The sequence below is a fragment of the Dipodomys spectabilis genome, unplaced genomic scaffold (genome assembly GCF_019054845.1).
Source record: "Dipodomys spectabilis isolate Male_0828 unplaced genomic scaffold, ASM1905484v1 ptg000365l, whole genome shotgun sequence".
In the NCBI taxonomy this organism is placed as follows: Eukaryota; Metazoa; Chordata; class Mammalia; order Rodentia; family Heteromyidae; genus Dipodomys; species Dipodomys spectabilis.
Genome location: NW_024871042.1, coordinates 319,760 through 463,938, shown reverse-complemented (window position 1 = coordinate 463,938; position 144,179 = coordinate 319,760). Strand labels below are relative to the sequence as shown.

At 37.6% G+C, this 144,179-nt stretch overlaps 3 protein-coding genes and 2 pseudogenes across 10 annotated transcripts; 4 read left to right on the top strand and 1 right to left on the bottom strand.

Moving 5' to 3' along the window:
* Positions 1-4,057: 4,057 nt before the first annotated feature.
* Positions 4,058-50,161, top strand: Sel1l2 (SEL1L2 adaptor subunit of ERAD E3 ligase). Of its 2 annotated transcripts, XM_042666476.1 has the most exons (17): positions 4,058-4,122; positions 7,773-7,935; positions 15,963-16,016; positions 16,587-16,646; positions 16,737-16,818; positions 18,290-18,444; positions 19,298-19,354; positions 25,144-25,212; positions 26,846-26,923; positions 32,120-32,182; positions 32,737-32,824; positions 34,235-34,383; positions 35,566-35,731; positions 35,842-35,916; positions 39,071-39,243; positions 49,028-49,156; positions 49,751-50,161. In XM_042666476.1, the coding sequence occupies exons 1-17, from the start codon at positions 4,073-4,075 to the stop codon at positions 49,868-49,870; spliced, it is 1,731 nt and encodes a 576-aa protein (XP_042522410.1). In that variant the 5' UTR covers positions 4,058-4,072; the 3' UTR covers positions 49,871-50,161. The 2 variants fall into 2 exon arrangements, with proteins under 2 accessions (XP_042522410.1, XP_042522408.1); XM_042666474.1 differs by lacking the exons at positions 19,298-19,354; positions 35,566-35,731; positions 39,071-39,243 and having other exon boundaries at positions 4,073-4,122; positions 49,028-49,162.
* Positions 30,660-30,752, top strand: LOC122096174 (annotated as a pseudogene).
* A 16,572-nt stretch (positions 50,162-66,733) lies between the features above and the next one.
* On the bottom strand, positions 66,734-87,869 carry Ndufaf5 (NADH:ubiquinone oxidoreductase complex assembly factor 5). Of its 4 annotated transcripts, XM_042666413.1 has the most exons (11): positions 87,608-87,865; positions 85,043-85,083; positions 83,211-83,274; positions 82,513-82,560; positions 80,278-80,381; positions 78,331-78,370; positions 74,886-75,083; positions 71,161-71,221; positions 67,414-67,497; positions 67,005-67,087; positions 66,734-66,845 (listed from the first exon to the last, which is right to left on the bottom strand). In XM_042666413.1, exons 1-11 carry the CDS (start codon positions 87,827-87,829, stop codon positions 66,753-66,755), a joined length of 1,038 nt encoding a protein of 345 aa, XP_042522347.1. In that variant the 5' UTR covers positions 87,830-87,865; the 3' UTR covers positions 66,734-66,752. The 4 variants fall into 4 exon arrangements, 3 of the variants coding, with proteins under 3 accessions (XP_042522347.1, XP_042522349.1, XP_042522348.1); XM_042666414.1 differs by lacking the exon at positions 66,734-66,845 and having other exon boundaries at positions 67,021-67,113; positions 87,608-87,869; XR_006145235.1 differs by lacking the exons at positions 66,734-66,845; positions 67,005-67,087 and adding an exon at positions 70,095-70,194 and having other exon boundaries at positions 87,608-87,869.
* On the top strand, positions 80,429-82,239 carry LOC122096146 (annotated as a pseudogene).
* Positions 87,870-87,950: 81 nt separating the features above from the next.
* Esf1 (ESF1 nucleolar pre-rRNA processing protein homolog) lies at positions 87,951-143,909 on the top strand. 4 transcript variants are annotated; one of them, XM_042666412.1, is made up of 14 exons: positions 87,951-88,034; positions 90,541-91,205; positions 91,651-91,982; positions 93,202-93,315; positions 96,102-96,202; positions 97,421-97,573; positions 99,355-99,469; positions 101,775-101,919; positions 107,553-107,708; positions 130,069-130,190; positions 132,093-132,180; positions 141,863-141,939; positions 142,537-142,683; positions 143,454-143,909. In XM_042666412.1, exons 2-14 carry the CDS (start codon positions 90,569-90,571, stop codon positions 143,745-143,747), a joined length of 2,481 nt encoding a protein of 826 aa, XP_042522346.1. In that variant the 5' UTR covers positions 87,951-88,034; positions 90,541-90,568; the 3' UTR covers positions 143,748-143,909. The 4 variants fall into 4 exon arrangements, with proteins under 4 accessions (XP_042522346.1, XP_042522343.1, XP_042522344.1 ...); XM_042666409.1 differs by having other exon boundaries at positions 91,648-91,982; XM_042666410.1 differs by lacking the exon at positions 87,951-88,034 and adding an exon at positions 88,048-88,118 and having other exon boundaries at positions 91,648-91,982.
* The last annotated feature ends 270 nt before the right edge of the window (positions 143,910-144,179 follow it).

Below are 144,179 nucleotides of genomic sequence, written 5' to 3'. Positions count from 1 at the left end.
TTGATTGTTTAAAAAAAATCTGTGTTTTACTCGGGTGTATTTGAGTTGATCACATTGTTAACTGACTGAAGGGTTTGCTGAGTCATTCTTTCTTGGATGGAATGTTATTTTTAGTAATGGATTGCTAGTCTCTCTCCTTATATTGTGTCTTCTTGGCACACATAAGGGTAAATATAAGGAGCTCTTTTTATGCAATATGCTGAACATTGGAAGCTGAAGATGTTTTATGTTGAATGCAATAGAAATTAGGTAAGAAGGACTTGGTGATCTGTATAGGCAAGATTTGCTCCAAGGGGAAAGACTTTGCCTTTTTATCTGATGTTTAATAAGCCTCTAAAATATTCTTCTCCTTGATCATTTGTCAACCCTTTTAATTATTTCGACGGTATTGAGATTTTGAACTCAGGGCCTCCTGCTTGCTAGGTAGGTATGCTAGTGCTTGAGACACGCCCCCGGCTTTTACTGGATTTTTGCTTTGCTTTGTTTTGTTTTGTTTTTGTTTTTCAGCTGTCTTTCAAGTAGAGTCTCCTGTTTATTTCCCCAGGCTGACTTAGGCTGCAGTCCTCCTGTTTATAACTCCAGTATAGTTAGGATGACAAGCACACCCCAAGCCACCTGTGGATTGGGATAGGTCTTGCTAACTTCTCTTGCCGGTGCTGGCCTTAAGCCTTCTTCCTCTTCCTCTTTTTCTTCAGAGTAACTGGGACTGAAATGAGGTTTTAAACCTTAGGCCCAAACTCTAGAAGTCCCACATTTCAGGTCTGGACAAATAAAGACAATTGATGAAGGACAGAGAAAGGAGATTATGTGGCAGACTTCAATACATCTTTAGCTATGTTTAGCTTTTGTTGGAGGTGCAGATATTGACAATGACTAGCTAAGGGATACTTTGACTTGTGTCCCAAGATGCTTATGTGTGTCAAATCCCAGCTTTCCTGGAGCCTAGGGTGATTGCAAACTGACTGTACAAGGGAACAGCTCAGATGGAAAGTGGGGGCTGGGTGCCCCGGTATTTATCTTGCGTTTAGTTAATTCATGGGCCTAGCAGAAGCAGCTTTTAAAACACCTTTTACAGGATTCCAGGTGTGAGCTACCGACCCAACTATCAATTCTTTTCATTCTAAGTGATCCTTATGTACTTCATGCTGTAAATATATTTAACTTGAGGTGGAAAAAATCCATTATTTTTCTCTCATCTTTCTAGTTGTGTTAGAGAGTAGTTTTACTTTGAATGTTAAATTTTAGATTTTGTGGTTAAAGTTAAAAGGGAGTAAGAAATAAAGGTTATGACAAAAAAGAAGAACAGAGCAAAGCTAGAGGTTCAGTAGTTAGACCTGTGAAGAGTGGACTGCAATAGAAAAATGCCTCTTCTTATAATCACAAGGTCTGTGCTACATTGCTCAGTGAATGACTACTAAGGTGACCACTACTAGCCACCCTGGATATGAAATAGCCTATTGAAGATATTGCCTTATATCCTAGACCTTAACAATTACAATCCTCCTTGTCTCCATTTCTCATCTGCCACTTGTTAGTCACAGTCAGAGCTTTCTCACCAACATGATTTTGAACTGTAAAATACCTGTCTTCAATGAGAGCTAGCTTCCTACCACTCAATTCATTCTCTTTCTCCTAACAATGACATCTAGTCTTCCTTCCTACTCTCTCTCCATGCCTCAGTCACTTTGAAACTGTCTTAGAAGCCAAGCCAGGAAGCAGTAGATCACCTGCCCAGTCCTAGACGATGGATTGTCAGCTATTTGTCTCTGGGTACATGCATGTCTCTAGGACTGCTTTAAGCATGCATTTTTTCTCCCTCAGTCTTCCCCCAGTTCTTCCTATTTAACTCTCCTTTTCAAGACATCTGAAAATTGCCAAAGATGTATTGAAGAACTATCTTTCTATGTGTGCCATATAATGTATCTTCATTCTCTGCCCCTCATCAGATCTCTTTATTTGGCGACTAAGTCGGACTCAATTCATACTTTGGAGGTCTAGGGTCAAAAACTGGTTTTAGTATTTTGTCTATTTGAGTGGTCACATGATGTCCTGCTGTAATACAGCTTTGAGGCTGCATCAGTCTCTCCAGCCACTATGATTACCTCACATCAAATCTGGAATCTCAAGACATTTCCTTACTCTACATTCCCTGAAGTTTCACAACCTTCAAACCTTAAGAAGAAGATGAAAGCGTCATCAAGATAACTTTATCTCATAATTGAACTCTCTTCTAAGAAGAAAATTTGTACAGCTCAATACATTTTAGGGAGCCAAAAAAGAATTACAAATAAAAGCAAAAGCTACGGGTAAAAAATTTGCAATGGTAAACCATTTTATATTTATGTGCATGCAGAGTCAAGCTTTCAAAATTTATTCTTATGCTTTGAAAGCGTGTTAATGAGAGCAACTGTGATTGTATACACAGATTAGTAGGCTTTTCCCATTATTCCTCACGTTTTAATCATGAGTATAGATAATATATAACTCAGAGCAAAAATTATATGCTAAAATATCATGTATTTCTAAATTGATTAACTAATGTGAAGCACTCAAAATAATTTTAAACTGGCTTTTAAGTTGGTTTTTTAATTAAATAATAAAATGGTTGTGGTGCTTGGTTTTGCTTTGTTGTTTTTTTTTTTTTAGGTAGGGGGGAAAGGTGAGAAGAAGAGTGAAAAAATGCAGTATATTCAGTATACACTATGGGAAAATGAGCTGTGTAGCTTGTGGACAAAGACAGGAGGAGGAAAGTGAAGGAAAGGATGACATTGTCCAAAAAAAAAGAAAAGAAAAGAAATGTTTTCATTACTTGACTTATGAAATGGTAACCCCCTTTGTACACACCTCTATGCTAACAATAAAAATTAAATTTAAAAAATGAAATGAGACAACTGTGATAGCTTGTCAGGAAGAAAAAAAAATAAGAGCCATTTAAAAGTTCTTTGTGGTCTTGTTAATGAAGCATCAAATTCCAAATGCCCTTCCTTTGAAATGATTTCTGGTGCTGTCTTCCTAATCAGAGATTTCACTGATACTGAAATGGACTTGAATAAATATTGTTGTGAAAGGTTGTGTGTGTGTGTGTGTGTGTGTGTGTGTGTGTGTGTGTGTGTGTGTGTGGAGTAGCAGCAAATTTGACTCTTCCTCCAACCTGCTTTTCTGGTTAATACACTGGTGACAATGATCTAAAAGTTATGAAGTGCTGTAGAAATGGTTCAGTGATACTACTGTAGTGGGTAAGATTGCATCTTATTTTCCTTAAGTCCCATAAAACAGACTTCTTAGCCCTCAGTCTACAAGGCAAGTTATAATTAGTAGTCTTTCTGTCAAGAATATACAAAGAAATGATAGGGAGAAGCCTTAGGGAGAGCAAAATTTCAAAGAGATTTTGTCCTCTGCTTCTAGGTGCACAATGCTAAGTCATCTTAGAAATGCTTGTTGCCTAGTCCTTTTGTTCTCTTCAACTATATATCATGGCTCTGAGATTTATAGACAGGAGCCAGAAATCCCCAGCTTCCTGTTTGTAGAACCTTACATACCCCGTGAACACCACTTTCCCTCCTGCCATCAGAAACTTAGTTCCCCACTGTCTAGATCCTTTCACAAAATAACAAGTGACATTTTTAGGCAGCTTCTCCCTTTTGACCTACCAGTGTCCTTAACTTAGAGAATAATACTAAGCAAACTTTTTGAAATTTAAAATATTCTAAAAATAAATAAAACTTGCCATGCAATGGTGGCTCATCCCTGTATTCCTAGCTACTCAAAAGGCTGAGATCTGAGGATCATGGTTCAAAGTCAGCCAGGGTAGGAAAGTCTGTGAGACTCTTATCTCCAATAAACCACTAGAAAACTGGAAGTGGTGCTGTGGCTCAAGCGGTAGAGCACTCGCCTGGAACTGAAGAGGGTAGGGACAGTGCCCAGGCCCAGAGTTCAAGCCCCACGACCAACAACAACAACAAAAAATAAGTAAAATAAAGAAGTAATATTGTTTTTCTTTTCCTTGTTTGCCCATATAGTAAAAAAGCAAGCAAAGAAAAACTTCACAGATCAAGGAGATGAGCTATTTAACATGGGCATCAAGATTCTCCAGGAATCTAAAGGCCAAAAGCATAAAGCAGAGTAAGTAGCCAAGTTAATACTCACGTTAATAAAAAAAAAAGGGCATTCTAGAATCTAATTCATCATTAAGCTCATTAGAATAACAAATAAGCTTATCTGCCCATAAGTTTTGCTTTTAGAAGGATCAAATGGTGTTTAAAGAGTCTCAAAAAGCATTACCCTAAGCAGAAGGATTATTTGGCTCAGGTACCTTTAAGTGAAATGGAGAATTAAGGTTCTGATCCTCATGAGCATTCAAGCCAAAATACTATGTTGGCTTTAATTAATTAGATATTTTAAATGTGTTATTTGAACTAGAACAGTTGCTGGTTTAGCATGTTTTATTCTTCCTGAGTGTTTGTACAGTACCTTATGATTGTCGGAGCTTTTTCATGTGTTTCTGCATTCTCTCCAGATGAATCTTATGAGGCAAGAAATACTACACCTAGCTTATTTAAAAAATGGGAAACAGAAAGCTAATGTTCTTACAGTGAGACAAACATAGATACACAGCAAGGAGGTGAATAAGCTGTGGTCCTCCACACCCATTCTTCCTCTTTGTTGCCTGTGTCTTTACAAAGGTGTCAAAACCCGAAGCCTTTGAGGAAAGTGCAGGAGTATAGAAGATGAGGATTGTTCATGATCACTTTCTACTGGCTAAGTTCGATATTACTCAGTGCTCACCATGCTCCTGTGGAGCATGGATTATTATCCCCCAACCACATGAGGAAACGGAGAGGGAAAAAGATTCTGTAATTCTGCCAAAGTGACAAGAAGAGAGAGATGAGAAAGTTGTTCTTTTCCTTAGGAGAAGGTGATTCATAAACTCTTAGCAAGAACAAAGGAAATACTCCCAGCACAATCTTGGTTTCCTACTAAGCGTCCCTGATGACTGTCTTGATAAGGACAGGTAAAAATCAGACCCCTAAAATACAACCTATCCTAATATGCAATTTATTTTACTAAGGAACTCACTTAGTAAGTGAAAACAGAGAATTATTTATCTAGCTTAATGATTCTCTTAGCCTTTGCTTAAAGGTTGGACTGGAACAAAACCCAGTCCTAACAGCAAACCAGCCTTCAAATTTAAGGACTTTATTCCAGGCTATTCTTGCCCAGATTGTCTTAATCTAGTCCTTACTTAGGAGTGACAGAAGAGTAGCTGTTTTACATAGCAGTAGAGGATATCTGAGTCACCTGATGCTTTTGAGTTAACAGCAGTGGAGAACTAAAACCAAATTTGCTAATCACAAGACACCCTGGGAGTTTGTGAGGAAGCTGGGCAAATCCCTTATGCTGTCAGAATAGCCCATGTTCTCCTTCAGCCAATCACCTCTATTGTCTTGTTCAAGATTCAGGAAGGTGAAGAGAAATTTAATGTTTACCTTCCTGACTAGAAGGGAATCCCTCTATTGTACTCATGCTTTGCGCCTTCCCATGGAAATGGCACTCGTGCTTTGAGCTTACCCACATTCTGGAATCATTCGATCATTTGTTTAATCATTCATTCATCTATTTATGTATTAAATAGGTAGCATTGTTGAAAGTGTCAGTATTGTTAAAAATATACATATTGACTGGAAGTGCCACTAAAATATCTAATGCTTGCCTGGCAAGCTCAAGGTTTTGAGTTCAATTCTCAGAAATGAAACACACACACACACACACAAACACACACACATACACACAAAAGTACACTTATCATGCAAGCATTTATCAAGAGAGACAAAATTTGTCTGAGGGAGTCAGGAAATCTCAGTGACAGCCATTGTTGGTCCCTCATTTAGAATTATTCCACATCAGCGTTTTCAGATACGCTGCTGATCTGTGTTGGAGGAATGTTTAGACTCTTCTCCCTCAATACCCACTTAACACCCAATTGCTTTGGTGATCATACAGATAGCTAACAATGCTATTGTCCAGATCTATTCCTGCTGTCTAGTTCCTTCTACTTTTTCCCTTTTGAGGATTGCATGTGGAACTTAATCTTGCCTAACCAGAAGCAACTTGTCCTATTTGTAGCATCTGTTTTATCACTTTGGATTTCCCTGACTGGGAAGCCAGATACCTGTGTCCACAGAATCCACAAACCTATAGAGCTTGGCTTTGTGGCCTGTTGCTGTTCCTTGGACAGATGAGATATACAATGGAATGCTTCTACAATCCATATCAGGTTTCTACATCTTGGTCCCTGTTGGAGTCTTCTCATTCCTGCAGGCTAGATAAGTTACAACAGCAAGCCTTGTGATAAAAGCCATTCAAGTGGATTTGTATCCCAATGTCAGCCTATCCTTCTGCTACCTATCCTAGGTATCAGTTTTTTGAGACCTTCCTTGTTTGCCCCATCCTCAAGATGCTAAGCTTGCTTTATCCCTGGGTAAGTTCTTTCTTGCCCTCCTGGCTCTAGTTGTCTGCCATTTTCTGTTCTACTAGAATACCAATCCTCTATTTTTGACATGCTGACCTCTACTGCTTCCTTCGTTGAGTGGCTTTCTGAGGCCTTTTAGGCCCAACTTGTTCTGCACAAGTCTTTGTAAAGGAGCAGCTTCTTTTCTCACCATTAAAGACACTCAACACAAAATTGCCTGATCATTCTTAATTGGAAACAATGATGTGGAGGGGGTGTACCGTACATTTTCTTATATTTGAGTCAAATACATGAATATAGAGGTTAATGATCTCTAGACTTGGTACTAACAAAAAAAGGAAATTATAAAAGTAAAAGTACATCCCCGAAGTCCTCTCTGTCTCTTAACACATTTTGACCTGTGAGATTCTTCATCACTACTTGTCACACACAGAAAGTCCAGGTGATTTGAGGCTGAAGTTCAGAATATGCAGTGTCAGGCAATCCTACAGTAACTATATTTTCAACCACTAAAATTTTACACCATTACTACCTAATTAAAGAGAAATTATTAAGTTATAAAACTTTGGTTCTAATAGTAATAGCTAAATTTATTGAGGGTTTACGCTTACCAGGCATGATGCCAAGATTATCTCAATTAATCTTTACAGCAACCCTACAGAGTAAGTGTCCTGTTATCCTCATTTCATAGCTGAAAGAGGCACAAAGAGGCTAGGTAACTTGACTGAAAATTTCCAACTATTAACTGGTGGAGCCAGAATATGATTCCAAACAACAAAACTGTAGAGTCCTATCGATTGAACTTTTGTTTGGGTATTGATTTTCCAAGTAACCTGGCTTTGCTGTATTGAAAAGAAGTGTTGCTTTAAGAAATGTAAGTATCTCATTATTTGCATGAGATAAACTCCCATATGCAGCATTTAAATTTTGAGTACTCTCATATTTTCAGAAGTTGCTTTACAAAACAAATATCTATAAATAATAGAGATGGGCATGGAAGAATTTGCTATTTTAGGATGACTGCTTTGAGTTTTCACTTTACTTACCACATAAAGCTTAAGGATGACATATCTTATGTATTTCTCATTATTAGTAGCTTTATTGTTTGTTAAATGTATTTGAAATTATAACCTTAGATTGATCTAAAGGTAAAATAAATCAACAAATCTAGAGGTATAATAGACTTCAGCTCAGCTGCATTGTGACAACAGAGTACTACTTATTAGAAAGAAGTCACATAAAGGAAGGAGCAGAAAATTTCATTTTTGTAAATCACCCTTTTGACATTATATTCTTGAAACAGAGCCTACATGCTTTTTGCCAAAGCAGCTGACATGGGAAATTTGAAAGCAATGGAGAAAATGGCTGATGCTTTGCTATTTGGAAATTTTGGCATGCAAAACATAACAGCAGCTATCCAATTATATGAGTCCCTGGCTAAAGAAGGATCATACAAAGCCCAAAACGTGAGTTTTGAAAGAAAACAAAACCTTAAATACCTCCATCCTGAAATAACAAAAGAACAATAACACATAAAAGAAGTTTTACAATAGTGTTCCCACACTACTGCAGACCCCAGAGCTAGCTAGGCTGTGGTAATGTGGTCATATGCACATAGACATAGTAGTGTCAGGTCAGTAATGCAGCAGGACCCCTGGTACCTTATTCCAAACAGAGGACTTTAAGGAACATAACTGCTCTCCACTGCTCTCCATTTGGAGTTGATTCTGGTACAGGGTGATAAATAAGGATCTAACTTTAGTTTTCTATACCTGTTTAGCCAATTCTGCCAGCCCCATTTATTGAAGAGGCTGTCTTTCTTCCATCCTATTTTTTTTTTTTTTTTGCTCCCTTGTCAAAGATTAGGTGGCCATAGGTCTGTGGGTTCATTTCTGAGTCTTCGAATCTATTCCATTTTTGGTCCTCAGGCCTGTTTTTGTGCCAATACCAAGCTGTTTCCAGTACTATGTCGTTGTAATAGAGTTTGAGGTTTAGTATTGAAATTCCTCCAGCATTGTTGCTCCATTCATAAGGAAATGAAAAGTTTGGGGAAAATTATATTAAGTGAAGTAAGCCAGACCCAAAGTAAAGCAGGTCTCATGATCTCCCTCATTTGTAAGAACTAGAATATGTAGAAGATAACTCTTAACAAGGGATCTCAAGAACCCACTTGCTTAGTGTCAAGAACTATATATAATGAAGTATATTAATATGAACCCCAACTCATGGAAACAAGAGCCTCTCATTAGACCCGGTATATAATTCATTCTTTTTTCTCTATTATTGTTTTTTTTTTCCTTTCCTCATTTCTCTTAGCTTTTTGTACCTCGTGTTTTACATAATAGACAATGCAATATGTGGAAAGGAAAGGGAATCACAGAAACATCAGAACAAAGGATGAGCCACATTGATACTCACTTGACATTATGTGAGATATGAACATTACAACTTGGGGGTCGGGCGGGGGGGGGGGGGGGGGGGAGGGGGGAAGATAGGGAAGGGTAAGCGGGAGGCAAAGAAAGATGGGGGTAGAGCCAGGCGCTGGTGGCTCATGCCTGTAATCCTAGCTACTCAGGAGGCTGAGATCTGAGGATTGTGGTCCAAAGCCAACCCAGGCAGGAGCAGTTCGTGAGACTCTTACCTCCAATAAACCACTCAGGAAACCGGAAGTGGTGCTGTGGCTCAAGTGGTAGAGCACTCACCTTGAGCTGAAGAGCTGAGGGACAGCGTCCAGGCCCAGAGTTCAAACCCCGCAACCCCCCCACCCCCACCCAACACACACACAAAACAAAAAAAAGATGGGGTAATGATAATTAAAATGATAATTAAAAACAAATGTACTTATTGTCTTACCTAGGTAACTGTAACCCCCCAACACATCACCTTTTCAATTAAAAAATAAAATTTATTTAAAAAAAAAAGAGAACTGCTCTCCAATCCACCCTAAGGTGACAGACCCTAAGGGCTCATTTGAGAGCTCTGGATTCTTGACATAGTTACATTTTATACAGAATGCAAGGTTAATGCCAGGGACAGACTTTGCTCTTCCTACATATGCCTTCTGCATAACTAGGATTTCTGGCTTGTGCCACCTTATCTGGCTTGACTTGTTCTTTCTGCATTTCATTTTCTTTTGTCTATAAAAAAAATGAAGTTATCTGTGTAATAGGTGTGTGTCTAGTTTGTGAGGGACCAGAAGACAGAGTGTAGGTAAGATAAAATTAATCCAAATGGCTAACAGTGATCTACTATGCAAAATCCAGCCCTGCTATTTATTGGAACACTGCAACATTATATTTGATGGTTAAAAAAAAATCCTCTGCCTAAGCCATCCTCTGTGCTCCCTGACCACCTGAATGTCCTCATTCCTCACTCAAGACTCTTCTCAAACTCTCCATGATATGCAAATGTAGAACCCTCAACTACCCTGTTGCAGCTCTATAGCTGGATTTGACTACATTTCTACTATTATTCCTGTGAACACTATAGAAAAATGTTTCCAATAGCAAATCCTCTTACAGTTGATTGAGCTCCTTGTATTAAAAAGAAAGAGTGAAGGAGATTTTATGCCACAAACAGTACTTAGTTCAATGGCTAAGTCCTGAGACCAGGTTGGCCACAGGCCACATTGATTCAAGCTTAATAGTGCTGCCCAGGTGACCACTTTCCTTCTCCTGATATTTGTGCTAGTCTAATATAGGGATCCTGCTGGCACTGTTGGGAAGTGTAAGGACAATAGCACAACAGAAGTGCAATGCACCTAAGCATTTGATTTTGGTGCCTTGCATCTTGTATATACAGTTATCTAACTTGGCCAGAGGAAGGGGAATAACAAAATGCTGAAACAAGGACACAGGATGATGACCTATTGCAACAAGGAGACTCACAAGATACTATGCTGGAAATAAACTTGATAACTTTGGGGGAGAGGAGTGAGGGAGGTGGGGCAGGGAAGGGTTAGTAGGATAAAAACAAAGGAGGGGGAACAATGCTCGACAAGAAATGTGCTCATTACCTAGCTCTTGTAACTGTAACCCAGAAGTGGCGCTGTTGCTCAAGTGGTAGAGCACTTGCCTTGAGCTGAAGAGCTGAGGGACAGCGCCCAGGCCCAGAGTTCAAGCCCCACAACCGACAAAAAAAAAAAAAGAAATGTGCTCATTATCTAGCTCTTGTGACTGTAACCCCTCTGTACAGCATCATTACAATAAAATAAAATTTTTAAAAAGAAATGCAACTAAAGAAGCTAGAAATTAAAATGAGCAAGAATAGGAGAGAGTTGCAGGGCTGGAGAGATACAGAGGATACTACATCTCTGAAGTGGGGAGAGAAAAATAAATCAGAAGTACCAATAGCCAGGTATTAGTGGCTTGCGCCTGTAATCCTAGCTACTCTGGAAGCTGAGATCTGAGGATCATAGTTCAAAGCCAACCTAGGCAGGAAACTCCATGAAACTCTTATCTCCAATTAACCACCAAAAAGCCAGAAGTATAGCTAGGACAGGAACACATGCACAGGAAAATAAAGTTCTGATGCACTACAGATGATGATGGGATGTCAGAGAACCAATAAGAATACACAAATTAACAAAGAAAAACAATGCTACAATTCACCTTATAAAGTGTCCTTGAGAACATGAGGGGAGGAATGCAATTTTAGACTACTATACAAAGAGAAGCTGGATGGAGGAAAAGAGGCCTAATCACTTCTTTTCATACCTTGACTGGTTCATGTAGCAAAATAAACTGAAGGAAATTCTGTGAAGGGCAACAAAAACAATTTACATTATGAAAATATCCCAGTAAGATGATTTGAAAGAATCTGTAATAGTAACTATTAGTAGAGTAGTCTTCAATGAAATGGTGGGAATTGAGGAGATTTCAAGCTCTCATAATCTGGAAGATGTCCTGTAAGGTACTGTGTTTACCAGGTTGGATATAGATAGTTCACTTGTAACTTTTCAATTTTCTAGTTCTCATTTAGGAGGCAAAAACTGAGAAATAAGAAACTAATTCTTTTCTTCATATAGATAAACTGTTCTCAATAAGAAATTTGTCCATTAATTTTCCAGGCAGGAAATTAAACCTCGGTATATGGTTCAAGGTAGAGTACTACAAAAAGAATCAAGGAATAGGTCATTTATATTTTATTACCCTTAAGAAAATTCAAACCAGTAATGGTAATCTCCAAGTGGTGACACTATTTTGGCTATTTTTATATTATTTTTTGCCAGTCCTGGGGCTTGAACTCAGAGCCTGGGTGCTGTCCCTGAGCCTCTTCATAGTATCATTTGAGCCAGATGGCCACTTCCAGATTTTTTCTGAATAATTTATTGAGGACAAGAGTATCATTAACTTTTCTGCCTGGACTGGTTGCAAACCATGATCCTCAGATCTCAGCCTTCTAAGTAGCTCACAAGTGTGAGACACCTGTGCCTGGCTCTATTCCTTTCTTTTTTTTAAGTAGTTTTATATTGTTTTCTTCTCTCTAAATGGTCTTTCTATTCATGCATATGTACTACTTTGCTATTTATTTAACTTACTTTTATTTATTTTAAATGTATTTAAGGGCTGGGAAGGTGGCTCAGTGGTAGAGTGCTTACCTTGCATGCATGAGACCCTGGGTTCGATTCCTTAGCACCACATAAATGGAAAAAGCCAGAAGTGGCGCTGTGGCTCAAGTGGTAGAGCACTAGTCTTGAGCTGAAGAACTCAAGGATTCACCAGGCCCAGAGTTCAAGCCCCACAACTGACAAAAAAAAATATTTAACTTAATTTTTTAAGATTATTGTGAATGAAATTCTTTTCTTTTTCTTTTGGCCCAAGATTAGAACTCGAACTCAGTACCTAACACTTTCACTCATTGACTGGTGCTCTAGCAACTGAATCATGTCTCCCACCTTGGAATTTTCTTGATTTCTCTCTCAGCTTGTTCATTGTCAGTATATAGAAAAGCTACTGCTTTTTATATGTGATTTTTTATTCTGCTATTAAAAGTGTTTATCAAATCTAGGAGTTTTCTTTTCTCTCTTTTATTTATTTTTTCTTGTGCCAGTCCAGGGGCTTGAAGAAGCCAAGGCCTGGGTGCTGTTCCTAAGCCTTATTGCTGAAGGCTAACATTCTACCTCTTGACACACAGGTTTACTTCCAGTTTTTTGGTAAATTGGAGATAAGAGTCTCACAAATTTTCCTGTAAGGTTGGCATCAAATTGTGATCTCAGATCTCAGCCTCCTGAGTAGCTAGAATTACAGGTGTGAGCTACTGGTAACTGGCTTATTTAGGAGGGGTTTTGGTTAGAATATTTAGGTTTTTTTAAAACTAGGATCATGTCATATGCAAATAACAATAATTTGACTTCTCCTCCCTATTTGAATCCCTTGATTTAAATCCCTTAACTCCATTTTTTATTGTGTTTTAGGATTCTAGAATAATCATGTCTCAATGACAAAGATTCTATATATTCTTCTTTTATATACAAAAATCAAATTATGGAGGTATGAATTGTGGTAGGGCTATAGTTATTAGCACTATGCTACTAGTGAAAAAATGTTTTTAGTATCAACTTAATAATCACTTTGATCAGTCTAGAGTTACCTGTGTAAAGCACTGCTTGACGCTGATGCTTTTTTGTATTTAGAGTACAGACAGTGTCTGAGTTGCTCGTTAGAGTTCCTTCATTACTTTTAGTTCAAATTGAGTTCCAAAGAACTCAATTTGAACTAAAAGTAATGATCACAGGAGCTTTCAAGCCTCATACAATAATTAAAGGAAAATTGCTTCATCTTTTTTTTCTCCCTTAATAATCCTTTGCACAAAAAAGCAAAAGGAATATTTAATTTTGAAATTGTTACTATAGAACCTGAATAATTTACCTTGAAGTACAGTGAAACATCCTTTATACTTAACTCTTCCCATGCAACCCCAGCCACTGTAACACTTCCTTAAAAGCCATGCCAAAGTGGTTGAGTTTAGTATCTGAGTATTATAAACAATCCAATTTGCAGAGTTTGACCATTAAAAACCACCAAAAATGTCCTTGATGTTATCACTATTCTGTAGCTTCTCTTTCAGTTCATCATGTTTCTCTTTCCTGGATGGAAACTTAAATCATTCTATAATCCATCTTTGTTTTATCTCGTCCTTTTCTCAGAAAAAGACTGAGTCCAAAAACAAACAAACAAACAAAGCCAAAGAATGTGAAATTGTTACATGGCAATACATGACATATAAAAGAATAGGTCTGTGCTGACAATAATCGGTGTATTTTACCACAGGACAGCTCGTGACATCTTTTGACTTTCTGGAATGCCCAGGCATGCTTTAAGCAGAATTAAAAGATATACCAAGAATAAAGTAAAGTTGAACTCCCCCTCCTCCAAGAATTAACTCAAAGTCACTCCATGTTATTTTTATGCTAAAGAGAAAGGAAGTTCAGCCTTTGATTATTCAAGGCTGATAAAAATCATTATTTTAGTCCTTACTCTTTGGAGTGAGCTTTATACAAAAATACTCCCCTTCACTGTCACAGAATGTTAATTTAATTCCCACACAAGCTTCTTCATAACTTTATGAGCTCATGTATTTTTCCAGGAGGATCAGACCAAAAGAGCAGGCGAGGCTGTACACAATGATCCTGTTGGTTGTAAGTGGCTCTAAAATACAGGCCTAAATTGAATAGAATTGCACCTTCATTTTCTTACATGAAGGTCAGTGTATTTGTTTACTGTCAAAGTTTCTGCATCAGTGAACTAGATTCTAAATTGAGCAGAAAAAAACTGCTGGGAGTTGCAACAAAATTTTGAAAAATAATCTAAAATTGGCTGGAGATGTCCCTGAAAGGAGCCAATTTAATCATTTTAAATATACATTGCAAGGGTTACAGGAGTACCAAAATTCAGATGTCTTCCATTTACAGAACAATTGTGAGTTCCCTAAAGAGGAAACCTTGAAAACTAAAGAGGACTTTTCAGAATCACAGAAGTTTTTTGTTTTGTTTTTAATTTTTGATATATGAACTGTACTTATAAACTATGTTAGAGTCATTATGCTTTTGGAAACAGAACTCTGCAGTTTCATAATTTAAAAAGTAACACAGGCCCGGTATGGTAGTGTACATCTGTAATCACAGCTATTTGAGAAGTAGAGGTGAGAAGATTGCCAACTGAGGCCAGTCCAGGCAGTTAATAAGAGACCCTATCGAAGAAGCAAAAACTATACAGCACATGGATAGAGGGCATTGCTCATTTGGGGAAGCTCAAGGCCCTGAGTTAATCTTCAGTACCGTAAAGAGAGATTGAGACAGAGATGCAGAGAGAGGCCGAAAAGACAGAAAAGAGTGTTTTGCCTTTCAAAATTACAATTAAAACTTAAAAAAATTACCCATTTTTTGAGGTGATTGAATTACCACACCTTGATGCATATTTAGATTTTAGACATTTTACATGTCTCCTGTAATGTTCTTATGAACCAGATGAAGAAATGGAAATGTGAGCCTGATACTGGTAGATAGAGAGTGGTAATAATAATGGAGAGTTGTAGAATGCAGAGGTGAGGCATAAAGCCTAGAAATTATTTCAATCGTCTCTAGAACTGAGAATAGCTCACAGTAAAAGCATGCTGGGAGACATAAATGTGAGATAGTATGTCCCAATAAACTCATCAAATGGCAAAAATCCATTTCATAGACTTGTCAAACATTGTAAATCTGCAACACAGGACATGTCGGGTGTCAGCAGTTGACCGTGTGATCTCATTGGCTAACTGGGAACCTGCCACTGCCCAGCATCCTCAGAAAGTGTTCAATCCCATGCCACTAACCAAGAAAAAGCTGCAATTTAAGCATTGAAGTTCAATTTCTACTGAACACATATTGCTTTCACACCATCCCAAAGCTGAGAAATTGTAGGTCAAACCATAAGAAGTTGGCAACCTTCTACCAGGCTTCATCATCTCTATTTTCAGCTTGGTGGCTCACTACAACTTAAATGGTTTCTGGAGATCTTTTGAAAACTTTATGTCTGTTGAGGGGTGGGGGAGGGAGGGGATACAGTCTGAGACTTTCTATTCTTTCAACTTGTTCAGGGATTAGACTGTAACAGTTTATTCAATGTGTTTCTTACTGCTTGAATATTTTGTACCAATCCTGTCTCATTTAAAAACCTGAATAAAATATTCAAACGTACTTTGTAAGATATTGCAGGTAAAAAACTGTTTCTAAGTAAGTAAAATACATAATGACCACTGGTTTAAAATGTTTTATTATTATTCATTCTAAAGTACAGTAAGAATTAGCTCATCTTCATATATTATATAATTCTTCCACCATTGTGACCTTTCCCAAATTCTCACAGCTTTAACCAAAGAATTTTGTTGGAACTTAACAAATAAATTAACAATACAAATTATCATGGAGCAGACCTTTCAAATATTCCTTATCATAGGTAAGAACTGTGAAGCCAATGACATATCTAGCTATATGTTTTCATTTGTACTTTAGGCTTTAGGATTTTTGTCTTCTTATGGAATAGGAATGGAATACGATCAAGCCAAGGTAAAGTCAATTCTATTATCTTTTGGGGGAAATAAAACATTTGTTTATTTAAATTTATTTATTTGAGTCAGATATACTCTTTTGTTGTTTTTGTTTCGAGACAAGATCTCACAAGATAGGACAAGCTAGACTCAAACCTGTAATCCTCTTGTCTCAGCCTCCCAAATGCTAAGATTACTGGCATGTGCCACCATGCTGGGCAGAATCTATTGTTTAGGGGACTTACGTTATTGTTAGAAGCATCCAATCAACAGAGAAATTTAACATTTTTCTACTAGGAGTTTCTTAAAGTCTCATATTTTACATTCATAGCTAAAGGCAGATAGTATCTACTTTCTAGGGATTTTATGATAATAAAATGAATGGAAATATCATGCATAATTCCCTTATTAAAAATTCCACAGTCTTAATAATAATGCCATTTTTGATAAATAGCACCCATCTTAAAAGAGAAATTTGAAATTTATTTTGAAGTAGCTAAAGATTCATTGCTAGAGTAGGAGTGAAAATTAGTGGTTGACTTGAGTTCCTAACTTGAAAACAATATAATTTTGCTTTATTTTTGCTTAGGCATTGATATATTATACCTTTGGAAGTGCTGGAGGAAGCATGATGTCCCAGATGATTCTGGTTTGTAAATTAAATATTCTTGAGTCAAGTAGAAATATTATAAATACAATATTATCTGAATGTTAACAATATGTATTCTTGTGTTTTTAGGGGTACCGGTATTTGTCAGGAATCAATGTTCTACAAAATTGTGAAGTTGCGCTAAATCATTACAAGAAAGTAGCAGATTATAGTGAGTAATCCCCATAATTTATTTTAAAGGAAACAGACATGAGGTTGGGGCTGTAGCTCAATGGTAAAGCACTTGTCTAACACAAAAACCTGAGTTCCATTGCCTATCACTGCAAAAAACCCAGACTGATTAAACAACCTTAACCAATCAATACTAATCAACATAAATTTATGAAAGTACTATAGATTTCTATGCTCTTAGCATCTGCTAATACATTTCTTTTAATCATTGTGGTGTTTCAGCTTTCTGAGACACTTCAAAAATGATTGTATTCATCTTTTATTTTTTATTAATCTATCTCCAAACACTTCTGTTTTACATATTTTTGTGATGTTCATTGTTTAAATAAAAAATTTAAATGCAAAAAAAACTATAAATGCAACACCAATAAATATTAAGCATTTACTCCAAACCTAATATTTACAATGTAAAATGGCTGTTAAAAATACTTAACGAAATAAACACAGACACATACATTGGAGATATCTACCACTGCATCCAAGTAAATTCAAGCAATTACTATTCTAATACCTTATAAGCTTTGTCTCCAAAACACACAACATGAGACTAAGCTATGTTTCCTGGAATCCTTTCTTCTTTCTCTCTCTTTCATTCCTTCCTTCCCTCCTTCCTTCACACCTTCCCTCATTCCCCTCTTCCTCCCTCTATCTCTTCCTTTGTTTTCTTTCTTTTTTCTCTCTCTGTCTTTTCTTTTAAAATCTGGAAGCACTTTATCACCTGAGCTTTGTCCCCCTCTTGCCTACAATCACTTTCAAGTTTGTATGTAACATTTCAGCTGTGACAGCACAGAAGCAGAATCTATACTGGAGTTTAAAATAAAAATCTTCCAAGAAATGAATAAGGCAAAGCCCATTTGGTTAATTTCTGGATTTAGAATAACACCTAAATCTAGAAATGAACCATATCTTTGCCACAACTGGAATCTGAGAAAAGAAAGGGAAAAAATAAATTACTTTTGAATTTGAGATGCTATATATATAAATAACAAGATCATTTTATATGCTTAATAAAATTGGAATTACTATGTATAATATTTTAAACTGCATACTTTGTTAAATTCTAGCATGTTTATGTTCATATTTATTTCCAGACTATCTATAAGCAATAACTAAGGAACAGTTATTCTTCTTATATTGTATTACCAGTTCCCGAAAATGTCCGCACAGATGGAATTAGCCGTTTCTAAAATCTCTTTTCTTGAGCCTCCGTGACCAATTTATTCAGAAGAGTTCAATATATGTTGATAATGCTTATGTGAATTGAAAAGAATAGCTAGGTCTTTTGAACTTTTGAAAGAATAAAAATTTCTCTTTCCCGTGGGTTTTCGCTGTCAATCAGCCACATTTTACCACAATTTTAGGAGACTAAGTTCAACTGTTTTCTCTAAGTTGACTGTTATCCCTTTCGGGTTATGTTTTCTAACTCTTTTCTGGGTTGTTTCTATTCACAGTTGCTGACAAGTTGGAAAAAAGTGAAGGTATTCCAGTGGAAAAAGTGAGACTCACTGAGAGGCCTGAAAATTTGAGTTCTAACAGTGAGATTTTGGATTGGGACATATACCAATACTATAAATTTTTGGCAGAAAGAGGAGATGTTCAGATACAAGTAATGTATTCAGAAGAGTCTGAATTCTTAAAACATGCAAATTACAAGGGACTTGGTTCTCTGAATTCTGGAGGGATTAGCAATGCCCCCAAATTGAATGGGAAAGGGAGGGAAGAGGCATTTTTTCCTTTTTGCCCTATTTCTGTTTTATCCCCTATCACTTGCCTATGTGGAGAATCACTTGCCATATTAAGATTTGGAGTTTTTTCCATTTCTTCCTAAAAAATATTTTTTAAAGCCTAGGTTTTAATTATAAGGAGGAAAAAAAGCACCATCCAATATTGTCTTTGATATATATGAAATCATACAAGGATCTAGAAATACTATCTTGGGGAATGGGGCAGTATTTGTGTGACCTTTGCCAAGCCAAGAGCTAAGTGCCCTAGGCTCATGTGCCCATGATTGCTCTTTACCCAGCAGCTAACATCCTGCTACTGAGGAAGCCATATGCCCAATAGCAACTAATTTTCTAATGAAAAATATAGTCAGGAATGTTTGCCAGCTTTTTTCTTTCCTTTTGGTCCTGGGGCTTGAACTTCTGGGCCTAGACACTGTCTCTGAGCTTGTGTACTCAAGACTACTGCTCTACCACTCAAGCCACAGCTCCATTTCAATTTTTTTGTGGTTAATTGGAGATAAGAGCTTCACAGACTTTTCTGCCCAGGCTGGCTTCAAACTACAATACTCAGATTTCAGCCTCCTACATAACTAGGATTATAGGCATGAGCCACCTATGCCCAGCTTCCAGCTTTTTTTCAAAATCCACCAACTGCCTCAAACTGGATTAACATGTTTTAGTTAATCAACACCAAGTAAATTTAAATTAATATTGTACTAAAATCATTGCTCCTAGGTATCTCTTGGACAATTACATCTTATTGGGAGGAAAGGTCTAGATCAAGATTACTATGTAAGTCAACCTCAAAATTTAGTCATATAGTGTGGAGAGGAAAATGGTGAGGGAGGGAGACTGGGAACAGTGAAAAAGGAAACCAGGGATAGGTAGAAGTGTAGCCAAGCACAGCCCATCGCTACCTCCCTGCTTTCTTGCTTCTGAGGAAGAAGGAAAGTGGAGAACTTTCCTACCTGCCTTCAAGTACAAAATTGCAGGAGCGTCTAAGGGAACCATTGGGGCACACTTGAGCATAACTACTCCCACACACTGTAAGGGTATGGTTAGGTTAGAAAAACACCCCCAACCCACAGGCCTTAAATATTCCCCTCCTTCCAGGTCAGCTGAATAAAAGTCCACCTGGGAAGTTTCTGCTAAGGAACAACTCCATTCCCATTTGGCTAGATCAGGGAACATATTTCTTTTCCACTCACATATGTTGTTCTAATCACTCAAGCCGCACCTCCAGTGAGGAGATTCTTTTCATTGCAATTAACAACACATCAAACAGCTTTTACATTTACAAAAATTCTTTTCCTTTTCTTAGCCATAAAGCATCTCAGTAAAGTTAGAGGATTCATTAACCATTCACATTTATAGTAGAGAGAAAAGGCCAAATAAACTTGATCTACATAGGGTTCTTCTCAGTGAAATACCAGAGTCATAGGATAAACTTTTATGTAGATTTTAATTGTGGGTTCAAGGGTCTAGTCACTACAGACCAGGGGTTATCTCTCGGGTTCTTTTAATATTTGTGCTGGTATAACATGAGCTTGAACTCAAGGCTTCAAGCCCTTGCTAAGCTTTCTTCCTCAAGGCTGTCGCTCTACCATTTGAGCCACAGAACTACTTCTAGCTTTTTGCTGTTAAGTGGAGATATAAGTCTCTTGGAGTTGTATACTTGGACTGGCTTTGAACACTGATCTTTAGCCTTCCAAGTAGCTAGGATTATAGGTGTAAGCCTTCCATGTCTGGCTTCCTGAGTTTCCTTTTAAAAGATAATTTTGCAGTTCTTATCATGTTCTAGAAGCTCATTGTCTCAAAGAACACAACTCTGTTTCAACAAAATCCCAATGACAGTGATGGAAACTTTATAGGGCTGTTGCATAAAAAAGTGACCTGTTAATATTTTTCATTTGATTTTATCTTATGAATATTTCTGTGGTATCCAGTTTTCTGTTTTATGTGAGATATAGTAAACATCAAGTAAATGCTAAAGTTAATTTCATAAAGTGTGATTAGAAATAAGGAGCAATTTCAATAAGCATATGCAGCTCAAGATAGCTCAACTGAAGGTTTTTAGGTAGTTAAAAAAAACGCTAATCATATGAGATGATCTTCTTAAATGAGAATTTCCAAATTAATAATATTTCAGTGTTAGAAATTAACCTGCTAAGGGGTCTTCATTTGATTGGGTGTCAAAGCACCCAAACATGAGCTGTATGGATGACTTGCCAATCTTGGTACAATATGATACCTCCTCCAAGTCTGGTATTTCCAATCAGCCCTACTGGCTATGAACATCAGAGGAGTTTCCAGAGGTACCGTGGACTAGGGTGAAGGACTAGCTAGGGTGGTAGTGAAAGGTTTCAGGGATGTTCATGGCAATGCTTAGGCATTGCTGGGCATCACTAGGTCCCCAGTCAGGTTCCAGAAGCTCATTCGCAGAGGTTTCATGGTAAGTGTTTCCAAAACGAGAAGCAGAGGCTATTAGAGGTAAGGTAAATTGCTTCAAGAGCCATAACTGAGAAGTAAGTTAGGAATTAGAATTTGAACTCCAGTCTTCAGCATTCAAACTTGTGCTCTTTCTATTAAACTATTTTTCCTTTCAGCCTCACCCTTCCATACAGGCTCTAAAATCTGCCTCCTTGTTTATAAAAAACCAACAAGCAAGAACATGATCAATCAGGGCCCTTTCATCTATAACGATTTGATAGTGGGTTAGGGCTCTTGCTCCTCTCATCCAGATATCTCAAGAAAGCAATTTTAATTCTGGAACAATCCCAGTGGTTCAGGCACTGTTTGAGGCAATCTCAGGCTGGTCCTTTCTGCTTCCTTCAACTTAAAGAAGTTGCCCTGAGACTACAGTCAAAAAATGTCAACGGATTGGCTTGTGATTAGCTTAGTCTACACAACTAACCATTTCCTAGTTTAGATGACTTGAAACAATAGCCACTTGATTTCCTGGTTTGGGCATTGTCAACAATATTGGGAAGGCTCTGCTGAACAGGGTCTGGGCCAGGCTCAATGAAGCTTAGCTAGTTTTGCTCATTCATCTGCACTTAAATGGAGCATTTGCCAAAGCAATCTAGTTTGTGATGGCATTGGTGATGGAATGATTTGTGACAAGTAGGATGGCTGGAGCATCTCTTCCTCGAGCCAAGCAGCCTAGTTTTATACATGGCAATCAAAGGGAGCCTTGAGGTCCAGCTGAGCACTCCAAGTCACTTCTGTCCTATTGTTTTGGCCAAAAATCATCACAGGCCAGGAAGAATGAAGAGATAGAGAAGTCAGTTTCTCACGGTGGACGAAGCAGCAGACTACTGAGGCTTCCTTGCTATCTATGTGGCAGCACAGACCCACAGGGAAAAGGGAAAAGGAAAGGATGTGATCCAGATCTAACCTTCATCTTTTAGATCTTATCCTCTCAGGGAGGATTTTCTTCATCAATCTTAATCTTCCATCACTTATCCAATCATACTGTAACTCCCCAAGTTATATTGATCTTTATTGTCTGTATCCCCACAACGCATTGGATGCCCTAGTCTCTCATGCTCACTACTATGTGTCTTGTTTATGAGTACCTGGCACATCCCAGGTTCTCAGTAAGAGTCTTTGAATGAACATATGCTAGCATGGTAAACATATATTGCTTTGTAACCAGAAAACCACCACTTCAATCATATGCTCTTTCGGTCCACCAAAGAAATAAGGCTCTTTTAAGATGTGGTAAACTCCAAGACAATATTTTATCTGATCATATAAGAATCACCAATAGAGCAAAATCCTAGCAATTCAAGATAGACATATTCTCCCATGTTGTACTCTTACTCTGGAGTTCACCATTAAAAGGTAATTTTAGAAATCTTCACTATAAAAATCATATTAGTCATCAGACTAATAATAAAATACCAGCGTTACTGGACACTTACGGGTTACATAGTATCATTCCAGGGAATCTTACAGGGATATAATGAAATTTACAACTGAAATAAATCAGCATTTGACCAATTGAAAATGTTTTAAAAGTGAAATGTGATGATGCAGTTTACTGCCCAGCAAATTAAATACCAAAATATCCAGAAATAACTATCTGGCCTTTTTCTCTTCTCCTCACTGTTTGGGTGAATCTCTCATGCATTGCCATTACAGGCAACATTTTTACCCACTCCCTGACTAATGCCTTAATTACTGAAAAGTATTGTATGTGCTTTTCTTGATTACATTATCTTGAATTTTCTACACACATAAATTTTCATTTCATTTGCATTTCTAAATATATACAGGCTCAGAATGAGTTGGATTAGGAAAGGGCAGGATATTTGGGTATATAAATATTAAAGTGGATAAAGCAGAATTAAGTGAAACCTGACGGAGGAAGAGGAATAATATCAAATATACAAAGACAACTGCTTTATTACAGTGGATAAAGCAGAATTAAACTACACCTGACAGAAGAAGAGGAATAATATCTAATATATAAAGACAACTGCTTTATCTACACTGCCACCAATTAAAATGAAAGCTAATCTCATCCATTTTTTCAGGATGATTTACAGAGCCTAAGATAAAAGAAAGTGCTCATAAGAGTTTTTAGAATAATACATTTTCTTGACATGTCATTCTAGAGGACATATTACAAACTGATTAAACTGGGATTTTCATAAACCAGTGAAAAACCATACTCATGTGAGAGGGGGAGTTAAAATAATAAAACTTCCCTCAATGCATGGAACTGGCTACCTTTATTTAATGTTCTACTAAGAAAGAAAAAAACTGCCAATATTAACTTACATTATAGCATGTCATTGGTATCCTTCTTAAAATGAGAAAGGGGAATCTTGGCACCAGTGGCTCATGATTCAAGTGATACAGCTCTAGCCTTGAGCAAAAAACGCCTCGGGGCAGTACCCGGGCTCTGAGTTCAAGTCCTAGGATGAGCACAAATAAAAGAGAGATGGGAAGGAGGGAAGAAGAGAAAGAGAACTGTATATCTTAGAATTAGTGAAATATAGCACTGCATTCACATGAAAGATGGGTGGATGAATACATGCTTGATTTTTATTCTCAATAACTACAATTTGATCTGAAAGGTCCAATAAAGATGAATATCCACAAGATCAGATATTACAAAGATGGTGACATTGTGAGTATTCAAAAAAGAAAAAAAGTCCTATAAACACTCCAAAGAAAACCTGGCATAGGCTGGGAATGTGGCTTAGTGGTAGAGTGCTTGCCTAGCATGCATGAAACCTGGGGTTCAATTCCTCAGTACCATGAAAAATCCCCACGTGGTGCTGTGGCTCAAGTGGTAGAGTGCTGGCCTTGAGCAAAAGAAGCTCAGGCACAGTGCCCAGGCCCTGAGTCCCAGCCCCAGGACTGGCAAAAAAAAATTGAAAAAAAAAGAAAAAGAAAACCAGGCATAATTTCTAATTAATTTCCTGTTAATCATAATTTCTAATTTCCTGTTAATTAATACCCTTCTCTTTGGGGCATTCATTTTATCCTATCACTTACAGTCTTATAGTTATCAACATATATTCCTTTCTCTTCAGCACTATTGTCAAAGAGCAAATGTGGGAACCATCTTCTTGTTCCTCTGTGAATCATCTATAATACATCTGTAACATCTATAACATACTACCAACAAGCATAGAGCAGACTTTCAGAATAGAAAAATGAAGAATGGGAGAGATGGATAAATAGATGCATGATATAATTTGTAATTGTTCACAAGACAGCCTGACCTCAGTAACAAGGGAATGGCTTTCAAATAAGAGGGCAACATTTCAGGAATGAATTCCCATATGAAAGATCTACATACCTACATACCTTCCTTAAACTTATTTTCTCCTTGAGTGGTAAATCTTCTTCAGTCAACCTAGCTTAGAATTTAAAGAACAAAATAGTTTTGTCCTAAAGTGTAACTTTGGAGAGTGTTTCCAAGTTGTCTTCCTGGAGTTGATCCTTTTTTTATTACTCCATAGTTTCTGATGGATTTTCTAGAAGATCAGGGTGAGGTCTAGACAATGTAGCAGCAAGAGACAAAGTCAGCTCTTACATATCTCAGACTTGTTATATGACTTTGTGTTATAAGTTAGATGAAGTCAGAGGTTTTGCCCAACTCCTATTTTATTTAGAAGAAATTAAAAGTTCTCCTTCGCAGGTTTCACCAGGCAGTCAGGGTGCTTGTTCTTACCCTGTCACATAAACATTAAGACTTTGCTAACTGTAACAGTAAATACACAGTGTTAACAGAGAAGCCCACTGTTTCAAAATAATAGGCTATTTAACTCTGAAACCAAGGTTCCTCTCTCACTACAAATCCTTATGTCTATCTTGCATGTCCAACTGGTAGAAATAAGTGTTCACATTCTAAAATTGTGTGTGTGATCTGTATATATACATATACTCCCACTCTTCAGGTTTTTGGTTTAAATAGTACTTGGAATCACGCCTTGAACAAAGTAGGCATTTTGTAGATATTTTTGAATGCATATTGAAAGAATAAAGTTTGATTCAATAAGTCATTTCATAGAATTAACTTGTGACTGGCAATAATGCTATTTCTTTCTTTTTCTCTCCAGAAAGCATTATACTATTTCTTAAAGGCAGCAAAGGCTGGGAGTGCAAATGCCATGGCATTTATAGGAAAGGTACATGTTTAAGTTGATCAATACTTTTCATTTCTTAAAGACCTAATAGGCTAAGGATATAGCTCAAAGGCAGAGCTGTTTGCATAGCATATCTGAGGCCTTGAGTTCACACACACACACACACACACACACACACACACAGAGGGTGGGGGAGGAAAGGAAAGGAAGGAGAAAAAGAACGAGGGAAAAAAGAAGGAAGAGAAAGCACCTAAGAATGGTACCAGCTGATTGAATTCAGCATGTGGTATGACAGGTCCATAGGCCTGGTTCATAGTAGCAGCTCAAGAGGCATTTGGTAGAAACTGGATGGTATTCTTTTTTTGTTAGCCGTGGAGCTTGAACTTAGGGTCTAGGTACTGCTCCTGAGCTTTTTCACTCAAGGCTAGCACTCTAGCACTTTGACCATGGCACCACTTCTGGTTTTCTGGTACTTAACTAGAGATAAGAGTCTCATGGACTTTCCTGCCTGGGCTAGCATCCAACAGCAATCCTCATATCTCAGCTTCCTGAGTAGCTAGGATTATAGGCATGAGCCACTGGTGCCCAGTGAGAGTAATATTCTTGAGATGACAAGTTGGAAGAAGTCCTACATAGCATCAGACTTGATCAGAGACACAAAAGCAACCTTGTAAGCACCTCTGCGTTGTACTGATAAACTGGCAAGTTGAATTGAAACTCGTTTGTATAATTTTTTAAAAAGAAAGAAAGAAGCCAGGGGCCAGTGGCTCACACCTGTAATCCTAGCTACTCAGGAGACTGAGATCTAAGGATTATGGTTAGAAGCCAGCTCAAGCAGGAAAGTCCGTGAGAATCTTATCTCCAATTAATCACCAAAAAGCTAGTGGCCAGTCCCTGAATTCAAGCCCCAGGACCAACATGGGGAAAAAAAGATGAAAAAGAAAGAGAGAAAGACAGACAGATAGACAGACAGACAGACAGACAGATAGACAGACAGACAGACAGACAGACAGACAGAGACAGAGACAGAGACAGAGAAAATGCACCTGGCCCAGGCTCCTCTACTAGGTAAATCTATGAGCTCGTGAACCACCCCAGCTCAGACAAGGAAATCCAGGTTATTTGATCATTGAAGACTGATACAGGTCTCGGACCAACCAAGGGTCTCTTTCTTCCACTCCTGGGAAAAGAAACAGCTCTGTTCTTTCCAAGGTTTTTCTTATGCCTCCTCTAAAATAATGTCCTCTGAGGCCTTTAGAGAAAGATGCTCTCTGTCCTTCTCAGACCACTCTCTCCCCATTCCAGTGTTGCCCTTGACCCTCTGCAATCAAGTTGCCTTAGTAACCATGGGGATGAGCCCCCAGCTTTCACAGGTGCTACATCAAATAATGTAGTCACCAGAAACATGAGAAAACAAATGGGGTCCATTTCTTGGACAAGGTCATTCTGAGCTATATGAAGTAGAGGGTACCCTTAGTTTGTGGTTTTTTTTTTAATTCATTGGGTTTTATTTTTTAACTGAGGTAAAATTCACATAACTTAAAAGTATTTCAATGTATACTTAGGTGAGAATTGCTACATTCACCGTGTTTCCCACTTGTTACCTCTAGTTTTAAATTATTGTCATACCATCAAATTCTTGTGTTTACACGTCCTTTTCATTTGTTTTCTCCAGATGTATTTAGAAGGGAATGCGGCAGCACCACAAAACAATGCTACTGCCTTCAAATATTTTTCCATGGCAGCTGATAAGGTATGTCTTCACATCACTGCTCTAAATACACACAAACACACACCAATTGGTTTTTATTACATGTAACTGCTACTCAAGAATTAATTTCAATGTCCCAAGTCCAGATAGTGGGCCTGTAGGAATTTTATATCCTGGAGAAATATCCTTGAAAATGAAACACTCGGTTGGGGTGAGAGAGCTAGGACTTGCCTTCTTGATAATAAAGGATGGTGACTTATGCTGCCCTCACAGGGGCGGGCAGAAGTCCAGACAGAAGCTCAGCTGTCTTCTCTGTGCGGTAGATGAAGCCATCTAGCCTAGGAACAAAAACTAAAATAGATGAGGACAGAGGAAGGGAAAACTCAATCAATAGCCACAGTAAGCTCAGGACAAACAAAACCAAGAAATGTCAATTTTTCTCCTCTGTAGTATCCTACCCAAAAGCCAGAGCTCCTCTAGCCCAGGAAGGAAGTTGTCAAATTAGATGGTCAGGGCAAGATGATATTAAATATATATATAGATAGATATAGATATAGATTGCTGTGGAGACAGAGTTAAATTCTAGTTAAATTCTAGCTCTGCAACTTACTGTGTGACCATAGACTTAGTTGACCTTTCTGTGTTTTCACTTCTCTATTTATAAAATGGGAATGTAAGATTTACTGGATAGTGTCATGTCAGGCAGGATTTAAGGAGTTAATAAGTTCCTTATATTGTGAAATACTTAAAACTCTAAACACAGGAAGTCCTTGTATATCAGCTGTGATCATTTGAAGTCTGAGATCAGTGAGATACAGTGACTTCGAAGATTCAATTGCTTTGAGAAAGAGTCTCATGGACTTTCTTGCCCAGGCTGGCTTTGAACTGTGATCCTCAGACCTCAGCTTCCTGAATAGCTAGGATTACAGGGGTGAGCCACAGGTACCCAGCAAGAGAAGCTCCATTTTGAGATGTTAAACTGGGTGTCTTTATTAGAAAGCCGGCGACTGCAGATGGACTCCTGTCTCAAAGACCTACAACCCAAAATGTAGCTTGCACAAAGCTTTTAAAGACAAATACCCCATGTTTGGGATGGAGATCCAACCCAACAAAAGCAGACCATGTAGAGGAGTACTTGGGGGCACACAAAGCAAACCATATAGGAAAATAATCAAGGATAAGCATTCTCTATAGCAAAGCTTTCCTGGGGCCAAACATAATAACATCTGCATTTTAAAGAACAGCCTATCTCAGCTCTAGGCCTTTCAGAGCTGGGTGGAAAGCCTCTATCACCCAGCAAGACACCAAGATGGCTGTGAGAACAAGATGATATTACTTAGACCCAGTATCCTTATTTCAGTATCTGTACTAAATATATACAGATTTGCTTTGTTATTATTCCTTAAGCAAAATAGAGCAATGCTATTTATACAGCATTCATTATTATATTAGGTATTATAAGTTATCTATAGTTAGGAGGATGTACATTGATTATATGTGTATTTATGCCATTCTACATAAGAGACTGGAGTATTTTGGCACTCTACTTTGGAAATCTTGGGGCTGGTCCCCTCAAGACACCAAGGGACGACTATGACTTGTTTCCATTGTTGAAATCTTTGCCTTTTGTTCCTAAGTTCAGAGGCTGGTATCTGTCAGACAAGAGACGGTAGATTTACTCTGAAAAAAGTGTTTTTGCCAGTCTTGGGACTTGAACTCGGGGACTGGGCACTGTCTTTGAACCTCTTTGTGTTCAAGGCTAGTGCACTACTACTTGAGCCACACACCACTTTTGCATTTTTCTGAGTGGTTTATTGGAGATAAGATTTTCGTGGACTTTCGTGCCCAGTCTGGCTTTGAACCACAATCCTCAGATCTCAGCTTCCTGAGTAGTTAGGATTACAGGCATGAGCAATGGGCGCCCAGCCTACTCTGAAACTCTCATATCATAAAATACATTCTCATCCCCAACATCCATCAGTTTAATCTTGGCAAGTAGCCCTGGTAAACGTTCTATTCCCATATAGCAGGACGCATTTCGTTGCATTATAATTTTATAATGCAATGCCGACAGTAAAGATGTGTTTAAATCAAGAACATTCTTCACTGTTCTCAGTTTTTAAAAGCCTATATGCACTGCTTTAGTAGTCTATTTACAAAGGATGAGAAGCTCAGCTTGTAGCTGCTGTTCTTATGGTGTAAATTACTGAGAAAGCTAGTACTGGACTCCTCTCCCTTGTAATTTTATGAAATTGTTGCTCAGCAAGACAGTTTAACAGAGTCCCATTATATTAGAAGGACAACCAGGGAGAACAGATTGAAAAAGAGGTAACAGAATGATCTCTTATAATATGGCAAATCACACTGATCTGTCAGCCCAAGGGAATAATACCAGGAAGTTGGGTGAGTAAGTTAACTCTGCTCCCCAGCTATTTAGGAATGTGTAAGTAACAGTGATCTGAATTTGCTCCTGTTCTAAAGCTCAGTTTCCTTTCTTTATGAGAGAAATCTAAAATTTCCCTGAATGTAATTATTCTGATACATGGGTACAATCACATACTCCTTGGTCATTGCCTGGATAATTTGTTTTACTACTTTAAAAAATACTGCTTTTTCCATTTGTAAAGATATATTAGGACTAGGACATTAAGCTATAGATTTTACAATCCCTTTGTCTTATTGACTCATAAACATGTAATTTGGCAGTGAGTCTATAGTGTACCATGCTGGACCATACACTCTGTTTCTCTATATCAGACTGAACAAGTCAGGCCAATCCCCCCATCTTTGCACTTTTGTCAAAGCCACTCTTCCCAGAGTCCCCCATTCCAAGGCCTACTTATCTCCAAAGCCAAGTACAGTACTCTTTCTCTCCCCATTCCTCTTGGCTTAAAATTTCTTCCTTCCTTATATTCTCTCTCTACTCAGGGGAATCTGCAGTTTTCTACTTCTAGTTTCTCTCCTACTGTCTGGAGGTCATAAGGAGGACAAGCTCCTAGTCCATAACCAGGAAGGTACATTAAATATTTGTGAAACAAATGATCATCTGCCCCCTAGCTTCATGTCAGTTAACTTGATTGAGAGCATTCAGCCTTAATGTGGAAATTATAACATGAGAACATGGCAACATGCATGTTTTTTGTTTGTTTTGTTGTGTGTGTGTGTGTGCACGCACGCGCTGGGGATTGAAACAAGGTCTAGATGTTGTTCCTGAGCTTTTTTTTGCTCAAGACTAGTGCCCTTCCACTTGAGCCACAGCTCCAATCCCAGCTTTTTTGGTGCTTAATTAGAGATAAGTCTCATAGACTTTCCTGCATGGGCTGGCTTTGAATCACTTTTCTCAGATCTCAGGCTCCTAAGTAGCTAGGATTACACATGTGAGCCACAGGAACCCAGCCTTGCAACTTACATGTTATTAAAAGTGTTTTAAAAATCAGTAAACTTTGAAAGAAGGAGTGATATTGCCCACAAAAGAAATGTACTCATTACCTCACTTATGAAATGGTCATCTCTGTGTATATCACCTTAATAATAACAAAAAATTAGGAAAAGAAAAGAAAGAAGAAATAAAACAGTAAACTTGAGGTTGGATGTATGGCTCAGGTGGTAGAACACTAGCCAATGAGCAAAAGCATCAGATACCAAGTTCAAGTCCCAGTCTCAGACAAAAAAAAAAATCAGTAAACTTTACACCAGAATTTGAACATTAAGCTCCTTTTTTATTTCCTTTGTTTGCTTGTTACATGTATTAATAGCACAAGAGGGCTTCTTTATTCTTATCATTTTGTGGTTCCTAAGTGTAATGGTTGGGTTTTCACACTACTGTATGAGATGAGCCTCCCTTAAACCTTGCAGCTCATGACAACTGATGGGAGTGGTGGGGGAGGGGGCAGAGGAGGAAAGAATATAGACATTTAGCTTTTCTTGGAAAAGAGCAAGTGCTGACCACATAGGATAGCCCTCCTTGTGGCAAAAACTGTGGGGAGCAAAGTAGCTGAGTAGCTGCTGCTGTCTTTAGACTGAAAAGATAGGCTCTATTTTGTCTTACCTCCTTTCCTTTCCCCATCATCTGCTTAATGTACTCCATAGCTTATTAGTGTAGTACCTGGAGACACCTGGGTTGGTCACCGAAATTCTGAACATGGTACTTTTAGACTAAAACAGCTAATGAGCCTCTGGCTTTTCAGAGAAGAAAAGCAATTTGTCACAGCTATTGCAACATTCTCCTCACCTTTCTTCCTTCCCTCCTCTCCAAGATCACAAAGAAATGCCATAAATCTATCAAATAAACCTGATAAAAGAAAGCTAAGTGACCAAGACTTGGCTTTTCACAGTCTCCAGAGGGAAAATTACTTGAGAGAGATGGAAAGAAAAGAGTTGTCTAGCTAGGAAGTCACTTACAAGATTCACTCTTCATCCAGGATTGATATGCTAAAATTAATATATTTGAGCATATGCTAATTAAGCATTATCGTCTAGTACTACATAGACTAAATATTCACTTCTTAGAGTATTGAGAATATATTCAGAAAACAAATGATAATTACTTAGCCACATGATAAGAAAACTTTGGTGATATTATAGGTGGTCAAAACTGAATAAAGAAACATTCCAAGAATGCTTTATTATCTATAGTGGCTGGGTTGAGATTCAGAGTCCCTGAAATGTCATTTGGCCATTTATGTCATTTACCTCCTTGACTAAAGTAGGTAGGAACTGTCTAGATAGACTTTCCCCCACTGATAAACTGATTTGTCCTTTTGAAACCAAGCTTAAATGTTACCCTCCTGCTAAGAGTTCTTTTCAGCTCCCTACTCTCAACCACACAGTTCAGTGTCTCTCTTGTAGATATCCACAACTAACCACATTTAACATGACAAAGAAATGTGACCCACACATTTGAAATGGCTCAGGGCCCACTGGCCTATAAACTTTTCGCAATCATACTTCATTCACCCCAGTACCACTCTTAGAATCACACCCAAAGCAAGTATTAAATAAGTAGTAAGAAATGGAGTAAACATTTGACTTTCATTTCCCTCTTTCATATTTAAGGGAGGTTATAAAGATAGTAAAGGACAAGTTAGATAGGTCAGAATAACCTTCCGACTGCTTGATTAACATGTCTTCATTAATCTCTTGCTGGGTGCATTTCAAATATACTGAATAATTTTGTGGTGATTTTCCTTATCATGAATTTTCTCTGAAATTTTACTTGGATTTTAAAAATTCTTCTAGGGCAATGCAATTGGTCTTTATGGCCTTGGTCTCCTTCACTTTCATGGAAAAGGTATCCCTGTGGTAAGTTAAAAAATTTTACTATCCTTTCAACATATTTCTAGTAATTTATAAGGTAAATTTTATCATGCATTAACTTATAGGAATTAGTCTCTATTGCCTGCTTGGCTACATTATTAGATTTGGTAATAGAGAATAAAATAATTTAGTAAAATCTTCATTAAAGAGACAAAGAATCACAAGCCTTGTGACAAGAATAGAAACCCTAATTGTATTTCGGAATCATAGATTCTACATAGCTTTCAAAATATCAGTTCCTTGAGGACTTTATTGAGAGAAAAATTTATCTTCTTAGCTTAGTTTGTCTTTTAAGTGACCTTCTCTTAATATCTAACAAAATTTGCTATCAATGTGGAAGATATATAATTTATAGTGGATGTGAGTTAACTAATTTTAATAGACTCTAATGTAATAATGAAACAAAATATATTTTATTTCTGATGCTATTTTAATTAGCCTATGAGGCACTGGTTTTATTCTCCTTAAAAAGTGAAAGATAATTGTTACCATGGAGTTGTACATATAGCTTTGAATAATAGAATGTAATTATCTTTCAGAATTATGCCGAAGCACTTAAATACTTTCAGAAAGCTGCAGAGAAAGGATGGCCTAATGCACAGTTCCAGTTAGGCTTCATGTACTACTGTAGGTACTATAAATATTACTGCTTTATTTAGACTTACATATGCATTATTAAATCTGCTACTTTTATATCACAAATAAAAGGGTTGAGGTGAGTGCTTGAGCATTCATGCAGCAAGTTGAGGAAGGTTTGAGGAAGACTTGAGGAAAGGGTATCAATTGGGGGAGGGGGAAAGCACAAAGTCAAAAGCTCATCAGTGACAAGGTTAAGTTTGAGATGATATCCAATGTGGTATCACACACATACCTACAAGTAACCATGAACCTCACAAAAAAAGGTCAATGTTGGAGAGAAGGACATAGGAGTCATCAACATCAATGTGAGTTAAGAGTAACTGAAATTGTGAAAGGAAGGAAATGTGTATGAGAGAAAGGAAAGATGAGCTATGACCAGAAATGTGGTAATCTGTTGAAAGGATAGGTCTTAGCAAAAATGAGCTCCCTTCCCATAGCTTAGTCCACTTCTTCCCTTCTCCACATCTTAGCATGCTCCCTTCCTAGGCAACACTAGGCCCATGTAGTAAAGGCAGTAAATAATCCAACTCCCTTTACCTTGGGATGGCACTTCTCTGGGGCAGCTACCACCATATAAGGCAACAAGAGCCCCTTAGAGTGACCTTCAGGTCCAGGCAGCTGCAGGGACCCCTTATTTACTATTTAGATAGCAGCTATAAATCCTAGTGCATCCACACCAGGGTCTCCACTTCCTAGCCCCTCCTAATAGGTTCTTTAGGTCACCTCAGACAATAGCCAGTGCTTCTTCCCACTTCTCCCTTGTGAGAAGGAGTCTTGCCGGCCCCTTTCCCAGTAATAAACTTTCCTTTGTTCTCTGTACCTGTTGTTCTCCGTACCTGGATGTCTGCGTGATTTTCTGGCAAAGTCTATTTAATCTTTCAATAGGCCAAGGAGGAAGTACTCACCAAGAGGTAAGAAAAGGCATGGTCATACATAGGAACAGAGTATAGAATTCTAGAAGGGAATTAAAAGAACAAAAAGAGTGTGGAGACCTCCAGAAAGACTCAATGAACGAACAGCACTTTAGTGAAATGCAATGAAAAGCCTAGTTTTAACAACAACAACAACAAAATAAGAAGAAAAACTGAGCATGCTTGGGATATATCAATGTGACAATGTTGGTAAAAGTATTGGACTGGCTGGAATGGAAGCCAGATGGCAGTGGATGAGGTTGTAAACTGAAAGCAAGAAAGTAGATAAGATAAATGGTTCTACTTTATTAGTTGCCCAAATGAGCATCCATATTTTTGTTCTCATAGTAGCCTTGAAGCATGATATTTGATTGTTTTTCTTTTCCTATCCTATTTAAGATAGCAGGCATCACTATGACCATTATATCCATAGAGTATAATATCCACTAATGAAACAAATGTGGCTCATAAATATTTTCATTTTCAGCTGGCTCTGGAGTGTGGAAGGATTATAAACTGGCCTTCAAATATTTTTACTTGGCCTCTCAGAGTGGGCAGCCTCTTGCCATTTATTACCTGGCGGAGATGTATGCCACAGGAACGGGAGTGTTGAGATCATGCAGAACTGCTGTGGAGGTAAATGCTGGACTGCTTTGAGAGCTCTTTCCATTTGTCCCACACAGGAGGTGATACTGTCCTTACTGTGTTGGTGCCTTTGATTTTTCTGGCTATTACCTTTTTTCTTCCAGTTGACAGCATAAACACCAACATATTCCATAGAAGAAAAATAGTGATGTGACTTGGATTAGGAACAGGAGGAAAGAGAAATGATCCCTCCTCTGCTGCATTGAGCTTTTTATCCCATTCAGAGCTTGCCTCATAATTCAGTGAAGGAGCTCTGTTTCAGTCTTCAATCACATCACCAGGGCAATTTGGCACTTTTAGTTGGATTAGGAGTTGCTACTTGGGAAACGAATGGCTTGATTTAGCCTAGAAAATGTGGCCCATTTCTTTCCAGAAAGCAGGGTCCTTAGGGTTGTTTTTTTTTTTAATGATTTGGATGACAATTGATAGTGTATTCTTTCAGCATAAGCCAGTAGTATACTTTTCAAAAGAATGCTTTTGGGACCTTAATGCCCTTCATTGATTTATGAAATGTGTCCCCTCTGCTACACCAATATAAATACTTCCAAGCTGCAGTCCCTCTGAAGCTCATTTTAAAAGCTGCCAGCTAATAATCTATCTTTAGATTTGTTCCTTTGCCAACTTCCTAATGAATTATGTATGGCTAACCTCTTTTGGTTACATAAAGGCTATTCAGCTAAGTTGACATTTGTCCCCATAGAACTCTGCATACCTCCCTTGCGATTATGTCACCTTTTCCCTTAGGCACTATCTTCCCTTCTTCTGTCCTTTCCACATCAGCCATAGCCTTGTAATTTGCCCACACAGCACAGCAATGCCAAGATAAGCCCTGTAAAACAAGAACAACAACAATAACAAACACAATCCTTACATTCTTGTCAAGAAAAATCTCCAAGCCAGGAAAGGTTATTATACAAATTTTAAATCCCCCTGAAGAAATTCTGCTGAAGACAAAGAAAATTTTTAATTAAAAAGGAAAAATACAATTGAAATCTTTGTGCCTAGGAAAAGTATTAACTCTTTACCCCCAGATAATTTGTAAAGAGCATGCATTAAATTTAAAATTCTTGTCTGACTAGCCTGGAGATGCTTCAGAATGATTTCATCCATCATTTGCCTGGGATTAAGTATCTTGACTAACTTAGTGTGCTTGATTTCTCTTCCATTATACAGCTTTATAAAGGTGTCTGTGAACTAGGCCACTGGGCTGAAAAATTCCTGACAGCTTACTTTGCCTATAAGGATGGTGATATAGATTCTTCTCTTGTTCAGTATGCAATGCTTGCAGAAATGGGGTATGAAGTAGCTCAGAGCAATTCAGCATTCATTTTGGAATCTAGTAAGATAAGTTAAAATTCTCTGCAATTCCCCAATCATACAGATGCATATAATGACTTTACTATAAAGGCACGTTTAGCCTTCTTAATGGAATGTTTCCTTGTTTTTCAGAAAAGGCAAACATTCTTGAGAAAGAGAAGATGTATCCAATGGCACTTCTCTTATGGAATCGAGCTGCTGTTCAAGGTATAAAACCTAGATTAAAAATAAACACAAACCTGCTCCCTGACTAATCACTTAATCTGGTTCAGCTATGTTCTTGGGCGTATAGGTATAAAGGTACAGAATATCAGGTAGGTGGCACTTCAAACCATATTGATGTTAGGGGTCATTTCCATAATCATTATTCTCAAAGTCCCTTGGTTTTGCAAATCTTAGGAAATTTTCTATGGCTCAGTCTCCATGGCACCAGAGCTGTTGTTTAAAACATGATAATTTTACACAAGAAAACAATTTTCTTAGTCTGGCTTCAGTCACTCATTTGCTGAGTTGTTTATGGAATTAATCATTGACATGACCTATGTCTCTGAGTTTATGGGCAAAATTAGTTATGTATCTAAGACTTCATTGATTTCTCTTTGAAAAATATTATATTGATGATTACAACAAAGTTCAGATCTTTACTATAGCCATTAACACGTTAGAATTAAAACAATTCAAAGTAAAGATGAATGGCAAGATCCTTTCCCTTGCCTGGAGTTCTCATGTCATTCCTGTGCATTGACTTCAGATGTGGTAAAGAATATAAAATAGTGTTACCAGGAATAGCATTGACAGGTGGCATTTATATTACTATGCTTCTCCCAAATTTCCCCCTAAAATTACAGTATTAAGAGCAGGGAGATGTTGCAAAGCTGTCAGAATTGGCTTTTGGATATGTGAGGAGCTCGCGTAATAAGAGCAATTTTACTTCCAATTACGTTTTATAAAAATCATGCAATGGCCAAATCATCCTTTTAAACAGGAAGTGAATAGGATAAAAATGATTTTCAACCTATGCTAATATGAGGCAGAGGAAAAAGCCACAGTGGTGCCTTCTCAGATCCAGCTGAGCTGATAAAGCAGCAGCAAGCCATCACTGCAATTTTAGTGAGAAATTCTGTTTTCTAAAATGCAATGACGACTTTATTTGGAATGAGAAAAACAACACCAGCAATCTCTCAGCCATGGCAAATCAGCTCAGTTGCGACGAATGCGTGTTTATTTCAAACTAGGAAATGGTGTGGAAATTGGATCAAGGAAAAAAGAGAAATTGAAAATGAGAAAAAATGAATATTAAACAGAATTCCCTCAATCTAAAAAAAAAAGTCACTGTGCTAAAAATAATTATGTGTCACAAGAGAGGTTGGGTATAAGTGTCTCCAAAGATATGGCTGCTTAGTAGATCTTTTGGGGTCAGGAAACCTAATAATGGAATTTTCCAGCTAGTCACTCACTATTGGTCTCTTTTAGCAGTTGCTTCATGTGAAGAGGGTGTTGATCTATCAGTACGCAGTATCTGTCTTGTAACTGTGAAATTAAAGTAGGAGTCCTTCTACTGTCAACCAATCCCCACACAGCCTGTCAGGTTTAGTTCCCCTCCTTAGAGTTGAACTGAATCTTCTAAAAACCAGCTTGTTCACTGCCCTCTATTCTCAAAGACTTCAGGAATCCTATATTCGGCTTGTAAAGCTCGAAAATGCACGGAAGTGCCCTGTTCTTGTAGAGTTATGACTCCTTGAGTCAAAGAAGGATGGGTTTAGGTAAAATTAGAGATGCAGTGTGTTTCTCGTTAAGGCTTTATGGATCTCTAGTCTCTCCCGGCCTCTGCAGAACCCTCTCTTGGGGTCAGTTCTCCAGGACCTCATCCATGTAAGAATGTTATAAAATTAGCTCTATTCATGTAACACTGTAGGGCAATGACATTACCTTTCTTAGAGGAATCTTCATTTTGATAGGGAATTCTACAAGGTGAAAATAACTCTATTATGCAAAGGAATATATTCCAAAGGATTTTAGGCACCACTAGGTTAAATGGGGTGAAAGTTTGGGAACTAGTCCTATATCACTAATGACACATCCAGACTGCCCATACTCAGTACTTCCTCTTTTCCAAAGACTCCTAGACTGTGGATTGGTTACAGCTAAGGCTGGATGTCTTAGATGAGTTATCTTTCATCTTTTTAACATCTATCTATCTATCTATCTATCTATCTATCTATCTATCTATCTATCTATCTATCTATCTATCTATCTTAGTACTGGGGTTTGAATTCAAGGTTATGCAAGCACTCTACCACCTGAACCACACCACCAGCCCTTTCTGGTTTGGTCATTTTTTAGTTAAGTTCTTATGCTTTTGGCTGGAGTTTGGTCTAAAGATTTAACCCTCCTGCCTCTGCCTCCTGTGTAGCTGGGATTACAGGCATGAGCCACCACACCAAGCACACTCAATCTTTCTTTCACAAACAAAAACCTGGGCCTCCCTTCCTCTTAGAAGTCATCTCTAAGAGAAAGGTGACTTTCAGTCAAAAGGCTGAGACCAAAAGTGAGAAATAAAGCTCTGGAGATAGTGAGTGCACAACATACTTTTAAAAAGGTTGAGTGTGAATAGCTAATGGGGTTGATTTGGGACAGAAGATGCTGGTGATGTAGAAGAGTAGAGCTGCAATAATGAGTCTTAAGAATGGGAGGAAAGGAAATCAGTCTCCAGGAGTGATATGAATTTAAGGCTGGGCATTGGTGGATCACACATCTAATCCTAACTACTCAGGAGGCTGAGATCTGAGGATCATGGTCCAAGGCAAACACAGGCAATAAAGTCTGTAAGACTCTTATTTCCAATTAACCACTAGAAAACCAGAAGTGGCACTGTGGTAGAGCACTAGCCTTGAGCTAGGGACAGCACCTACGCCCTGAGTTCAAGCCCCATAACTGACAACAAAAGAAATGAATTTAAAAGGTAAAATTGTATAATTATTCATATATAAACTTCAGAATGTGTGTAATTATATATATATATAATTTTTAATTATATTTTTATTATCTTTAAGTAGCTGTATGAAGTTACCATTTAACAAATTAATTTATAAATACAATGCATCTTGATGATGCCACCCCTTTCTTCAATCTCCTCATCCCTCCCAACCCCACCACTCCCATCAACTTTCTTCGTTTCATAGGATGTACATTGAACATTATGACTGCATTCTCCGCCTTCCTTTCTTCACTTGTTTACTCTCTTCCTTTTCCTCCACTCCCTCCACTTTTCTTTGTCTTTTTTTACAGACCATTAGACTGAATCACTTAGATATGAATCACTTGAGTTACAATTCTTCTTCTCTTTCTAATATTTCTCCAGGAAATGCATTTGCTAGAGTAAAAATTGGAGATTACCATTACTATGGCTATGGGACTAAGAAAGACTATCAAACAGCAGCTACACATTACAGCATTGCAGCTGACAAATATCACAGTGCACAAGCCATGTTCAATCTGGCATATATGTATGAACACGGCTTAGGTATTGCAAAGGTAAGCACATTGGTTTAAGTCTAGACATTATAGCTGTATGGGAAGAGAAAATCCATAAATATTTTGAGTCTCATTAATGTCATCAGTGTACAGGAAGGAAGGAGAAGATTCAGTATTTGCTGAGTCTCATGTCAATATATATTATTAATACTATTTTTCCACTATGAATCCTATGAATGTCATAGCATTTTCTCGATTTACATCAAGGATATGAATAATAAATAGAAGAAATCTCATCTAGTCCAATTGGAGTCATAAGTTCCTACTATTCCCAGAGCATACCTTTTTCCACAGGCCTCACTTCTATTCCTCTCCTCCTACAGACCTTTTTTCCATTGACATTTCCACTGACTTCCAAGTCCTCAGTAACAAAGGACAAAGTGGAATAAGGGCAGTGCTAGAAACTGAATACTATTTCAGAAATGTCTTTTTTTTTTGTGGGGGTGGGGGGGTCCGGTCGTGGGGCCTGAACTCTGGGCCTGGGCGCTGTCCCTCAGCTCTTCAGCTCAAGGCTAGCGCTCTACCACTTGAGCCACAGCGCCACTTCCGTTTTTTTTTCTTTTTGCTTATGTGGTGCTGAAGTATTGAACCCAGGGCCTCATGCATGCAAGGCAAGCGCTCTACCACTGAGCCACCTTCCCAGCCCTCAGAAATGTCTTATAGAGCAACTAGCATTTCCATAACAGGGTACAGTATTCTAGGAAGGTCCAAGAGAAGAGATGCATATTTGTTAATGAAAGAGCACTAACACTACCAGATGCTATTGGGGAAATCCCCTAGTCAGTGAGTCTAGTTAACCAGAGGATGGTACTGGGGTCTGACAGGGTGAACAAGTTGTGTTAAATGTCAATGATGATAATAATTGGGCCAGGTGTATTATGTGCACTATGTCTTTTAAATCCCATAGTCAGTTGGTAAAGCTCTATAATTGTCCTAAATGTATGAATCAATGTATACATCATTTGGCTAAGATTACAGAGCTCATATGTGGAAGGGTCTAAGTTTTAACCCAGGCCTGTCTGATCCTCAGAAATATTAGGGGAAAAATGAGCCCTAGATTGATTTATTCTTAATGCACAAGCATGTATTTTTCTTTGGTGTTTATATTCCTAAATGCACTTCTAGAATCAAATACTGTGGAGAATATTGGGTTTTTTCTGTTCTTGTTTTCTTTCCAGTTGTGCTAGTAGTAATTTAAGAATTATTGGTAGGGAATTTCCTCTCTGAGAGCTGCAAAAACAGTGTGCACAGGCAGCCAAAGGCAGCTTCTTCAGGTGCCAATTATCCAGATCCCCAATGTCTTGTTCTCCCCTGCAGCCCGCCTTTTGGACAAATACTATTCAACAGCCTTGGCACCCTAGGCAATAGAAAGAATATCAAATCCAAATCAGTCTATTTCCCCCCTTCCTAGCAGTGGTAAGCTACCTGTGTTTATAAAAATGGAAGGAGAGCAGACTGGACCAAGTAGCTAAATTGGATGATCTGTTGGATGTTACTTAGCAACTCTCCACCTCCCACTGTCACCATATCAGTAAAACAGAACTAATGATACCCGGCCTGGCCTTCACTTTGAAGATAAAATGAATGAATAAGACTTTGTGAAAGAACTTTGTAGTCAAATGTGGGGAATCACTGGAATATAGATCAGAAGGAAATCCTGAGCAACTGCTAAGGAAGAGGCTTCTATAAGATTAAAGCTTTTATTCACAATTCCTCATGTAAAACATAATAACCCAAGATGAATTTTGTTTATGAGAAGCAAGCAAATGCCCCACTCCAATTATTAAATTCATGTTGGCTCTCCCACCCTGTGTGATTTGAAAAGGACTCAAGTCTTCTGACAGCCACATCCTCACTACAGGAAGACCCTATTGGCCTTGAATCCTCGGGGACATCCTGTCAGGACACAGGAACTATAAACAGAGCAGAGATACTGCCTGCTAGCCCTGCTGGCCAGTCATGTCAGAGGCTTTGGTTTTCCTTCTTAGTCACCATGAATCTCTCTGCTAGTCACTGTCTTTACAATGTCAAACAGTACTATCGAAACAGCCAGGCCAGACATTCAGGAAAATACTTTGAAGTTTCTCTCTGACCACTTCCTATTCTTTTCTGTCAGGGTTCTTGTTAAATTATGAATAGTTCACTTTGATCAGTCTATCTTAGTTGAGGTCTGACTTTTTTTCCTTCATCCCCTTTTTTTCTTTACTTTTTGATTTAGCTAATGAAAAACCACTATCCTTAATCTTAGTCATTAGAAAAATAAGGGTCCAGAGGCAAAGTTTATTAATCGTGTCATCGCATAGTCACATTAACTAGGAAATTCAAGAAAATAAAAATCTTGCCAATTAAAATCCCAAAACTTACTGCAATAAAAGTAGAAGGGGTTGGGAGAAGAAGCCACCCAAGCTCTTCTCATCATGTAATTATTTCTTCAGAAAGGCACTTCATAATTGTTCTTATTCATCCTCATATAAACCAGTGAAAAAGATGAACATAATATTATTGGAGTTTCTCTGAGAACCAAATAAGACTGTTATGTTTTATAAACCCTGTATTTAAGACCTCTAGGGAGGACAGTGAGGTATAAATCAACTCTTGGAAAATCAAGGTGAATATATGGGTCATTTTTGTTCTCATCTGTCTTTAGGAAAGGAACGTGGGATTATAGTGATACAGACGAGTTATTCTCAAAGCTTCCCTAACCACTAGCTCAGCTTGGTGAATTGCTTGACCTAAATGGATTGAGGGCTGACCAAGAATTGTTTGTAAGAACACAAAATACTACCTGGAGAAGTGAGAAGTCGTGCTAGTTTAAAAATAGATGAATTCAGCTCACAAATTTTTCTGAAATTCTTACTCGATTTATATTTGATTTGGAATTACTTCAGAAATGTGGCCATGAACAATCCCTATTGTTCATCCCTCTTAGTCATTCTTTCTGTCTCTACCCTGAATTTCTGCTTACTTACACTTGTTGTAACTACTTTGAGTCTCCCATTCTAATGTTGTATTTTAAAACCAGTGACTGAAATGGCTCTACTCACCACTAATTTTAATCCCCAAAGATTAGTGATTTGTAATTACTGATGTGTAGTTATTAATTTGTAATCCCTAATCCTAGGATAGTTGCTAAGACTACATTTCTCAGCACCTTTTGCATCTATGTGACTAGTTCTCAGCAATGGCACAGATATAAAAGAGAGCATTTGTAGATAAAGATAGCTAAGAATTAGATAGGCATTACCTCTAGTCTCTTTCCCCTTCCATTGACTCAATGCAGCAGAAGGCACAAAGGTCCTAAGGAAGTGCAGTCACATGTGGAAGAAGCTTAAGACCCTCAGATGTATGGGAGGAAAAGTCACTACCCACCAGAACATCCAGATTAGAATGCAGAATGAGGGAAAAACAGATGTTTGTGGTGGTAGACTACTGAAGTCTGGGGGTATGTGACATGTGTTAGCATGATCTTTATTTTTAAAATATTATCAATTGATTAACAAAATTTATCTAATTAAGTTCTATCATGTTATTGTTGATAAAGTTTAACTCTGGTGCTGTTACTCCTTTATCTTACCTCCTTTTCAAAAAAAAGAAGGAAAGTGGAAGGAGAAAAGAAAAAATTACTCATAAAACACCAACAAGCAAACACATAAAATAATTTTGTTTTCTATTGCCTAATAAAATCCTGACTTCAGACTCTAAATTCAAAATTTACCTTGACTTAACCCATCTTCATAATGATGGCTTAATGAACCACTTTCTCTTAAATTATTCTAGACTACATATTCCTTCCCCTACAGAGGCCTTGGGCTGAGTTCTTTTGATATTTATTTGTATTACCCCTTTTACTGAAATGATCTTCTCCCATATTTTTCCCACTGACATTCTTCTTTTTTGGGGGGAAGGGTCTGGTTGTGGGGCCTGAACTCTGGGCCTGGGAACTGTCCCTGAGCTCTTCAGCTCAAGACTAGTGCTCTACCACTTGAGCCACAGTGCCAATTCCGGCTTTTTTCTTTTTGCTTATGTGGTGCTAAGGAATTGAACCCAGGGCCTCAGGCATGCAAGGCAAGTGCTCTACCACTGAGCCACCTTCCCAGCCCCTGACTAACATTCTTCAAAGAACAATGACATTAACTTTTCAATGAACCCCCAGAATTAAAGATATATACACTTCTACACTATCATGGTATAAGGTTCTGATTTTTCACCCATTCATTTATTCATTTGAACATTTATCAAGTGCTTGTTTTGGGTCAGGAAACATTGTACTCTTGTTTCTGGGAACATGGACAGAACAGATAGTGTTCCAATGATTTATAATAGCCTATGGAAGAAATATACCAATAGTTATAGGTAAAAATTAAGTGTGTACACACACATACTCACACACACATATACACCCCTGAAAAGAATAAAAAGCAAAGTACTAAACATGTTATGGAAAGAAAAATTAATTTCATGGAGGGGGAGACAATTAGGATACTTATATTCTGTTCCAAAATATAGAATGTGGAGTATGAGAAACACGTAGTAGCCATTTTTAAAGGGAAGAAAGCATGTATGCTTGAAGATAATGGCAACTGGCCTAAAGTAAGACAAAAAGAGAGAAATTATCATTTGGAGATAAATATCATTATGTATATATCATCAGTCTATAAGTATGTAGACTATATTATATACAGAGACTATATAGACTTAGTCTATATATATATATATAGTCTATATATACAGTCTATATTATATAGACTATATATAGACTATATGACTATATGTATATATGACTATATATAACTAGTCATATATATATAACTATATATAGTCATATAGCCTATATATTATATATAATCTGTATATGTAGTCTTTCTCTCTCTATATAAAACTTATAAAATTTATAAAACCCTTAGATATTCCCCAGTAGAAGATATGTTATAATGGATTATTATACAGTGGTGTGTATCTGCTACTAGTGCATGAGTAGGTTAAAAGCAGACATGGAATTGAATTCTAACTCAGCACCTAAATGCCATAAGAATTTAAGTAACTTACCCTCTCTGTGCCTCTTCAAACACAGTTAATGCAACCTGCCCTACAGACTTATCGTGATGATTAAATGCTATTGGCGACTGGCACACATTAAATATTTAATGCAAAGATATATCAAAATATTATTTAAACCATGGCCTGGTGCTCATGTCTGTATCCCTAGATACTCAGGAGGCTGAGACCTGAGGATTGTGGTTCAATGCCAGCCTGGACAGAAAAGCCCATGAGACTTTTTTTTTAAGTTTGAAAATACTGTACAGAGGGGTTACAATTACATGGGCAAGATAATGAGTACATTTCTTATCAAGCATTGTTGCCTCCTCCTTTGTTTCCCCTTTCCATCCCTTCCCATAACTCCCCCCCCAGACCTCCCCGCAAAGTTGTAAAGTTCATTTTTCAACATAACGATTTGTACATCTCATTGTTGCAATGGGTCCACCTGTATCCCTATTTAAACGATTTGTTTTTTCCCTCCCCCTCCACAAATTATACAGACATCAAATACAGTGAAAGCCAGGGGTTATACTGTGGGGGAGGGACATACAAAGCAACAAAGAAATCATTTTATAAATATGTTAGAAACAATCGCATGAAAGCAAAAACATTTGAATACTTATCTTGGGGTTCATTTCACCTAACATCAACTTACCTGACCTTTTCTGCTTGCTCAGACATATACTAGTTATTGCAAATAAGGGAAACTATGGGACCTATGTTTCTTTGGGCCTGGCTTACTTCACTTCATATAATTTTTTCTAAGTCTTTCAATTTCCTAACAAATGGAGCAATGTCATTCTTTCTGATGGAGGCATAGAATTCCATTGTTTATATATACCACATTTTCATGATCCATTCATCTACTCAGGGGCATCTAGGTTGGTTCTATATCTTAGCTATGGTAAATAATGCTGCAATAAACATAGTTGTGCTGGTAGCTTTAGTATGGTCTTGTTTGTGATCATTTGAGTAAATGCCCAAAAGTGGGATTGCTGGGTCATAAGGGAGTTCTATGTGGAGTATTTTGAGGAACCTCCATACTACTTTCCAAAGTGGTTGAACAAGTTTACACTCCCACCAACAATGCAGTAAGGTTCCCTTCTGTCCACATCCCCTCCAGCATCTGTTGTTATTAAGAGTTTTTGATTATAGCCATTCTGAGTGGGGTGAAGTGGTATCTCAATGTCGTTTTGATTTGCATTTCTTTCATGGCTAGAGAGGATGAGCATTTCTTCATGTGTCTATTGGCCATCCTTCTTTCCTCTTCAGAGAAGTTTCTCTTTAAGTCTTTAGCCCACTTATTTATTGGGCAGTTGTTTCTTTGAGGATTTGTTGTTGGGGGATTTAATTTTTTGAGTTCCAGGTATATTTTAGATATGAGACCCTTGTCCATTGTATGGATAGTGAAGATCTTCTTGCAATCTGTGGGCTTTCTATTGATCTTGCTAGCTATGTCCTTTGCCATGCAGAAGCTCTGCATCTTCATGCAATCCCATTTGTCCTACCTTTCTTCCCATGAGACTTTTATCTCCAACTAACCCTAAGAAAATTGGAAGTGGCACTGGGGCTCAAAGTGAAAGAGGGCTAGCCTTGAGCAAAAGAGCTCAGGGACAGTGCCCAGGCACTGAGTTCAAGCTCCACAATTGACAAAATAAACAAGTAAATAATAAATAAATATATATATATATTATTCAATAAGACTACCTTAGCACATATTTTGTTTTAAAATGTGTTGTCAGGTTAAAATAAAAAAGCAGACAACAAAACATTATGTAAGGTGAAAAAAATTCCCTAAATTAAGAATGTATAATGAACATATACAAAAGCTAGAACAATGTGTTAATTTCGGCAGTTATTTCTCTATAGTGAGAATACCAGTGGCTTTATTTCCTCAGTTATTCAGTTCTATAATTTCAAATTTTCTTCTAATTTACATAGGGCATATTCAATATAAGACCATAAAATTTCATTATTTTAAGAATTACTTTTCCATTTGCACATCTGTCTCACTTCAAGAAATTTTTTACGACACTCAAACATCTGGGACTGTAAAACACTTGCATGGTGTAATCAAACAGTTCCGAATCTTTTAATTAGTCTGAGGGTTGATTTATACAGACCCCTCTTATCACTGAATTTAGCTAATATACCATAGAAAAGTTAAACATAAGGATTATACTATGAAATGGGCTTCTCATTTACTGTGGCCTGGCCATCTTTAATGAACAGTACTTATCAAGAAGACATCTGTTGTTTGAAAGATTTTGGCCAAATTTTTTGGTGTTAGTTATTTTTCAGGTATGGCCTTTTGTTTTTTTTTGGGGGGTGAGTTTTAGACGATGGTTCTTCTATGTATACCTCCTGCATGGCTGGGCTCACAGGATTTCACTATCATTCTCAGATATTTTTGTTGAGATGGTGGAGTCTCAAACCACAATCATCCTAATCTCTACTTTCAGAGTAGCTGGAATTACAGGTGTAAACCATTTTACCCAGCTTGATTTAAACTTTTTACTAAGTAAGATCAAAGCATGAGTGATCTTTTCTAAAGTTTGGCAATAAACTGATCTAATTAGGCAGAAGTGTTTGAAATTTGTCTGGAAATTTTTAAAGATTTTTCACATTTTACTCTACTCCAACATTTGAGGCCCATAGAGTAGAGGGCAAGCTCATTCCACTTTGGTAGTACTTCTTGTTTTTTTTTTCTATTACCTAGTAATAGAACTAGCCACACTTGTGCCAAGGAGTAACCTCAGAATGACTAATTTAAGAAAGAATGACTGAGATATTGACAAAGCTAACTTACCCTACATGACCCATTTGAGTCAAGCTGCCTTTCCCATGAGGGGCTACACAGCTGTTACAATCAGCGGAGTGTTACCATAAGACAACCCACAGAATATGTTAGAATGAAGAGGTTTTTGGTGTTTTGTTTTGTTTTTTTGGGTCCGGTCGTGCGGCCAGAACTCTGGGCCTGGGTGCTGTCCCTCAGCTCTTCGGCTCAAGGGTAGCACTCTACCACTTAAGCCATAGCACCACTTTCGGCTTTTTTTTTCTGCTTATGTGGTGCTGAGGAATCGAACCCAGGGCCTCATGCATGCAAAGCAAGCGCTCTACCACTGAGCCACCTTCTCAGCCCCTAGAATTAAGAGTTTTTAACATTGATTTTTTTCTGTTGCCAGGAATATTTGTTCCAAATAGTCTCCTAAATTTTAAGCAAAGGCATTTCTCTTTCTCCAACAAATCTATTTACCAGACTTCAAAGCTATGGAAATTTTTAAGAAATGACAGAACACACGCTGACAGAAGACACTACTCAAGAAACAGGTTTTGCATAGGCCTCGAGGACTCACAACTGTTAAGGCCTAGGTGATGATGCAGACAGAAAATAACGTATTTGGATGGCAGTTCACGAAACATTTCTCCTCTTCCCTTTCTTTTGAAGTAATTCATGGCACTCAAGCAAAACACTTTCAGAACACCTCAACCTTTACAAGTAAAACACCTTAGCCTTTTCACCACTGTTTGACAGAGCAAAATAAAGCAAGTACAATAAGCCATACAAAGTGAAAATAAAGTATTTCTCTCGGCCATTATCTAATGTTATCAAAAGCAAGTCCCTGACAATATAGTATTATGTTATTTGGGGAATCAAATTCCAAGCCAAGAGCCAAAAGATTATATTCTCTCATCTTTTTTTTTCTTTTTTTATAATTTTTATTGAGATTAAGTGATTTCATAAAATTCACAAATTTCTCAGTATTGTGAGATAGTGATACTCACAAACACATTTTAGCCTTCACAAGGCAAATTCTCATTATCATAGTCTATAATGTTTATGACAGATATTCTTTTTTATATATTCTCTCATTCTATAAAATATTCCTGAAGCCCTATTACATAGTAGGAACTTCATGAAATACTGGGAAAAAATAATACAAGACCTTGTCTTCAAGGACTTAGAGACAAATTAATAACTTCAGGTAAGATAAATATGATGGTGATCATTATACACAATAAATTATCATCCTTTTACTTACATTTGTGTTTGTTTTAGGAAACCGCTCTTAGTATCTAGTGATCTCTAACCCTTTCATTGAATTCACAAGTATAAAGAGCTGGTCTAGGATATCCAAGAAAGCTTTTAAAGGCTTGTCCTAGTTTCTTTGTAAAATAAATTTAATTGCTTAAAACAACATATAATTTATTACTTCATGGTTTCTGTGCATCAAAAGTCTTGGTGGTTTGACTGGGTCCTCTGTATAGGGTCTCACATGACAAAAATCAAGGTCGCATTCTTCACTAGAGGCTCTGGGAAGAATCTGCTCTCAAGCTCATTCAGGTGGTTGGCTGAATTGAAGTTGTATGATCAAGGATTCTGTTTCCTTGCTAGCTGTTTGAATTTCTTCTCATTTTTCCCTTGTGGCAGCTTCCAGCAATGGTGAGTTGAGAGTCTCTGGTTTTCTTCTTTCTTTGTTCTAGAGATAATTCTGTTTAAAGGTTCATACAATGATATGGGGTCCACCTGGATGATGTAGGATAATCTATTTTAAGATCTATATTCTTAATTACATTTGTAAAAGCCCCTTGACTTATGATATACCTGCAGGTTCTACAGATGAAAGCATAGACATCTGTAGGGGACCACTCTGCCAAATATAAACTATAGAATTTCTAACAATGGCTTCTGTTTATCTGTCAAGAACCTGTAGCTAATGAGGATGGGCTGTTGTTCTATTTCTAGGACATCCACTTGGCCAGGAGATTGTATGACATGGCTGCTCAAACAAGTCCAGATGCTCACATACCTGTGTTCTTTGCCCTTATGAAACTGGAAACAATGCATTTGCTCCGAGACATCCTGTTTTTTAACGTAAGTGTGTTTCAAATAGGCCCTGAGGTTCTGAAATTCCAATAAGCAATTCTTAGGGACAAAATGATGAGGCCCATCATAAGAGTATTTTTTGGATAGCTTTCCCTTGACAAGTAGCATTCAGACTTATATTTACCATGCAGAACAGCTTTACTTGTTATATTGAGTATGTGTTGGCACTTTGTAGTACACCCAATGAATTCATTTGGTAGATATTTTTTTCAGCACAAACTATGTTCAAAGCCTTAAGTGAAATAACATGTGCTATATATATTGTTCAAAACACAGCTATTGCCATCAAAAATCTCAGACTGGTAAGCAGATGGTAGGTAGCAAATGGTACCACAAAGAGCTACAATTTGAAAAGAATTTGAAATTAAATTTTATAAATCTTGGAGGATATTCCAATGGTAGCTGGCTGAGCCCTCTCTAAGAGCTGGAAGCCAGAAAAGACTGTCTCTTCTAAGACTGCAGGAAGCAAAGGGGAATTGATGAGATCTGCGAGAGGTGGGAGGTGGATAAGAAGGAGATGATGGATCTGAATACAGTGGTAATTTAGGACTTTTTTTTAACCTAAATGTCACTTGTCAACAGTTTACAATGAGATGGAAATGGATGAAATTGGACAACACCGTTGGACCATACTGGGATTTATTTGTGATTGGCCTACTTGTTGCCACACTGATTTTCTTGCTTAGAAATCACTATAGGTAGGCTCTGGATGATCCAAAAACATGCTCATGAGTTCATGCTAAGCTATCTTCAAAAATAAAGAATTTCCTCAACCAAATCAAGAACCTGCTTGCTGATTTTTCACACAGTCCTGTCACAGGAAGTACACAAAGCTAGAGAAACAACTTCAAAGACTTGTTGTAGTAGTGGTGCATTCCTATAATCTCAGCTATGGTCGGTGAAGGAGAATATAGGATTATTGTCCAAGGCTAGCCTAGGCAAAATGCCCAAGATGCTATGTCAAGAAAACTAAAAAGAAGGGATAAGGGTATGGCCAAGTGGTAGAATGCTTATCTAGTAAGCATAAGGCCTTGAGTGCAAGCTCCAGTAGTGTCCCCTGGTCCCCCCCTCCAAAAAAAAAAAAAAACAGAGAAAAACAACTTTATATTTCTTGCTTAGTTGAGGGAAACATGTGGGAGAAGGTGTGAACTGGTTACCTAAGATGTGGGTACAAACTTGTCATCTTGGCGACCTAGTCAGGACTTGGAGATAAAGAACACTATTTCCATATTATACAAGGTGGCATCCTCAGAAAAGTGCCCTCTCCTTTCAAGAGAGCAGCTGGGTTTCTTGTCTCCTACAGATATACCAAGGTTTCAAGGAGTGAGTTTGGAGAAGGTAGGAATATAGATACCTCAGAAGTTATTAAGACAAAGGTTTCAGACCTTGCACAAATAGACCTTCAGCAATGATCCTGTGAGCCAATGAAATGCAAATGAACAAACAGCACCTTATAACAAGCAGTGCCTAGAAAAGAAGGAGTTGGAGCCATTGAGGCAAAGTGAAAACGTCAGATTCTATGGCCAGGCTTGGGGGGAAAAGTACAATGGGTGGGTAAGGAGAGTGTAAGAGGCTGTGACTTGTGAAGGTTAGGCTTAAATCCCAGCACCCCAACTTTCTAGCTATTAGACCTCTCTAGTCTCAAGTTTCTGACCTGCCACATGCGAAGAATAATACCTATTTTAGAAAGCAAGTCCTGACATCTAGAAGAAGACTCTTAAATTGTTGCTTTGACTATCTTTTAAAAACTCAGTGGCTCAAGTCTATAATCCTGGCTACTTGGAGGTGCAGATCAGATATAGATCAGAGCTTGAGATCATCCCAGGTATAAAAGTTCACGAGAGCCCATCTTAACCAATGACACATGTGCAAGCCCTTTATCCCGATGTATAAGGGAAGCACAATGATCAGGTGCACTAATGAAGGGACACACAAACAGGAGGGCTGCAGGCTAAACCAGCCAGCTCATAAAGCAAGGTTTTATTCTGAAAATAACCAAAGGAAAAAAGTGAGACTGGTAGGATGGTTCAACTGGTAGAGCACCTGCTTAAGGCCTTTGAATTCAAACCTCAGTACTACAGAAAAGAAAAATAAATTTAAAAAGTCAGAAATCAATCTATGTCCTGTATCTATTCTCTAGCCAAAACGTGGAATGCTTTGATAGCAAAGCAATTCTCTTTGCCTACTTAAAAAAAAAATCCAACTTAGGGACAAGAACAGTTCATTTGTAAATAATGGGGTGTAGTACAAGATGGTCAGAGATCTTGGAAGAACAGGAAGAACAGGTTTTGAAAAAAGGAGTAGTTTAGTCACTAAAACATCCATTTCTAGGCCTCTTCTTCAATGCGACCACTGAAGCACTTCCTCCCACCCTGGGGACAGCTTCAAGATGACTAACAAGAGTGTTAAGAGCTTCTGCCTGTAAGCTACCATTATTTTCTAGTTATGGCAAAATACCATCTTGTACTGTTCTCCATGTCATTGAACGAACAGAGCATACTGACCCACAGCAAATATACAGGGAATCTTCCAGAATTCATTCCTGAAAGAACTTAAGGAAAAATTAACATCATTCAGTTGTAATCTTCCCACTAGTCTGCAAATCAAACTAGGATAATGATTCCTTAGCAAGAAAACATGAAGGATTTCTGTTCCTGTAGTCACGGCTAAGTCTAGAAACAGCCCACTAAAGAAGATGACAGGCAGCACAGAGGCAGCTGTGGCTTGGCAGAGTTCAGAATGAAAGTGAGTTAGGCCAAATAATTTACAGATTACATGAAGATCTGAAACCAATCAGGAAAAGGGATGAATGCTATGAGAAAAGGGCCTTGCTTTAGAGAGCTTCACATATCACTTACAAACCTGAGCCAGGAAATTTTCTTAGTATAGGTTTCCCTAGAATCTAACTATGAGTTAGGGATTTGTGTGTAAGTAGTTTAGGAGCTGAGTGTGGTGGCACGTTCCAGTAATCTCAGCTACTCTGGAGGCAGAGGTAGGAGACCAGCCTGGGCAAAATCATACATCTCTAGCCAAAAACAAAGAAAAAAAGGAGCAAAAGAAGTAGAGGCATGTCTCAAGTGGTAAAGTGTTAGAAAGCTCAAGGCCCTGTGCTCAATCCCCAGTACTGCCAAAATATACATCTATTCATCCACTCATCCACCTGTCCACCCACTCATCATCCATCCGTATGTATAAACATGCATGCGTGTGGGGGAGAGGGGGTAAGAAAGCCAGTAAAGGGGCTGGGAAGGTGGCTCAGTGGTAGAGTGCTTGCCTTGCATGAGGCCCTGAGTTCGATTCCTCAGCACCACATAAGCAGAAAAAAAATGCAAGTGGAGCTGTGGCTCAAGTGGTAGAGCGCTAACCTTGAGCTGAAGAGCTGAGGAACAGTGCCCAGGCCCAGAGTTCAGGCCCCACGACCAACAAAAAAAAAAAGGAAGAAAGAAAAGAAAAAAGCCAGTTATCAAGGTATCAAGAAAATTACCACTGTTGAGTCACTAGAGCTAGCCACCTTGGGCAGAACACATACTTCATAATTATCCTATCCAAGGGCGACAAAGCCAGATATTTAGTCACAACTCCCAGCATTCATTGGTGACGGGTGCTTTCAGGAAGCCCTAATTCTCTGCACTCCAATTTAGAGAAAGCACATGGGCAAACAGATGCAGGTGCTGGCATTTAACAGCTTTGCTTGCCAATAACAATGGTAAGTCCTGAGGGGGCAGCATCACCTAAAATGATGGAGGGTGATATTCTAGAACCTCTCCACTCTTCCATTCAGTAATCCACTGAGTGCCTACTGTGTCTCAAGCACTCTGCTAAGATCTGGGGGAATAAAATTGAGCACTCTGTCATCCCTGTCTTCAGGAAGCTTGCAGTAGAGGAGCCCATTGTTGGGTCATCCACCAGCTATCAGGAAATTTTCTTGAGATAGCTTGTTTCATTCTGCAAAGATAATGTGAAGTAGGATTCTATTTTATAGACATGTAAGTCAATGATCAATTACTTCTTCAGAGAGTATTATCACTAGCAGTACTTAAAAGCATAATTAAAGTACCATGATGCCAATTAGTGAACAAATTTGCCTCTAAGTGACTAGAACAAATGTGTTGACAATTTTAAGTATTGTGTCAAAAGGAATGAAGGCAGTTTCCCTGCTTAAAACTAGAACCCTGATAAAAGAGGATGAAAATGTAGTAAATTGTTCTGTCCTGCTTCTTCTTGTTTTCCCATCCTATTTGCCCTTGACTCTTCCACGGTTGAAGTGGGTAATGGTTGGGAAGGTGTTTAAAGAACAGGAGGTACTTTGCTAAATTGGCACAGAAGCCAGCCTATGAACGTGCCTATTGAGCTTGGACATTTGCCATGTTGACCCCTATACAGCATTTTTGTGGCTTTCCCAAGGATACTCTGCTGGGAACCTTCTGTCTTTGTTTAGCATTTCCCAAAAGTAGAGACTGACAAAAAGCTACCAAAAAAAAAAAACCAAACAAACCCAAAAACATGTCTATCATTGAAATCACTGCTGTAGGCAACATGGGGCGGGGAGTGGAGTGGGGTAGACTTGAAAAGTTAACAAAATACCCCCCTGGATTGTTTGACCAAAAGAAGAGAGGCTCAGGCCTCCATTCTATTCTGCACTGGGATTATTCCTACAGTGTACATATCATCCCTTGTACCTTTTCTAGGCTGCTTATGAGAAGTTTTAAGGAAAGTCTCCCAAGCAGAGGAAAAAAAAAAAATGTCTTCTCTTGGTGTTAGGCACAGCTAGTAGGACACTGAATTTTCAGGGAAGGATCCATTACAAGTGTAGCTAAAACTCAGAGGTGAGATGTGTGTCTGCTTCTTTAGGGAGATTTCCTGAGTTCCAAGGCTCTGATCATTCATTCATTCATCCAACAGACTTTCTCTGCTGTAGCCTGTCAAAAGGAGTTATTCAGGATTTTAAAGATGAGGAAATTGTCTTGGATTGTCTGGGTTGGGCTTCCATGTAATAAAAAAGTGTTGTTAGAAGAGGCAGAGAGATATCTGACAGAGACAAACAGAAGCCAGGTGACCATAAAGATAGAGAGAGAAGCAAAGTAGCCCAAACCAAAGAACATCAGCCACCAGAAGCTGGATGAGGCAATGGACATTTTGTTTTTCAAACAATAAGTTATCCTAATTAGTGACAAAGAAAGAACAGGGATTATAAAAGAGGTCTATAAACTAAGGAAAATAAATTCTGTTTTCCTTTACTCTCACAGAACACTCCTGACAGAAAATGTGTGGGAGGTTTTCCCATAGCAACAAATTCCTCACCTCTCACTAACCAGGTGTCCTGTGATTCAGTTCAATTCTGACACTAGCTGAAGTTAACTTTAAATTCTATAAGGCAAAGAGCTCAGTTCTACCAGCTTGCCCCTCATTTCTGATGCCAGTCACATCAATTAATCCTCATATTACTGATATCTCTGCACAAATTGGTTATAAATCAGGGGTATGCATAAGCCCTTCTAAAGTATATCATTAAACGATTGTCCAAAAGAAGGGGTACACAGAACTTCTGCCTCCACAAACTTAGTTTGCTACCCTCCCTCTTGTAAGGAGACAGAGAATCTCTGTTATGACAGAGAATCCATCATTTAAGAGGCCAAACTGTGAGTCTTTATTGGAGAACCATAGGATTCTTGTTTCAAAGACCTAGCATGAGCAGGTGTTGAAAAGATCTTTGAACCCAGACTGGTGCTGGTGGCTCACACCTATAATCTTAGCTACCTAGGAGGCTGAGATCTGAGGATTGTGGTTCAAAGACAGTATGGGCAGGAAAGTCCATGAGACTCTTGTCTCCAGTTAACCACCAGAAGACTGCAAGTGGTGCTCTGGCTCAGAGGTAGAGGGCTAGCCTTGAGCAAAAGAGTTTAGTGATAGTTCCCAGCCCTGAGTTCAAGCCCTATGACCAAATGAATAAATACATAAATCTCTGTGTGTGCGCGCACACGCATGTGCACGCACTGGTGCGCGTGTATGCATCAGAGCCTGGGTGCTGTCCCCTTGTATTTTTTTTCTCAAGGCTAGCTCTCTACTACTTGAGTCACATCTACTTCCAGCTTTTTGCTGGTTCATTAGAATTAAGAATCGCAGACTTTCTTGACTGGGCTGGCTTTGAACTATGATCCTCAGACCTCAACCTCCTGAGTAGTTAGACATGAGCCACAGGGCCAACTTCTTTTTTTATTAAAAGAAAATTTTAGTGGGATATTCACCACATTAGTTTGCTGATTATTATCTCAACCTCTAGTCGTTTCTTTCCTGGAAGATGGAGGAGGGGATAAAAGTTCCCAGTTCATTATTATGTCCTGGGCTTTCAGGTGACCACCCTAAAAGCTACCCAGAACTACAGCAGGCATCATCTCACTGGGTGGGGGGTGGGGGGTGGGGGTAGAAGACACTCCCTCCTGTAATTTTCTTCCAGGAAATTCCAAGGAATTTAAAGCCCTCATGTCAGGAACCAAAACTAAGCTCAAAGACCATAAGGATATTACACAGGTTTTAGGAGTCAAAGGTTTAAATGTAGCCAAATGATCCTCTACTCTTCAGACGACCCAGCCTCAGGTATTTTTTTTTTATATCAACAGGAAATGGACTAGGAAAACACTCTTAATAAAAAATACCAATGATAGCTCTAAAATGGTGCGACAGAAGCACACTCTAAACTCAGAAGTAAGAGCAGCTAGAAAACAACTTCTCATCAGAAAGAACAACACTGCCCAATTTGTTAGGAAATGGAAAGACTTGGAAAAGGTCATATTAAGTGAAGTTGCCCAGTCTCAAAGAAATTTAGGTCCCATGGTTTCCCTTATTTGCAATAATTAGTATCCATATAGGATAATCTTATCAGATGAGCTGAAAAGCTCAAAAACCATATACAAATGACCATATAAGTGGATGCTAATTGAAATGAACGCCAAGATATGGACACAAGAGGTCTGTCTTTATTGTTACTGTTTTAAATGTACCATGTGATTTTATTATTTTTGTTGTTGTTTCCTTTGTATGTTCCTTCCCCTACGGCGTACCCCCTGTTGTCACTGTACTCGATTTTGATACTCTGCATCTTGTATATACATATGTCTAAGCTGGGGAGAGGAAGGGGAATAACAAAACACTGAAACAAGGACAGAGGATGACCCATTGCAATAAAGATACCCACAGGACAGTATATTGGAAACGAACTTTACAACTTCGGGCAGTGAGTGGGGCAGGGGGTATAGAAGTATGGGAGCTGGGGGAGGGAAGGGATAGTGGGACAACAACAAGGAAGGGAAGGGGTAACAATGATCGACAAGTAATGAGCTCACTGTCTTACTCATGTAACTGCAACCCCTCCGTACATCTTAATAAAATAAAAATTTTTTTTAAAAGAACAAGAAAATAGCTTCTCAGAGAGGTTTGGAAGTTCCAAAGCAGAGAGCTGGGCTGCACAGGAAAGGACTAGCACAAATTACCATGATCCTCCAGGTCTCCAGGTGCCCAAGATCCAATCTGAAGGAAAGCCAATCTGGAAAGAGCCAGGAAAAAGACCAACAGAGGAACTCTGGATGTCAAAAGACAGAACCTTGATGGCTGGAGCATCTTAGCATGGGTTGAATGAACAACTATTAAAAAAAAAATTCTTTTTAACCCGGGTGTCAGTGGCTCACACCTGTAATCCTAGCTATGCAGGAGGCTGAGATCTGAGGATGGCGGTTCAAAGCCAGCCCGGGCAGGAAAGTCCATAAGTTTCTTATCTCCAACAAACCACTCAGAAGACTGGAAGTGGCACTGTGGCTTAAATGGTAGAGCACTTGCTTTGAGCTGAAGAGCTGAGGGACAGTGCCCAGGCCCAAAGTGCAAGCCCCACAGCCGACAAAAAGTTTTTAAAGAGATTGACAAAAAAGTGTCCACAATATGTGAAAAAGACAGTATGACAACAGTAAACAACATGATTTGGCTTTTATTATCTAAGTAGGTGTTAATAAAATACTGAAGACTTATACTGAGATTTAATAGAAATGGGACAGGATTGCAGGGTTTATATCCAATAAAATACTATAACAATGGGCTTTGAAGGGGGGAGGGGGGTTAGGAAACTTCTTTTAAAAAAGTCTTAGTCGTCTTCCATGAGATAACCTACTGGAAAAGCCCTCCTAGGACATTAATTTCTCACTAAACACATTCTCCCTAGATAGTTTCATTCAGCATTTCTCACCTGCTCTCCAACCTTCAAACCACTGATAGAATTGTATTACCCTCCAATTCAATCCACACCCACTCTCCTCATCTCCATCCGGCTACCTCCACTTCTCACCTGGGATCTTGTTAGCCTAAATATTCTATCTCCTCTGTTTCATTTTTCACACTGTATCCAGAGTGCTTTTTTTGAGGGGGGGGGGGGGGGCCTGGTCGTGGGGCTTGAACTCTGGGCCTGGGCGCTGTCCCTCAGCTCTTCAGCTCAAGGCTAGCGCTCTACCACTTGAGCCACAGCACCACTTCCGGCTTTTTTCTTTTTGCTTATGTGGTGCTGAGGAATCGAACCCACAGCCTCATGCATGCAAGCAAGCGCTCTACCACTGAGCCACCTTCCCAGCCCCCCAGAGTGATCTTTTAAAAATAGAAATTGCATGCCACTCAATTAAAATTTCTTAGTGATTGTATATGGATTTCAAAATAAAGCTCAAGTTCTCTGCATTAGTTTCCCCTACCAAAGCAGACCCTGGGATAAGTTGGATGTAGGGCATTTACTTGGGAAGTGATGTTAGCACAAAGCATCAGTGAGCTCTGGAGGGACTGTAGCAAGACCAATAAAGCAATGTAGGCAAGGTCTTAGCCCTCAAATCCCGTGCTTGCTTGTCTTCCCAAGGTTTATGTGCTGTAAAAAGGAGTCTTCCTTTTCAGAGAAATTACCCAAATTTACTGTAGGCAAGAGTCACTGAGAGATTTTTTTTTTTCCTTAACAAATGTTAAAACAAAAATTCACAAGCTACCTCTGTTCAATCCCCTTAAGTTCTTACTCTAGTCAGTCTATGGAATTGACTCCCTTTTCCTCACTCCAAATGAGGAAATGAAGCCACTGTAAGAATACACTGACATGATAAAGGCAGGTGAACTGTGTGGACATTTAATGTTTAACTGAAAATCTGCATTTTCTGGGTTCTGAGTGGTTGTTTCATTAGTCAAGTTGTAAAAAACAAACAAAAAAAACTCTGGGTCTTCAAAGTAGAATCCCCCAAGACCACAGAAGAGTGCTTTGAGGATATTGTTTGCATCAAAATCACCCATATTCTGGCCCTCCTCACTCAGGTCCTATGTGCTGTCATACTTAGTCATTTTCTTCTGATCAGGGAGGAAGCTTAAGTCTTTTTGGCTTCCTTGGACTTTCTTCTTCCTCCTTCTGAAGTTGGGCATTGGCTCTACTATGCCAAGCTCAATGGTGCAGAAATGCTTCTGATATTTATTTTTTTATTATTATTATTTTTTGTCGGTTATGTGTCTTGAACTCTGGGCTTGGGAACTGTCCCTGAGCTCTTCAGCTCAAGGCTAATTTCTACCACTTGAATCACAGCGCTACTTCCAGTTTTCTGGTAGTTAATTGGAGATAAGAGTCTCATGGACATTCCTGCCCCAGATGGCTTTGAACCACACAATCCTCAGATCTCAGTCTCCTGAGTAGCTAGGATTACAGGCCTGAGACACCAGTGCCCGGCTCTGACATTTATTTTTTAATCCCATCCTCAGCAGCATTCTTGTCTACCCACAGAATCTGGTGGTAGTCTTTACTCTTACTCTTCTTCAGTTCTATGTGTACATTTTGTTTTAGGAGCTGTTGATGCTGTCTTCTCTGATACTTTTTCATAGTTCATAGTCCCACATTGCTTCACATTGCTCTGTGTCTATGTAACACTAAGCTCTTCTCAGGTAGGCTTAAAAAAATTGTGCCAGCAGCCAGGTGCCTGTGGCTCATACCTGTAATCCTAGCTACTCAGTAGGCTGACATCTGAGAATTGAGGTTCAAAGCCAGACCAGGCAGGAAAGTCCATGAGACTCTCATCTCCAATTAACCACCAGAAGACCTGAAGTGGCACTGTGGCTCAAGTGGTGGACCCCTTGCCTTGAGCTGAAGAGCTCAGGGACAGTGGTCAGGGCCAGAATTCAAGTCGCATGACCAACAAAGAAAAAAAAAAAAAGAAAAAAAGAAAAAAATTGGGCCAATATTAGGCTTGAATTCAGTTTGACTTTTTCCCTCAAAGATGGCGCTCTATCACTTGAGCCACAACTTTACTTCCCACAGATTCTACTCGTATTTCCTAGGGTCAGGCCCTAATCTATCTCCCAGTCACAGCAACTGTATTTGTGCCTAATTGTCCATCTCCAACTGTTTCCCTTCATACTCAGATTCCCAATCCCAGATGACCCTTGATATTTGCTGACTCTCTTGCCCATCTCTTATTTGCTGGTCCCACTTTCCTCCATGTGGGATTTCTCTGTGGTTATTGGAATTCTGGTTGTAGCAGCACTCATGCTCAAGGAGCCAAACTTTAAGTCAAAGAGCCAGAACTTACTGACAGGAAACATGATGGTATGGTACAAGGAAAATAAAGCTGATATATCTGGATGACTGAACTTCAGTGGAAGGCACCCAGAATATGGAAAGCAAGTAGGTATGAAGAGACGACAATGGTTCTAGAACAAGGTTGAGCATGTGTGAGACACAATGATGGAATTAACTCACTGGTTCTCATGTTGGTGGTTGGGGGTGTACAACTGTATGTTAGCTGCTAAAACAAACAAAAAACTGGAGAGAACTAACAAGGAAGATTTTGGCTCACAACTGGGGCCAGTTGATGGCTTCACTGTTCTATTACCCTTGGGCCAGTGGAAAGGAGGTACCATATGACAAGAGAAAGTGGTCAAGGAAATAGTGGTTGGAAAGCAGAGAAAGGCAGGAAGGGACTGAGGGCCCACGTATACTTTTAAAAAAATTGTATGCCCGATGATCTAACTTCCTTTCAAGAGGCCTCAGCTTCTGAAGACACTACCACTTCCCAAAAGCACAATGGACCGTGACCAAATATCAATGTATACTACCTTTGGGGGTTCATTCAAAATGCAAATTATAGCAGATGAAGACATGAGAAAGCTGGAAGCTCAGATTTTCTCTTCCTAAAGGAGGCAAGATAATCAAATTGTTTTCTCTCCAGTGGTGGTATTCCAACCCCAGGCTTTAACTCACACCTGGCAGGCAAGTGTTCTACCCTTGAGCTATACCCCTATTCCTTAATCTGTGATTTGTTTTAGCTTTGTCACAGAATGAAATACTGGTTCTGTCATTTATATGACCCTGGAGAGTCACAACCTGTGTAAATTTGGCCCATCATTTGAAATATAGGCCAATGGTACTAGTATCTAATCCAAAGAAAACTGTGAAGATAAAAACTGTGATGAAGGTCAAAGGTTTAACATACTGTATGTTAAGAATGCTGAATACAGAATTTTAAACCCAGGACTTTTTAAGCCTAGCGCAGCCTTGTAAAAGCTAAATGAAGCTACATTTGTTAAGATATGTGAATACTGATCTGACTTACCATGAAATCATGCAACCTGCCTTGATTGGAGATCAGTGTAGTTACTTCTCTAAAGTGCTGTCACTTGAAGCCTAAGCACTTTGTGTTCTAGAGTGTGACCTGGCACTAACCACTTCACCATTTGGATAAGTGAGGGAACTGTTTGTAAAGTTTGGGGCCACTTCCTGTATGTTGAGTACGTATGGTTCCAGAAGGGAGGATTCCTTCCTTTGTGGCTCAGATAGTTAAAAATGCACTCTCCAGACTAGACAATCTAAAGTAAATCACAACGTATTTTCTTTTCACTCAGTTAACTTTAAAGGGAAAAATGCCAAGTCAAGAGGTTCATTTGAGACACTGTAAAGTTGGGAAGGTAATCCTGGTCATTCTCTTGGGACCCAGACTCTGGGCTCAGGTCCTATCAGATCACACTGTTCAGCGCCCCTCCCTTCCCTCCCCCCCCCCCCCCAGCCCATTTTCCAACTACAGTGAAGTCCCTGAAGCCATGATTCTCAACCAAGGGGAGAAAGATGAAAAGGCTTGAAAAAGTCACTCAAGAACTTGAAAGGCCAGCAGCCCCTTCTGAGACTGGTACCAAAGCTGTAGTTTTATAGATGAAAATTCTGAGGTCAGATAGATGAAATTCAAGTTTAAGAAATAAACAAGGCTAGGACTGAATCTAGGCCTGACTCAATCCTGAACCTAACTCCCAGGTCTGCTTTCTCCTGCTTCTAGTCTAGTAAAGGCTAGTTGTAAACACTTCTATTGCAAAGACTAGCAAGTTCTGGGGCTGGGAAGGTGGCTCAGCGGTAGAGCGCTTGCCTTGCATGCCTGAGGCCCTGGGTTCGATTCCTCAGCACCACATAACCAAAAAGAAAAAAGCTGGAAGTGGCGCTGTGGCTCAAGTGGTAGAGCGCTAGCCTTGAGCTGAAGAGCTGAGGGACAGCGCCCAGGCCCAGAGTTCAGGCCTCACGACCGGACTCCCCGCCCCCCCCCCCCCCCAAAAAAAAAAAAGACTAGCAAGTTCTCTTGGGGAATTTTCCTCTTTGTAATTTCCCGTACTTAAGTAGTCCTAATGATTCTGCCAGGATGGCTCTGAGAAACTAGCAAGTGGCAACCAAACACAGGTGTGAAATTCCTGTACTGCTAGTACCCTGGCTATGTTGAAAGGACAGTTAACCTTTGCTAGCAATGGCTGAGAAGACTGTTGGCTTTTAAAAAGGCATGTGATTTCAATAGCACTGTGCTCATTTAAGAGCCTGAAAACAAGTGCACAGTCTCAACAGGCCATCCAAATAAATAAGCTGTCAGCAACTTAACAGCTAATGCAGAAGGGAACCAACTGTGGAATTCACATATAGCTACATATCTCAGTGAATTCTCAAGGTCTGTCTTTCCAAATTCTCCAGCATCATTTTGGAATTAGTTCCATCACACTTAAAAAACTGATCTTAAGGGGCTGGGAAGGTGGCTAAGTGGTAGAGTGCTTGCCTTGCATGCATGAGGCCCTGGGTTCGATTCCTCAGCACCACATAAACAAAAAGAAAAAAGCCAGAAGTGGCACTGTGGCTCAAGTGGTAAAGCGCTAGCCTTGAGCTGAAGAGCTGAGGGACAGCGCCCAGGCCCAGAGTTCAGGCCCCATGACCGGACCCCAAAAACAAACAAACAAAACATCTTAAATAGTCCTGGGAAATAAAATGAGTCCTAATAAATGTACCTGAGGAGGATAGTTCTTTTTTGAGATGCCAGGGAATTGAACATCTGGGAAAGAATACCTCAGGCCTGGTATTCACTAACAGGCTAGTTAATTTCCTTCATTCCAAATAAGCAGGGTGTTTTATACATAAAGTAAAAACTCAGCATATTCTGAGCACTCAACTTTTCCCAGTGTATTAGTTATCCACTGCTATGGAACAATGACAATAAAGCATACATAGTGGCTTAAACAACTGTAAAAATCTTTTTGGCAGTACTGGGGCTTGAACTCAGAGCCTCATATTTGCACATTACTATGTGAACCACTGTGCTAGCCTCTTGTTAGTGTGAAGTTGGTTATTTTAGTAGCACTAGGTTTGAACTCAGGGCCCTGTGCTTGTTTGGTTGGTTGGTTTACACTATACCACTTGAGCCATGTCTCTAGCCAGTGGTTCCCCCACCTCCCTCTTTCTGATTTTAGAAATGGGTATCTGCAGACTGATTTCTGCTAGGCTGTCTGTGAACTGAAGATACTTCAATCATGTCAGCCTCAAGTAGTTACAATTACAGGGATGAGCCCTTGGTAGCCAGCTTTAATATTGTGTGTGTGTGTGTGTGTGTGTGTACACATGCACATATGCATGCAAATGCTGGGGTTGATCCCAGGGCTTGATCTCTGCCCCTCAGCTTTTATTACTCAAGGCTGGCACAGCTACCAATGTAAGCCACAACTCCATTTCCAGCTTTTTGGTGGTTAGCTGAAGACAATCACATGGGTTTTCCTGCCCAGTTGGCTCTGAACTGTGATCCTCAGATCTCAGTCTCTTGAGTACCTAGGATTATAGGCCTGAAACACCATATTCAGCAAACAACAAATTTTTGACTTGTTTCTGTGGTTAAGAAATTTGAGTGTGGTTTTGCTGGGTGGTTATCTCAGAGGCTCTCATGAGGTTGGGGTAAAGATATTAGTTGGGACTATAGTCATCTAAAATGTCCTTTGGACTGAAGGATTTGCTTCAAAGATGGCTCCTTCAGGTGGCACTTGGCAGAAGCCTTCTGCTCCTTACCCTAGAACCTCTACACTGAGCTGTTTGGATGGCTTTACAATATGGCAGCTAAACAGAAAGGGACTTGCTCTCCATAGTGAGTGATCCAAGAGACAGCTGAGGGAAACAATGACTTTTACTACCAGGACTTGGAAGAAGCACACATTAGTTCTGCTTGTTAGATGGAGTCACTAGATTCTCTGTACTAAGGAGCGCAAAGTTCCACGTTTGAAAAACAAAAAACTTCTCAAAGAATGTGGATAAAAACCACCACAGATAGCAAAGTATTACTACCTTATCTGTTGATATCTGTTGATATCTATTCTACCTATTCTCAAATTAATGGGTTTTTATTTAAACCAGCAAGATATCTGTCAAGTATCCATGTAGATGATTACAATATTACCAGTATCTGAAACTATACTTTTTATTAGCAACAAAAATCACTCCTTGCTCCTTCAAAAAAGTTCAGAAAATTTCTTCATAAGACAGGTTGCTGATCATTAATGAAAAATTAAAATGATAATACTACATCAACTATCTTTTCCCTAGATATCTTTCAAAAGAGCCCATACTGTAGTTATGTGGATGAAAATGTTTCAAAAGCGTTAGAAATACAAAACAAAAAACAGGGCTGGGAATGTGGCTTAGTGGTAGAGTGCTTGCCTAGCATGCATGAAGCCCTGGGTTCGATTCCTCAGTACCACATAAACAGAGAAAGCTAGAAATGGTGCTGTGGCTTAAGTGGTAGAGTACTAGCCTTGAGCTAAAGAAGTTCAGGGACAGTGCCCAGGTCCTGAGTTCAAGCCCCAGAACTGGCAAAAAACAAAAAACTTGTTACTTCTGTAACTATTTTTTTGATTGAAATTACTTTAATAATTTTTCTTCAGATATTCATCCATTTGCTGTTTTTTTTTTACAATTATTTCTTTCATTGGTACTATGGTTTAAACTCAGAGCTTCAGGCTGGCTTGGTAGGTACTCTTACCTATGCTTAACATATAGCTAGGATGACATATTTAAACTACCCTCCAGTTTGTTTGTTGAGATAAAGTCTCAATAACTTTTTGCCCAGGCTGGCCTCAAACTTTTGATCTTCCTGATTTCCACCTCTGGAGAAGTTGGAACTGAAGGTATAAAACAACACACCCAGGCCCAACAATCTCTTATAATCAAATCATATACTTTATACTAGCTATCTGAAGATCTGTATTTTAAGTCAACCTGGGCATACAAACCCTCATGTTATCTCCAATTAGACATCAAACAAACCAGAAGAGGAGACATGGCTCAAGTGGTAGCATGCCATTTGTGAGCAAAAATGCTGAATGAGAACTCAATGCTACCAGTACAAAAGTGTGGAAAAGAAAGACTATAGAATTCTCAGCATTCTTGGAGCCAGTCAATAGGAAACAAGCAATACAATACAAATGGAGTTGATGAGTTAACCATGGTTATCAATAAGAAGTTACTTTCCACATGCCATTTATGTATTAACAACTTTTGGAAAAAATTTTGATCAGATATTTTTTGAAGTTTTTTGCTTGACAGGATAAACTCTTAATCATTTGGAAAACATGGCTATTCAGAAAAAACAATTTTCTGAGTACTCAAAACAATTAAAGCTTGATAAGAATACACTTCAAGTAGACATTAATTAAAAAATAATTTACCAGTGTCACTCATACTAAAATAATTTTCATCACTGTCACATTAATCGAGGGTCATCCTCATTAGGCCTATTCATTTTTCAGAATTTTTTTTAAACCAATGGAGCTTATTTTGAGATGATTCCAGTTTCATGTCATTACCAAGTACGCTTTACATAGGATTAAGACAAAGTCCTTACTGATAAGACTGGTGTTTTTTTGGTAAAGAAGAGTAGGGAAGTAGAAGAGAAAGAGATGTTGTAATATTTTACCTTAGGCTGAGGAGGATACCAGAGCTATGTCAAGGTTAAATGAAATAGCAACTATCTTATCACTGACTAGAGAAAATACATGTGAAGTTGAGCTCTTCCTTGCTTCCCACCTGCTTCCTTACTTTCTGCCACCACCTTTTTCCCATTGATTCTAAGCTGTCTGAGCTTGATTGCTTCCAAATAAATGAGCCCTGGATGAAAATGGAACAATGAACTTGGATTAGGGTGATAGTAACAGTCGAAAACCTGCTAATGCAAATAACATGGTTAATTGCTGTGTGGACTTTTACATGTGATTTTGTCTCTGTAATTCTTTAAAATGTTTTCTTCTCTTCTACAGTAGGATGGAATATAAAACTGTGGTGGTTCCATCTGGGCATGGTGGTACATATCTGTAATGCTAGCATATGAGAAGTGGCAACTGGAATATTTTAGGCTAGTCTGGTATATGGACAAGACCTTGTCTTAGCCAGGTATGTGACAGCTCACACCTATAACCCTACCTTTTCAGAAGGCTGAGATCCAGAGGATCCACATTTGAAGCCAGCCACAGCAGAAAAGTCCATGAGATTCCATTTCTAAAAAAGCCTGGCTGAATGCATGACTAAAGGGGTAGAGTGCCAGATGAGCAAGCAACAAGAGAATGTGAGGTCCTGAGTTCAAACCCTGGCACTGGGAAAAACAAACAAAAACCCAAATTCTACCTCAAAAAAGAGGGGCAGAAAAAGAGGACAAGAAGGGGATTCAATGAAGATTCATATGCTTTCAAAGTCTAAAACTACAGAGGAGCTTTGGAGAAAGAGTCCTCTGCTCCTCTTCAAGACAAAGAAAACAACACTGAGATAAATAATTTTGGCTTAAGTGCCTTACTGCAGTTATTCTAAATGAGTCAGAACTCTAAAGAACCTATCAATTTGTTTCTCTCCTAATGTGCACGGCTGTGCTCCTCCCACAGAAATAACAAAGACCAGAACAGGGAAAAAGTACAAAATGTCAGTATAAGCACTGTTTTTCTATCTACATGGGAACATATATTTGTGAGCCTTCAGGAAAATATTTTCTTTGCTTTTAGGCTGGATTTGCAAAAAATAAAGACATCTACATCATTAGATAGCAGCATCCTTATGAAAATAAAAATAACATGAATGTGAAATGGTTACTAAATGTAAATGTAGTACTAGGTTATTCTAATCACTTAAAAGTTTGCTACTTATTTTCACAATAAGAAAAAAGTTTGCTACTAAATAACTTATAGATAGCCTCAGGCTCTAATATTTCATTTGTGAGAGCTACTCATTTCTGATGAAAATTCTGGAATATATAAACATTGCATAAGATATTTATTGTGACTTTTTCCCCTGTGACATGAGATTATTTAGTTTTCCTAGCTCTCCAAACGACACAGTTGCAGAACCTCTTTCAGCTGGTCTTGCCTGGAAATAATAATAAAGATGAAAATTATTAGAAAATAGATTGTTACAGCCCTGTTTAACTCTTTAGTCTTGTTGAATATACTAAAAATCTTAAGTAAACAATGAAAAATAAACAAAAACGTAAACTCATAAAGAAAAGTGATGCCTTAATAATGTTACCTGAGAGTCATGGTATTTCCATCCTATCATGTGATAGATCTGGTATGTGGCAGGTACTGAGCCATCCTCATTTCCGTACATTTCTATAGAGGCAAATAATGATTCAAGTCTGAAAAAATCCATGAGGAAAAAAATAATCTACTCAATCTACTTCTTCCAAGAGAAATGGGTTACTTGGATAACTTTAAGATTCTGAGAATACCTCATATGAAAAATTCTTAATACTGATATGCTGAACAGTAAGGAAATAAAGTGTGCATGTAAAAAAGATAAAAGCCTATAGGAAGGACATGATATCTGATGGCACAAAACAGGCAAAGAAAAAGCACTGGTAATGTTAAGGGAGTTAACATGGCAGAGCCTGAGGTCCTCAGTGATGCCTGGATGGAAGGAGGGGCAGTCTCCTTACCTCTGTAAACTGCTGCAGCTGCCAGCATTGTGTCTCGATGCAGCAAGGCTTTTCTATTCCAAGAACAGTTACTTTCACCCATACCTAAAAATACATTACAGGCAATTTGAGAGAATACAACAACTGCCCCAAGGAGCTCAATAACAGAGTTAATAAATCTCAGTATATCCATCCACAGTATCTTCATGTAACCTAAGAAATCTCATTCAGCTAGCATTCTTAGTGATTCTGAAACAGAACTACTTGAAGCATCTCAAAGGGAATTACGACAGGCAAAGAAGTCACATTTTAGAAGGGAAGCTGCATCATGTTTTGCTTGGTAGCATCAATTTAAAGCAAGCCAGGTTGGGGCTGGGAAGGTGGCTCAGTGGTAGAGCGCTTGCCTTGCATGCCTGAGGCCCTGGGTTCGATTCCTCAGCACCACATAAACAAAAAGAAAAAAGCTAGAAGTGGCGCTGTGGCTCAAGTGGTAGAGCACTAACCTTGAGCTGAAGAGCTGAGGGACAGCGCCCAGGCCCAGAGTTCAGGCCCCACGACCGGACCCAAAAAAAATAAATAAATAAAAGCAAGCCGGGTAGTCAAATGCAATATGACTGATCCCTAGGTGAGTCATCAGTATTGACAGTGCCTTTTTATATACATACGTGCCACATTTAATACCTTTTAGTTGTAGGTTTTTATTATTATTATTACGTGTGTGTGTGTGTGTGTGTGTGTGTGTGTGTGTGTGTGTAAGAATACTGGGGCTTGAGCTAAGGGTTTTCTGTTCTTGCTCAGCTTCTTTTTGCTCACAGCTGGCACTACCAGTCTGACATTTTACTGTTTAGAGATAAAGTCTCATGGACTTTTCTGGCTGAGTTGGCTTTGAATCATGATGCTTAGATCTTAGGCTTCTGAGTAGGTTAAGAGTATAGCGATGAGCCACTGGTACCCAGCTTAGTTATGTTCTTTAACGGATGACAGGACAGTGACAAAGTGCCTAACTCCTAAACCATAAATGTAATACATAAAGCCATGAATGTATACATGTGAAATTTGGAAGACTCATTAGACAGCATTCTTTATATTGAACTTTATTACAGGATTGCCATTTTCTTCCTTTGTATTTCTACTTTCACAATCAAGAATAAACTCTACAGTATCCATTCAATGGGTTAAAAATAATACTCTACCAAGTTTTTAATAGTTTTATAAAGTCAATGAATTAGCTTCAACAACTCACCCTGTTCCTTTTCTCCAACTTGAAAGATTCTTATTATTCTCTGAAATAGTACATCTCTGATTTTGAACTCAATTTTCTGTACCTTGTGAGTTTAATATCTGAATTAATAACATATACATGAAGAAAATTGTGGAGTTTATTCTTTATATCATGAAGAAATTGGTCAACTCGATCAAGCACTTTGGATCTTGAAGGTGTCCAAAATTAAATGACTCCTAAAGGTTTCTGGTACTAATACTTCAGACCATCCTATAATTTACTTTTTAAACATTCTCCTTTATAGCATAAATTTCATAATGCCTCAAAGTAAACAGGGACTAACACTGGAAGAGTCTACTGTTGATGATGGATGTGATGTTTTAGTTTCTGCTCAACTTCTTACTGCTTGGGCCCACTTACTCATTAGATAAACAACACTGATAAAAACCAGACTTAATTTTTTAAAAAATGTACAAGTTGGGTATCAGTGGCTCATGCCTGTAATCCTAGATACTCAACAGGATGAGTTCTGAGGACCATGGCTCAAAAACAGCTCAGGCAAAGAAGTCCATGACACTTCGATCTCCAATTAGTTACCAAACAGCCACAAGTAGAGCTGTGGCTGGAATGGTAGAGCACTAGCCTTGTGCAAAAAAACAAGAAACAAAACACTCTCGGACAGCACCTAGGCCTTGAGTTCAAGCTTGCACGTGACACACACACACACATATACACACACACACACAGAGTGAATATGTGATAAAGAAGAGATTTTAAAATTCCTTCTAAAGCATCAGTATTTAGACAGACATGTTAATTAGGGTAGTTACACATACACTATCTGCAGGTATAACTCTCAGCTCAGAGAGAAATTTGAGAGCATGGCTAAAAGCACAGGCAGTAACTGCTTCTAGAGTCTACTCTTCTAGTGAAAAGAATCCAGACTTTGGGATTACAATCTTATGTAGCCTGGGACAAAGTGATTTAATCCCCATTAACCTGTGACCTGTTTTTCCATCTTTAAAATGGAGTCAAACTTCATAGTATATCATGGTGAAACCTCATTGAGAATGACTTACAAAAAAAATTATAAAGCCTGTAATCCTAGCTATTCAGAAGGGTGAGATCTGAGGACTTTTGTTCAAAGCCAGCTCTAAAGTCCATGTGACTGTTAATCACAGAAAAAGCCAGAAGTGGTGCCATACCTCAAGAAGTAGAATGCTAGCCTTGAGCAAAAGCAGCTTAGGGACAGTGCCCAGGCCCAGAGGTCAAGGCTCAGGAAAGGGGAAAAAAAAAATTGTGATTTCTGGTTCAACCTGGGCTTGGGATAACAGAAAAATCCAGCCAGCAGGTAATAAGACTGTCACAATGGTTTTAAGGTAAAGTTCAATGGCTTATTAAAAACAAAATCAAGAGCTTATTAGGGTTTACTAGTGGAACAATACTGAGTATTGCCTTAAAAAAATGTAACTGAACTTACCTTAAAACTACTGTGAAAGCCTCGAAAATTTCTCATGCATTCATCAGATGATATATAACTTGTTTTGTAAAATTAGGTCAACATTCTGGACTTTTTTATTCTGCGAATTAATAATAATGGCAACTTAAATGAGACATACTACAAACATGGAGAGAAAAGGTATTACTCAAATGTAAAATACCAAAAATCAATCAGAAGTGATATCATTTTCCAGTCAGCAAAGCAACCTACCTGAAAGTCTCCCAAACTGTGACTTTCTCTATTAGAGATTTCAGGACATGAATTAGGTTGCTTGCCCAGATTAACATTTTGGCTATATCAATTTCATAATCTTAGGTAGGTTACTTCTGTTTGTTCTGAAGGCTAATCACTCCCTGCTCTATAGAGGTTTTAGCATCTGGCTTATGCTACTTTTGCATTTCAAGTCCTCCTCTGGCTCTGAAACTTCTTTTTCTCTTGGTTCAGGTAATTCGATACTTCCCTAGTGTTTCTGCTAAACACCTTGCTAAAATGCTCTTCTTTCCAATCTTGCCGTGTTCTTTCTTACTAAGGGTCTTTGCATAGGCTGCTTTTGCATAGGGCTCACTTCCCTGCCTTTTCTGCACAGGTAACTTACCTTTGTTTCTTTAGAACACAGCTTAGTCCCAACTTCTTCAAACAAGATTTCTTTGGAAAGGGTTCTTAGATCAGAATCTATCCTACTGACTAAACTTACCCAACTATTTTTTTATGCCTCAAAGTAAGATGTCAAGCATTGCTAGATGAAGTTATTGCTAGATGAAGTTACCAAAGTGTTCTGCCATCTTCAACTGTATCCTTTAGGAAAGTCTTGCCAACCTTTGAGAAACTTTTATAAATATGTGCCTATACTTCATGGCATGACCACAATTCTAAGTTATAGTTCGTGATAGCTGCCTAATGTTCTGCCTTCTCTACTGTATATCATAAGCTTTGTGAAGACAGTCTCCTTTCTCATGAATGGCTCCCCAGTGCTTACCCTGGTGCTCACCAGAGTTGACTCAAATGTCCCTTAAATGGAATTTAAAAATCCTTTAAAATGCCTTACCTTGTAAGTCTTCCATTAATTCATACATTCCAGGGTAATTAACTTGAATTTCATCAGTGTCCTATTTAAAAAGAAAGATAATATTCATTTAACATTCATCACAAAAATTCAAATTTAAAAAGGGCCTGGATTGGCAATCTCCCATGAAAACCAAGAAATTTTTGTTTTGTTTTCCTTCCCTCCTGTCTGTCTTCTTCCCCTAACTCTCTCGCCCCTCTTTTCCAGTTAAGTAGGGCCTTTCATTTTCTAGGCAAGCAATCTAAAACTGAACTATACTTCAAGCTCTAGAAATTTTAAAAAACAATTTTTTGTGCCCATTCTGGGCTTGAACTCAGGGTCCTTAGCATTCTTGGTCAAGGCTGGCACTCTACCACTTGAGTCATGTCTCTAAGTCCAGCTTTTAGGGTGGTTAATTGAAGATAACAGTGTCACAAACTTAATGTATAGTGCTGGCTTCAAACCTCAACACTCAGATCTCAGCCTCCTGAGTAGCTAGCTGGTGAGCGACCAGTAGCTGGCAGTTTTTTTTTTTTAAATTATATTCTTCATAATCTCCATACTGGGAGAAAAATCTCCCTAAAATTCTATCAACTGGCTCAAGTTCTACCCATGGAACAATACAGTATACCTCTATTCTGTATCCTACGAACTATCACCCTCTTGGTCAAATCTTTGAAAATTCTGATCTTTATATGTCATAACTACATTTCCCTGGACACAGTGATTTGATAAAATTTTATGGGCTACATTCTAAGATGTAGCCCATAAAATTTGTCTATATTGGAGATTGGTCCTAAATAAATCTAAATGTCATTATTAAAAGGTTGATTGAACAAAGAACATCTATTTGGCCTGGTGCCTGTGGCTCATGTGTATAACCCTAGCTACTCAGTAAACGGATCTGAAGGATTGCAGAACAGTCTTTGAAGTTTCATCTCCAAAATATCCAGCATAATGCTTGGCTAGAGGCATGGCTCAAGTAGTAAAGCGTCAGCTGAGACAACAACCACCAAAAAAAGTGTCTAGTCAAGGGAAAATCATATATTTATTTTTAAAAAATTTTAAAGAATGAGGTAGCTGGGAGTGGCGCTGGGGCTCAAGTGGTAGAGCGCTCGCCTTCAGCTGAAGAGCTCAGGACAGCACCCAGGCCCAGAGTTCAAACCTCACAACCAACCAAAAAAAATAGCAGTTCAAGGGGTCGAGTGCCAGGCTTGAAATCTAAAAGAATGAGGGAGCTATGTCTACAGATCTCTATGATACACATGAAAAAAGAAAACACACATTTAGAAACTGTCATATTATTATGTTTCAATAACATTACTGTATGCTGGTCTATTGGGAATAACTATTTTGAATAAAAATATAAAATAATAAATACTGTGAGAGAAGGACAAAGTGTCAGAAGTCAGGAAGAGGTTTCTTTTCACTTTAGACCTTGCTCTATCTCATTCTTTCTCTATATAGACAGTTTACAGCATTCTTTTCTTGTCTTGGTCATACACATAGGCCAGGTTATATATATGCTTTTTAATAAAACCATTTCTCAGCTAGGTACCAGTAGCTCATGTCTATCATCACTGCTCCTCAAAAGGCTAAGATCTGATGATCATGGTTCAAAGCCAGCCCAGTCAGGAAAACCTGTGAGAATCTTATTTTCAATTAACCACTAAAAATCCCAAAGTAGAGCTGTAGATCAAGTGGTAGAGCACAGGCTTTGCTCAAATAAGCTCACAGACAGCACCAAGGCCTTGAGTCCAAGCCCTAGGTCTGATACATATACACAAAATAAAAATAAATAATTTCTCTAGTAATGGACATTTCTTAAAATGGACCTTAACCAAGACCATTTCATTTATACGTTATACACTATAATATATGTACATTAACAAACTGTTTTCAAAAGTTCTTGGTAAGGAACACACACACACACACACACACACACACACACACATATACACACACACACACACACGCGAGAAATCTTAAGATTAAAAATAAAATTCCTTCTAGAAATTAGCAAGATATTTTAGATACAGTTCTTCAAAAAAAAATCGCCATCTCCATCAAAAATTATCACAATAAATTTGTCAAAAGCCTTATTTAAATTAAGATGAACCACCTCCACAGCTTTCTATTAATGTAATAGTCTGGAAGTTTTATTCTAAAAGAAAATGAACTTAATTTAGACCACCAGCTAATTAAGAGGGTCACATTAGTATAAAACCAACTACACATTAATTTAGCTTGCTTCACTTCAAAAAATTGCAGTGTAAATAACACATACAACATAAACCTATATGCTTAATTAAATGTAAGTTTTGGGAGAATTTTTATTTTATTTTTTAAATTAGTATCTGTTAGTTGTAAAAGAGGGGTTCTCTCTCTCTCTCTTTTTGTCATCAGCCCTAAGGCTTGAACTCAGTCAGGGCCTGGGTGCTGTCCCTGAGTTCTTTTGCTCAAGGCTAGTGGTCTACCACTTTGAGCCATAGTGCTACTTCCAGTTTTTGAGTGGTTAACTGGAGATAAGAGCCTCACAGGGACTTTTCTGCCCAGGCTGGCTTTGAACCATGATCCCACCTCCTGAGTTGCTAAGATTACAGGTGTGAGCCACGGGAGCCCAGCAAGATGGATTCATTTAACAAGTCCATTTATGTGAACAATACATCATAATCATAATCATCTCCATCATTATGGATAGGAATTTTTAGAAAATAAATTAGGACACATTAATATAGTACTTCAGAAAAAGTATATGTATTTCACAGAATAAATTTAATGGTCAAGGACTGGGAATGTGGTTTAGTGGTAGAGTGCTTGCTGGCACGGATTCCTCAGTACTACATAAACAGAAAGAGCAAGAAGTGGCACTGTGGCTCAAGTGGTACAGCAATAGACTTGAGCACAGAGAGGTTTAGGGACAGAGCCCAGGCCCCGAGTTCAAGCCCCAGGACCAGCCCCCGCCAAAAAAAAAAAAATGGGGAAAAAAAGAAACAGTAGCTATTATGACGGAACATATACCATAGTCCAGGTACTTTGTACTCTTTATCGCACTTAACATAAACAGCCACCTGAGGTTAGATATATTTGCATTTTAAAAAGAAACATGCTTAGGAAGGTGAAGTATACCAAATGAATTCCTTTAGTTGGTCAAAGGGCAGGAAGAGGATTCAAGCTTTACCCACAGCACACCTATCCCAGCACTGTACCAAATGCTTCTTTTGCACTATGTCCTGACAATATTCTTTCTGGAACCTTCTTGTCCTAGTGAAGTACAAAACTACCACTAGGCACAGAGAATGCACAGTCACTCGGGCCTCATGTGTTACTACTTCAACTTAGGGGTGCTGGTGGTGGGAAGTAGTACTATAAATGCCCTTGTAGATAACCAGTTTTTACCATCATCTGCAATGCTCTAGCTATATTATACTAACCCTTATTTTGGAAAACAGTATCCAACTATAATACTTTTTTTTTGAGCTGCTTACTCTAGTACCGAATAATAAAAATTTTACATTCCTGTCTGAAGTCAATCAAGTTGTATTTATGTATACTAAACCTGGTCAATAAAAGCTTGTCTGCAATAAGAAAAAAAAAAAAAAAAAGGAGAGCACTAGCAAGAGAAAATGCCCCACATGTCCAATATGTATAGTTTTCTACCTTTAAAATGAAAAGTTGCTTCTGAACAGTGTGATTAAAATGGATTACTTGATTCTCTTGATAGTTACCACAGTTAGTGTATTGAAGCCAGCTCTCCCAAGCAGATGTCCTAGGTCATTAACAGCAGTGAAAGGAGAAATATGTGGAGAAAACCCTCCTTCCCTCTCAGTCTCTGCCAACTGTAGTGAACACCGAAGTTCATAGAGCGTGTCGCCTCCAAACATTGCACCAACAAACACTCCATCTGGTTTTAAAACATAATGAATCTGCAATAAATACAAAATAGTACTATTCAAAATTTTATAGATTAAAAATATCAAAAGAACATAATCATACCTAAGTTGATATTTTGACTATCAATCTTATTTTGCCAAAATAATCAGATAACCTAATATGTAATATCTCAAAGTCATTGCTGTAGGATGTAGTTGTAACAGGCAATACACTCACTAGTAGCAGCTATAAGAATGTTACATTATGGTTTTTTTTTTTAATGGTGAATGGTAACCACTTTGTATAACCACATAAAGATAATTAAAATATATATATATATATATATATATATATATATTTAAAAAGACAAAAATTAACGTGTGACAGAGTGTAAAACCCCCGATCTGATCCTTGTCTCTGACCTGTGAAATGTCATTATCATTTTGTTACAACTCTTACCAAGTGATGGGAGTTTATTTCCCTTCTCCTTGGAGTTTGGAACAGTCTCATGATTGACTTTGGCCCAAAGAATAAGTACAAGTGAGAGTATCAGTTTCAAGTCTAATTTTCAAATGGCCTTGCATGCTTTCACCTGCTCTCTTAGAGCCCTGCTCAGCTACCATGCTGTGTAGAAGCCTAAGCTAGCTGGCAGAGGTTATCAGGCACATGAAGTAATTTCAGAAATTGGCCAGTTGTCTCAGCTGAAGCCAAGGTAAACCAGCCAGCACCCAATCTGGCAATTGACAACAGACTTAGGAGTGAGCCAAGCCAGATCCAAAAGAATTTCCTAATTCTAGCTCACAAAATTGTGAGCTTAATAAGTATTGTGTTAAACCATTACACCGGATTGTCTTGTGCAAAAAAGAATCCACAGAGAAACCATTATGAGTCCCAGGATTTACTTAGTAACACATAAATTTTCTTTAAGAAAAATGTTTTCCAGCTTTGAAACAAACAAAAACCTAAATAACTTGGCAAACTTGTGGCCAGATTAAATTCCAGAATCACAAATTTTTACTCAGCAATATTCTTAGACTACAATGTATAACTAGTGAAGATGAAGGTGGAATTGTGAAGTTAATCAGAACTTGGGGGTGGTTTTAGGGGACCTTTTTTTGGTTGCTGGTACCAAGCCTTAAACTCAGGCCCTTGAGCTTCCTCAGCTTTACTTGGCACTCTAACCATTTGACCAGCATTTCTAACAAAGCACTGTCTTCCATTTGTATTTAATATATTCTAAAGTAATTACAAAGCAAACCACTAAAATCTTTGGCTTCTTCCCTTACGCCTCTTAAGTTTTATTTCCTTCTCTGGTCATCAAACTCTATTTTTATTATTATACCAAGTGCCTAAGATTCAGCTTTCTGGTGATTAAATTGGAGATAAGAGTCTCACTCTTTTTCCTGCTAGGGCTGGCTTTGAATTTGAAATGCAATTCTCAATATACAAATCTCCTGAGTAGCTAGGATTACAGGTGTAAGACCCTACGGCACGCAGGGAATTAAGCTTTTTAATCTTATCACTTTAATCTTCGAAGTTCTCCAACAGCTCTGAATGGCATCAAGAATAAATTTCTTGATCTGGTAACCAAGCCCTCCTATACATGTTTCTAATAAATCTTGACTTCTAAGTTAATGAAGCCCCTCAATAGATTTCCTCTTTTTATCTTTATGCTACTGAGGCTCTTGAACTCTTCCTCACTTATGCTATAAATTTTTCTTCCTAGAATGCCTTTTCCCCAATCCAGGCTTGGTTTAAGTAATTCCTTCATCTTAAAAGCGTTTTCCTAAGCAACTACAAGCCACAGTGATCTTTTATTTCTTTGACCACATGTGCTCAGTGATAAATGTCAATTAACAAACATTTATCTACTATTGGAAATGAGTATACTGAGTACAATGTAAATTATCCTATTATAAATTAGTTACCTAACACTAAATTGTTGTTGTAAATATAAAGAATGGGGAAGATACAAATATAAATAGCTTCCAAGCCAGGCACAGGTGGTTCATGCTTAAAATTCTAAGCAACTCAGGAGGCTGAGATCTGAGGATCATAGTTCAAAGCCAGTCCCGGCAGGAAAGCCTATGAGACTCTTACCTCCAGTGAAGTATCAAAAAATTCAGAAACAGAGCTGTAGCTCAAGTAGTAGACCTCTAGTCTTGAGCAACAAAGCTCAGGAACAGCACCCAGCCTTGAGTTCATGCCCCAGGACTGACATATACAAAAAAAGCTTCCAGTTAGTTACTGGTGGCTCATACCTGTAATGTTTGTTAACTTGTAGACTGAGAATAGGACTGAAGTTTAGGCCAGTTCTTGCAGAAAAGCTGAAAAAAAACTCTCTTAACTGATAGCTGGGCACAGTAGTAAGAGACTAATTCTAAGCTGTATGGGAGGCTGAGGATCATGGTTCAAGGTTAGCCAGGGCAGAAAAGTGATCAAGATGTTATCTTCACAGAGAGAAGTTGGACAAGGCAATCTGAGTCTATGATCTAAGCAAAGACATGATCGCAGCAAAAGACAGGGAGCCTAAGTAGGTGGATCATGGCTCAGGCGTGTGCTAATGCAGGAAGTAAGAATCTATCCTGAAAATAACCAGTGGAAAAGTAGTGTTGGAGGCATGGCTTGCGGGCCTATAAAGTGAAAGTCCCTAAATTCAAAGCTAAGTAGTACCTAAAAACAAAACAAGTACGAATATGTTCCTATCTATAGACAATTTATAGGCAATTATGATTCAAAATAATCCATATAGTACATGCCTTATGTCAGTATTATTTGGCACATGAATTAAATTTTCTCATAAATACATTCAAAAATCATAAATACATTCAAAAATTCTTTTTTTTTTTGCCAGTCCTGGGGCTTGAACTCAGGGCTTGGGTACTGTCCCTGAGCTTCTTTTGCTCAAGGCTAGTACTCTACCACTCAGCCACATTCCCAACCCCAAAACTTACTTCTTTTAATAGATTTCTTAAGATTCTTAAGAGGAGAGTCTCACCCAATGTACATCTTTGCATGTTAAAGGTTGGCAAGTATATCCAACCTATAAAAAACAATACTTAATCTTTCTTGAATTGTCAGTCTTTTAAGTAAATAGTTCCTTTTTTTTTTTTTTTTAGACAAGGTCTTACTATGTATCTGAGGCTGGCCAATAACTGTCCATGTACCATGGGCTGGCCTTGAATTCATAATCTTATTGCTTCAGCCTCCTGCCTGCTGGGATTACAGGGCATGTATTACCACACTCAGCTGTCGGCTTATAATAATAATAGAACAGTAGAATCAAAGACAAATTCTCACCTGCTCAAGTGCTCTTGGAAGGTCATTTACCCAGTGCAAACTAAAATACAGAAACATGTATTTGCTTTAGATTAGAATTACTAGTATGAAAATCTACAAAACTGAAAGTAATAGAATTAGCTACTTGCAAATAGAAAACAGATAAATTTAAAGTTGAAACTCAAGTTCTGATTCTCTGCTCAGAGGTCTTTCCCTTAGATCAAGATTCTGTTTTTTCAGCCAGGCATGGTGGTGCATAGCTATAACCTCAACACTAAGTAGGCTGGGGATGATGGCTGCAAATCCAAAGATAGCCTGGGCTGCATAGTGAGAACCTGACCCAAAGCAACCAACCAAACAAAAAAGAACCATGTTTTCCATTTTACAATAGAATGTTGACTACTTTTCTAAACTTTATCAGAAGTATACAAATTAGGGAAGAAATTACAAACTCAAAAAAGAAATTATAAACAAGGAAAAAGAGTAACCCATTCTTTCAAGTTTGTCTAGGACTGAAGAATTTTATGAAACACTGGATTTTTCAGTGCTAAAACCAGCAAAGCTCAGGGTTATTGTGATGTTTGGCCATCCCAAATTAAATATCAAAAGGATTGGGACAGCTAGGAGTGGTGACTCAAGACTATAATCCTAGCTACCTGGAGGGTGACTAGGGGATAGAGGTCTAGGCCATCTTGGGCTTAAAAGTTTATGAGATCCCATCTCAATCATTGGCTGGGTTGCAGTGCATGCACCTGTCATACCAACTATAGTAGAAGCACAATGGCTGAGCACAGTGGCACATGCCTGTTACCCCAGCAACAAGTGGAAACAAGTAGAAAGATCACAGTACCAAGTCCAGCCTGTACATAAAGTAAGACCATACCCCAAAAAGTGACTGGAGGTCTACCAGGTGCTTAGCAAGCCCTAAAAGGTTTTTGGAGGGAGGTCTCAGTAGCAGCAAAAACTAGCCAACCAAACAACAACAACAACAACAACAAAAAAAAAACAGGTTATGAAGGACATGGAGAGCATGAAGTACCTTTGGAAGAAAATCTACTTGACTGTAAGAAGGCAAGAGAATAAGCTAGTAAAGAATGTCTTCTCTATTAGATTAAGAGTTCTCTGAGGACAGAATCCCTTTCTGAATTCATGTTTGTATTTTTCCAAGTCTTCTTGCTCTGTTTCTCCTATATTTGCCACCTACTCAATAGATCATAGCACATGTTCACATAATAAACATAAAAGAACATGGAAACAAAATACAAAAGTTAAAAATAACTTTGCAAACCAGGCCATGGTGGCTCACACCTGTAATCCTAGCTACTCAGAAGGCTGATCGTGGTTTGGAGCCAGGAAACTCCATGAGACTCTTATCTCCAATAAACTACTCAAAAAAGCCAGTAGTGGCACTGTGGCTCACATAGTAGAGTGCAGGCCTTGAGCAACAGAAGCTCAGAGACAGTGCTCAGGCCCAGAGTTCAAGCCTAGGACTGGCAAAAGAAGAAAAAAAACCCACAAAACAGTAACTTTGAAGACAATGTTTTTATGTAGAAGAATAAAGAAAAAGGAAATACAAGCTTTTCCTTACCTTTAGATGAGGAGGCTAACATTTGAATGGTAGAGTCAGAATACTATTTCAAACTCCTGCCCCCATCAAGATCAATTCCAAAATGCTAAATTATACAGGGGGAAAAATCTATCACCAATGAGTTTTAGCAAGTGGTGGAAAGTTGAAGATGAAAAAAAGGTGAGGTAGCACATCATATTATCTCTACTAGGATCTTTAATCCTTCACCAGAGAAATCTTAACAGTTTATAAACTAAAAGTAACTGTAATTTTTTAAAAAGCTTAAAAAGTTACTCAAAAATATTTACTGTATTATCTATTTTCTCTATCTGATGAGATTTTATACCATAAATTTCCTATTTATAATATATAATTTTTAAAAGTACAAATAGATTACCAACCTTAAACTGCTAACCACCAGGTCAAATGTATTTTCTTGAAAGGGAAGGAATTCTTCATCAGCTAGAACACTGACAGTAGGAATATCTGTTCCTAAGGAATTTTTCTAATGACAAAGAAATTAAATATCAAGAACTTGCCTAAGTAGACTCAATGGCTATTAAACTGAAATTAATGGTCTACTTGTCAGTTGGTATACAGAAAATATAAGGTACTCAAAAAATCTTACATAATACAGAAGATCAGTCAGAAAACACTGGCCAGATATTTGTACAAAACAAAACAGAATATCCATCTTACAGTCAAAACTGAGAACTTCAGTAGAATTAAAACTACAAGTATTAGATGAAAATGTGGGTGAATACTTTTATACTTAGATTTTTAAAAGCCTAGATAAAACAACTCAAAGCTAGAAACTAATAAAAAGATAAGATATATTTTAAGATAAAATAAAAATTTCCAAAAGGCTCTAAGTGATATAAACACAAATTGTGGGAAATATTTACAATGTATATGATGAAGGATTGATATCGCTATTGATAAAACACAAGTTCTTACAACAAAATAAAAATATGTGAAGGCAAAAGACATAGAAAGATATAGTATAGGCTTGTTACAAAACAGCTTACAAAACTCAGAAGAAATACCAATGGCCAAAAACCAATAGTGAAAAGACATCAACAGATATTTGATCTAATAATGAAAGAAACTTGCACAAAATGAAGCTATTTCTAATTTTTACCTAGTAAATTGACAAACACAGAAGTGATTTATCCAGTGTTACAAAAAACAAGGAGAAAAAGACAAACCACTTTCAAATAATTCAATTTTTCTACAGACTATCCAAAGATGTATATTGGAAGTATAATATACTTGAATCCACAAATCCTATAACAAGAATTCATTTCCAAGTAGAAAAAAGATCACACATAGTTGCATCACAAAGAAATTTTCATCCTGTTGTTTTTTTAAGAAAATTACATATATAGTCCAATATAATTCAGCTAAATAATTCATGGGCTATCCATATACTAGAAGATAATGTAACCATCTGAAAAGTCAGCACATACATTCATACACAGTGTTCACTAACAGAAAAGAATGAAATTTTCGGCAATACAAGGAACATTAGCACAATATTATTTTTTAAAAATGGGAGATAAGCTTGCTCCAGACACCCAAGATGCCAAAAGAAGGTCAAGGGGAAGAAGGTGGTCCCGGCCCCTGCTGTCGTGAAAAAGCAGGAGGCCAAGAAGGTAGTAAATCCTGTTTGAAAAAAGCCCTAAGAACTTTGGCATTGGACAGGACTTCCAGCCTAAAAGGGACCTTTTGTCAAATGGCGCCAATACATCTAGCTGCAGCGGCAAAGGGCAATCCTCTACAAGCGGCTGAAAGTGCCTCCTGCAATTAACCAGTTTTCCCAGGCCTTGAACCGCCAGACAGCTAGCTACACAGCTACTTAAGCTGGCCCATTAAGTACAGGCCAGAGATAGAGCAGCAGAGACTGTTGGCCTGAGTTGAAAAGAAAGCTGCTGGCAAGGGAGACATCCCCACTAAAAGACCTCCAGTCCTCTGAGCAGGGGCTAACACTGTTACTACCCTAGTAGAGAACAAGAAGGCTCAGCTTGTGGTGATTGCACATGACATGGACCCCATCAAGCTGGTTGTATTCCTGCCTGCCCTGTGCCGCAAGATGGATGCTCCCTACTACATCAAGGGGAAGGCCAGGCTGGGGCGCTTCATCCACAGGAAAACATGCACCACCGTTGCCTTTCACTCAGGTTAACTTGGAAGACAAAGGATCTCTGGCAAAGCTAGTGGAGGCTATCAGGACCAATTATAATGACAGATATGATGGGATCCTTCGTCACTGGGGAGGCAATGTCCCGGGTCCAAAATCTGTGGCCTGAATGGCCAAGTTGGAAAAGGCGAAGGCTAAGGAGCTGGCCACTAAGCTAGGCTAAGCGTACAATGTTGATTTTTCTGTACATGAAGATAATAAAACTGTCCTTCTGGGAGAGAGGGGGCTAGGGGAAAAAGATAAAGATGTCTGCAAAGATGTAAACCAAATGTCACTAGTAGCTGCCTCTAGGGGTATTTTTCTTTTTTATCATTCGGTTTAATTTTTCATGTGTATTATATTTATAATCAGACTGAAAATAAAGCTATGTTCATTTTGAAAAATAGAAATCAAACTGGGAGAGCAGAAACCAATGGTGTGTTAAAAAGCTACCTACCAACGCATTTTCTGCAATGTCTGTTTGGAAAAACCTTCCAACAGTTTCCTGCAATGGAATAATTAAAGCTGATCAGATTGTACAAAGACAAAGAAACCTATAAATGCAGCAACAAATGAAACAATTACTGAAATTTCGAAAGGAAAAGGTGTTAATCACAGATTGATTTCCAGTTTTGTAATAGTGTTTTCTGGCATAATACTGATATGGTACACAAATACCTTACCTATATGTAAAATACAACTAAGCATGATAACCTTTACAGTGCTCAATGCATTAACATACAAACTGACTAAAGGAGAGTACACTTGGGGGAGGAATACAAAGGCTGAACTAGGCAACTAAACAAGGCTTACCTACACAACTAAAGTAGACTTTATCAAAACGAATACCATGAAGTAGAAACATCTTTTGCCTTTTTCTTGGGGGGCAAGGGTAGTAGGGCAAAGGAATGGAGAAAGGTGAATAAATGCAGTCATTATATACAATGTACACTATTTAAAAAATAAATTGTGTAACTTGTGGGAAGGATGGGAGGGAGAAATAGGGGAGAATGAAGTGGTGACATTGTCAAGAAGCACTGTACTCACAAACTGATTTATGGAACTGCAACCCCTTTAATATGACTATTTAATAATTAACAATAAAAGGCTAATTTTATGTCACAAAACAAAAATTAAGTCACTGAGTAAATATACCTTATTCAAATGCTGTGCTATATAACCTCTTCCACAACCAACATCCAAAGCAAGGGGGAAATTTCTAAAAAAAAAAAAAAATCAAAGTATTTACTGTCTATCTGTAATACAGCTTATTGAACAATTAAGAGATGATTTTTCTTAGATTAAAAATAATTTAAGTCAAGACATTGTTCAGAAAGTTACATCATCTGCCTTTGCTGCCTGGTCTAATAAGCTACATCTATCAGAAGTCTATAGTGATCTGTTTGATCCATTCAAATAGCACCTTATATAGAACAAGCTTTAGTGTTCATGTTGTACCACAGTGAGGCCCCTAGTACTGCAAACAAAACAAAACAGTTTATAAAAAGTGGCTCATGATATGGATTTAAAGGACAGACTTAATGAGGTTATTTTAATTCAATAAAACATGTAAATTAATCTGAGAAAACTGGCATACTTATCAGGAACTTAGTAATTATCCCTATTTCTTAAATTAGTTGAGTCAGAACACTTAGATATGTTCACATGAAATATGTTAAACTTGAACTCTCAATGACTCAGTGACAGAGCAGTGCCTAACCATATAATGTCTTGGATTTGGTCCCCTGTGTCAAGGGGGAATAAAAGGTTAAAACTTACAAAACAAAACAAAAACCAACAAGCCAAACACCAAAATAACAGATAAATTTTACTAAAAACCAAGTGTGCCAGCCAGAACGATGAATAAACCTACCCCTTACCTGAAAAAAAAAATACAAAAACAAAACAAAACAAAACTGAGTGTTCAATATGACAACTCAAGTATTTCAACCAACAGGAAGCAATTAATATGATAAATTGAGTCAGAACAATTACCTTCCATATTATGCTATCTATCTCCTCTAAATATATCACTCCATACTAAGTCAGTATAGAAATGTAGTTTTAGGCCACAGGTGTAAAGTCATTTATGACAGAAAAGTTAACAGTTTATCTACTAGTAAATTTTTTCCCCTAAAAAACTGGAACAAAAAGTCTGTTCAACTCTTTTTAAAAATGTACATCAAAATTACAGAACACCAACAGATAGATGGAAGAAACTTGGTCACAGCCATTTTTTTAAACCTAATGCCCCATACTGATTATAAACATACACAGTATAGTACTGTTATAAGTACAGGCTTTGGAATGAGAAAGGCATGAGTTCAAATTTTAGGCCTACAAGTTATTAGTCCTATGGCCTTATGTAGGTGATTTAAACTTGTTGGTTCTTCAGTGTCCTTATATACAAAATGGAAAAGCTAACTATGTCTCTCAGAGTTGGTGATAATTACATGAAATAGTACATGTAAAATATTTAGCACAGGCTAACTGTTCAATAAAATTAGTTGCTATTATCACTATTATTAAGTGGGCCTCAAATCTCACAAATAAGACATTTAAAAATCAGTTTTTAAAGCTAACAGTGTTGACAATGTAAATGACTCTTTTTTTCTGTTTGTGTCTCCTTACAATCAAGAGATGAAGACATGCATATTCTAGGCAAGTGTTCTATTGTTGGCTGGGTTTTATCTCCAGGTCTATAACGTTCTAATAGGACATCAATGCAAGGATATTTTAAACTGGCATCTCTAATAGTTTAATCTCAAACACTTCATGTTTATAACATCCTTTTAGCCATTATCACGGAAACTTGACTGCATTCTGCCCAGAGATATAGCAAAAAAAGTTCATAAAATCAAAACTAATTTGCAAAATTTAATGTTTCTTTTATTAAAGCACACATGATATATGTTTTTAATAAATTGTAAACCATATGTCATTGTTTTTTGGATCTTGCATGTCTTTATTGTGATACCAACATTTACCTGGCTATGTCATATATACGGTCTGCAATCCGACTTCCAACCTGAAAGATTACAAAAAGCAATGGCATCAATAAACTGAGAAGAACAAGAAGTAATACTTTTTTTCCCCAGTATGCAACAAAGATTTAATATAAGTATTTCCTTTTATTCCTTTTTCTATTTTTCCACAGCAACTTACTTTACAAATAAATAGAAACATACTAAAATATACCAGAAAATAATCTGAAGCAAATTACTTAATTAAGCAGTTAATTAATGAAGCAAATTATTTAATAAAGACTGAACAATAAGTATACACATATGTCTACACACATATACAAATTTCACCTAGACTAAGTTTATGTGATATAAGATCATAAATATGAAAAAAGAAAAGTGTCTCACACTTGTAACCCTAGCTACTCAGGTGGCTGTGATTTGAGGTCTAATTTCGAAGCTAGCCGGGGCAGGAAAAGTCCATGAGACTCTTATCACTGATTAACCACAAAAAAGCTAGAAGTGGACCTGTGATAGAGGGCTAGCCATGAGCAAAAGAAGCTCAGGGACAGAGCTAAGGCCCTGAGTTCAAGCCCCAGGACCTGCACAAAAGCAAAAGAATGAAAGAATGAACGAAAGAAAGAGGAAGAGAGAGAGAGAAAGAGAAAGAGAGATGAAGAAGGAAGGGAGGGAGGGAGGAAGAAAGAGAGAAAGAGAAAAGAGGAGAGAGGGAGAGGGAGAGGGAGGAAGGAAGGAAAGAAGGGAAAGAAAAGTTAACAGGAACATAATAAGTACATTATTGCTCACATATATTCATTTAAGACATGTTAAAGGAAAAACGTCTTAGTTAGCTAAGGTTTACTACAGATCAATACAAACATGGTCAGTTAATAAAAATTCACTCACAAATTTTGTGAAACTCCTATTTTCCTAAAATACAAATCAGATCACCTTACAACTTACAGCCACTCAAAAGTCTCTCACATTTTTCTAGGTACTCATGGTGCTTGCTATCCAAAATCAGTGAACACTATGAGAAATTTTTTTAAGTTATACAATATTTTTAGAGGAAAACAAGGGAAATCAATCTTAAAATATATTCATTTTTTTCTTTTTTGAGAAAATGTTTCACTGTGTACCTAGCTGGTCTCAAATTCACAATCCTGCTCCTGTCTCCTGAGAGCTAGGAGCCCAGGCAGGTGCCACTACAAGTGGCCTGGATGAACAGCTTTTTCGAGTGGTACTTGCAAATTAGTAGAAGAAACTAAACCTCAAGAAAGTCCACCATTACCCAAATTCTATCCCAGTCTAAAAGAGATCACAATGCAAAACCTCCTTTTACTGGACTAGCTTCATCAACAAAGATGTGGGCATCTAATATCCCCCATATTCTACTCATTCTACTCATCACAGAGTTGCCACTGGGACCTGTCAGTTCAGAACTCTGCCTTTACTTCTGGTAAGAAAGGAGATAAAATAGTACTTTCTCAGAGGTGATGGTCACTCTGCAATCATTCCTATACCAGTAACTTTTGTTTATTAAAAGAAGATCTCACAGAATCGTATCTCATCTATCATAATTCTGCACATTGGCAAGGCTTCAGTCAAGTTGTAATCCGAATGTTTTTCTTGTGGGGTGGGAGAAGAGTGGCGCCAGGAAGGAAATCTCCTAAGTACATAACACCATGAACTTTGCAGAAGGAAACCAGCAACTGGTAGGATCAGAATAGTGTGTACAGTGTGTTGCCAATGGGATACCCACAATGTATAAAGTTGACTTCCTATCTCTGCCATAGACTTTATCAGCTTCTTAGTTGTTTGAAGGTAAGGATTTCTGAGGTCTGACACACTGTCAGTTGTCATCAGGCTACTGACTTGTTCAAAGTAGCAGCTCAAAAACATTAGCTCCATTAGCTCGGAAAATCTTATTATACTTGACTTCAGTTTTGCTGTTCCCCTGAAGAAATATCCACCGGGATTTGAGTTCTGTGCTGCAGTTTCACTCAGGCCCCTACAAACAAGGTCCTCTGGGTCTCTGGGACTTTGTCCTGGTCTTTCCTTGTTCTTAGGAAGGCTCCCGCCACCTTTCATCTCTTGGCTAGTTGTCTCACCACGCCGCCCGGGCATCACCGTCACTAATAATATCCCTTCATTTCCCCTCACCTTCCTATGTTTGAGCTGAAATGACATTTCCCTGATGATGTCAGTCTGCTATGTCCTCCCCCGACTTCCTGAAAGCCGTTAAGGGTAAGGGTCAAGCGAGAACCCGGCTATACCATGAACTCAAGCTATGTTTGCTAAGTTGGATGAATGAATGAATGAATGAATAGCATGTTAGCCTTCCAGCGATAACTGTCGAAGGCCACGGAGGCAAAGCTTCAGCTCCAGGCCTCGCAGACAGGAGAAGCCGGCGGGGCGCCGCAGGAGCTCCCGGCCGGAAGTGGGGTCCCGGCGCCCGCCCCGCCGGAGGCGCCCGCCCCGCCGGAGGCGCCCGCCCCGCCGGAGGCGCCCGCCCCGCCGGAGGCGCCCGCCCCGCCGGAGGCGCCCGCCCCGCCGGAGGCCCCCGCCCCGCCCCGCCCCGCGCCTCACCTCCTCCTTCAAGTAGTCAAACTTCATCGGCTCGGGCAGCCGGGCCGCCCAGTTCTTCTGCTTCCTCTTCAGGTCCCGATCGAAGATATTTAGGGCTCTAAACACGGTCCCACCGGAGGGAGGGACACCAGAAGTGACCTGCCGACGACCGCCATCCCTAGAGGGGATATCAGGCGTCCCAAGCAGCCGCCAGAAGCGGCGAATCCCAACTCTCCTCAACATCTCCCGCCGCCGAGCAAGCCGCGCAAGCGCGCGGTCGTGCGCAGGCGCCGGAACGCGTACGGCAAGCGCAAGGCTACGAAGAGCATTCTGCGAGAGGGAGGACGCTGGAGGTCGTTTGGCCCCGTTCGCGTGCCGTTCTGGCGAAGCGTCTCGCGGAGGATTGTGGGTGCGAGTCCACGTGAGTCTGCGCGAGGAGTCCGCTGGGGTGAGTAGCGGGGGGAGAGAGCTCAGGAAGAGGAGCTCGGGGGCGAGTTCGCCTCTGAGGAGGCCTCTCCGAGACTGCTGAAGGGTGACCCTCCTTCTCCTTCGCTTTGCTGGCCTTATTCAGACTTCCTCAGGGCTTTTCCCAGGGTCCGAGAGTGGGTGGACTTCCGGGGGGAGGGAACGCGTGCTGCGGCGTCTCCGCTGCTCTCAGTCACAGCGTTACCTCTGATCAGTACATCACGGAGGCTGTGTGTGTGTGTGTGTGTGTGTGTGTGTGTGTGTGTGTGTGTGTGTGTGTTCTCAGTCACAGCGTTACCTCTGATCAGTACATCACGGAGGCTGTGTGTGTGTGTGTGTGTGTGTGTGTGTGTGTGTGTGTGTGTGTGTTCTCAGTCACAGCGTTACCTCTGATCAGTACATCACGGAGGCTGTGTGTGTGTGTGTGTGTGTGTGTGTGTGTATGTGTTCTCAGTCACAGCGTTACCTCTGATCAGTACATCAGGGAGGCTGTGTGTGTGTGTGTGTGTGTGTGTGTGTGTGTGTGTTCTCAGTCACAGCTTTACCTCTGCGTACTGATCAGTACATCAGTGAGGCTTTGACTCTGGTGACTGTGTGTGTGTGTGTGTGTGTGTGTGTGTGTGTGTATGTATGTATGTGTGTTCGTGTGTGTGTGTGTTCTCAGTCACAGGCTTTACCTCTGCGTTCTGATCAGTACATCAGTGAAGCATTTGACTCTGGTGACCGTGTGTGCGTGTGCACGTGTGTGTGTGTGTGTGTGTGTGTGTGTGTCTTCTCTCACAGTCACAGGCTTTACCTCTGATCAGTACATCAGTGAGGCGTTTGACTCTGGTGACTGTGTGTGTGTGTCTTCTCTCACAGTTACAGGTTTTACCTCTGCACACTGATCAGTACATCAGTGAGGCTTTGACTCGTGTGTGTGTGTGTGTGTGTGTGTGTGTGCGTGTGCGCCAATGTAGGAACCTTGTGTGTGTGTGTGTGTGTGCACGCGCGCGCAAATGTAGGAACCTTGCCCACTGGGCTATATGGTGAGGCTGGCTCCCCCCCCCCCCAAATAAATAAATAAAGCAGTTCTGTCCAGCTGGGTCAGTCTCTTTGGGGCTTGCTTTATTTTATTTTTGTTTTAGTTTGTTTTTATTCTCGAGTTTGCTAGGCAAGCTCTTTTACCTCTGATCCACCACGATGCCAGCCCTGTTTTTGTTTTTGTTTCTGTTTTTTTTTTCTCTAAAAAAAATAAATCTCTTGGCTAATCATTTTGACATAGGGGAAGGAGGGGAGGTGCTCCAGGCATCTGCTGTCCTCCGGTGTTAGATTGTCTGCTGTCATGAGGTTAACACACAGGTTGGCTTTTAAAATCAGATTTTAGGCTTTTGGCAGCATTCAAATCCCATGGAAGCCAAACCATCAGAGACTCTTTAGAAGGGCATGATAATTAATACACATAAACCTATATAGTTTTGTAGGATGGGGTCTTTGATGCCTTATTACTTATAGAATAGCTAATTCTTTAAAAGGGGGAAGGGCGATATGTGTTAAGTGGAAAGAGTCTTTAGTTAGTTCCTGACAGATCGGAAGATTTAAAGAAGGAACTTTCTGAAATAAGTCTGGTTTGGTTTTGGTCTCTGGTTAGGAGATTAACTTTGTAGGACTTGTGTTAGGAGTACTAGGAGGTAAAGAGCATTCCGAAACAAATTATATAAACTGAGGTTTGGTGTATTTTTCTTTTCTTCTTTTTTTTCTTTTTCTTTTTTTTTGGTCGGTCGTGGGGCTTGAACTCTGCTCCTAAGCTCTGACCCTCAGCTCTTCAGCTCAAGGCGAGCACTCTACCACTTGAGCCACCGGGCCACTTCTGGTTTTCTGAGTGGTTTATTGGAGATAAGAGTCTCACGGACTTTCCTGCCCGGGCTGGCTTTGAACCTCGATCCTCAGATCTCAGCCTCCTGAGTAGCTACAATTACAGGTGTGAGCCACCAGTGCCCGGCTTTTTTTTTATTTTGGCAGAGTGTTGAGGCAGGGTATCACTAAATAGTCCAGGCTAACCTGTGATTCTATCTGTAGCCCACACTGCTGTGCAACTCACTATCCTGCTTTTGTATTATAAATGCTAGGGTTTCATGTGTGGACCTCCATCCTTGGTTTTTTGGTAGTGCTTTTAAAATGCATTTGCTTTTAACTTAACAGCACTACAGAAATATAGATAGGCATATAGAAATTCTAAGAGAGTTTAATAGGCTACTAGCCATATCCATAAAACCCTGGGGTTCTGCTTGATATGCCTTAAATTTATTTCTCCAAACAGAAGAGAGAACAGTTTGCTGTTTTTGCTTTTTTGCATGTGACCCAGAATAAGTTGGGGAGATGAAGTTGAACTTCACTTCCCTTTATTTTACATACATTTTACACATAATGTATTGTGAGTTAATACACTTTTTAAATCTCCTAATTATGTTACTAATTGTTCATTGTCCTAACATTGTTTTATTTTTTAGTATTTGGTTTCTTCAGTAAGATTTCAAAATGTCATCCAAACAAGAAATAATGAATGACCAGCGCTTTAGGCGGGTTTCAAAGGATCCTAGATTTTGGGAAATGCCTGAAAAGGATCGAAAAGTCAAGATTGACAAGAGATTTCGAGCCATGTTTCATGACAAAAAATTTAAGTTGAACTATGCTGTTGACAAAAGAGGGCGGCCCATCAACCATAGCACTACCGAAGACTTAAAACGTTTCTATGACCTATCAGATTCTGATTCCGATCTCTCTGATGAAGAAGGCAAAGTATTGAACCAAAAGAAAATAAAGAAGAAAACTCAAACCAGTAAAGAAATTAGTTCACAGAATTTGACTGAAGAACAAAAGAAAGAAATTAAGCAAACGGACCAAAAGGATTCTGTAAATAAAAATGATTTAGATAATTCTAAAAAATATCAGAAAATGAAAAACTTATGTAAATCGAAGAAGATAGATTCAGAAATAAGTCCCAAGAAGAATAGTGGTGAATTTACACAAAAAAGCACAAAAGAGAAAAGAAATACTGAACATAGCACAGACACCTTTCCCAAAGGAAAACTCAGGACAGCAGACTTGAGCAGCTCTGAAATTGTGAAATGTCCTATGATCAGTTGTAACAAGACAAAAAGAGAAAAACAATCAGGTTGGTTGAAAATAATGATTCTTTGGTGTTATGGTATTTTTAAACTAGTGCTAAAAAGAACAAAAGGTATAATAATTATTTTCATAGTATCTTGAGATGGCCAAATGCTTATTTGGAAATACTATAGGAGGAAAAATATACAGTGATTATTTTTGATTTGGCACTGAAGGACATAAAAAATTGAATCTAAATGATTTTAACTTGCAGTGCACTTTAGTGAGAGCTATATTCTATAACCAGATAAAGTTTTACATATTGTCATCACATGATAAGAAATGTCTGAAGAAGTTAAGTAGAATTGGGTACTCATTCGTTAGTTCATTTCGCTCTTCAGTAACTAAATATATACTAGTACATATTTAATATAATTAAATTAATAAATAGTATATATTTTCTTCTTCCCCCTGCCCGTAACATTGTGTATTGGTTCAATTTGTAATGGCAGGAAACAGTAATGGAAAGATGTTTGATGAAGAGTCTGTGGAGGAAGATTCAGACAGTATGAGTGAAATAGGAAGTGATGAGGAATCTGAAAATGAAATCACAGGTGGTGGTGGAGCTTCAGCTGATGATGATGAAAGTGAAGTTGATGAAGAGGAAGAAGAAGACAGTGAAGATGATGATGAAAGTGACAGTGGCCCTGATCTTGCAAGGGGGAAAGGAAATATTGAAACTAGTTCTGAAGATGAAGATGATTGGGCTGATATATTTCCTGAAGAACCTGGCTTTGAGCATGCTTGGAGAGAATTAGATAAAGATGCTCCTCGAGCTGATGAGGTAACCTTTTGGATAGATTATTTATGAATAACATAGTACCATTAGTTATAATAACAGATGGTAGGATTTTGATGTCAGTAAATAAATGGGAAGAGACTAGTGGTGTTGCTTAGTGGGCGAATATTTACCTAGCATGTATAAGGCCCTGGATTTGATCCCTAGCACCCCCACTACCCCCCGCCAAAAAAAAAAAAAGCATGAAAACTATTAATAAAATATTGGTTAGGGGCCAGGAAGGTGGCTCAGTGGTAGAGTGATTGCCTTGCATGCATGAGGCCCTGGGTTCAATTCCTCAGTACCACATAAGCAGAAAAAGCTGGAAGTGGCGCTGTGGCTCAAGTGGTAGAGTGTTAGCCTTGAGCTGAAGGGCTGAAGGATAGTGTCCAAGTCCAGAGTTAAGGCCCCGTGACTGGCAAAAAAAAAATACACACACACACACACACACACACACATGTATATATATTTTGGTGATCACTGAGTCACATTCTCCAGCCTCTGGTAATAATGTTTTTGATGATTCTGATTTAAACTTACTGATAATGGGGGGGAAAATATATACATAAAAATGTTTGACTTTATATATATGCATATATATATATGTACACCTATAATATAATATACTTTAACTCAAAGTCACATGAAATTTTTAGCTGGTAGTTTACATTTCTGTTTCTGTGAACCTTGCTTCTCATGCATGGGTGGCAGAATAGCTAAGCAAAGGTAGTAGTTAAAAAGTTACCTCTTACTGGGTGCTGGAGGCTAATGCCTGTAATCCTAACTACTCAGGAAACAGATCTGAGGATCATGGTTTGAAGCTAGCCCTGGTGGGAAAGTCCCTGAGACTCTTTATCTTCAATAAACAACTCAGAAAAAACAACTTAATAAAAAACTCAGAAGTGGCACTGTCACTCAAGTGGTAGAGCACTAGCCTTGAGCATAAAGCTCGCAGACAGAGCTCAGGCCCTGAGTTGAAGACCCAGGACCCGCACAAAAAAAAAGTCACCTTGTGATAATAGTCTTAACCAAGATCTAAGAGAAAGTATTTATCTATATGGTTTTATTATTATTGGGCTCATTTGAAGTTCTCCTGTATGTGAAATTTTTACATAATATACTAGTAAACTTTATACTTTGGGGAAAAATTACATTTTTTAATTTTTAATTTTCAAAGCACTGAAATGGCATGAACACATAGTATTTAATATTCTTCCTTTCTCAGATTACACGTCGATTAGCAGTTTGCAACATGGACTGGGATAGATTAAAAGCAAAAGATTTATTAGCTCTGTTCAATTCATTTAAACCGAAAGGAGGTGTTGTATTTTCTGTAAAGGTAAGAATTGATTTCATTTGGAGGTAAATATTTCAAGACATTTAACCTAAATCTAACTTTTAAAAAAATCTTAAAACAGCCCGGCACCAGTGGCTCACAACTGCAATGCTAGCTATCAAGAGGCTGAGATCTGAGGATTGCAGTTCAGAACCATCCTGGGCAAGAAAGTGTGAGACTCTTATCTCCAATGATCCGCCAGGAAACTGGAAGTGGCACTGTGACTCAAAGTAGTAGAGTATTAGTCTTGAGTGCAAAAGCTCAGGGATAGGGCCTGAGTTCCAAGCCCTACAACTGAAAAAAAAAAAAATCTTAAAACTATAACTTTGTTTTTAAAGAAAGTAATTAATTTTGGAATGGTCTAATGGGCATGAAATAGGTATAAGTATTAGAAATGGAGAGGTAGATTATTATTGGTAGGTCATACGTTTTTGAACATACTTTGAAATTGCAAAGAAAGCCAAGTGTGGTGATCCATACCTGTAGTACCAGCACTTGACTAGAATACAGAGATCATGAATTTGTAAAGTACCAGCACTTGACTAGAATACAGAGATCATGAATTTGAGGCCAGCTGGGGTTCAAAGCTAAGCTGTCTTAAACAAAAGCAAACAACCCTAAAATGACAAAGTACAGTAAAAAAAAAAAAGTACAGTAAAAAAAAGAAATGATTCAATACATTAGCAAGAGAAATATGGAATTTTAGGGAATTATTGTAGCATATGTATGAACATGAAATAAACTATCATTCTTACAAGTTACAAGCCAGTATAATGATTAAGAATCTAGGCTTTGCATTATGACAGACTTAAGTTTTATGTTGATTTTCATAAATGTTGTATAATCTTGGCTACTTTATTCATTTCTTAAGTGGTTTTTAATTGACAAATAGATGTAGCAGTAGTACTTCCTATGGTGTCTATGAGAATTAAATGAAAAGCAACTCATATTTAGGTATATATTTAGCAGAGTCCTTGAAATAGTTCTCAATTATTATTCTGTGTAAATATTTTTAAATGTTCTATAATTTTTTTTTGTCCAAGACCAGGACTTGAACTCAATAGCTAATGCTTGCTTTTGCTCATTGACGGGTGCTGTATGACTTGAGGCTTGCCTCCAACCCCCACTTATGTGATTTATTGCAGTTCTTAGTAAAATTCCAATTAAAATGAAGGTTAAGAAAAAGGATACCAGTATACATCTAAAAGAATAAGCAAAATTAGTAAATCTTTATGAAATGCCTGTGTAAAAGGACCCACTCCCACCAAAAAAAGGAAATGTCTCACCTGTGTATAAACATTTTATGATCCTATGAGAATTCAAAGGTTTGGAAGGAAATGGCATAATTCATGGGGTAGAATAAGTAAGTGCACATGATAATTTAGACCAAAATAAAGCTCTTAAATATGTGTTGTTGGGACAAATGGATATGATATTATGTAGACACCTTAGTTCAGGTAATGACCAAATATGCCCCACGATAAACTTCAGAATGAAGCAAACCACAGAAACAGGATAACCAAAGGAAATGTATTTTGTTAATCAGGAGATGAATAAGCACTTCTACATCAGAAAAAAAAATTATGATCAATATAGGACAACATATATACTTGAAACTTCTGTATCAACCTATTATAAAACTCAACTGTTGGAGTTTGGAGTGTGGTTTAGTGGTAGAGTGCTTGCCTAGCATGCATGAAGCCCTGAGTTCAATTCCTCAGTGCTACATAAACAGAAAAGGCCACCTTCGCTCAAGTGATAGAATAAAAGAAGGGATAGTGCCCAGGCCCTGAGTTCAAGCCCCATGACTGGCAAAAACAAAAACCTCAAATATTCCTGCTAGGTGCCAGTGGTTCATACTTAGCTCATAATCTTAGCTATTCCAGTGGCTGAGATCTGAGGATTGCAGTTCAAAGCCAGCCCAGGCAAGAAAGGAAGTCCATGAGATTCTTATTCCCAGTTAATCATCAAAAAGCTGGAAGTAGCACTGTGGCTTAAGTGTGAGAGCACTAGTTTTGGCACAGAAATTCAGAGACAGTGCAAAGAGGCTGAGTTCAAGCCACAGGACTGGCACAGAAACAACAACAAAAGACAAACCTCAAATACTCTTGATAAATTACGTATTCAGACAACTGGAAAATATATTAATGAGTATATATTTAAGCTCATCAGTATCAAAGTGTTAATGTAATTGCTTTTTTTTCCTCTGAAAGTAGATACCATAAAAAATGCTAAGCCCACTGAAAGTGATTCACTTTTTAAAATATCTATACGGTAAGATTGTCATCAGTTTTGTTTCTTATTACGTGGAGAATTTCTATTAAAACCAGTTGAGAAATACTGTGATGTAGATATAAAATATAAAATTGGGTATTATAAAATTGGTTTTGCTATGGTTTATGTATTTTTTTAAGTGGATTTTGTGTAAATCATTTAAACAAGTCGTTTTTTTCCCTTATATTTATAGTTTCTTAAACTTTAAATCTTGTTTGGTTTTTCTTAATTTTTCCTTTGGATACCGGAACCATCTCATTCTGGTTAGTACGTGAAGGAAACAATCAATTTTTGTTCATAAGTCCCACATCTGTTACTCTCTAGCCAAAATGACTTATTTTAAAGGAAATTCCTCAAGATTCTTTAGCTTCCTGAGTTTAGAAGTGAGTTTTACTTTCCTGAAGTGAGTTATCGTCATTGAGTCAGGTTTTTGACCCTTGGCCTGATCTTCACAAGTCTGCCTATTGTGTGAAAAGAATGTACATATCATGTCAGTGTTATCTTTTTGTGTTTAGATATATCCTTCCGAGTTTGGAAAAGAGAGGATGAAGGAAGAGCAAGTTCAAGGACCAGTAGAATTACTAAGTATTCCTGAAGATGCCCCTGAAAAGGACTGGTATTGAATTACTATAGAACATAAGTTGAAACCTTATGAATTCATGTCATAATTTAGATTTCTGGTTACCTGAATAGAATTAAGCTTGCATTTATACCATTTATGATCCAAGTAGTTCATAAAACAGTATGTCAAAGTGGCACTTTGAACAACATTTATATATTCTTCAAATGTGTATATTCTTGAAAATATTTGTTGAAGTTTTTGAAGTATTTCAGAATTAAAGAGATTTAAAATTTTCTCATGTTCAGTTCCCTGATTTTTATTGAATTTTTTTCTTATTTGAGGATTAAATAGCAAAATGGCAGAATCAAAAGGTTCTTTTATCATCATAGTACAGTATAGAAAAAAAAATTTAAAGATACTTTTTGAACCACTAGGTGGAGCTCTCTGTACACTTAGTGAAAATTATGATCAAGTTTGTGGTAGGGGAAGCAAATGATTCTGGAGCAAATATTTTGTAAGATTAAGAATTTCTTTGTGGATAGAGCTATTCCTTCCACGTGTATGTTATAATGCAATGTTTGGTCTAGAGGTTTTACTTGAAAATGCTGTATGTGATAGCAAAGCAAACAAAAAATAAAATAACTTCTAAGAAATAGGGTAAAAGGTTAGGTATATGGAATTCTCATTTTCCTTTTGTAGATAACTTAATTCCAGTCCAAACACTAAAAATCTATACCTGTTAGAGTTAAAAAAAAAAAAATGAGGTTGGCTATTTTTTGGTCATAAGGCAAAACCCTGAAGGGAAGCAAGATGTCTTGAAGGCTAGCTTGTAGTAATAATAATAATATAAAAATATGCATAGGTATATATTTTTATTGTATTTTATTTTTAAGTTTTTATATTTAAGTATTAACGTCTTTTTTTTTTTTCTGTCGGTGGTGGAACCTAAACCCTGGGCCTGGCTGGGAACTGTTTCTCAGCAATTTAGCTCAAGGCTAGTACTCTACCACTTGAGCCACAGCACCACTTCCGGCTTTGTCTGCCTATGTGGTGCTGAGGAATCAAACCTAGGGCCTCATGCATGCTAGGCAAGCACTCTACCACTGAACCACCTTCCCAGCCTAATATTACATATTTTAAAGAATTACTTTTTGTTTTTTCATGCTAGGGATTCGATGTAGAACTTCATACATTATTTTTATTTTTTTTTAAATGGGAGGTAGATTTTTCTGTTCCTATATAACTTAAGTTTAATGAGTTCTTCTTCCCTAGGGCCTCTAGAGAAAAGCTGAGAGATTATCAATTCAAACGTCTGAAGTATTATTATGCAGTAGTAGACTGTGATTCACCTGAAACAGCAAGTAAAATTTATGAGGACTGTGATGGTCTGGAATTTGAAAGCAGTTGTTCTTTTCTAGATCTAAGGTAATCCAGTTGTTACTAGCTGAATCTTACAATGATTGTTAAGAATTAAAATATTTGCATAGTGCTCTATATTGATTTTTATTCTGAAATAATCATTTGCTTTCTAAGAAGAAAAATAAGAAAATGTAAATTATGCATAATTTATTACCGTAGTTATGATCTTTTAAACGTGTCTGTATTTTTTAAGGTGATGTGTTATATGCAATATATATTTACAACTATCTTAGACTTAGGTACTAGAAGAAATAATTTGACAAAAGCCTTAAAGTAGGGGGAAAGGCATTTGCTAGTCACTGGTATTTCAAGATCTGTGCTGTCCAAAACAGTAGCCACTGGCCAAAATTGTTTTCAGCAAGTGCTAGGTCTTCACTGACCCAGCGCTGAAGAGCCTTAGATGGCTGTGAATTTCAATTCTAAGGAAACAGGAAACTGAACTGCTGTACCATTTTATCATCATAAGTAGTCCTTTTGAATCCTTAAACCATCCCACTGTGATGTGGAATAGGAAGCATTATTTAGATGTAGATGTGTTGAGGCTTTGTTCTCAAAATGAAATACTTCAGGGAGAAAAAAAAATGCATCATTTCATAGTTGCTTTAAAGAGATTCAGACTTTAGAAAAATTACCAAAAAGTATTATAATTGGGTATAAGATTTTATTAGTATGCTTAAATTTATTGCAAGAATGGCATGATCTCATCAGACAAGCTGTTTCCTTCTCTTTTCGGTTAAAAATGTCAATAGAGGGTTTTTGTTTTGATTGTTTAAATTTGTTAGATTATTTATTTATTTATTATAAATTGATGCTGACTTGTTTTTAGGACTGTTTTGTTCTGTTTCCTTCTGGAGACGTTTCCATCTAGTGTTAAAGTAAGCTCTTGGGTACCTTGATCATGGGAAAATGTTCCCTTCTCTGTTACATTTTGTTGTACATAATAGTACAAGGACAAAAAGAAAGAAATTGAATTTTCTGCTGCTATTTATCTGTAGAAACTTTTTTTTGTTTATCTAAAAATATGTATAAAAGCAAATGTAGCATTAAAAAATAGATCTCAGATATTTTCTTCTACTATGTCTGTGCAAAAGTGTCTCTATAGAAGGATTTACGCATCCCTGTTAACACTAAAACAATATTTTATAAAATTATATTATTTTCATGTATGTGTAAAGTCTCTTACATAAATTATAAACCTAAATATAATAATGGTGTGTTGGGTTTTTTTCCTATTCCCTATCCTGATGACTGAAAATTGTGAGATACTGTGACTAATTTACACTGAAAAGCTACTTATTTGTGAAATAAATTATAAGGTTATATTAAGACTTTGGGGTGTCTTAAATAAACCTTGAGCTTTTATTTTCAATGACATTTCATGTACATATGCTTTGTGTTCAAAACACTGAATTATTAAATCACTTTGATCTTCAGAGTGTCATAAAGCAAGCCAGTGAATGCACCATTAGGAATCTGGATGTTTTTGAGACATGGTAGATCTTGTGTGCTTGCACTTCACTTATACTGTCTCCTAAGACAAGGATTCTATCTATGTATTGTTCTCTTGAATTTAGTGGAATTTCAGACTCATAATTTATGAATTTTAGAAAAAATTTTTACCAAGATTATTTCTAATGCTGTTTGCCTCTCTACATGTGTGTTCTGTAGAAACTTATATGGTGTGTATGGATGTATTTGTAAACCATAACTAATTAGTAAAGAATATAAACTCTTGTTTATCACTGCAGCATATGTTTAAATAAATATATATTTTCTTTATGTCTTAGGTTTATACCAGATGATATTACTTTTGATGATGAGCCCAAGGATATAGCTTCAGAAGTGGATTTAACAGCATATAAACCAAAATACTTCACATCTGCTGCAATGGGAACATCAACGGTACTTTTTAGCTTTTAAACATGTGGAGCTGTTTCTGTTGCTTTAAGAAGAGATGTGTGCATTATTTATTTACAGGATCTTTAAAGATGGACAGTATTTAAAAATTTAATGCACAAATGGAAATGAGACAAATATACATATGTTATTTACCACAGATGTTAAAGTTGACTTCCAGATTCTTATGCCATTAAGCCTGACTTGGTTGTCTATTAATATTTCTTTTTTCTTTTCTGTCTTGCCCACACAGTATTCAACTAGATCCCTTGAGGATGAGATAATTTTAGTGGTAGAGCACTTGCCTAAAATGTGGATGTCCAGTGTTTGATTTCCCAGCACCACAAAAGAAAGAATACCAAAACCACTCTAAACAATTGTATTCTTTAATAAGTTATTAATATCTTTGGACATAAGGAAAAGAAGTAACAGGTTCCTTCAGTTGTCAGTTAAACAAAACTAGTGAAAATTTAGAAAAGCACACATTTTTCAACAGATAGGATAAAAAAATTAAACTATAGAAGTAGACTTAATTCAGGATTATTAGTTTTCATAATCTTAACCAAGTACCTAGGAGGTTTCTTTGTTTTGAAATAATTTGTTACTTAGCAGACTGGCTTCTGTCTTCTTTACCTTAAACTACTACCCACAGCTGTACTCTGCACATTGGCTTTCCCTTGCCTTTTTTGAGTTGACAGACCTCTGCTCTTCTGAGATGAGGGGTGGCCGAGAAACTGATTCTTCAGTGTGGTGGGTCCAGTGTAGTAGTGATTCATTAATGAGTGTAGTAAAAAAAATCCTGTTTTTATGCAATAAGTCAATTCTAAAAGATTCAGATATATAAAATGTAAGATCATGGTACTTTCTACACTGAAGTACTCACTAGCCAGGCAAGTCTTGAGTTGCTGAGTCCTGGCTGTGTCCTCAATACCTGTTCTGCTTCTAGCAGCAGTTTAGTGGATATTAGTTAGCAGAATAGGAACAATTGTAGATCCTGTAACTAGCTGGAATGTCTAAGACAGTGGTAATAATTTTAAGAATCTCTTGGTTAATTGGTACCTATTCATTGTCCTTATCTGGGGAAGTTGGTATTAGGAGAAAAACGGAGACTAGAGACCCACCCTTTGGTGAATCTAAAATCTTTAGCAGGCTGGTACTGTGATTCAAGCCTGTAATCTTAGCTACTTGGGAGGTAGAGATAGGATTGCAGTTAGTTGGAGCATACACATAAAAGTTTGTAAGACTGTCAACTAATGACTGGGCATGATGGTGCGTATCTGTTATCCCAGTTGAGGGAGCGAGAGAAAAGGCTAAATGCAACGGCTTGTGCCTCTCTTCTCCATTGACATGGCCAAGCACACAGAGGAGGATCATAGCCCCGACCAGTCCTGCCATAAAGTGAGATCTTACCTGGAAAATAACAATGGAAAAAGGGAAAAGAGATGTAGCTCAAGTGGTAGAGTATCTGTCTGGCAAGCTCAAGTCCCTGAGTTCAATCTCCAATAACACAAGGGGAAAAGTAGGAAATGCAAAAACCTGAATGGAGGACAGGAGCCATGTTATGCATGAATTTGACTATCGTGGGGGTTTATTGTACTTCTGTCCAATAGATATCTTTCTCATTTATGGCTCTTAATCTTTTTTGGAAAATTAAACACACTGAAATTGAAATGTTGTTTCACTGACCTATTTCATAGTTTGTGAATCACCTGTAGAACTCAAGATAAAAGCATGTTTTTTTGGTTGATAATAATGTTAACTTTTTCAACAGTACATTTTCCTATTTTTTTCCAGCACAATTAATCCACATACTCTATTATGACCAATGATGGAATATTAAGAGGAAAAGAAAGATATAAGTTAATAAAAATGTTTCCTTTTCCATAAATAGGATACTGCTTATTAACTGTATTATTCATGTATTTGTTTCAGGCTATGTTAACTTTTTTTTGTGTTTTTTTTTTTGTTTTTTTTTTTGCTAGTGTGGGGCTTGAACTCTGGGCCTGGGCACTGTCCTTGGGTTCCTTTGCTCAAGGCTCGTACACTTGACCCACAGTGTCATTTCTGGCTTTTTCTTTGACTAATCAAAGAGTCTCAGGGACTTTCCTGACTGGTCCAGCTTCAAACCTCCAATCATGGCCGCTTGAGTAGCTAGGAATACAGGCATGAGCCACTGGCGCCTGGCTTGTTTTCACTTTCTAAAGTTACTGTTAAGTATCCAAGTTAACAGTAGGTATTCTTTAATAGGCATAAGTTGTTGACATTTCTGGGTCATTTTTGTGTGTCTGTTTCCTTCATTCAATGGTAAAAGGTGGAGATCACTTGGGATGAGACTGACCATGAAAGAATCACAACACTTAACAGAAAGTTTAAAAAAGAAGAGCTTTTGGACATGGATTTTCAAGCCTACTTAGCTTCCTCTAGTGAGGAGGAAGAGGAGATAGAAGAGCTACAAGGTATTTGTTAATCTTTTAGTGACTTATTAATGCAAATATGTCTTTGTAAGTTAAGAGAAAAACCAAATGAATTCTTAAGAGGTCTGCCAAGTATAATTTGTATACATAGACATGCTGGAAAAAAATTTTAAGCCATGGGTTATACCGTGGGGGAGGGACATACAAAGCAACATAGAAATCATCTTATAAATATGTTAGAAACAGTTGCATGAAAGGAAAAAAAAAAAAACAAAAAACATTGGAATACTTACCTTGGGGTTCATTCCCCTAACATCAACTTATCTGACCATGCTTTTGTTGTATTTGATATTGGTATAATTTGTGGAGGGGAAGGGAAAAAACAAATCATTTAACTAGGGATACAGGTGGACCCATTGCAACAATGAGATGTACAAGTCGTTATGTCGAAAAACTTTACAACTTTGGTGGGGGGGGGGGATGGGAAGGGATAGGAAGGAGAAACAGAGGAGGCGGCAATGCTTGATAAGAAATGAACTTGTTATCTTGCCCATGTAATTGTAATTCCTCTGTATGGTATTCTCACAATAAAAAAAAAAAAAATTAAGTCAATCTATCCCCCATGGCTGGTGTTCTACCATTTGAGCTATACCTCTACTTCTGGCTTTTTGCCAGTTATCTCCAATTAACAGCCAAAATAGAGGCATGGCCAGAAGAATAGAGTGCTATCCTTGAGTAAAAAAGCCAAATAAGCCATTTGCTGGTGGCGCACATCTGTAATGTTAGCTACTCAAGAGGCTGAGATCTGAGGATCATGGTTCAAAGACTTGAGACTCTTATCTCCAGAAAACAGGACGCGGAGCTGTGGCTCAAGTACTCAGCCTTATAAAGAGCTCATGGACAGCTCCCAGGCCTTGAGTTCAAGCCCCATGACTGACAAAAAAAATAAGAAACATGAGTCCCTGAGTTCAAGCCTTCTATCTTGCACATGTAAAAGCTTAGAAGAAAGTAAGAATAGGAAGAAAATTTTGGATGCAGTTTACTGAGAGAGTGCTTGTCTAGTATGTAGGACACTTTGAGTTCAATCTTCAGCAGAACACACATACAAGTAGGAAGAAAGAAAAGGATTGAAAGGTAGTTAATATGCTATATGCTACTTTTGAATTAATTTTACTTCCATATGAAAACACCCACAAAAAACAATGCATTTGACTTGTTAATCATATGTACTCAAAATTTCAGAACTACTCTCAAGATCTCACACAGAAAAAGAAATTGTTTCTGTGTATTTTAACTCTTACTTGAAGATCAGAACCACCCAAAAGTATACTAGGTAACAGTCAATCCAGAATGTAAACCTGCTATTTAGAGATTCTGTGACTCCTGCAATCTGACGGGAAAGGTCCAAGTATGTATCTTCCTCCAAGACTACCCTAGCTGGATGTGTTATTCTTCTAGAACTTGCTCAGTTTCCTCAAGAAAAGTGAAAAATTCTTATTAAGTACAACTTTGCCATGTTCCTACTTTGTACTAGGCAGTTTGTTAAGTGATTAACAGAGACTTTCAAATTCAAATAGCCCACTAATGCATGTATTATTCTATTTAAAGAGAAAATGAGCCTTGACATATACCTGAACTTGGAACACTTGGAATATAAAAGTTCAACTCATTTGCCTGGGAATAGGCCCAACTCTTATATTCCAAGCTTTCTGAGGACCATGATGATGATAGGATTTACCTGAGCACTTTCCTCCATCACTTGGCCTCATTCTTTTCTACCAGCTTCCCCTTCTACCAGCTTCTTCAGACTTCCCTGGAGCAATTCTTCAATAAATCACTTGGAGAAGATTCTCATTAATGGGAGAACTGGCTTAGGACATGAGCCATAAAACACATTCTTATCAGTTACAAGACTAAAGAAAGGACAGTGATCCAACTTGTTCAAAAACACTTGATCATTAAGAATAAGAATCCACACTGAAACTGATCTGGATCCTTTTCAAAGGCATGCAAGTTAGAAATAAAACATAAGGAAATGTGAAAATACAAAGTTATATGCATCAATACATAATGAAATTGACTAATGTATACACAGGGATGTGTTTTCATGAGACCTCTTTGAACATTTAACAGGTTGACAGAATGAATATTAGGAAGCTGAAACATGTCTGATAGGGATGGGTGTTAAGATGATAGGGGCGAATAAACAAAGAGCAATGATGGGTGAATACATTTATAATACATAATACAGATGTAAAAATACAACTAAGAACAATAAATGAGCAGAGAAGGGATAGATGGGGAGGGAGTAGGGAGTATGATAAAAGGGATGACTCATCAAGATGCTCTATACTTATAAACTGATTTCTTGAATGGAAACCCATTTGTACAACTACTTAAAGAAAAAAATTAAAAGATGCACATTCTTTTTGTTTTATGGCCTCCAGGAAAGTTAAATAAATCCAAATTACTTCTTTAGTATTGACATAGGGCTGTTGAACCTTAACTTAGTTAGTTTCTATGGGGTCTGTCACTATTTTAGACTGCTGCAAAGGGCTGCTTTTTTTTTCCCCAGGGTTTTTTTTTTTTTTGGTTGTTTTTGTAAAATACCACAGGGAACAGTGTTCCATACATGCACTGGAAAATCATGGTTAATGATTCTCGTTTATTTGTTCAGATGTCGCATTTAATAAAACCACACAATTGCTTAAAGACTTAATAGACTGAAAATGTATAATTTGTAATGATAGTTATGTTGGGTACAAAAGACTTCACATTTTCAAGGGCTAACTAGATGGTTGGGTTTTTTTTTGTCATTTGAGTGAACATTTTATTTGAACATTGAGTCTTTCTCAAATACCTTTTATGTTCTTTCCCCCATAAATAGATAAATTTATATGTCTGCATAGATATTTAGCACTTTCCTGAAAATAAATCATTTTCCTTTAATACTAGCCCTGCAATAAAGTGAGAAAAAAAATACCATATACTATAGCTATTTAGCACTTTTCTGAAAATTATACACCATTTTTACTATCAGCTCTGAAATAAAGGAAAAAAAGTTATTTCATGAACACTTACGAAGATTGGTTCCAAGTTTTTCAAATAGGCTGCAAAAACAATTTTGATTTGAAGAAACCGAAATAAATTTTTGGCATTATGAATAAGTTAGTACTAGTTTGTCAATATATTCTTGTTAAGATTTTGGACTGCTTATTTGAAATTCTGACTTAACTACATAAGAAAAATAATGTGCAGGGCTGGGAAGGTAGCTTAGCGGTAGAGTGCATGCCTTGAAAAATAATGTGCATCAAATTTTCTAGGCATTCTGTTCCTTTCTGCTGTAGCTAGTCATGATAGTCCCTGGCTCATGACTGGAAAGATTGAAATGATGTTCATAAAGTATTTAGGTTATATTTTGTGTCTTTTTATTTCTTAAGACCCTAAAGATTAATGCCTTTTTGTTGAACTGTACTACTCACTTTTTTTTTAAACAGGCCTTTTTCTTTAGTATTTTAACTGATTGCAAGCTTACTTTAATCTGTAATTTAGTACCTTTGATAATTAGTATATTTGAAGGCTTTGGATTTACTGGATATTCCTTGATTATTGTTTATAAGGGGAGCTTACTGTTTGAAAAAAAAAAAAGATTTAATTCTCATTCACATTAAAACGTTTACAAAGTATTGTCCTTGAATTGAGAGGAGAACAGACCTACATGAGTTATCCCACATTTTAGAGCTTCAGAAAGTAAAATGTTAGTACTGGAAAAAATCAATTTAAAGTAAGCCATCAGAGACTTACCACTAAAATTTCAACCTGGAAGGAGCTTGCTTCTAATTATGTTTTGAGAAGTAAGCTTTTAATAGAAAGAAATACATTGCCATTTTCTTAATGTGTTCCTGATGTTTTATCCATTGAATTACAGGATCCATGACAGAATTCCATCCAACATTATTATTGTGGCACAAAGCACAAACAAGGAAAAAATCAACTTCAGCTGTTTCAGTGAAAAATGTAAAAGTGTGATAGGATGGAAAGAATGCCCTCAACCATTTTTTGTTAATTTAGACAAAAATAAATAAAAATACTAACTTACTTTTTTTCCATGTCACTTTTGTATTTGTATGTATGCTGGTCCTGGGATTTGAACTCAGGGCTTGGTGCTGTTGCTGAACTTTTGTTCTCAAGGCTATTACTTCAGCAACAGCCCTACTTCCAAGTTTTTGGTAGTTAGTTGGAGAAAAGAATTTCATGGATTTTCCTGCCTAGGCTGGCTTTGAACTGCAGTCCTTAGATCTCAGCCTCCTAAGTGGTTACAGGTATGAGCCACTGGCACCTGACAATTTTTTTTTAAAGACAGTACATGAACACTTATATCTCATAGTTTCATGTTTAATAATGACATTTTTGGTGACTACTTAGTTATATGTTATAAAGGGGAAGGACTTCATTATGTTGTCTCTAAATTTTTCTATATTGAGATCATTTAGTCAGTAAGTCCATGTTTTATATCAAAATATAGGTTACTATACATACACACATAATTTTGTGGAATATATATGTATATATATGTATACTGTTTTCAATATTGGGGTTTGAACTCAGGGCCTCACACACTGAACCATTCCCTAATTTGTGTTTTGGACTTAGTGAGTTAGAATGAAAATGTACAGCAAAGAAACTTTGTATATTAATTTTCTCTGGCATTTGATATTCATGAATGTTTGTTTCTTCTTGTATTCTAGTTACTTTTTGTATAACTAGAAAATAGAAATGTGAATATTTTTTCACACTGAAATTCTTTATTTTGACCATTGATAGATTAATAAGATCTTTGAAGTATTTTCACAGTCAAATGGAAAGGATTTGGTATTGCATTTAAGCAGCTTCTTTTATCTCTTTAATCTGAAATTTTTGTATTGTTCTAAATTCACATCAACAACATTCCGTCTCCTTTTATTGAATAGAACATTGTTAAAGCCCCTGTTCTAGATAGCAAAGGGCAAAAGAGGTGCTAATACCATCCTTAATATCCTGTAGCTGGTAGGATAGAGAATCATAAGGTATTATGTAATTGGCAAATTACTTTGCTGCACATTTTTTTTTCCGAGTACTAGAGATTTGAAATCTTAGCTTTGTGCTTGCTAAGCAAGTGTTCTACCATCAAGACACACTTCCAGCTCAGCAAATTATTTTGAAATAATAACTTAGTAAAAACACTAATTCTGAAATATAGTACCTTGACGGTACTAACTTACTACAACTGATTTTTATTATATACAAGACTTTTATTTAATTATGGTATTCTGTGTTTGTAGTATGTCTCTGACAACTTGTTTTGTTTTGTTTTGTCAGTCATGGGACTTGAACTCTGGGCCTGAGCACTGTCCCTCAACTTTTCAGCTCAAGGCTAGCGCCCTATCACTTGAGCCACGGCACCACTTCTGGTTTTCTGGTGGTTTATTGGAGATCAGCGTTTCACGGCCTCTCCTGCCCAGGCTGGCTTTGAACCACGATTCTTAGATCTCAGCCTCCTGAATAGCTAGAATTACAGGCATGAGCCACTATGACAATGTTTTTTTAGTAAGCTGCTGAAATGACTGAAATCTAAACACAAATTAGAAATGGATTGTTTCTGTGTATTAAATTACACTTTTTTAAAAAAAATTTAGATGATGGAGTCATTGTAGAAGATGGGAAAACAAAGAAAACTCAGAAGGATGATGAAGAACAAATTGCTAAATACAGGCAGCTCTTGCAGGTTATTCAAGACAAAGAAAAGAAAGGCAAAGAAAATGATATGGAAATGGAAATTAAGTGGGTTCCAGGTAAGAAATATTTAAAGAAATGTTTTCTTTACTTGATGATGTTGAAGGTATTTTTTTATATAAAGGTAAAAAATTAAGGCTGCTTTGGATATATAAATTTATTTTTCTTTTTCAGAAATGTTTTGATTAAATTAACATAGTACTTCACTTCACAGGTAGTGTGTTAGACTCGGCAATTTACTATTTTTTAATTCAATTTTTTAATTAAATGATCCAATAATAAATAGAATTTGTTTGCCTTAATTACAGTAATACTGTGCCATATAAAGAGAGAGAAAGATGTCTCAAAATGTTGTGTGAAACAACAGAAGGACTCTAAGAATACTTTTCATCCAGCTGGTCCCATCATCACTGTATTACTCTTTTCCCAATATTTTCTTTCTTTGCAATGCTTATTTCTTTTAATCCAGTTTACTCTTGATTAGCTAGCAACTACAAATATTCTATCCACTTATGAAAGTATTTAATTCCTGAATTCTTAGAGAGAGTTGAATCCAGGCACAGTGTGTTTCTTTACTCCCATAGTTACTTCTTGTTTTTAATTCATGAGATTTCACTAACACAAACAAAATATGAATTATATGGTCTTCCATCTCAGTTTTGCTGTAAATAGTCAAAGAAATGTGGTATAGTACTTAGAAAAAGGTTAATTTAAAAAGTGTCAAAGATTAACAAAGAGTAAAGATAGAGGAATTGTTTTAAGGCATACACAATAATTTTTCCAACAGTCCTTGGCAAATCAGCATATGCTTTAATAAACAGGACTGTTTCTGAAGATTATTGCTCTTTACATCCAGTTGTCCCTTTCTATCCTTGGGGAATTGGTTCTGGGAACCCTCCTACTTTCTCTGTATACCAAAACAGACACTTGAATGCTTTAAACAAAGTGACTTTCTTTTTGCATATAACTTATATGCCTCCTCTTATATAATTAAAATCATCTGTAGATTACTTGTAATATCTTCTACAATGTAAAGGCTGTGCACATAGTGGTCTGCATATTAAGTACAGGTGTAAGGTGGTATTTTGTTTATTTCTTTTTTAAAAAAATTTATTATTAGAAAGTTGATGCACAGAGAGGTTACAGTTACATAAGTCAGATAAAAGGTACATTTCTTTTTGGACATTGTCACCCCAGGGTGGTTTTTCATTCTGTGTGTTAATCCACAGTTTGTAGCATCTGTGGATATTGAATCCTTGGATACAAATTTTTGTTCCTGTGTTAGTGAGGAGTTTTGATCTGTAGTTTTATTGTAATGTTCTATTATGACATCCATGAATTGGAAATTGTTCTTTCTATTTAACAGGACATTTTGTCTTAACTTTTTTTTTGTTCTTTGTTCAGGGTTTCTTGTTAGTTGTTACTATGAGGTTTGAACACAGCCTTATGCTTGAGCCTTGCCTCTAGCCCTTTTTTGCTCTAACTATTTTGAAAATAGACTCAACCAGGTGCCGATAATTCACAACTGTTAATCCTAGTTATTCAAGAGGCTGAAATCTGAAGATCATGGTTCAAAGCCAGCCTGAGCTAGAAAGTCCATTTATATTTAATTACCACCACAAAAGCCAGAAGTAGAGCTGTCACTTATGTCATAGAGCACTGGCATTGAGTACCCAAGCTCTTAAGTTCAAACACCAGGACCCACACAAGAAAAAAAAAGTCCTGAGTTTTAGCCCAGGGTTGGCCTGAGGTTGCAGTCCTCTTACCTATTACTTCCCGTGTAGCCGGGATGACAGGTGTATGCCAAGATAGGGTTCCTACTCACTTTTTGCCCAGGCTGACCTTAAATTCTAATCCTTCCAATCTCCCATTTCCTAAGTAGCTAGGATTATAGGGTAATCCATCATGCTCAGCATCTTATTTTGACTTTTTAACTTGTGGTTGTAATGTTACTATTACATATAATACTTTGAAATGAAAAATTATTACTTGTAATTTCACTATTTATGTTCTACCACTGCTTTGGTAGATTGTGGTTTTATTTGCCATTTCTCTATTGTTGAATATTTAACCATATTTTAGTCTTTACTACAGTAGATTCATGGCATTAAAAACAAATAGTTTCCAAACCCACAAATATCAGTCCTTTCTTAGATCTGTTCACTTTTATCCTTAGCCAAATAATTGGCTGGCTTTTGGGGGGCCTTTTAACTTAAACTATTTTTGAACAAAAATGTCCTCCCATTTTAAAAGTACTTTTATGTACTTGAGGACTAGTAGAGTGCAACCACGCCACAGGGAGCAGCAGAAAGATACATGGCAGTCAGGACTACTACTATTATGTAACTTTATCACAAAGTAACCTCACATATGCAGTGGTTCAACCTGTGATTGGTACATCAGTTAAAAACCACCAGTGTCCCTGGGTACTAGTGGCTCACACCTATAATCCTAGCTACTCAGGAGGCTGAGATGTGTAGATGGCAGTTCAAAGCTAGACATGAAAGTCCATGAGACTCTTATCTCCAGTTACCAACCAGAAAACTGAAAGTGAAACTGTGGAGCACTAGCCTGGAGCAAAAAGACTTCAGCAATAGTGCCCACGCTATTGAACTCATAACTTAGGTTATGAGTTCAAGCCCCAGGACCAAAAAAACCAAAAAACAGTGTCAACAACTCAGTTGTTAAATCTCACATGACAGGTGTCTCAAATACTATAAATAAGTGCCTAGGATGCATTTTCTATGTCTTGAGTTATTTTTATAGGATACCTTCCCAGAAATAGAAATACTAAGAAAAGGCATGAATACTTTTTTGTATCTTGAAGTTTTTGTCAAATTTCTTTTCCAAAAATGTGATACCAACTTAATGATGTCTTTAGTAGTTACCACTTTGCAAAATTATCATCACTATTGGTATATATTTTTTATTTTTTTAATTAAGTTTATTGTGAAAACTTTTTTAATTAAGTATTTTATTGTGAAAATACTGTACAAAGGAATTACAGTTATCAGAGCAAGGTAATGAGTATATTTCTTATCCAGCTTTGTTGCCTCCTCCTTTGTTTTTCCCCTACCATCCCTTCCCTCCCACTATTTTTTACTTTTTTTTTTTTTTTTGTCGGTTGTGGGGCTTGAACTCTGGGCCTGGGCGCTGTCCCTCAGCTCTTCAGCTCAAGGCGAGCGCTCTACCACTTGAGCTACAGCGCCACTTCCGGTTTTCTGGTGGTTTATTGGAGATAGGAGTCTCACGGTCTCTCCTGCCTGGGCTGGCTTTGAACCGCGATCCTCAGATCTCAGCCTCCTGAGTAGCTAGGATTACAGGCGTGAGCCACCAGCGCCCGGCTATTTTTTACTTTTTTTTAAGTGGAGAAAAATTTGTTTTCTCAATAGAGAGGTGAACACCTCAATTTAAAATTACATTTTGAACATCCTAAACTGTCCTGTTTTTGAAGGGCCCTAATGGGGCCTGTGAACTCGTTATGTATGTGCACATATCTCCATGTGAATGATATTCTATATGTTAGATGACTAATTTTTCTGAATGTCAGCTTACTCATTTCGAAAGTGAGAGTAATAGTGCCTTTCTTCCGTTAGTTTGAGATGTATATAAAGATGTCTTATAAATTGCAATATTATTCATGTCATGTGTATGTTGTAGTAGATTTATGTCTTAAGAAATGTGTTTTCAGTAGCAATTACCCTGAACCGCTGAACTTTTCTGATGTTATACTTCCATAAACCACAGAGGGCCAGTATGGGTTCATATATATCAGTCATTGGTTCTATTACTTGAATCTCCAAAACTTTTCAGAAAAGCAAGGCCACTAAAATCACTCATACTTTCTTTGGGTTTTTTTGTTGTTGTTTTTCGGTCTTGGGGCTTGAACCCTGGGCTTGGGCGCTGTCCTTGGCGCTCTTCAGCTCAAGGAGAGCACTCTACCGCTTGAGCCACAGCACCACTTCCCACTCATACTTTCTTGAATATGGTTTGGCTTGATTTTTTTTAGAAGGACTTTTAATTTGTACTATTTAAGCTTCTCTTTTTCATTAGATTTTATACTATAATAACCTTGGCATTAAATCCTTTAAGTGTAAAGTACTAAGGGAGGTAGATAACAAATAAACAATGGTTTACACATGTAGTAACTGAAATAATATGCCTTCTATTGGTATTTATTTCCCACGAAATTGTTAAGTAGGATAATAAATAACTATAAGTATTAATTATAAGATCTTAAAATATAAGGCTGGTTTTGGTTTTGTTTTTTGTTTTTTCTAATGCTGGTACAGAGGTTTGAACTCAGGGCCTGGGAACTGGTTTGTTCAAGGCTAGATAGTGCTCTACCAGTTCAGTCACAGCTCCAGCTCCAGCTTTTTGGTGGCTAATTGGAGATCAGAGTTTCATGGGTTTTCCTGCCTAGGCTAGCTTCAAATCACAATCCTCAGATCTCTTCCTCCTGAGTAGCTAGAATTACAGGTTTGAGCCACCTGGGCCCAGCTTCATATATAAGTTCGATATTATAGGTATGTTGCTAGTTATTCTTCCTGACTCATTCTGATTAGTAAACAGCATATAATTAGTATATTAGGTTTTTGTGAATAAAATGTGTCTTGTGAGGGTATTTGCAATATACACGGAGGTGAGGAATTAACAGTTCCTTATATTGTAATACAACGAATATGTACAATACATCAGTCATCTCCTACCAAGGATACAAGGAAGGTAGTGTCCCAAAGGAAGACCAGGTTTTGTGAGAGTCAAATTAATAGGCAAGAAGATAAATGACTTTTGTTAATGACCTATTTATGGCTGATCGTGACTCCTAATTTGTAGAAAGGATTCATTTGGGCTGGGCGCTGGTGGCTCACGCCTGTAATCCTAGCTATTCAGGAGGCTGAGATCTGAGGATGGCGGTTCAAAGCCAGCCCGGGCAGGAGAGACCGTGAGACTCCTATCTCCAATAAACCACCAGAAAACCGGAAGTGGCGCTGTAGCTCAAGTGGTAGAGCACTCACCTTGAGCTGAAGAGCTGAGGGACAGCGCCCAGGCCCAGAGTTCAAGCCCCATGACCGACCAAAAAAAAAAAGAAAGGATTCATTTGTTGGGGAAGAACGGGAATTGGAAATGATTTGGGATCTAGAATTTACTTTTAGTAACCAATTTAAATATGAATAAAGGTCATATGATTTTGGTTCTGGTGATCTTAAAGCTATAATAGTGGTAAGGCCAAGAATGTATGAGAGATTTTTGTCAGAAACAGTGATCTAAATACCTTATTCATGGGATGGAGGTATGGAATCCAGAAGCACAGAGACTTCAGTTTCATCCAACAAGACCATGGAGCAAGGATGCAAACTCCACTTTTGTTGTTTTTTTTCTTTCCTCCACTCTTCACATTTGTAATCCTATTTTTATTTTGGTAACTGCTCTTTATAAAGCTGTTTTTTTCCTTCTCTTCTTTTCATCTTGACTCTTCAGTCTTCATTTAGGAAGTTTACATGCACAGACATCAGTTGACAAATAAATGTAGCAATTGGTTTATCTGTTATTTTTATTTTTTATTCAGAAATAGTTTTAAATCACTTGTACATTCATTTTGTTAGACAGTCCCATTCCAGACATTTAATTTTCAGACATCTCAAACCTGTTCACTATTTACTTTTGGCTTTATCTCTATTTCCATTTATTGCCAATGTGCTCACTATTTTAAATGTATTCACAAAAATGCTTTTTTGGTCGGAACTTTTAAAATAACCAGATGTTTGAAATCTTGACTTGAGAGGATTAAATGGAACAACCTAAACTTAAAAATACGCTAAAAGAATTTTGAGCTTGCTTCCTAGTTTGGAGCTGAGGAGGATATCAAGTCACACACACAAAGCCACACTAGACACTTCTTAAGTGTCTAGAAGTTTGAAACTTAAGTGTGTTCCTTCCTTGAATCATCAACAGGTTGGCTGTGAAGGCTTTATAAGGTAATAAGCTGTAACTTCATACTATAAAAAAAAAATTTGAATGATGTGTGGAATGTGTCATAAAAATGAGGAGCTGCTAGGGCTATCTGGAAGTATTGCTAGCACATTTTCTCTTTAGAGTTGGTAGAAAATGTCTCTTTCTGGATTATTGAAAGTTTTTTTTTCTTTCTTGATGATTTTAAGATTTTTAAAAATAAAACATTTCCCAAAAAGCTCTTGAAAAGAATTTAAAGCAAAACCTAAAGATAATTTTAACACTAGTTGCTTTAGAAGGTACTAAAATATTTTAAGGAGTTTCAAGTTAATTGTGTACCTCTCTGTTTTTTTCTCTCTCTCTCTCTCTCTTTCTCCCTCCCTTCTATATGATCCCAACTAAGTTAGTAAAGTCCTTTAGTTTCAAGGATCTAGAGTGAGTCTTCCAATGCAGTCCTCTGCACATGGCATGTATCATAACACCAGATTTATCTGTAGCCATCACTTCCAAGTATAGGACTTTTCTTTGACTTTGCCTTAGAGTTGCAGTCTGCTCAAAGTCAGCTCAAAGAGGGAGCTTGCTACATAGGTTGTTTTCCCACAACCCACAGCTCTGTTGATTTGTTTGAAGTTGTGAATTCTTTGGTCTTTATAGCAGAATTTTTGCCTATTTTATTTGTGGTTATACCACATCATCATTCTGTCTATATATACTGACTGCCTGGATAGCAGACTATCATTTTTCTTCACACATGTTCCATATGTTTTTTTTTTTTTGACAGAATTCACTCAGACTACTTGCTTTTAACAGGTTTGTTATTGCTGTCCTTTTTTTTTTTCTAAAATTGAAGAGTCATATAACCTATAAATTTAACTAATTTAATGCATCCATGTTTATAGTATCTTACACAAATATACATGGTTGATTATATCTTATTTTGCTTTCTTATTTCACTTATTTTTTATGTTTCTAAGTAAACTATAATCATAAGATCTTTCTCACATTTTATTGTGTTTTTGTTTGCTAAATTATAAATAATTCCTGTTATACTTTAGATACTTTACAGTGTTTTACTGTTAAGAATAACATAATAAACTTTCACTGAATTTTCTTTGAGATAAATTCCTAAGAGTAGAATATCTCATGATTTTTTTTTTTTAAGTAGTGACTTTTGAAAGGATTCTATTAGTTTGTGATACTAACTGGGCAGTTTTTAAAAAAAATTCTTTTTCAAGACTCAGAAATATTGACAAAAATTAAACATAAAACCAATCTAATTTCAACAGTAGGTTTAGGTTTTGAACTGACAGAAAGGTTAGGGCATAAATACATTTTTTATAGATCTTTGATTTGATACAAAATGTAATTTTACTATAGGACTATATGCTACATTCTTGTGCACTGGAAAAATTGCTGGCCTTTCTCACTGTTTTTATGGGTAGACCATTGTAGACAATTACTCACTGGCTATAGTGCAGTGATGATTTTCAATTTTGAGGCCCAAAGTGAAGCTGGTAAAAGTTATGTGGCTTGAACTGGTGGCTAGGCCAGTTTAATTTGCTGATTTCTTATGGGAGAGACCCTGTCTTACTCTTTATACATTGACATTTGCCAGATGAAATCTACTTTGTCAAGAGTGAGTAGAATAACTCTTACCAAATGAACATTAAAAGACCTATCCTCATTTGATATAGCCTTAGTTCCATCAGCATGGAAAACTTTTATCTGTAAAATTATTTGGCAAGAACTTGAAAATCTAATTGTATGTGTGCCTAAAGATAAGTATCACTAATTTGACTTGGATGATTTCCCTTTGATTTGGAATGATGTGCCTTGGTAGTGAATTGAAGCACATAGTTGGAAAGTATAAGTTTCTTTGGGAATGGGCTTACATAATAAGGAAAGCCTTTCTGTGCCTTAATCAAACTTTCCTAAGCATTGTCACTTTAGATTTGTTTTAAACATATTTTCAGTTGAAACTCCTATTAGGCGATTAAAATGCTTGTTAAGTAATTTATTTAGATATATAATTTCAATTCAGAAGAATTAACATTTTAAGATACCCTATTGAGAAGGGAGAATTAATGTACTTTTATGCTAGTGATGTGTCAGGAACTGTGTTAGATTCTCGATAAGCAATATTACATTAAATTCTTCCAAGTGGTTAGTCCTTGTTTTGCAGAGGAGAAAACTGAGGCACATATTTGCTCAGGATCAAAAAGCTAGGAGAGAGAATAATTCAAACCTCAATCTATCTGAAAACACTAAAATGTTTTAAAGAATATTTCTCCATGCTCATAATTAAATCTGGGCCATGACCTCTTAGTTTAGTGTTCATCTCAATCTACATGTATTTACTTTTGTGTACACAGATATAAGACCCTCAGGAAATTTTACTTGGGAATTTAGGGCATTTTTTTTCCAACTAATAAGTGCTTATCTGAGATAAAACCTTGTGCTATTATAAGCTTCTTTAGGTTGAAAAGAAATTTTGATCTGCTACAGAGATCACGTGTTTGGTAATGTGTGAGAAACCTAGTTTCTAATTAATTAGCTGTTTTGAAGTTTTAATAAAAGGCCAAAAGGAGATTTTACATCTTTGCTGTCAGGCATCTAGGCATGTGTTAATGGTTTTTAGTTAAGAGTATAATAGCTTTTTGGATCCAAGAATGCTTAACCTATCATAGTTATCTGTAGTAGATAATAAATATTACCAGACAATTTATCAAAATAGAAACAGTGCTTACTTGTAAGAAAAAACATGGAAATACTGAAATCTTATTTTTTTTCCTTTTTTTCTTTTTGCCACTACAAGAGTTCTTTGGATTTAGGACATTGTGCTTGCTAAGCAAGAACACTACTACTTAAAACATGCCCCTAACCCTGAAGTCCTAAATGTTAAATTTATTATGATAATAATTTATTTTTAAATTATTCTCATTCTTATATTGTACAGTGTTGTATAGAAGACATTGCCAAACAAATAAATAGAATTAAATACATAGAAAAGTGGAAATGACTCTTTAAGTTATATAAATGTAACTCTTCTGTATATCACCTTTATAATATAAAAAATTTAAAAAAGGAAAAGTGGAAATGAGTTAATCTTAATTCATTATGCTATTTCAAAGATTGCCAGCCAACATTCTACCAATGGATGACAAATTTGCCAAAATACTCGCTCTTTTCCTTTACACCAGCTAGAGCCCTCAGTTGTTTCCTTTGTCGCCTCATTTGTTCCTGTATGCTACCCAAATATTATTTTCTGTGTAGATTATAATAAGAAAGTAATTGGGAAGGCACTGCTTTTCTTGTAATTACTTTATTTGGAAAACCATTTTAGAAGTATGGCTTCTTCTCAACTGTAGTTTTACTTTCTGCAGTTTCAGTTTCCTACCATCAACTGCAGACCAAAAGTATGAAGTGGAAAATTCTAGAAGTCAAAGCTTATAGGTCTAAATTGCACGTCATTCTGAGTATCATGATAAGCATGCAATCTCATCCATGTACATTCTTAATATGCTACTGACCCACTAGCATTTAGTATCCATCTCAGTTATCAGATCAAATGTCTCAATAGCAGTAACAATAGCAATAGTAGGGTTTGGTACCATATGGGTTGCAGCATCCGCACTGAGAACCTTCCATGAATAAGACGGGCTCACCTGTCATTAAAATATATGGTTAATTTGTACATTTCCAACATAGTGTCTAGTGAATATCACTGTTGCATTGTTTCACTCTTTGTCCCACCTGTTTCTATGATTCCCTTACCCTTTTGCAAATCATATAAACTTATATACAAGACAAAGGGTAAAAAAAAATCAAAAGCAGTGACAACAGGGCATAAACCAAAGGGGAAAAAATAGAAAGAAAAAAGAAATAACTGCGAATAGGACATTATAAAAACCTCTTGTTTCATTTCTTGGAGTTCATTTTGTTAAGCTTCATTTTATGTGGTCATATGCATCTGGCTATTGAGCTGTTGTGATCCTCTACTGAGAATATCATAGACATACTCTAGTTATTACAAATGAGGGAAACCATGCAAGCCTGGCTTGCTTTGCTACAGTGTCTCTGCAGTGCAAAGGATATAGCTAGCAAGAAAGCCTACAGATTGGGAGAAGATCTTTACTAGCTATACAACAGACAAGGGCTTCATATCTAAAATATACCTAGAACTCAAAAAATTAACCCCCCCTAGAACAAATCCTCAGAGTAACAACTGTCCCATTAATGACTTAAAGAGAGACTTCTCTGAAGAAGAAAAGAGAATGGCCAATACACACATGAAGAAATGTTCAGCATCTCTGGCCATAAAAGAAATACAAATCAAGACAACATTGAGATTCCACCTCACCCCAGTTGGAATGGCCATTATGAAGAAACCTAATAATAACAGATGCTGGAGGGGATGTGGCCAAAAGGCAATACTACTACACTGTTAATGGGAGTGTAAACTTGTTCAACCATTTTGGAAAGCAGTATGGAGGTTTTAAATGTAGAGCTCCCCTATGACCCAGCAATCCCCCTCCTGGGCATTTACCCAAATGACCATAGATAAAACCACACTAAAGCTACCAAATGACCATAGATAAAACCACACTAAAGCTACCATGTTCTTTGCAGCATTGTTGGCCATAACTAAGGTATAGAACCAACCCAGATGCCCCTCAGTAGATGAATAGATCAAGAAAATATGGTATATATTCATGAAGCCTTGGGTTCAATTCCTCAGTACCACTAAACAGAAAAAGTGCCTCAACTGGTAGAGTGCTAGCCTTGAGCAAAAGAAACTCAAGGACAGTGCCAAGTTCAGTGCTGAGTTCAAGCCCCTGGACTGGCAAAAAAAAAAAAAAGAGAAAGTAAAAGAAAATGTGGTATATATACACAATGGAATTCTATGCTTCCATCAAAAAGAATGACATTGCCCCATTCATAAGGAAATGGAAAGACTTGGAAAAAATTACTTATAAACTCTTGATGAAGAAAATGTGTCAATTGTAGCCAGAGAAATATTGTTTGAATTTAGATACAACTATTATAAAGGTTGTAAAATGTTAGACTGGTAGGGAAGTTGAAGTGTGTTTCATTTCCTTTTACTTTTATGACAAGGAAATTTTTAAATCAACTTAGAGATGTCATTTTGATTATACCAGCTTCATCATATTCTTACATATTCATAGTTTCTGTGATCAGAAGCTCTTCCAGTAGGAAATCATTTAGACATCCCTGAGTTTCAAACCAGCAACTTACTAGTGACCTTCACAAATACAGTGTACAGCTTGGGACCTATTCAGCGCAAAATTGGGATAGCAATAAAAGATTAATGTGATAATGAAAAGGGCCTTGAGGGCTTACAATCAAATAACCTGGATTTTCCTTATCATTTTTGGTGAGAAGGAAATGACTAAAGCCAGCTTAACACAAAAAGTAAACATTCACTGACTTATCTTTAAAATTTTATAATTTATTGTGCAAGAATCGTAGATTTCTCAATTGAAAAAAATGCTGAAGCAGTCATCTGTGTATTCAGATTTCATCAGTGTTTACAGTTCCTTATTAACTCCCAATAATTCCTCCCTACCTTTTGTGTTCATCATTCCATTTCTTCTCTAAAGTTTTATCACAAACACATGTCTCCCTAAATAGTATTTGTTTTTTGTTAGTCCTGAGCCTTATAAAAGCCTATCTGTATATTCTTCTGACATTCGCTTTTGCTATTTAAATGTTCTGTTTTTGAGAATAAGCTGTATACATACCTTCAAATATAGTTTATTTCACTTATACATAGGATTTTATTTTATCATTGTCACAATATCTATGCCAAAGTCTATTGTCAATTTTTGTAGCATATTATTATTATAATAAACAGTACTTCAGACCATTTTTGTGAGTATTCTTAACCTTGTCATATGTATATATGTAAAATTTCTTTGTGTGTGTGTGTGTGTGTGTGTGTGTGTGTGTGTGTGTGTGTGTGTGTGTGTATAGAGAGAGAGAGAAAGAGAGAGAGAGAGGGAGAGAGAGTTACTTGATAGTATGCTCATAATTACCTGTAAAAGGTTATAACCATTTTTCTTTTCCAAAAGCTTGTACTATCTTGCATTCTCCCTAGTAGGGGGAACTCTAATAACTGTTCATCTTCACCCTTAATATCACTGGGCTTTTAAAATTTTACCTGTTGAGTAAGTGTGTAATGATACTTTATACTTTTTTAGTTTGTAGGCACACAAATATTTGAGTTCCTACTGTCTACCAGACTGTTCTTGTTACTAGAAATAATAGCACTGAACAGAATAAACGCATGTCCAAGCTTTCATAGGGCCATATGTTCTAGTGTGTGGGAATTGTGGGAGGAAAGAAAGGGATTTATAAACAAGTAAACAATAAGTATATCTATTTCAGGTGCATAAGGACTATGGAAATAAAGCATAAACCCAGATGGAGAATAGGAAATTTGTGAAGAGTGGGACTGTGTAGCAATTTAAATAGGGTAGTCAGGTGATACTTCATTGAGAAAGTGACACTTGAACAGAGAATGAAGGGAAATAAGGTTGCAACACCATGTATTATCTTAGGCAAAAACATTTCAGGCAGAGGAAATAACAAGTTCAAAGGCCTCAAGGTTGAACCATTTTTTTAATTTGTGTGTCCAGTGATAATGATGTGACAGACATCTCTAGAGGATATGCCAGGTTTTTGGAGAGTAGAGTATAATAAACTCAGAGAGATAGCCAAATCATGAGTATTTGTAGATCACTAAATGAACTTTAGCTTTCACTCTAAATGAGGTAGGAAATGGAAGTGTTTAAAGGATTATTTGGTCATTTATTTTACTGTTAATGAGGAAGAATATTACTTCATGTTTTCTCATCCATGTGGTGGTCTTCTGTTTTATTGACTCAGAAGAGGTCTTCATATATTTCAAGCTGGTCTTTTGTTAGCCATGTATTCTACAAGTAACTTTCCTAATTTATGACCTGTCTTTTTACCCTTTTTATATTGTCTTTTAAAGAACAAAAATAATATAGTCAAGTTTATTAATGTCTTTATTATATATATATTCAATGTATATAATTAATCATAGTTCTTGGATTAAGACAGTCTCATCATTTGTTCAGCATGGCCTCTTCATTTCTAATAGTTAATGAGTATTTTTCCCACCAAAAAAGCTTGAACCTGCTAACATGTACCTATTTGTCCTGCTCATTTTTCCACACCTGGGGTATCACATTTCATCATCTAGACAAGTATTTATTATTTTGTTTTCCATTATGTGTAGTTTAAAAAATAATCGAAAACCAAAGATTGAATATGTTTAAGACATACAGTATGAGGACCTGAAAAACATACATATTGTGTAATGATTACTACAACCTAGTTCACACATCCAGTATCATCCATGTTTTCCATTAAATCCTTAGAATTCATCTCAAACCAAAAGTTTCTATTCTTTGATCAACATTTCCTATACCTTGCCCATCAGTCTGTGGTAACCACCATTTTATTCTCTTTTTATGGATTCTATTTACACTATTTGTCTTCCCATAGCTTATTTCATTAAGAATAACATCCTCCACGTCATCCATATTGTCAAAAAAAATGGCAGATTTCCTTCTTTTTGGCAGAATAATATTTCATGTTATGTGAGTGTGTGTATGTACTGCAATTTCTTTTGTCTGTTGATGGACACAAGTGTTTTCAACAAAGGTTATACAAATTTATGCCCTCCACTCCCAACAGTGTCCAAGTGTTTACTCCCCCACATATACTTGTTACCTTGCCTTTTTCATAATAGTGGTCCAAACAAGTCTGGGTGATACTTCATTGTCATTTTTATTTGCATTTCCTTGATAGTTGTTATTGTTGAATGACTTTTGTATATCCTTTTTGTAATGTTATATGAAGTTTTATCATAGAAAAATATCTCTGAAAAATAAAGAATACAAAGTAAAAAATCAAGTATTGATGGATGCTATAATATATATGCACTTTGCAACTACTTTGCTAAATGAAAGAAATCAAAAGGTGACATTTTATATGAAATATCCAGTACAGAGAAATGTGTAGAGACAAGAAGTTGAGTATGGTTACTAGAGAAGCAGTAGAGTTATAGGATTTCTTTGAGGAGATGAAAGTTGTGCATATTTGTGGAGATACTAAAAGCTTTTAGTATGTTCATCTTTTTCTACTCATGGCTGTCATTCTACCCTTTGTTTTCTACCTCCAGTTTCAGCATTTTTTTTGTTTTGTTTTGTTTTTGGTTGGTCATGGGGCTTGAACTCTGGGCTTGGGTGATGTCCTGATTCAGCTCTTCATCTCCAGGCTAGCACTCTACTACTTGAGCGACAGTGCCACTTCCGGTTTTCTGGTGGTTTCTTGGAGAAAAAGAATCTCACAGACTTTCCTGCCGACTTTCCTGCCCAAGCTGGCTTTGAACCGTGATCCTTATATCTTAGCTTCCTAAGTAGCTAGGATTACAGGCCACCAGTGCCCAGCAAGTTTCAGCTTTTTACTGAAGATAAGATAGCTCTTACTGCCCTGGCTGGCTTTAAACCTTCATTTTCACATCAGAGTAGCTAGGATTATAGGCATGAACCACCAGTACCCACCCCATTTTCACTTAAGTTTTTTTTATTTCATCTTCTCTGTTTTCTTTTTAAGGAAGCCCTGTATAAATATGCTACTCTCACGCTGTATTTGACAACTCATGTTTTCCATACTTTTGAGTCTACATGGTTTATTGAGTAATTTCTGTACTTCTTTATTCTTTCTTTACATCTGTTTACTATGCTGTTTAACTTAGCCATTGACTTAATAATTTCAATTATGTTTTGTTTTGTTTGTCTGTGTTGTAGTAGTGTGGTTTGAACTCAGCCTGAGCCTGATGCTTGCTAGGCAGGCACTTTACTGCTGAACCATACTTCCAGTCCTCAATTAATGCTTTTTATTTCATGAAGAGGTTTTTCCTTGAGCCTTTTTTTTTTTTTTTGCAATTATTTTTAAATACTCTGATCTTTTAATATCTTCTCTTTTCTTTTTAAATTTTGGTTAGTTGGGAGCTTGAACTTGGGGCTTGAGTGCTGTCCTTGAGCTTTTCTTTGCCCAAGGCTAGTGTTCTACAGCACTCTAGCCACAGCTCCACTTCCAGGTTTTTGATATTTTAGCTGTGATAAGAGTCTCACAGACTTGCTTGCCCAGGCTGGCTTTGAACTGCAGTCCTCAGATCTCAGCCCCTGAGTAGCTAGAATTACAGGCATGAGCCAGTGCCCAGCTAACAGTGTTTCTTTAAGAGAGTAGTTGCCAGGTGTTTAAAGACATTTCTAATCCAAGATCTATTGAAACTGAGTTTTTGAATTGGAATATTTAGGACCACACATGTAGTGTGAATTCAGCCACAAGTCCATGGATTTATGGGCTTGTGGTTATAAATACTCTGGGGTAAAGTGTATTTTTACTTTATTTATTCCATATCCAGACCCTAAATGGGAATGTATTTTCTCTGACTGATAGGGGGAAGGATGTGTGCTGAGGGCACACTTAAGGGTTCTGACTTTATGTAGTGGTCTCTGATGGGACCTCCCACCATGATCAGATGCCAAACTTTGTCTGCCGCCCCTTGGCTAGCAGCCCATAACAATCCCAAGATCCATAGTGGACTATATTAGATTAGTTTGTATCCCCAAGGAAAACCCACGCTTCTGAATTTCTGTTTGAGCTTTCTTGTTAAAACTGGACTTTGGATTTCCCTTTGTTTTCATATATCTTAGTCATTTATCTAATAGTTTTCATAAATTTTCTAACTTGTCTATAAGCATGTGTAACAATAAGTAGCACAAATAGTTCTTCAGTCTTCTTTGTCATAAATTCATTAGCAGAATGGCTTCACCACCTTGGTCAAAACTTTAGTCTGTCAGTACTAGGACAGTTTTTGTCACAAGCTGCTTGAAAAGCAAGGAAAACATACAAATAAATTGCAGGCAAATACAGGAAACAATAGCTCCTTAATGAGGCCCAAATGTTGTCTTGTATTTGAAGTCAGCTTTTTAAGAACATTTGATTCTAAGCGGCAGGGACATTTTGATTTGCAATAAATGGAATGTACTTGTGAATGGAAGCCACCATTTTAAGAGAAGGTAAAAGGAAACTTGAAAAAGAAGTAGAAGTCAAGATAAACTTAATCCAGACAGTTATAAGGAAGTGTCTACCCTGTGAAGAAGCTTTTAAGCAATCAACAGCAGAAAGTATTTACATTTGTTCATTCAGCAAATAGGTTGAGGGTATCTTTTGTGGATACTTTAAATGTTTTGGGAGATACAAAATTAACAACTACATGATAAACAGTTCCTGCAAAGAATATCTTATCAAAACTTCTTAACTTTATAGTCCTCATTTTACCTGTCTTGTTTTCATGTGTTAGAAGAAAGTTAGTTTCAGTCTGTATCAGAAAGCTTACAGCATGCATTTTGTCTTTATAAACAAAGCCTGTTACAGTACCTAGTTGAGTTATTTTAAGTTATTTTTGTCCTGTCCTTTGAAGACTTCAGTATTTCATATGAGCAAGGTCAGATGGAATGCCTACTCTTTTATTTTAGCAGATCTTGAAAGGATGGATATTTATGAGTGCTTTTATATGCACGCAAACTGCCAAAATAATTCTGAATGGATTGCACTGAAATTAGTACTATTGTCATACTGAGTCATCTGCATTCATCATTTGATTTGAAAGGGGCTTTTGCTCCTTTTTTCTGGGATAATTGTTGCTATCTTTACCTAATTCAGGATTCCTTGGATATGCTTAAATTTTTTTAATGAATTTATGCAAAGTTAAAAGCAGTTATAAATGGTGGAGGACTTTTTCAGCCGTATAGTGGCTTTTCTCACTAAGGCTGACTCTAAAGAATGTCCTTGTGCATTTGCCAGCAGATTTCTGGGATGGGCATACTTTTAAGAACTTAGAACATAAACAACTGTGATCTGTGGCAAGAATTAAATGACCTCATGATGACAATGAGAACAAAGCATTTTTGGGTTATCATAGTGGTGTGTTAATTCATTGCAATGTGTTTGTCATTCTATTATTTTGGTGCATTTAAGTGAGAGACAGGACAAAAAAAATACAGGCTGTATTTAACTCAGGCTACTATTTCTTTCTGATAATAAACCAATTAAGTTCCAGGAAATATTCTTTCCTAAGAATAAATACTTCTTGAATTACTCTAGAGCAAGAAGTCTTCTTTAAAAAAAAAAAAAAAACCACACAAACTATTTAGGGATAAAGACCATTTATGTAGACTTTTAAGTTTTGATTCATTTTCTGTTGGAGAGAATACATTCCAAACATGAAAGATCAAACACTTGGCTTGAAATAAGAATTTTCCTTCAAGACAGAGCAATTAAGTGTTTATTAAGTATTTACTGTATGTTTGGCAGTATACTAAATATTATAGAATACAAAAAAGGTGACTTTAAGCTGTTTTTGGTCTAGTTTTTAAAGAGAGGGCATATGCAGATGAAACTTAACAAATGGAAAGACATTATATAACCAAGTATCAAGTAATGCACAGCATCACTTATGTGGTACAAATAATTCCATAGTGTATCTTTTCAGAAATTACCTTGGATCATTGTCTACAACAGTGGTATTCAACTAGGGGTAATACTTACTCTGCTACAGGAGTTTGGCAGTGTCTAGAGACATTTTTGCCTTCACAGTTGAGTTACTAGCATTGCCAGAGATACTGCTAAATATTTTCCAATGCACATGGTAGCTCTTCACATCAAAATATCAATAGAGCTGGCAATGTGGCACGCACCTATAATTCCAGTGCTCAGGAGATGGAAGCAGAAAATCATAAGTTTGAGTTCAGTCTGTCCCCCTTCCCCCAAAAAAGAAGTCAAGGTCAGTAGAATCTACAAATGTCAGTGCTGATAGTTTTTGAAGTTGTGAGAGTTGTACTTTCCTCTTTCCCAAAACCTTTTCAGCCAGTGTTATTTGAGTGTTCTTTGACTATAGCCCTTGAATCTTAACACAGAGATGGTCACTGGATGCCTGGAAGTTGTTTTGAATATCATATGCAACTTTTTCTGGTAGAAATATGTCAAGCCAGTGCTCTAGTCACCTAAAATAAATAGCACAAAACCTTCTCGTAGCTCTGGGCTGAGCTAGAACTTAAATCGCAAAGATCAGTATTAACCAAAATAGTTTTGTGTTGAAAAAAAATGTCTCCATATAATTTAATTTAGTATTTTGAATTAGTAAACTGTTTCTAAGTGCATAAGAAAATTATGATTGAATGTTGTAAATGTTATTTCAGTACCATATCTAATAATACTATGCATTTGAAATATATGCATTTTATATATATAAATTATTTTATTTTGTTATTTGCAATCAATTTTTATCAGAATTTATGCTTTTTCCAAGATGAAAATCTCAATTTACATTTCCTAGGTGCTGTTTTTTTAAATATTTCTTATTGTAAAGGTACTGTACAAAAGCGTTGCAGTTACATGAGTAAAGTAATAAGTATACTTCCTATTGAGCATTGTTATGCCCTCCTTTGTTTTTCCCCTACTATCCCTTCCCTCCCAACCTCCCCAACTTCTCCATCCTCCCCACCCCTCCAGAGCTGTAAAGTTCATTTTCAACATAGTGTCTTGTACATCTCATTGTTACAGTAGTTCAACCTGTATCCTTATTTCAACGTTTTGTTAATTCCCTTCCCCTCCCCAAATTAGAAAAATGTATATGCAAGATTCAGGGAAACAGAATCAAATACAGTGAAAACGGGTTATACCATGGGGGGAAAAACATACAAAAGAAACACAAAAAATCATACAGTGCATTATAAGTACATTAAAAACAGCAGCAACAAAGATAAAACCTCTTGTGTCTCTATCTTGGGGTTCATTTCACTTAGCATCATCTTATATGGTTATATGTACATAGCTGTTGACCTTTTCTGCCTGTCCTAGACATATACTAGTAATTGCAAATAAGGGAAACCATGAGACATATGTTTCTTTGGGCCTGGCTTACTTCACTTAACATAATTTTTTCCAAGTCTTTCCCTTTCCTAACAAATGGGGCAGTGTCATTCTTTCTGATGGAGGTATAGAATTCCAGTGTGTGTGTGTGTGTGTGTGTGTGTGTGTGTGTGTGTGTGTGTGTGTGTGTGTGTGTGTGTGTGTATACCATATTTTCTTGATCTATTCATCTATTGAGGGGCATCTAGGTTGGTTCCATATCATATGGTGAGTAATGCTGCGATAGACATGGTTATGCTGGTAGCTTTAGTATGGCCTTCTTTGTGATCATTTGGGTAAATGCCCAAAAGTGGGATTGCTGGGTCATAGGGGAGCTCTGTGTGAAGTCTTTTGAGGAACCTCCATACTGTTCTCCAAAGTGGTTGAACAAGTTTACATTCCCACCAATAATACAGGAGGGTTCTCTTTTGGCCACATCCTCTCCAGCATCTTTTGTTATTAGAGTTCTTGATTATAGCCATTCTAACTGGCGTGAGGTGGAATCTCAATGTTGTCTTGATTTGCATTTCTTTTTCTTTTATTTGGGGGGGAGGGAGGGGGAGCCCAGTCGTGGGTCCTGAACTCTGGGCCTGGGCACTGTCCCTCAGCTCTTCAGCTCAAGGCTAGCACTCTACCACTTGAGCCACAGTGCCACTTCTGGCTTTTTTCTTTTTCTGCTTATGTGGTGCTGAGGAATCGAACCCAGGGCCTCATGCATGCAAGGCAAGCGTTCTACCACTGAGCCACCTTCCCAGCCCCGATTTGCATTTCTTTTATGGCTAGAGAAGTTGAGCATTTCTTTATGTGTGTATTGGCCATTCTTATTTCCTCTTCAGAGAAGTCTGTCTTTAAGTCTTTAGCCCACTTATTAATCGGGCAGTTGTTTTTTTGAAGATTTGTTGTTGGGGAATTTAATTTTTTGAGCTCTAAGTATATGTTAGATATGAAACCCTATGAGACCCATGTCTGTTGTATATCTAGAAAAGAACTTCTCCCAGTCAATGGGCTTTCTATTGATCTTGCTAGCTACATCCTTTGCCATGCAGAAGCTCTGCATTTTCATGCAATCCCATTTGTCCAGCCTTTCTTTGATTGGTTGTGTTCTGGGTCTATGTTTCTCCTCTGTGCTAAGGAGCCCTATAGTTCCTGTAATGTTTTCAGGGTGTCTGCTTTGACTTCGAGGTCTTTGATCCATTGGGAGTTGATTCTGGTGCAGGGTGATATCTAAGGATCTAGCTTTAGTTTTCTTTTTTTGGGGGGGGGGGGAGGGTCTGGTTGTGGGGCCTGAACTCTGGGGCTGGGCGCTGTCCCTCAGCTCTTCAGCTCAAAGCTAGCGCTCTATCACTTGAGCCACAGCGCCACTTCCGGCTTTTTTCTTTTTGCTTATGTGGTGCTGAGGAATTGAACCCAGGGCCTCAGGCATGCAAGGCAAGTGCTCTACCACTGAGCTACCTTCCCAGCCCTAGCTTTAGTTTTCTACAGGTATTAACCAATTTTGCCAGCATCCTAGGTGCTGTTTGTTTATAGAATCATTCAGAGATCTGGACATGACTTTATATTGTAAACATTTCTTCTGATTAGTATTTTGTAAAGTGAATTATGTTGTTCCTCATTAGAAATATTTTTAATTAAAAGCTGTGTTTCTCACTTACATCCAGTAAATCAGAGATCCTACCAGCAGTATGTAATAGAAACAAATCTACATAACCTTGATTGTGTATATAATTTAATACTTTCCTAAGCCCCAGAAATCTGAGATTAAGTATTGGCTTAAAGCCAGGGAAGGGACCTTAGACCTTAGAGGTCATCTATTCCAGCTGTTTCAAACTTCTCTTTGGGACCCATGGGGTCCCAAAGCACTCCTGTTAGTTGTTTCATATGCATGGAGTTCTACCCGATATTTTAAGGCAGAAGTAAAGCACATGGCGGGTGGGGGAGGGGAGGGGTGCAGGTAACATACTTCTGATCTATACCAGGTTCAATTTTTATATATTAAGGAAACTTAGTCCCGTACTAGAGAACGTAAAAGGGGGAGTCCTAAGGCTGACCAGTACTTGTGCCAAAGTAAAGGGAAATGTAAATACTATGCTATTCCCTTCGATGATGACTATGTGGACATATTTTGGTAGAATTTTTGGAGAACATGATGAGGACTTCTAATATGTAGATGATAAAAAGTATTTTAAAAAATAACAAATGGAATCATTTGAAATGTCTTCTTAAGAGCATGTTAATAGAGGTCACCTCACATTCTAAATATTATGAAAGTGAAAACAATCCCAAGGATTTTATAATTCTCATTTTAATGATTAGTACACAGAGTCTGAGAACAGTTAATAACTTGCCTAAGAACACACAACTTGGAAGGCACACAGCTGGAATTTGAACTCCTGATTATCCTCTATACTATTGCTAGATATAACCACAATGTTAATTGGCCTACAAAATGCAGAAATAGGTAAGTCACCTAGGAACACGAATCAGTAACAGCAGATCTCTAGATATAAAGAGCTTATAAGAGTCTTGAAAGAACTAAGCTAGACAGAGTAGAATGTAAAGCTGCTTGTCCTCTTGATCTTTACCTTGTGTTCTTACAAAGCAATGAGAATTCTTTCTTATGGGTATTTCAGTGGGGATTGTCATGTCAATTAATTGTTGTTCACCACTTATAGTTTCTTGAGAACTCAGGCTTTCACTTGGGTAGCAGAAGCAACAGCAGTAATTTTAATTAGCACTCATATCCTGACTGCTAATTGCTCCAGAATTTTTCTTAGACACTCAAAATAATTAAGTTTAGAAAAATTACATTTGAACCTGAAAAAAGAATTTTCTGTTAAGATACCATTTCACTATGAGGATCAAGCTGGCCTTGAATTCATGATCCTGCCTCACTAAGTGCTGGTGGTTTACACATGTGTCATCACCCCTGGTTAACAAAGAGGTTTTCTTTAGTGGCTTCATCCTGTATCTAGTTGCTGGATTCATTTGTTGATTGCTTTAAATTTCATCTGTTGAAGTTTATTAGTGGTTGTTAGTAGGAAATAGGTTTTATAGGAATTCACTGTCCTTGTGTGATCTTGGGGTACTACAATCATTCATATTAACTTATTATCTTGTAAGGATTACATTTGGCCAGGCACTGGTGGTTCAACACTTATAATCCTAGCTCTTTAGGTGGCTAAGATCTGAGGATCAAGGTTCAAAACCAGCCTATACAGGAAAATCCATGAGACTCTTACCTCCAACTAACCACTAAAAAGCCCAACTATAGCTGTGGCTCAGGTGGTAGAGTTCTAGCCTTGAGCAAAAACACTCAGGAACAGCATCCTGGCCCTAAGTTCAAGCCCCATGACTAGCACAAAAAAAAAGAAATTATAAACTTTTGCTAGAAGATATAGCATTTTCAGCTAAACTGGTTGTGTTTTTTTTCTATAGGTCTCAAAGAAAGTGCAGAAGAGATGGTCAAAAACAAATTGGAAGGAAAGGATAAACTGACACCTTGGGAGCAATTTTTAGAGAAGAAGAAAGAGAAAAAAAAACTGAAAAAGAAACAGAAGGTACAAATGATAGTTATGACCAGATATTTATTGCATACCAAATATGTACGAGGTTCTCTTTATCTATTATCTCAGAATATAGCCACTAATAGAATAGACCTTATTGTCATCCCATAAGAAAAAAGTAAGTTAAATTTTTTCTTCAGGACCATAGAGTGGTATGTAATCTTAGTAAGAGCTGAGAGCCACTTTCCCCATGTGTTATAATGTTGTATGTGCCACCTGAATGAAGGACACTGGTAGTCAGTGTATAGCTGTAAATAGAATGATTCCATTCTGTGTTGTTTTGTTTTGTCAGTCATGGGGCTTGAACTCTGGGCCTGAGTGCTGTCCCTCAGTTCTTCAGCTCAAGGCAAGCGCTCTACCACTTGAGCCACAATGCCACTTCTGGTTTTTCTAGTGGTTTATTGGAGATAAGAATTTCACAGACTTTCCTGCCCACGCTGGCTTTAAATCATGATCCTCATCTCAGCCTTCTGAGTAGCTAGGATTACAGGCGTGAGCCACTAGAGCCTGGCTCCATTCTGTGTGTTTTTGAAAAAAGAGAATTGCATAAAAACTTTTGTACTTAATATATTTGTAAAAAAAAAAAAGCTTTTGTTTTCGTCTTTAAGATAAGGTTTCAAGGGATTGTAGGCATGGCTGAGTTGGTAGAGTGCTAGCCAGTGATGGAAAGCATCAAGTACTGAGTTCAAGTACAAGTCTTGTACCACCCCCCCATCCCCCACCCCCGTCAAAAAAAAAAAAGGAGACAAGAAATAACGCTTCACTTTCAAGCCCAAACAAGTCTCAAACTCATAATCTTCCTACTTCAGACTTTGAACCCTGGGATTACAGGTATACAGCATCTTCATCTGCCTGTGTAGAAGTTTTTGACTTGAGATTATACTATATACCTGTGTTTTTCACTGTTCACTATTGTATGGCTGTTAGTTGCTGTTGTCATCAATCTATTGATGAAGAATGCTTTCTCTGCACTAATATCGAGTTCCTATGGATAGTATGAGTTGACTGCCATCATTCAAATAATAATACCTTTTCCAGAGTTGTAACAGCAGAGGCAGTGTAGAGTTTTGTCACTAAAAACCTTATCTTGTCACTGACATGTCATTGCTTTATGAATGTTACCATTCATAAACAGTTTTACAACTTGGGAATCTTAAATGATTCTGTCTAGTGCCACACTGTTATTTTATAGTTGTAGGAAATCAAATGATTTGTCTGGGGTTATTTCATTGCTTATAAATGCCTAAGATGAAACCAGAGTCCATGGTCACTCAGCCTAGTGTGTGTTCTACTGTACTGTATTGTTTCTGTCTATACTATGTGAATTTACAGCACTTTCACTGCAACTGTTGCCTTTAGTGCTGTAAAAGGCCACAACGTTGGATACATCAAAGTATGATGCAATGGAGTCTTTTTTGTTTTATAGGTGTTTTTCTTTAATTGTTCTTTGTGTTCTGCTATACCAGAGCTTGAACTCAGTACCTTGTGCCAGCTGAGCAAGTGCTGTATCATTTGATCCACATCCCCAATTGTCTTTGGTTTGGTTACTTTTCAGCTATGATCTGTCACTTTGTACCTGGGCTGGCCTCAGTAGTCCTCCTGTTTGTACCACCTGCACAGCTAGGATTATAGGTATACACCTGGTTGGTTGTTGAGAAGGGATCTTACTTTGTGCTCAAGCTAACCTTGAACCATGCCCTCCTTGTCTCTGCCTTCCAGATAGCTGGGATTACTGGTATGTCCTACCATTCCTAGGTCCTGTTTTGTTTTATGATTTTAATATTTGAGACAGGGTCTCACTGTTACTCCCAAAAGATGTGCATGAAGAAAATGACACACACATACACACATTAAAGTCCTTATAAAAATAAAACTGTTTTTATATTCAACTTTAAGGCTCTTGCTGAAGAAGCCAGTGATGATGAACTTCCTTCGGATGTTGATTTGAATGACCCATACTTTGCTGAAGAAGTTAAAAAAATAGGTAAGTAAGGTTGCATTTGAATTTTCAATTGGAATCTAAAGGAAAAGATGACATGGGTAGAAAAAACAAAAACAGAAAAACAAAACAAAAAGTAGTTACTCTTTAAAAATTACTAAACTTGAAGCTAGGCATATTGCTTATTGGTAGAGTGCTTGTCTAGCATGCATGAAACCCAGGGTTTCATTCTTCAGTACCACATAAATGGGAAAGCCGGATGTGGTAGCTATGGCTCAAGTGATAGAGTGCTATCCTCAAGCAAAAGAAGCTCAGGGACAGTGCCTAGGCCCTGAGTTCAAGCCCCAGAACTGGCGAAAAAGAAATTACTAAACTTTGCTAGCTACTCAGGTGGCTGAGATCTAAGGATTGTGGGTGGCAATCTCCAGTTAACCACCAAGTTGCCGGAAGTAGAGGTGTGGCTCAAGTGGTAGAGTACCAGCCTTAAAGAAAAAAAGACAAGTTAGAGCGTGAGGCCCTGAGTTCAAGCCCTAGTATGCACACACACACTCACTCACTCACTCACAAATTTACTAAAATTTGGGTAACTCCATTAGTGGTTTATGAGCATGTCTGGCCCATCCATTGATCATATTTGGGAAGGACCAGCATGCCTCTGTATATAACAAAGAATAAATTTATCATAGACTTTTGGTAACATGGTCAATTTAACAGTTTACTGGGAAGCTATTCAGATGATGTCCAGAAAAGGATGAGAGGAAATGGAGAGACTGGTTACCTTTTGTCCTATGCTTTGATATTTCTCTGTAATACTCAGATTTCTCCCTCTCTTTCTCTTTCTCTCCCCCCCCCCCCTTTCTGTCTCTTTCTTTCTCTCTGAAGAGATTATGGAGAAGTCAAAATGAGGTGAATTTGTGTCACATGCATATTTTTGAATTTATAGATGAAATTCTGCTCAAATATTCAAAAGCACCTATGTTCATCTTGTCCTTTTTTTACATTTATCCTGCTTAGTTTTAACTAACAGCTAGTTTTTCTCTTACTCTCCCTTTTCTGAGTCCCTAAACTATTTGGTTTCTCATTTCCTGGATTCAGGAAACAGCCTTGTTTCCATTGTGTATGTACCACTTATTCTTTCTGGAATGCTTTTATTCTTACCTTTTTGGTCTATGTAAATGTGTTTGGGAAGGTTTTGGCCATAGTTGGAAAAAATCAGTACAGAGACCACTGTAAGCATTTTTCCTTTCCCCTGATATTTATACCATACCCATGAACCCCAAAGACTTGCTCTTGGAGTGACTCCAAGCTAGCATTGTAAAGAGAGGGATTTTATGAAGTTTCCCGGCTTCTTGTCCCTCCAGACTAGTGGGCCAGAATAGTTCTCAACAGGAAAGTCAAAATTGCTTAAAATTATTTCCTGGTTGTTACAGCCATTTAGCACTGACATTTTATTGATGAAATGAATAAAGTCTATTATAGGATGTGAGATTCTTGGGAATTGGAAAGAGAAATGGAAACTTAGCATATTCTGCTTTTTATCATACCTGTGTAGTCATTTCTAGAAGATGATGGATTTTAGCCTTATCCTCTGGCTAAACCAAAGTTCATAATGGAGAAATTATAGTTTCCTTGTTCTCTGTCCAATGTGCCTCATTTGGCATGTGAATGGTCAGATTACAGAACTCAGAATAGGATTCAAAGAGCAAGTTAAATGGTTCCATGGCATAGAGCAGCCAGTTTCTTGGAATCAGCATATTTAAATTGTGTATTAGCATTCTCTAAAGTTAGTATCCCAAGTTCCAAGTGAGGGGTATAAGTACAATTTGCTTGCTTTTGGTACACTTTTGATTCTAGACTATTTCTGAGGAAGAATTTTTTCTATCTGATCTTAAGTAATAAGAGTTTTGTTCATTTATTTTAAAGAACAGAAAGGCACTTTTCCCCCCCAATATTGGGGATGGAACTCAAGATATTGAGCTTGCTAGACAGGCATTCTAACACTTGAGCCATTCCCCCAGCACTCTTTTACTTTAGATTTTTTTGTGTGTGTGATTGTTTTTTAAACATAAGGTGTCACATTTTTGCCCTTGCCAGACTCAGACTACAATTCTTCTGTCTATGGCCTCCTGTGTGCTAGAATGACAAGTGTACTCCTGAGTTTCACTGAAATGGAGTCTTGCTAACTTTCTGCATGAGTTAACTTCAAACTGATCCTTCTGATTGTTACCTTCCAAATGGCTAGGATTATAGGCATAAACCATTGCTCCTAGTCTCTGTACTGAGAATTTTATACATAAAATTTACTACTAAAAACATAGTGTCTTGCCATGTTTGTTTATCAGTAAGGGTTTTGATTGTCTTATCACTTGCTAGGTACTCTGATCAATTGGAGAGATGAGGTAATAATGCAAACAAAATTGCATCCCTCTAGAAGTGTGGTTTTAAGAAAGATGTGTTCACAGATAAAGAAGATTGCAAAAGTATGGTAAATGTTTTTTTAAAAAAAGAATAGGTAAGATAGAGGATAACTAGGAGGACAAAGGGAAGGGGAAGATTATGATTTGGTAAGCAAAGAACGCTTCCTTAAGGTGATGGAAGATATTGGAACTGAAACCCCTTCCCCCCCCCCCAAAAAAAAGCAGTACATAAAAGAGAGATGTAGTTGAATTATGAGTTATGTCAGGTACTAGTAGGCAGATACAAAAATATCCCCCAGAAACTTGGTGAGCTACAGAGATCATTGAGTAAGGTAATCTTACATGTAGTTTCAATAATTTAGTGTGAGTTTAAATGAGAAATAAGGAAATCAATAGTGGAGCTAGAACTCAGGTTCTGGGCACTGTCTCTTAGCTTTTTCACTTCAGGCTGATGCTTTTCCACTTGAGCCACAGCGTCATTTCTAGCTTTTTAGTGGTTAATTGGAGATAAGGGCCTAACAGACTTCCCTAACCCAACTAGCTTTTTAGTGGTTAATTGGAGATAAGGGCCTAACAGACTTCCCTAACCCAACTGGATTCAAACCATAATCCTCAGACTTCAGCCCCCCGAGTAGCTAAGATTACAGATGTGAGCCACTGGCACCCTGATTTATTTGTTTGTTTTAATTTACTTTTTTGTGGGTCGTTTTTTGGTGGTACTGAAATTTGGGGCCCTCATATTTGCTAGGCAAATGTTCTGCCAACTGAAACATAGCCCATTTTGCTTTAATTATATTTTAGATAAGGTCTCACATTTTTTGGCTTGGGCTAGACTGGACTTCAGTGCTCCTTACCTATGCCTCCCATAAAGGTGAGATTAAAGGGCTGGGAAGGTGGCTCAGTGGTAGAGCGCTTGCCTTGCACGCATGAGGCGCTGGGTTCGATTCCCCAGCACCAGATAAGCAAAAAGAAAAAAAGCCGGAAGTGGCGCTGTGGCTCAAGTGGTAGAGTGCTAGCCTTGAGCTGAAGAGCTGAGGGACAGTGCCCGGGCCCAGAGCTCAGGCCCCACGACCAGACCTAAATAAAAAAAAGCTGGGATTACAGATATATACCATTGCGCCAGCTATTTTCTGTTGTGATATAAAGCATAAACATTGATTTAATATTTTATACTCATGTTCCAACAGGACAATTAAGATCTAAGCATGCTATAGCTCTAGGGAACATTTATTTAGAAGTATATGGTGGTAGGTCGGGTGGGGGGGGGGTGGTAAGGCTTTATTAGTTGGATTTTAGTTCAAGTTGTGAGGGTTTTTCTTTAACCAGATAGCTCCAGTGATGTAAGTTGTATCAGCACAGTATTGCCTTCATTATTTGTCAAAATAAATAATTGTAGAACATTACAATATTGTCATTATGTAGGATTGTGACTGGCTTCCAAAAATATTTAAGATAACAAATTTGACTTTTTAGCATTTGGAAAAATGTGTAGTTCAAGTTCTGCCATTAAACAAGACAAAGACATTGTAAAATAGGTGGACTATGTACATTTATAACATATGCACCCTAGTAGTGGGCTTGCATTGTGCAAATACAAAGCTAAAAGTAAGCCCAGCCAAAAAGTAGCATAGTAGAAGATTTATTACCTGTAGCAAGTAGACAGAACATGAGAGTTATTTCTAAATCAGTGCCTTTCTTTAACAAAGAAACAGGGATTTTATTTGGAGAGATAATATAAAGCCCTTTAGAACTGGGCCATTCCTGAGCATGTTCAGTTTGAGGTCATAGTTCAAGGACAGATGACAGACATATTTGTGTACATTCTTAGTACAGTCATGGAGCATATGTTCAAAAAGTTAAAAGCCAGAATAGAACACTTTTGAGCTTGTTCAGCTAGCATCATAAAGATGGCAGACAGGAACACTTCTGGGCATGCTGTTAACTATAAAACATCTGACATGAAGTCTTGGTTGGTATTTGACCTTTGAGCTATTAAAATCCATCTATGTATACTTTTTAATAGCATTTCCAGAAGGATGTAAGATTTTTGTGTATGTGTGCCAATAGTGAGGTTTGAACTCTGGGCCTGGGCACTGTCCCCGAGTTTTTTTGGTCAAGACTAATATTTAATTACTAAAGCCACATCTCCACGTCCAGATTGTTCATTGGAGATAAGAATCTTGGATTTTTTGCCCAAGCTGCCTTTGAATTCAGCCTCCTGAATAGTAGGATTTACAGATACAAATACTTTTGTATTTTTGTGGCTCAGACTGATCTGAAACTCAAGATCCTCTTGTCTCAGCCTGCTAAATTCTGGGATTACAGGCATATGCTACCATGTCCAGTTTAGGGGATACTGTTTCTTACTGTTCTTACTTATACTTTAATATTTTAGAACAGGAACTCCATTTCCCTGGTACTGTACATGTAATTTAAGTCTGAAAACTTTCCAGAGGGATGATACACTTTTTTAAAAAGTAGATGTACCCCTTTAATATTATCTTGTTAACAGTTCAGAAAGGATCTCTATACATTATTAATCTTTTGACTAAATAGTTCAGCATAGCAGATAATAAATTTTTGTGAGAAAAGAAATTTTCATCATGCTAAAATTGGGTGTCCCTTTTAGTCTTGACAATTTCTTTTTTCTCCCTGCTGCAGTCAGCCTTTCATGTTATTTTTATGACTTTTCACCAGGTTGTTATAAAATCTGGAGCAGTTCATTGTGGGCTCTTTGAAATTATGTTCCACAGCTGTATGTGAGAATCTTTATCTCCTTTGTGCATTAATCATATGCAGCCTGGTGTTTCCCTTGCTACACAGTGATCCTTTGCATATGGCCTTTGTCCACTTCCTGCAGGGTCTGCTTGAGAGCACAGTAGCGGAGGGGATAGAGTTGAGTCATAGCTCTAAAACTTGGAACCTTGTTACCTACCTATAAAAACACATAACCTCGACAGAAACTTACAGTTTCAAGAAAGACGCATCATTCCCTAAAAACATTTTAGATAAGACTAAAGATTTTCACTTTGCAGAGAAGGGATGCCTTCCATAAATATTCTTTAAATGCCATGGTAGCACTGAGCACTCAGTGTTCAATCCACCGTGCATATTCTCTCACCAGTCTGCATGATCACAACAGGAACATGTGAAGCAGTCTCAAAAGCTTCTATTGACTTTGGTTCCTGCTTTCCTTATTATACGCCCTTACCTGCAGTGTTTGAACCATGATTGCATGTTTTTGCGTCTTTAATTTTGTTACTTTACAATCAAGTGTGTTCTAAGCTGAAAAGGCCATTACCGGGAGAATGACATTTGATTATGGTGGAAGGGGTGTGTGTTTTTAGGAGTGTCATTAGCGAGCCTGAGCCATAATGGTTGGGTGTGAACCATGATTCCCTCACTAAAGTGGGACACATGTACCAATCTGTGCTTTAATTTCTTCATCTGCAAAAATTAGAGTTACAGTAAATAATAAATCCATCACATAGCATTAAAGATGAATTGATATAATTAATTACAATTAACTTACATAATAGCACTGCTATATGGCACATAAGGGAAGTTACCTTATTACTGTGCATTAACTGCTCTCCTTATTTGCTAATCCATTAACCCATCATGATCCTAAAAGGTAGCTGTCATCATTTAAATCCCCATTTTACAGATAAGGGCACCAGCTCAAACTGCTACAACTAAAATATAGTAGGCTCAGCATTTAAACCAAGCCAACTGCTCCAGAGTTAAGTGCCCTTAGCTGCTGCATACTGTCTCTTGTTAGGAGCAAGGGCATCTCATCTCATCTCATCTAACAGCCTGCGTGCTTCACAAGTCCCTACATGTTCAGAAGTCCCTGCATCATTTATAGTTCCAGTAACACTCACTTGCAGCAAATTGTCCATATCTGTTTTACTTCTGGATAGGTAATCCTTAGTTGAGGTAATCTATTTAATAATGCTAAATGGATTTCTAGAAATACATTTTTATTCTGTGAGCAAAAGAAATCTCAAGAGGCAGTTGGAATTTAAGTTTGGATTTAGAAGGAGTTATAGCTAGAAATAAAAAAAAACAAGCAGCATAGAAATGACTCAAGCCTTAAGCTGGATGAACAAACCTTAGATAGAACAATATCCAAGGACTGAGCCCTAAGAATGTACAACCTTTACAAGTCAAGAAGGGAGGAAAGAACCAGCAAAGCAACAACAGGGCCTGGTAAGGGAGGAGGAAGAGGGAGGTGGCCCACTAACCTGGTGGGGAAAAATGTGTCAAGACACATTTTGTTTGGTTATTTGGGTATTTGGGGTAGTTGTTGATGGTGGGTTTTGTTTGGTTGGCTTTTGGTGGTACTGGGGTTTGAGATTTGAATGCAGTGACCTTGCTGGGCAGGTGCTCTTACCACTTCAGCCACTTCCCTAGGCTTTTGGCTTTAGTTATTTTTCAAAACAGTTCAACTTTTTCTTTAGGCCCAGTTTTAGACTGTGATCCTACTTATCCTTCTTGGGTAGCTGAGATTACAGGCATGTACCACTGCACCTGGCTGGTTAGTTGTTTTTTAATTGGGAGATTCATGATTTCTATGTGCTGATGTAAGTATAGTAGAGAAGGAAAATAAATGATGCAAGGGAAAAAGGGAATAATTACTAGAATGGTATATGAGAGGTAATAAGAGAGGTAAGGCCCATAATTCAAGTGATAGAACTGGTTTACATCATGCATGCAAGTAATAATCAGAGTAACAACCCATATTTAAATACTGCTTATTGTGTAGCAAGCACTGTTCTAAGCACTCACCTTTTTTAGTTCATTTAATACAGAAACCTTAGAGTGCACTCTGTCACTGAGAAGTTAAATTAATTAGACCTCTAGTTAAGGCCCAGCTTTATACTGGGTTTATACTGGGTTTCAAATCCATTTTCCTGTACAACAGAGAATACTTATTGTGGGAGTCTTTTAAAGCTCACTTTTGATTGCATTTGTTTTCTTAAATAAGAAGTGATGTAGTCAGCTGAGATCAGAGTGCAGGTGGCATGAATTTTAGGCACTAACTTCCCTGTCACTCTGACCACTTTTCCTTTTCCCGTCTCTGCTGAGTCTCAAGGCCTGCCTGCTACAAATTTACCATTCTTTCATGAAACATAATAGACATTCAGTTAACATTTGTGAGAATGATAAAAATCATTGAGTTTTTTAATCTCTGTTTCTGTTACCTTTTTTTTTTTTTTGAGACTTTTTGGTTGATTTTCTTTTGGTGTAGGGCCTTTGACATGGTAGATAAGCTCTCTACAACTGAGCTATACCCCTTAAGTCCTTAACTGTTAATATTCTTAATGGGTTACATAAGATCTTTAAATGGGAAAGTCAGGTAGTTTATAATAGTAGCAGCCATTTTTTTTGTTACTGTTTTGTCGGTCCTGGGGCTTGAACTGGGGGCCTGGGTGCTACCTGAGCTTTGATGCTTTACCACTTTGAGCCACGGCTCCATTTCTGGTTTTTCTGGTAGTTAATTGGAGACAAGAATCTCATGGCCTTTACTGCCCCAGCTGGCTTTGAACCATGATCCTCAGGTCTCAGCCTTCTGAGTCACCAGCACCCAGCCAACTATTTGTTTGTAATGTGAAAATCCATAAACTTTCAGAAATTGGGGGAAATGACACTACACCTATGTTCAGCAGTTATTACCATTTGCCATTTGTATTATCTGTGTTCTTAAGTATTTGAATAGTCACAGTTATTCAGGGAGTTTTATAGCATTGTATGTACATACAGTACTCTCTCTCTCTCAGATTCAGTCAAGGCTTACACAATCATGTTATCTCCGGTATATTCTAATGTACAAGACTATATGCTTTTTTCCTTTATAAACCATTGCCTTTTCCAGAGCGCATGTTAGTGGGCTAATGTTTCATATTCTACTTTGTAGTAGTTTTTTGTCCCTCCCTCTGCCCCTGTATTTGTGATAAGCTTGAATTTAGAATAGCATAGTCATTCACCCCAAATCACACTGAATATTTTTTGAAAGGATATTTCATAAGTCAATGCTATATTTTTTGTATTATATTACATATCACTTAAGGTCAGATTGTCCAAATAACTGCTTAATTAAAGTAGTGCCCAGGAGAGGATTTTAGGGTCTACTAAGGCACTTGCAGGCTTATACAGGGATACATGCCTAGAAGTACAATAAGACAGCACTGGTTGTTTTTCTGTACTGTGAGGTCTCATAGCAATCTGCTCAGTGAGATAGCTCAGATATAAGGAGACCAGTAGTCCCTGTTGCCTGAGATTCCCATGTCCCAAATAGGAACAGATATCATTCTAGTGGCTCCTCCACATAGCTTTCAGAGCTCTTTATGCCACACTTCATACCACTGACAAGAGTCACTGCTTCAAGGGAAAACCAAAGTTATGAGTGTTTAAAGACTTCAGTCAGAAGCCACATCACCATAAGTAGTTTCCTGATCATACAGCCAGAAAGTTAGCTGAAGATCAAATTTTTCTTGGAGAGCTACCTCACCAGTGGCTCACTCCTGTAATCCTAGCTACTCAGGAGGCTGAAATCTGAGGATTGTGGTTCAAAGCCAGCCTGAGCAGGAAGTCTGTGACACTTTTATCTCCAAGTAAGCACCCAAAAGCCAGAAGTGGAGCTATCTGTGGTTTGAGTGGTAGAGCCCTAACTTTGAGCAGAAAAATTTAGGGACAGTGTCCAGGTCTTGAGTTCAAGCCCTAGGACTGGTGCACACACACACAGAGATAAAAATGGTCTTGGAGAACTTATACTTCCAGGTGGTTACTATCAAGTTATTTTTGTAAAGGTGAATTCTAAGATCCAGTATTTTCTTCATCTTCTTTTCTGTCATGTCTATGAGGTAATTTTCCAGAATGGAACAAGATGCCTAGTATAAGTTTTTGAGTAATCTCATCTTAATTCACTATGAAAGTATTAAGCCATTGTTTTCTGTTGTGTTTGTGTGTAGCATAGTGACTTGTTGGTTATTTTAATTGGTTTGGTTTTGAGATAGGGTCTCAATGTGTAGCCCAGACTGGCCTTGAACTTGTAGTCCTCTTCCCTCAGCCTCCTGAGTGCTAAAATTAAAAAAGGCATTGGCCAGCATGCCTTTCAGACTTTTCTTCTTGATACTATTCAGCCATGCCATCTAAAAGTACTGTATTAATTATTCACACTCCAGCCTTCTTTTGGTACTATGATTTTTCTTCCTTTAGTTTTGACACATAAGATTATTCCTAGATATAATGTGAACAGATTGTTGTCCTATGATTTTTAACCCTCTAATATTGATTTGTTATGTTAGGTATGAAGAAAAAATCAATGAAATCTTCAAAAGATGGCCCATCTCCTGAGGAAGAAGCTGAATTAGAAAAGCAAAAGGTAGAAGAACATGGTCATTGTTACATACATAATAGATAATCAGTACATAATAGATAATGCAGTTAAATGAAATTGTGCACAAGAATTTTTATTGTCTTCAATTTCAAGAATAACCCATATCAGCAATGAGATTAATAATACATAACTAAATATCTTAGTAACATAGTGTTTAATATTACCATTTTATCAAGCATTATGGCAAAAAGCAAACGAAAATCTGGTTATTAAAATACACATCTGGAAAGTATAATTTGCATCACAAAATAAATCTAGTGTCATTTGCTGGGTTGAATGTTATTACTGTAAAAGAGCAAGGTAAAAAAAAATTATATTGAACAGAGTTGGGAACTCTTATTCCTGTAGTCTATTAATTGGCTACAATAAGTGAATTGAAGTCTGGTTTTTAAGTAAAAGCTGTCATCTCTCTCATACCCCTGATTCTAATACATCACTTTCTGTGAGTGAACCTGGCTAGCTACTTGTACTTGCAGCTTAATGCCTCTTTCTATTCACTATTCATCATATATAAATAATACTTTTAAAGTAACAGTGGGGAAAAACTCAGTTATACATCCCAACTTTTTTCCCTCTCTGCAGGCTGAAATGGCTTTACTTGTGATGGATGAGGAAGAAGATGGTAAGAAACACTTCAATTACAGCAAGATTGTGGAGCACCAGAATCTGAGCAAAAAGAAGAAAAAACAGCTTATGAAAAAGAAAGAATTAATAGAGGATGACTTTGAGGTAACCAAGAATATAAGTCATTAGCCTCTAAAGAAAGTTGAGGTGCTGCTTGGTGCTGGTGCACTTGCCTAGCCTGTGCAAGATCTGGGTTCAGTCCCCAGCACCATTATACAGTTTCACATTTGCTTCAGTTATACTGAAGTTTTTTGATTTATTGATTTCTTTATGGGAAAAAAAGCAAAATATCTTTATCTGAGTCACTCTTGGTCGCTACTTATTTTTTGCACCAAGGTTAAAGTTTCTTGAAATGTACTAAGAATGCAGTAACTTTACATAAAACTGCAGCAGGAGTATGTTTCCATTGCTTATTTATATATTCCAGGAATTAATTTTGTACTATAAGCAAGGGAAACCTTCCCTTAGGAATCACCCCTACCAGTTCAAAGTAGTCGTTGTCATTGTAGGCTGTAACATACACACACACATACATACATAAGTACATACATAACACATGTGCTCACACTACTCTAGATCCCTTTCAAATAAGTGGTTGCCATTTGATGACAGCAGCACACACTGCATATCATACAATGTGGAATTCCAGGGGTAGGACTTAAAATAATAATGGAAGAATAATGGAGAATAATGGAAGGGGTGGCTCGCTCAAAATGCATTGTACTCACAATCTGACTTTAACTGAAATGCCTGTATACAACTACTTAACTTTTTTAGTGTGGAAAAAACATTTCTAATACATGAGGACAAACTGCTGATTTTCTATCTTATGACCAACACCTCACCACCTTTATTTACTCCTTTTAAATTTTCAGGTAAATGTTAGTGATGCACGGTTTCAAGCAATGTACACTTCCCACTTGTTCAATGTGGATCCCTCAGATCCTAACTTCAAGAAAACAAAAGCAATGGAAAAGATCCTGGAGGAGAAAGCTCGCCAAAGAGAACTAAAAGAACAAAAACTTACTCAGACAATAAAGAAAAAGGAGAGTGAGATTGAAAATGCACCACAGAAGAAGTCCATTGATCCTGCCTTGTCAATCCTGATCAAATCTGTAAAAAACAAAACAGAACAATTTCAAGCAAGAAAAAAACAGAGAGTCAAATAACCTGATATTGTTTCTTTGGACTGAGAATGGATTCTCCTAAATTGTGCAGAAAAAGCAGAGGGACTATCAGGACTGTGAACAAGTTACAAAGTTTGTTCCCATACCAGCCTGTTGTACCTAATTAGGGATACACTGACTTTAATACACATTTTCACAGATTAATCACAAGTTTCCAGGATTATAAGGTATATAGGATTTATATAATTTAGAAGTTAATTTTTTGCTAGTAGAAAATTACTCTAAATTATCTAGACTGGTTTTTGTTGTTGTATTAGCAGTGAGGCTTGAACTCAAGGCTTGAGCTTTTTCACTCAAGACTGGTGCTCTAGCACTTGATCCACAGCAGTTTTACTTCCAAATTTTGGGTGGTTAATTGGAGAAGAGTCTTACAGACCTTACTGCCCTGGCTGGCTTCAAACCATGATCCTTAGA

Bases quoted from the DNA above. Each gene is read 5' to 3' on its own strand.
- Sel1l2 (XM_042666476.1), top strand. From the start codon at position 4,073: ATGGGCATCAAGATTCTCCAGGAATCTAAAGGCCAAAAGCATAAAGCA. The intron at 18,445-19,297 runs GTAATGTATTCA...CATTGCTCCTAG, and splicing joins GAGGAGATGTTCAGATACAA to GTATCTCTTGGACAATTACA. The intron at 19,355-25,143 runs GTAAGTCAACCT...TTTTCTCTCCAG, and splicing joins GTCTAGATCAAGATTACTAT to AAAGCATTATACTATTTCTT.
- Ndufaf5 (XM_042666413.1), bottom strand. From the start codon at position 87,829: ATGTTGAGGAGAGTTGGGATTCGCCGCTTCTGGCGGCTGCTTGGGACG. The intron at 82,561-83,210 runs GTATATTTACTC...ATTCCATTGCAG, and splicing joins TAGCACAGCATTTGAATAAG to GAAACTGTTGGAAGGTTTTT. The intron at 67,498-71,160 runs GTAAGGCATTTT...ATGTATTTTTAG, and splicing joins ATTAATGGAAGACTTACAAG to GTATGGGTGAAAGTAACTGT.
- Esf1 (XM_042666409.1), top strand. From the start codon at position 90,569: ATGTCATCCAAACAAGAAATAATGAATGACCAGCGCTTTAGGCGGGTT. The intron at 96,203-97,420 runs GTATTGAATTAC...CTTCTTCCCTAG, and splicing joins GATGCCCCTGAAAAGGACTG to GGCCTCTAGAGAAAAGCTGA. The intron at 107,709-130,068 runs GTAAGAAATATT...TTTTTTCTATAG, and splicing joins GGAAATTAAGTGGGTTCCAG to GTCTCAAAGAAAGTGCAGAA.